This window comes from Ursus americanus, chromosome 1 (genome assembly GCF_024610735.1).
Source record: "Ursus americanus isolate L20-20 chromosome 1, mUrsAme1.1.p, whole genome shotgun sequence".
NCBI lineage: Eukaryota > Metazoa > Chordata > Mammalia > Carnivora > Ursidae > Ursus > Ursus americanus.
Window position 1 is genome coordinate 10913029 of NC_142127.1, and position 143147 is coordinate 11056175.

A 143147-nucleotide genomic window follows, 5' to 3' on the forward strand; every position below is an offset into this window, starting at 1 on the left:
AGAAAGGGGACAGCAAGGGGTGTAGCAGGGGGAGCTCAGGCTGGGTGCCGAGTGGTTTGAAAAGAAAATCCCTAGAAACCGTGATTCTAGCCTTGCGGCTCAGAGAGGCCTCACGCCCTGTCTAGGGGTCAATGAGCATTGGGTACAGAGGGCAAGGCTCTGCCCGCTCCGCCAGAGAAAACACCGGGACCCACTAGGGTCACCTCTAGGGGGCGTCATCCCCCCTCAACAAACTCGTCCATGCACCCGCTCATTCACGCATACTAGGCTGCCGCCTTTCTCAACCACCATCCCCGACTCCTGTCCTTCACCTATTTTTTTCTTTTATATTTGGAGGGTGGTGGGAGAATAGGGGGAAGAGGGGCGCTTTTTCGATTGCGACCATAATTGTCTGGGAGATGGGTTTCTTAATCTGCTCATCCATTATTAACTTCTCTAATATTTGGCTTTGCCCCTTTGATCACCAGAAGATCACATACTTGACTCCTTTGCATAACAATTTTGGGACGGGCGTCCTTAGCGCGGAGGGGAGGGACATGCATGGAATGGCTTTGGGTTAGGTTTTCTACCACCACGCCTCATTCCCCCCCTCCCCCGCAGGAAGTGAGGCCTGCCGAGCCCCCATCCCTAACAGTACCATTCAAGCCTGGAAAGTTCTGAAGGTGAGTGGGGGGAAGAGGAAGCTGCTCACTCCTGCGTAGGGGGGTGGGGGGAACCATACGGCCTGGAGTGAGACCCTACCAAAGGAGGGACTGTGATCCTCCCCTTGCGTCCCACTGCATTCTCAACCCCAAGATATCCTGTCTTAGGCCCCCATTCTCCACCCCCCTCAACACACACATATTGGGGAGAGAGTGAACCTTACTTAGAGGTGAATGGAATGGGTTGGCAGCCAGGGAAAGGAGACCACTCTCCCTCATCTCATCCCTGCGCTCTCATCTGGGGTTTAGGCCACAGAACAAAAGTCAAACTTCCATGGCTCTGAGCTGGAATTGTCGAGCTCTGGGACAAGTGACAGCCTCTGCGGGACCTGACCTAGTCTATTCTTTCCTCTGGTTCTCAGTCGCAGCATCTGTGGAGTGGGATTTGCGTCTATGCACTTCCTGAGGTCCCTTTGATCTTGACTTTGCCACGTGGTACCCACCTCCCCCCAGTCAGGATTTAGGGCTTAGGACCTGCATAGGTGGGTCTTGGAGGGGAAGAGAAAACCAGTGGCTGTTTTAATCTATGTTTAAACAACAGCTTCCTCTGCCTTTGCATAGTTCCAATATGGGGGGGGGCTGCAGCGGGTGGGGAAGGGGGGTGGAAGGTGAACAGTTGGTTTGGGGTCAGAGCTCTCTGGTCCTTGCGACTTAATACACTGCACTTCCAAAGCCTCAGTAAAGGGAGTTGCTCTCATTCCCAGCTCGCACAAAAAACGCACACACGGAGACTATACGCATGGCCACGTATAGGCACGTACACCGGTGCAGAACCCATGCACACAACACTTGCACACATGAACATAGCGCAAGCACACACATGAGGATTAGCGGGACACTGAAAATGCACACAATCCTTCCGTACACACCCAGACACACATGCACACGCACTCACCTGGAGCCTCACGCACACAGAGTCACGTACAAACACACGCGCGAGCGGCGCACACTCTTCCCTCTCCCCTGTTTCTGCAGGAGCTAGCGGACAGGGAAGGTGGCCCGGGAAGGCCGCGGCATGGCAGTGACCCCTCCCTTCCCGCCTCACCCGCAAGGGATCGGGTCTGGGAAAGAAGGAGGTGGGGTGGGGTGGAGGTGGGGGGAGACACAAGGTTCTCGCCCCATTCCCTCTCCACTCCAGGCTCTTGAGACTTCCCTTCCCCGCCCGCTCCCCTTCCGGACTAAACTTTACCCTCCCTCGCCACCCTGCCAGCCTCCCGAAGAGCCGACCTCGGCTGGAGCCCGGAGCAAGTCCCGCATCCTCCCCGGGATGAGGGTCGGGAGGCTACGTCTCCGAGGACGAAAGGGGGGCGCGGCCTGGCTCGCGCCCTGGGGCCCACGGGAAGGGAGGCAGGAAGGCGCGATCCAGGAGCCAGAGCAGCGAGAGCTGGGTGCGCGGACTTCTGCTTCCTTTACCCGGGTCGGTGGGAGAAGATTCCAGGGACACCTCTCACCCCTATGGGAGTCAAGGGAAGGAGAAGGAGGACAGTGTACTCGGGCAAACAGAAAGAACACGGTTTTTGGAGCTGCAGGGGTATTCATATGCAAAGGACTTGGATGCTGTGGTTTTTCCTCTTTTTTTCGAATTACTATCATTTTTTTGTCCCCAACTTTGAAGTTGGGTCTGGACCTCCCGGGGAGCATGGACTGAGCCAAGGGAGGGGGGCAGCAGAACCCAGAAGCCGCGCTGGCCCCTCCTCACTCGCTCCCACACTGGTACCCACCGGCGTGCACACGCTCGAGGCCAGTCGGTGTGGACTCCGACCGGCGCCGAGCAGGATCGAGGCGGGAGCCGCCACTTGGAAAGGTGGGGACTGGGGTGGGCTAGGGTCCCCCTCGGCCTGAGGGTGCCTGGGCTCAAGGGAACCTCTTAGGGAGGGGGAGGGGTGAGAGAAGATGAAAAGCAAAATAAAGGAGAGAAGAAAATTCCAGCGTAGACGCTGATTTCACTCCGGGTCTTATTATTTTTGTGGGGGAGGATAAACCATTAGCGTTTCAGTTTTGGTGTTTGGGTGGAATTCGGTGTAAGGAGAAAAGCCGCATGTCCGATTAAAGTGCAGAAAAAATATAGAGAGTGTGTGTGTGGTTGCCTTGTTTTGGGGAGACGTGAGCTCTAAAATCCTCAGCTCCAGGGACCTGGTTAGCTGTGTGGGACAGCTCCTGAGTGGTTTGGGGATACAGAGGAGAAGGGGAAGGCTTTCCCCATAGTTGGAGCCTGGGGGTCCTGCAACTCCTTCTCCAACATCGCCGCTCAGCCCTAACCCGGCTCATCAACCCTCCAGCAGCAACCAGTCTGGGGTTTGCGCGCTGGTGTCCAGGATGCCCGGCGCCGGCCCCGCAGGCAGTCGGCAGGGCTCAATAAGGAAACCAGGGCCCGGCGAGCCCTTTCTGAATCCTGACTACCGGGTGCAGTTTACGAAATCACCGAAATGTTTCCCCCATTTCCCACAGTCAAGTGAAGAAAGGGCTTAATTTTTTCTTAATTTGATCAGGCTTGAGAGAAAAAAAAAAATCCCCTAACAAAAACCCAAACCGTTTCTAGAACAAAAACGGTCTGTCCTGTGAACTGCTTCCTCGGATAAAAGGGAGAAAACCCTGTGGGAAGGCAGAATGGTGGGGACATAAATCCAAATATTGAAATCCCCAAAGGGGACAACCTTCAACAGCAGGCACCTACCTTCCTCTCTTCTTTCCTTTTCCCTCCTTCCTTCCTTCCTTCCTTCCTTCCTTCCTTCCTTCCTTCCTTCCTTCCTTCCTAATTTCTAGGAACCTGGACATTTATGGGTGTATTTCATGCACATAGAAAAAAAATTCTCCCTGATTCCTCCCCCCTCCCCATCTTCTGGGCCATCTACAAACAAAGCTACCACCCCAATTTCGAGAGTCAACAGAGCATTTTTATATTCCATGGTTTGCCTCCCACGCACCCCCCATCTCAGCTTTTGCCCTTCCCCCGCTTCCCCCAGTCCCACTCCAAGCTTCAGGCAGAACTGCTTAGGATCCCTAACCAATACCCAAGGAATCCCCCTGCACCCCCACCCCCCCCACATTATTATCGCTTCCAAATGAAGACCAAAACCAAGAGCGCTAATTGAATTAGTCTATTGAAAGGACTGTCAGGTACAATGACGTGGCTCGAGGCCCCACATTTCCCAAGGTCTATAGGCTTTGGGGACCTGCGATGTATAGTCTGACCTTCTGGCTCATAATAATACCGCGGCACTTGTAGCAGAAATCTCCTCGCATTCACTCCCAACAAAACCGCTGGTCACCCAGTCCCCGTAGGAAGGCTGCATGCTATTGTGTTGCGACAACTCATTCATGTCCCGCGCCACGAGGCCCCACCGCCATCTGATCTACACTCGAAATGCGATTACCACCGTGTGCATGCAACACGCTCGCACTCTCGGCCCATCGCGCACACGCCTGGCCAAGCTGCAAGGGTTTCTTTCACAATTCTCCTCACACCCATCCTCAAAAGAGAGGTGGAAGCAGGCAAGACCATGACATTTGTCTCTTCCTAAACGAAATCCAAAATTCTGCGGAAATGCAGGTTGGCGGGAGATCTCTGTTTTCGGAACAGCATGCACCCAAGCCCTCAGCAAACACATTTCTCCGAGCCCAGCCAGCTGGTGGGGCAGACTCGGGCGCACACGCTCAAGTGTGCATATACCAGCCTCCTTCCAAGCACACAAGCACACAGACACACAATCAGCGCTTTTATAGACTCCCTTTGTGGTTCTCACGTACACAAGCAAATAGACTCAAATACAGGCTTTGGCCCCCACAGCCATGGGCCACTCTGTGAATAGATAAGTGGTTTTGTAAGAATGGGAAGAGGAGGAACAAAGGTATAATTTCTCAGCCTTCACCTTGAAAAGCACTCATCAGTCTTCCTGCTTTAGGACCCTCAGACTTCTCTAGTACCCCCAAACACACAAACCTACTTTCTGTCTGTGTGGCCAGGTGCCTTTTGCTCAGTGGAAGCCTCTGTTAGCCTCGGAGAATGCAGAAAATGGAGGAAATAGACTGGGACTGGGAGAAAGGCAATAGGATTGGGGTCTCTCTCTATCCTGTTTCCCCCACCCCCCCACACCACCACCAGTGAAAGCCTCTTTGGGCCCCTACCTTCCCTCAAGTGGGGAAATAAACCATAGGGAATTCCCCCTCTTCGACATTTAAAACAAAAAAAAACCTTTTTCCCTATTCTCCACTTGAACGTGGGCTAGGAATGGAAGCGGAGCTTGGGGACGATCTATTGCACAGATGTGGCTAGGTCAGGGGCCTTCTGTGGAGCCTCTTGCCCTGGGGAAACTGCACAACTCAGAACTTCAAGGCAATGGAAAGGGGCACTGGGTGTCTCCAAACTTCCATACCTTTGGCCCAGAAGCTGAGGGCGTTTGGAGAAAGGGACTCCATTCACTTCCTTGTAGATTTCCCCACCTGCTTCCGGTCAGTCTACCTCCTTGCCATCCCCACCTGGATATCTAACAAGTTGGAAGAAATTCCTTAATTCTCAAAAGCAGAAAGGAGTACCCCCAAACCCACAGCTGCACCAAGGTATTCAGACGTGCACACACATAGCTACATCCACAACCAACCCCTTTACCCACATACTCACAACTCACCCTGCCGGTACTTCCTCACCCACACGCCCCCGTCCTGAGCCCACTCCGAGTCCTCTGGACCCCCTCACACACCTATCTCGGCCAACATTTTCTCACTCTCAGCATACACACACCTCAGTTCCAGGCATGCTAGGACACCAACCCACTAGCATAGTATGTGCATTTTCAGGATGGAGAGGAGGGCGTGGGCCCGGGTGGGGGTCGTGGAGAGCTGACGGTGCTGGGTGCGGAGCATCCGGGGCGCAGGCCTGGCCTGGGGGGGGGGGGGACCAGGCAGCGCGCGGGAGCGCCGCCTAATCCAGCCGGAGCTCGTGGGCCGCGGGTGCATTTATCATCCCATTACTGTAACAAATCCGGGCTCCACTACATGAAAGGTAAAATGAATTACCGACGTTAAGCCGTCAATAAAGTCATTTCTGTAAATGGTGTCTCCAAAGGGCCGCCGCATTATTCAGCTGGCTTTATCAGCTGGCTGGAAATTACGTGGAAGAGCCGGGCCGCGCGGCGCGCGGGGCCGCTCACTTTGATTAAGCGTCTTGCCAGCGCGATGTGACAGAGCTTTTGACCAGGGTTTTATTCACAGGCCTGTGATGAACGCCAAGCTGATCAGGCGGAATGAAGAGTAATTAAAACCTATAAATTATCTTCCGCAGCCCTTCTCGAGGCGTCTCCTGCAGGCGAGATAAGGCGTCGAGACCCTATTTACGGCGCTGAAAGGGACCGCGGCGCACAAAAGCTACGCGGCTAAATAGGATATTGATAGTGTCCTAATTAGAATTTAATTAAGTACCCACGCTCGCTTGCGGGATAAAGATTTCAATTTTGCGAACTTAAATATAAATAAAATCCCACCCCCATTTCGGGGAGAAACGGTGGGGGCACCGGGAGATTTCGGGGAGCCCTTGGGTGTGGAACTGAAGAGGACCCGGTAGACTCCAAGGTGGGGTTGGGGGGCAGCTTGGGAGGGTTGAGGAAATCACGGTGGGCCTGCTTAGCTCAGCTCTCCCGAAAATGGTTCGGGCAGCCCCCAGGCCGCCGGGCAGGTCTAACCAGGATCTGTGAGAACCCGGGTATAGGAAGACACTCGGCTGACCCGAAGATGCAGCCCGGAATCCGAACTCTCGCTCTCCACCAGCCCCTCTGAGAAACTTCGGCTTCTGCGGTGGTTTTGCCTTTTGCGGTTTTCGTTTTATTTTCCTCCTAATCCTCTGTGACTTTTCGGGGCACAAGGGAATTTTTTTGTATTGTCCTATAAGGCAATATCCCCGGAGACCCTTTCTCCGCCGTCCCAGTTAAGGATGGCGGTCAGGGAGAACAGGTTCGTTGGAGCTCCAAGCTAACACCCCTAAGAAGGCCTACGTTGCCGGAGCCTTTCTAGCCACTCTCCGGTACCCCAGGCTTCAGGACACAGTCTCAGCCTGGTCCTCCCCAACAGCTGGTTAGACAAATCCTGCTGGTGTCCAGCATCTCACCTCCCCTCACCCCATCCTTGGAGACGGGAAAACTTTCAAGGTGCCTCGTCCAGGAAACAGCGAAAAAGAGCCCAGCGGAATGGAGACGGGTCTCCGTGAGCGTGGAATTGGCATGTGCCTCCGCGCTCCCCCAAAGCTTGGGAAGAACATGCAGGGCTAGAGCCAGAGGCCTCCAGGGAGTCGGGAGCAATTCCAGAGAGATCCGGGCAACCGGGATAAACTCGTTATCCACATCGTCAGCTGGCTAGGGCAAACACTTAGGGTGCAGTATTCTCATTTGTTTGATTTCACTTTGCAGGAAAATCTAACCGGGGGTTACCCCGAACCCAAAAGCCGTGCCTCGCGCACATCCGCACTCGGACTTGCTTAGCCCAGGGGCCCGCCCAGGACAACTCTACGATGCCCTGATGGCTTCGACTCTGGCGGCCAGGGAAAGAACAAGCGCCTGGCGCGACCGGCGCTCGGCTCTCTCGCGCCCTCTGGGCTTGGCTTAATGGCGCCAGGACAGCTCCCGGGGGTTGTCGAAGGTCCGGACAGGGTAGGACAGGAATATGGATACTCCGGAAAGGACATGCAATGCAGCTGGCCGGTATGCAATGCAAAACCTACAAACAGACGGTGCTAGCTAGGCGCAGCTGGCCTCCGGAGTTTGCTGTTTATGAAAAAATAAACCGCTTCTCTGAAAGTAACCAACTCTAGGCTCTAGGTCTATTTCACATCTCTGACCCTCTTCGTCTCATCCCTCTCCCTACACACACACACACACACACACACACACACAGAGACACACACAGTGACATTTCACCCTTCATAGCAACAAGAAAAAGAAAATAAAAGGCTGTTTCTTAGGCATAGGGATGTAAAAGAGTCGAGGACCCTGCCTCCTGACCCTGTGCCCGGCGCGCACGCACCCATAATCCTGCATTTCTCCAACAAGTTGTTTATGGAGTTGCTTCTCTATTTGCCAACACCCCGAAATCCACCCCTCCCTGGTCTCCTTTGCCCCTTCCTCGGTCCTGGCTTGAAAGAGGGGGAGGGGCACGGGCGCGGGTGGGGGAGGGCGGGCCGGACGCGCGGGGCCCTTGCCGCGGCGCCCCCTCTCCGCCAGCGGCCGCCGCCCCCGGATTATTTATCCGCAAAGTCCCGCGCGCGCCCATTGGGCCGAGGCCCGGGTGTCAGCGCGAGTCCTGGCTCGCCATTGGCCCCGCACACGTGCGGCCTGACTCACGTGCTTCCGGTTTGAAGGCAAAAAGTGTGCCTGGGTGATTTTTTTTTTAAGCGAGAGAGTTTGTGCAAAGATCCGAGCTGTCAGAGATTTGAAAAAAAAAAAAAAAAAAAAGGCAGCCCCGGCGCTGGCGGAGACGCGCTCTCCCTGCAAAAAAAGCAAAGGCGATTAAAGGCGCTGCCAGCCTCGCGCTCTGGGCACAGCTGAGCGTGACACTCGGGGAAGTCAAACCCCTCACTACTGCCTAGGAAGATGGCTAGACTTTAAAGACTATTTTTTCCCTTTAAGAAAAAAAATTCTTGGAGCTTTTTTTCTTTTTTCTTGCTTTTTTTCTTTTCTTTTTCTTTTTTTTTTCTTTTTGGCGTGGCTTATTCCCCATTTAAAACAAATCATTGAATCTGGTTGCAGAAAGAAAAAAAGAAATAGCCAAGTGTCTCCATATCTGGATGTCTACAAATTAGAGAGAGGGAGAGACAGCGAGATCTATCTGCTCGATAAGAGCGAGCGATCCAGGCCAGACGCCTGGGCTTTTTCTCCCGCACCCGCCCCGTGCCTTCGCTGGGGCTTCGCCGGCCTCCTTCCTCCGCACACCCCCACGGGCCGCTGGCAAAGTGGGGTGGGGAGCGAGGCGGGGGGGGCGGGGGCCGGCGCGGCGGCCGGGGCGGCGGGGCGGCCGAGCATGGAAGAACAGCAGCCGGAACCTAAAAGTCAGCGCGACTCGGGCCTCGGCGCGGCGGCGGTGGCGGCGGCCCCGGGCAGCCTGAGCCTGAGCCTGAGCCCCGGCGCCAGCGGCAGCAGCGGCAGCGATGGAGACAGCGTGCCGGTGTCCCCGCAGCCCGCGCCCCCCTCGCCGCCCGCGGCGCCCTGCCTGCCGCCCCTGGCCCACCACCCGCACCTCCCCCCGCACCCCCCGCCCCCGCCGCCGCCGCCGCCGCCGCAGCATCTCGCGGCGCCTGCTCACCAGCCTCAGCCCGCGGCCCAGCTTCACCGCACCACCAACTTTTTCATCGACAACATCCTGAGGCCGGACTTCGGCTGCAAAAAGGAGCAGCCGCCGCCGCAGCTGCTGGTGGCGGCGGCGGCCGGAGGAGGCGCAGGAGGAGGCCGGGTGGAGCGTGACAGAGGCCAGACCGGCGCAGGTAGAGACCCTGTCCTCCCGCTGGGCACGCGGGCGCCGGGCGCCTCCTCGCTCCTGTGCGCTCCGGACGTGAACTGTGGCCCACCCGACGGCTCTCCGCCAGCCGCGGGCGGCGGTGCCGGTGCGTCTAAAGCCGGGAACCCGGCGGCGGCGGCGGCGGCCGTGGCAGCGGCGGCTGCGGCGGCAGCAGCCAAGCCTTCGGACAGCGGCGGCGGCAGCGGAGGCGGCGTGGGGAGCCCTAGTGCGCAGGGTGCCAAGTACCCGGAGCACGGCAACCCCGCCATCCTGCTTATGGGCTCAGCCAACGGCGGGCCCGTGGTCAAAACTGACTCGCAGCAGCCCCTCGTATGGCCCGCCTGGGTGTACTGCACGCGCTACTCGGATCGTCCGTCCTCCGGTGAGTACCCAACCCCGGGCTGCGCCATGTCTTTCGGCCCCGCGGACGCCCCCAGAACGCTCAGCCGCCGCCGTGCTGGGGAGAGCGGACCCGGCCTCGGATGCACTCTTCTCTCACGCCGGCTTCCTCGTCCTCCTCCTCACCCCCGTCCCAGTCACAGCCGGGTGGGTCCCCAGTTCTGCGCTCCTGGCCTCCGTGGCTACCACACGAGAGGCTACAGCTCCTGGCACGGGAACCTAGAGTCTGGATCCTTCGGTTTTGAACTCCGAGGCCCTCGGGCCTTCTTTGTGTTTTACCTTTATTATCCTTAGAAAACACACAATCAGCCATTGATTTTTCTTCCAGGGAGAGGGGTGTTTAGAGCCGGGGGGAAGGTGGGCCTAGTGATATGGGTCTGAAATCCCGCCAGCCAGGTCCTGCGGAGGCCGAAATGGAACAAGGCTCCGATCAGAGAAATAATCGTCACCTTATGTTCTTACAAACACAAACACCACCTCGATATTTTCTGAGGAGAGTTCATTTACAGAGAGATAGATTGGAGGGCACACAGAGAGAAAAGCCTTTGATCGCTGTGCCTCTTCCCCAGGCCGGGTAAGCTAGAGAGTCTGACCCGGGTGGGTAGAATCCAGGGAAAGATGGTAGCCAAAACTGTCGGTGCCCAGAGCCCCCGGCTCCTGGTTCTCAAGAGCTCACAGACAGTGGGAGTGGAGAGGAGACCGGTCCGGCTCGGGCCAGATCGCGGGGGCACAGGGTATGATCGGCAGCCTCCTCGGCAGCGTCTCCGTCGCAGGGCTTGCACATCCTCCCGGCCCTGCCCCTTCCTTTTCTCGCTCCTTTCTTCCCCGTATCTGCCAGTTAGCAGATTTCTGCCAGCTGTAGATTGTTTTTCTCGACTTCCTTCGGCCCTTTTCCCGCCTGTCCCTCGCGCTTGGAAACCCGGAGGCCGAGAGACCCTCGCTGGGACAGCCCTAGGCCTCAGGAGAGGAGGCTGGGGCCTGCCCTCCTCCCGGGGCGGCAGCGCCAGAGAGGCCGGTGGGCGCGGCGAGGAGGGCGGCAGGGGTTCTGGCCTACAATTGGTGTTCCGGGCACCCGGGTCCGATAGGAGGCCGGGCACAGCGTAGCCATGCGCCGCTCTACTCCGGCTGGTGTCTATCCTCCCCACGGTTGCAGGCCGGGCGCGGATCGATGCGCGCTATCAGCCCCCGCCATCTCGAGCCCCGTTATTGACACGTCGGGCTCCCTGAACCTCCGAAAAGCTGCTTTGATTGACTCGCCTGATGGATAGAGTGATTGAGCTGTCAGGCTGTGCGGCTCAGGCTGGCCAGGAGGCTACGATTTTATTACAAGTGTCCGTGCCTCTGCACACACATACACAACAACACTCTCACCACGTCCCAGATGCACAACGTACAGCGGGGCCTTTTTGGAGATGTGCACATTTCCTGGGCCATCTCTACCCGCTCAGCTAGTTACTAATCTAAACCAAGGCCGTCCTTCCTCCCCACCCCACCTCTCAGTCCTCTCTGCACCGAGCTTAGGAGTGGGCCTTGCCTTTGTTCTTGGCCAATTTCCCTCTTATGTGCCTGGGGAGGCAGCGTACTGGCTCCTCCTGCATGGGCAGTTCAGGGAGTTGAACCTCAACCCAGACCTGAGTCGCTGCAGTCAGCCAGGCCTGGACTCTTTTGTCACAGGACAGCTGGTGACCCCAGGCGCTGGCCTGCCCCTGGAGCCAGCAGCCCAGCTTGTCACCTCTGTTCCTAGGTTTGGAGATGCTGGTGAAGACCCTTCTTTCTAGACAGTTTCAGATATTAAAAGGCCCGACAGGGACTTAACTTAGCTCAGGAATCTCCCATAACCACGACAGGGCCCACCAAGTAAATGCCGGAAGACTTGGGTGTGAGGCTTACCGACAGAGCTGCAGGCTTTAAAGGCTGCCTCCTTTTTCCCCCTCCTCACCCCAGGGCTGGGCTCCATAGCTGCTCTCTTCCCAGACTAGGTTTTGGGAGAGACTTCACTTTCCTGGGGAGGTTTGCTGGGGCCTCTTCCCATATCCATCCTAGAGGCAAAGCACAGATTTCTGTCAGTATTGTCCCTCTGTCTCTCTCCCTCTGCTCATATTTTGCTCATGAATGGGGGAAGGATGGATGTAGTCTCCTTGCAAATGTCATAGATGGGCAGGGGAAGCAGGATCTGGCCTGTTTTTGTTATACAGGACTTTTCAATCCTGAAACTGTGGGTGATGTGTTCAAAAGAGAGAGAAGGGAGACCTTGCCTGTACAGCTGGGTGGAGGAATGGGAAGGGTCCTCTCTTTCTTACTGGCACCATCCAAGGAGCAAAGCAGAGAACCCTGGGGGCCAGGGTTATGCGGGTAAGGTGTGCGACTGGGTGAAAGCCTTGTTCCCCCTTCAGAGAAGGGGGTGGTCATTGTTTCCCTGGGACTCTAAAAAGGGCTTCGTGAAGCCAAAGAGAAGGGAGGAACAGAGAGAACATACACCAAAGACTTTGGATCTAGGCAAGCCCCTCACCATCCTCTCCCTATCCCCTTGTTTTCTGGGGTCAATAGCTACAAGCAGATGGGGTCTTATCGTAAGTGCTGGGCGTAGGAGCGCTTCTTGGGGTGGAAGGGAGGATGAGTTTGCGGCTGGCAATTCCCTCAGGGCAGTTCCGCCCGGTGTCTTCACTGGGCCAGTCCTGAGCCTCTTTTTATTCCAGGGCCCTGAAGACAGCAGGCCCCTGACCTCCAACTCTGGGATCCACCGGATGGGGCTCCAAATGTCTCTCCATCTTGGATTATGGGATTTAAGCGTGGCACGCGGCTCTCTGGTTCCGAATTGGTGTGTGGGGTGCACGGACAACCTCGGCCAGTTTTCCTCCGCGGTCCTTCTGGCCCCCCAGAAGGGAAGTCTGCGACCCCAGCAGCCAGGCGATTGATCTCGGGGCTAGCCGGTGGGAGGGAGCCAGGGGCGCAGCAGGGCCTCCGCTATTGCCCCCGAAGCTCGGGGCGCGATCCCCGCTCGGCTCTGCAATTCTCACGGCTTCCTCTGCCCTCTCCCCCCGCCCCTCTGCCCTCCGTCCCCACCCCCACCCGGCCCTCTCCGCCGCTGCAGGTCCGCGCACCAGGAAGCTGAAGAAGAAGAAGAACGAGAAGGAGGACAAGCGGCCGCGGACGGCGTTCACGGCGGAGCAGCTGCAGAGACTCAAGGCGGAGTTCCAGGCGAACCGCTACATCACGGAGCAGCGGCGGCAGACCCTGGCCCAGGAGCTCAGCCTCAACGAGTCCCAGATCAAGATCTGGTTCCAGAACAAGCGCGCCAAGATCAAGAAAGCCACGGGCATCAAGAACGGCCTGGCGCTGCACCTCATGGCGCAGGGACTGTACAACCACTCCACCACCACGGTCCAGGACAAAGACGAGAGCGAGTAGCCGCCCGCCGGCTGGGGCCGCGCGGTCCGGCCGCCGCGCCCGCGCCCCCTCCTGGCATCGCCACCGCCGCCGCCGCCTGGCCGGCCCCACGCCAGGGGAGAAAGAATCCGCGCACAGGAGGGAGGGAGCAACAGGGAAGAGAGAGAGAGATTCTCAGAATGGAGAGTCACGTTTGAAGGAAACATTTTTAAAAAGGGAGAAAGACTCGGACAGGTGCTATCGAAAAATAAGATCTATTCTCTATTCACAGTATAAGGGGCGAAACTGCGAACTCCTTAAAGCTCTATCTAGCCAAACCGCTTACGACCTTGTATATATTTAATTTCAGGTAAGGAAAAGAAATATGTGTAGCGATCTCTATTTGCTGGACTTTTTATTAATCTCCTTTATTATTATTGTTATAATTATTATAATTATTATAATTATTTTATCCCCCACCTCCGCCTCGCTGCCCCCGGCCCAGTTTCGTTTTCGTTGCCTTTTTCTTTTGAATGTTGTTGCTTCTCCGGTGCCTCCCGCCCCGCATTGCTGGCCCTCCTTTCTCTGGGACTTTTCTTTGTGTGCGTGAGAGTGTGTTTCCTCGCGTGTCTGCCCTTTGCCTCTCCCCCACCTCCCAAGCCCCTTCTGTCGGTCTGTCTGTCCTGCTCCCCTTTCGTTTTCCGGAGACTTGTTGAGAAATACGACCCCACAGACTGCGAGACTGAACCGCCGCTACAAGCCAAAGATTTTATTATGTTCAGAAACCTGTAGTCTGAAATAAAGTGTACACTGTGCTCACGAGCCGCTGGCGGCCCTCCTCCTTGCGGGCTCGGGAAGGGCGTGGGCGCAGGGCACACGAGGGCCCCGCGCGCACCGCGCACGCACCGGGCGGCGAGCCCCGGGCTGCCCGGCCGGCCTTCCGATCACCGCACAACGAATACCCGGGGCAAGACGAGCGCGCGGCGGTAGAGGCGGCCCAGAGCCGGCTAGGCCTGGCTTTGGAGCGTGCGGAGGCCCACGCCTGGTCTCCGGTGGCGTCCCAAGGAGCCCAAAGGCAAAGAAAAAAAACAAAACAAAACCCCGTCCTGACTTCGGAAACACTGCCGGGGCTGTCCGGCTGCTCCCTGTGCCCGGCCAGGCCCAGCCTGGCTTTGGCCTCCTCTGGTTCAACCTGCTTCGCTCCTCGCTTCGGCCTGCACCTTTCCCTTTTCTTTCCTTCCTCCTCTCACAACCCAGTGCGGGGTTTGCTTGCGGTTTTCCCCTCCAGAAGCGGAAGGCCTTCCCAAGGCCGGGCGGAGGTGAGGGGCTGCCTCCAGTTCAGAGCTGCCCACTCCGGCGAGGGCGCTCTACGGCGGGCCTCTGGGCCTGGCCCCTCGGCCGCCTGGACTTCACCGCTCTTGGTTCGGAGAAGTGATTCCGTTGGCGAAGCGCAGGTGGAGGGTGGCACGGGGAGCCTCTCCCGGCCGGGATCTCCTGGTTCCACATAAGGGAGAAGAGGCCCGGATGCTGGGAAGCGATGCAAAGCGGCAGCTCGGTCTGCTGCTGGGATCATTTGGGGGCCGGAATTCCCACGTGGGCGCAGGCCTGCCTCATCCAGAACCTAAACCTAAGCGGGGTCACTCTCGGAATGCCAACAAAGCCTTGCTTCCTGATTGAGGGGGGAGGGGGCACAGACACAAGTCTTCGGAACCCTCAGGACACGTGGACTTCCCCGAGGGAAATGTATGCACTCTAGCCCCTGACCCTGAGGCCTTCCCCCTCCTGGGCAGGCCCTGGGCCCCCTACTTTCAGGGACTAGGAGGAGGAACGGGAGGTCCCTCCTCAAGAGGTATCACCTCCCTTTTGTTCAGGTTTTGTTTTTTCATGGTAAATCCTCCTTTCCTCCTTTCTTCCTGTCTTCTGAAAAATGTGTGTATGTTCCTGTCCGTGTGTGGCTAGATATGTAGGTGTCCTTGCACACTTGTGTGCATATGTGATCACGTGCAAATGTACATGCATCTGAGGAGCTACCTGGTTTTGTGTGTCCCTGCATGTGTGAGTATTGTGCTCACTGGGTGTTCCTTTCTCTGTAATTAGATGCACACTTGGATGTTTGTGAGCTCGCGGTGTGTGTACATGTGTTCATTGGTGTTTGCACACCAGAATGCTTGCAGGTGTGTTTGTGGGGCTCACGCATGCATGGGAACTGTTTCTGTGTTCTTCCCTTGAGCTTCTCTCCTGTTGTTTTTGCAGGATTGACTTTGTGAGAAGTGAGAATGGTCATTCTGCCTCTTTCCTAGAAAAAACTTCTGGCTGATTTGGGGCCTCTATCTGGGGAAGTGACAGGGCTAGTACGCTCTGAGTCCCTGCTCAAAAGTTTGGGGGGCTGAGGTTCAATGGCCTGGAGTTGGAGAGTGTATTTGAGATTGCCATGGGTTCCCAACTTCATTGCAGTAAATCTTTTTCCTCCCCTTCACGCTTTCTTGGGGTGCATAGACTAACCTCTGCACACGATGGGTGCTTAACCACTCTGAGTGAAGAGTGGGAAGCAGAGGCCAGGGCTCTTCCCTGGGTTGGCCCCAATGAATGGTTTTCTTGTGGTTGGAAGTACATCCTTTGCCTTCCTTGGTGGGGGAAGGGGGGCCGGGATCTTCAAGCTCTCCAGGGCTTCAAGTTAGAGGGTTTGATACTTGGAGCCCAGAGTTCTCTTCTCCTCATCCACTTAGCTCAGAACATCAGGAAGGGTCCTGGCCACATCCAGATGTGGTGTTGGGGGCACTCTGCTCTACAGAGAACCTGATCATTTGAGTGCCTGGAAATGGGGCTACCCTTTCTTTGCCCTTCTTCACTGTGGCCCTTAGGGTCCCTAAGCCCCTCAAGACCACCAGATCTAGAGGCTGGGGCAGGGGCCAAGGCGAGCAGCGACTCCAGGAGCCATCCTGTTCCTTAAAGCTCTTCTTCACCACTCTCAGGAGGTCAAAGCAAGAGCTCTTCCCCTCAACCCTGGGGGAGAAAGAGGAGGTGATTACCCATCCCCAAGATTCTATTAGTGAAGCTTATAGATGTATCATTACTATGTAATTTGATTTCTTCCCCATATCTCCGTTTATCTTCCAACCACTACGGGCGAAGAGAATTTTCTTCTTTGTTCAGAGGAGGAAACTGAAGCTCGAAGACTTACGTATTTGGTCCACGCCTCTTCTGTGGCCGCGTGTCGTCTTCTATGTCATCTCTACTCTTAACAACTGCCTCGACCTCAGGAATCTGGCCCAGGCCCTGACTTTCCTACCTTCTTGCTTTCATCCCCATTTTCCCTTCTTCCTGATTGGGGCTGAGGAGAGAGGAAGAGGACTCTGGTCAAACCTCTTTCTTGTTCCCCCTCTAAAAAAAGAAAGTAGTAATAATCATACACAGGCATTGATTTCTCTGATTTATGGGGCTGGCTTAGTGAGCCGCCTGTGTATTAAAAAGTCTGAGGTTGCACTGAAATAAATAGTGGAGTGTGCTATCCCAACTTCCTCATTTTCTACCTTTAAAAGAAAAAAAAAAAAAGGTCGGATTGAACCATAAACTTAAATCTTCCTCAGCCCAGAAGGAAATACACACTAGCTGAGTCTAAACAGTATCGATCCCTGGCTCTTTCTGAGGGCAAAGGTCTCTGTTTCCTTGCTCAAAATTCTTGCTCCTTCAGTAGGGTCAGGGGGAGGCTGCAGATGGAGGAGGAGATATTGGGGTGTGTGGGGCTGCCTGGTATGTCTGTACAAGCTTCTGTGTTTGTGGGTTGTACTGTGAGGGAGCATTTATATAGGGGTGGCATTAAGCCCTTTCCCACCAGGCTTGGGAGGTGGAAGTGTGTGCTCGGTGTGTGTGGATGCCAATAGTGACTGGTGTTTGTGTGTGCACATATGGCCAATCCTCAGGCCCCCTAGGCTGGGCTGCCCCGGGCACACAGAGGGAGTGGCCTGCTAGCCTGCCCCCTACCTGGCTCCCACTGCCCCTGGTGACCTATGGCAGGATTTTCAGAGATGATCTCACCAGGGAGGTCGCTGTGTCCCAGTCTCCCCCTACCCTAACTCCCCCATCCAATGCCCTCAGTAAAAGGCCTACTTGCAGGGGCAGGGGTGAGCCTTGGCTGACTCCTAGAGGCCAGAGGCCATGGCCAGGGGTGGAGAGGCCCTGGCCAGACTCCTTACCCCGGATGAAGGTGTCCGCTGTGGTTCTCTAGAGGGGTCATCAGCTCCTTCAATGGTTAGCCCAGATTTTCCTTTTTGTGCTGGAGAAAACCCATTCCTCTGGCACTTGAGGCTGCCTTCCGCTAAGCACAGACACAGGCAGGGGGCGGGGAGGGGCAGGGAGGCCTGGCAGCCGCCCTCTCTTAGCCTCTCCTCACCTCAGGGTGGGTTCAGAATGGAGTGTTCCCTCTGGGGGAGGCAGCAGTGTATGCTCCATCCCTCTGCACCCCGCCAGGACTTTGCTCTTCTCCCACTTTGAGCTCAGGTGAGAGGGCTACTCTCCTGTGGCAACTTGTGGAAAGGGACAGGGCTGGAGACTCTTCCAACCCCCACTCCTCCCCCAAATGCTTTAGGCCAGTCTTTTAATGAAGTCCCATTGTTGGAGGGGGTCCTCAGGGATTCTGGAATAAAAAGGTTTCATTTCACAGGCGGGTTGGGGGGGTTGGGGGAGGGTGCGGGGGGGGGGGAGAGTCCAGAGAGAGCAAGTACCTCATTCAAAAGCACACAGCAAGTGAGAGGCCACCCCCACCCCCAGCTTTCCTAGGAGTCCAGTGTCCTGCCTAGTGAGCCGCTGAGTGGGTAGAGTTACTGCACAGCTGGCCACGCAGCACACGTGCACATGCTTCGCACATCAGAGAGCACAAGCGTGCATTCACCCGTGTGTGTGCATGTACACTCACGTAGAATCTGTGACCATATACAAATAAATGTGCATGAGCTGATGCATGGAGGTGTGTTCCCAGTGAGCACAGGGACATTGCCTGTGTAGAAGCTTCTGGCACACATTTATGCATGGTCCAGGAATACACATACTGGTATCCAACACATATCTTCCTGCCCCTTCCATGGAGGCCACCAGGGAGAACTGGGATGGAGGTGGGTGGGTTGTTTGGGTCAGGGCCAGGAAGGCTGGAATCAGGGCAGCCAGGGGAGTGATGGGGTAGCCCCTTCTCTCTCCCAGGAGGCAGTTGGGTCCAGGTGACTCTAAGCTCAGACACAAGACACACAGGTCCAGCTCTCTCCGGCTTTACAGTGTACCCTGCACCTTCCCAGGTTCACCTCCTGGGGGAATAGCAGGCCTGGAGCAGGAGGGGCCAAAGTTCCTAAAAACTGATTTCTCAGAGAGCTTGGTAAGTCCTGGGCCATTACAATTTGCTCCTTGGATTTGCTTCTAAATGCAGTCCAGGCTGAGGTGTCACTGGAGGTGGAACTCTGGAATTCTCGCCACAGATAGGCGGGTGGGTTGCTTTGGGGACATTTGCGAAGATTTCAGGCCACAGTAATGGAAGACTCTGGGTATAGGTGGGTCTGAAGAAAAGCTGGGATTTTCTGCGGGTGTGTAGGCACACACATCTTATCCTGAAAACAGAACTAGTATCAATCACTCCAGACTGGGCTCTTGGTGGTAGGAAGGAGGTGGGTACTAGGAAGGAGGGAGAGTGGGGGTGGGATGGGAGGAGGGGGTAGGAGTGCTGTGTAGAGTTGGTGGTGAGCACAAGCATCCCCCCTCCTCCACTTTGCTGGGGGATGGGGTAAAACTCAGGAAGGCTTTTAGGGACTAACCAGCACCGGCAGATTTCTCCCTGTGCCCCTGCCAGCACGCAAGCTCACTGGAGAGTGTTTGGAAGCGGCCTCAGGGGTGCACTCATCCTCCCCAGGCCTGAGGACCCTACAGCCAGCGCCAGAGGAACACAATTACAGCGCAGAGGGAGAGGGAGACCCCTGCAGGCAAGACGGAAGGAGTCCCAGGAAGAGAGGGACCCACAAGTATTTAAAATTTGGCCACAAGGGCTGCAAGAGTGGGTAGGGCCCTGACGGAGACCAACCAAGTCAGGCAGAAAGACTCCCAGTTCTGCCATCTGATAAGGCTGACACAATGGGAAACTTGACTGATAAAGCTCTGCAGCTGCTTGGCAGCCTGGACAGCCTGGGGAGAAGCCACCATGAGTAGTCCCCATGTCTCCAAGCTGAAGGTAATTAGATGCTGAAGAAAACAAAGCAAGTCCCAGAAGCCACCTCAGCAGATCTCTCCCTGTCCGCTCCCCTTCACTTCCAATGAGCAGGACTTGTCCATTGGACAGGATGGAGACAGTTCAGAAGGGACTTCCAGAAATGTAAAACTAATAATAACATAATCATTATTTATTGCTAGCTCACACTGAGAGCTATTTGGCATAATTTACCTCATTCGACCTCATACGTTTTTTTGAGTCGGATAGTATCACTCCCATTTTACAGATAAGAAAAGTGAGGTCCAGGGTCGTCTTGCCAAGGTCACACCAAACCGCATTAAAACTTACACTGTAATAATGCATCGTGAGACTACCAGACTGATTCGCCTTGGCACCTGGCAGTATCAAGTCTCCACCATACGGAGACTTTGGCACAGGGTAGGGAGACGTAGAGGCTTGGGTTCAGGGATAGTGTCTGTCTTTTGAAATCTCAAGTAGGAGTGGTCCTCAACCCCCACCTCCCCACCCTGCACTCCTCCCCACTCCAAGCTGGTAAGTCAGGGCTGAACTCTTGCTCTCGCACCCCACTCCACCCAGGGCTGAGATTAGGTTCCCGGCGGTTCTGTCTTCTCCCCATTCAGAGGACCCCCTCCCTCCACAGTCGGCAGTGTCTGCCTGCCTCCTTCCTTTCCCACCTGCGCCCGGGCGGGTGGGGGCGGAAGCAGCCCGCCCCAGCCAGGCGTCTCCGACTTTGGCCTTGCTCCCCCCGGGCGGAGCGGCCTGCGCCCTGAGCGCAGGGCGCCTCGCAGATGCACTTCCGGTCAGCGCGGCCCAGGCCACAGGCCCCGAACGCCCCGAGCCCCCTCTGTCGAGTGGCGTGTTGGAGGTGGGAACGTATCTGGGGCTCGCCTTCCCTCCAGGCACTGCGAAACCCTAATTCTGCTCTCCCGGCTCGGACCGCGGCTCCTGAACCTCCGCTCGTTGGAGACGCGAAGGGAAGGGTCACTCCGGCCACGTCCTCGCCTCCGACCTCCGTGCAGGCGACAGGGACCCGCGCTCCTGCCGCGGCCTCTCCCCCGCCCCACTGGGTTCCCCCAAGCGACTGTTCTTTGTGCAGTTTCGATTTGCGTCTAGGCCGGGTTCGCGTTCCTTTCTGTCGTTTTCTATGGGCTTCCCAGCCCGAGTTCCTCCGCGTCCTTTGCTCCAAGGTTTCCGTTTTCCGCTCCGGAGGCCACCCTCTTGCGGCCACCCTCTCCGGCCTCCGCTGCGGGTGTGCCCGGGCGTCCCCGGGCTCCCCGCCTTCATTCTCCTCTCTCTCGCCCTGCTCAGCTTCCAAGTTCGCTCCCCACTGCTGCGAGGGAGGCCGGCGCATTCCGACCTTCCTGTCCTCCTCCCCCGGCCGGCGCGAGGGACCAGCACTGACCTTGCAGGCGGCCACGCTGCCCCCCCCATATTCTCCTGTCACCCTCGCCCCTCCCTGACTCGATGGCTCCCAAGTCGTGGCCACTGGTGGCAGGGGAGTGGGGATGACGCCCTTCCCCCGGCAGTAACGCGCAACGGCTAGCAATCTTGGCTGCACACGCCGTGGCTCCGAGCGGCCGGGCCTGGGGTCAAACCAGGGAGGAGGAGGGGTGGACCTCCAGGCTGGGAGATCCGACTTTATTTTTGTTGCTTCAACTTGTCCTGAACGGTTAGACGAGGCGCGCTCGCGCGCACACACACCGCGGGGAGTCCAAACCTCGCTGGCTCCACTAGCTGGCTGGACCCGCCCGCTCAGCGCCTTGCGCGCCCTTGGCCCGCCAGAAGGCCCCGGCGTCAGAGGGCTCCGGCGCCTGCCTCCGCCGTGCGTACTCGGGGTGGCCCTGGCCCCAGAAGGGCCGCCAGCTGAATTTTCCTGGACTAGGTGAGCGCCTTCCGAAATCCGCCAGGCGGGATCCTTTTTAGGGCCGAGAAAAAGTTGCAAGTAGCAGCCCAATTCCCTGCTGCCTCTTTCTTCAGTAAAGCTAGCACCTTCAGGGCCCAGACATTTGCCCACCTTCCCTCTCCTCTTCTGGAGATAATTTGGCCAAGTCACTTCCCTATGCACAGCTGCGGTTTCCCGCTCGGGTTCACTGTTTATTTGGAATTTCTTTAAAACCAGCGGCGCCAAATTGCCCTCGCTCTGCGTCTTCTCTGGGCGGGCCTCCGCCCAGGCCTTTCGGAGCTTCCAGAAGGGCGCGGTCGGGCAAGGAAGGCGCGCGCGAGAGGCCTGGGCCTAGCTGGGACGCGTCCTTCGATCCTTCGCTCGATTTCCCACGCCTGGTTCCCCCCACTGATTGAGCTCCGGCCTTCACCGCGGGCCACCTCACTTCGGGCTCCGACCCAGTGGCGTCTCATTAGGCGGAAGCCAGGGGGAATCGGGATGTAGATCCCCCGGAGAGGACGTCTGGACCCATTTCCACCCTCATCAGACCTCGAGTTCCTTATCTATTGTCTGAAATGCCCTCACAGGCCCGAGCTCATTGGCGGTGCGTATCTAGTGTGTCGTGGTTTGGCAATGGCAGGGAAGTGAGGGGCCCAGGGTGCTGGGTGAGTGTTGGGGGAGGGGAGAATTTGAAGGCTATAGTTTCCCCGAGGCCAGTTTCATTCAGTTAAAGTAAAGGAAGTTCCCTTTGCGGAATAAAACTTTTGGGGCTCTCCAACCCGGCAGGACCTGGGGGTGCGGTATGGGGAAAGGAGGCACTGTGTGTTGTGCACCCTGCGTGCAAACTTTGGCCCCAAACAGAAGCAGCCACCAAGTGAAAGTAGGCAGAGATGTCCGGGGCCAGAGAAGGCACCACCACGGCTGACGTTCCGGCGTCCAGTGCGGGGGAAGAAGCCACCGCTGCTCGCAACCGTGACCTGGGCGAGGCGGAGGTCTCATCGAATCTGCTCATTTGCCTTTGTCCGGGACAAGCCTCGATCTCTTCCTCCCTGGACTCCCGCAGCCCCTCAGTTACCCCGGGGAGCGTTGTTTGTACCACTGCCCTCCTCTTCGGAGAGCTGCCCGCGTTTGGATTTGGCCCACCAATCCGAGCAGTTCAAGGCCCGCCTGGCGAGGCGCTGCGCGCGGTCCTCCCTCTAGCTTCCTGGGCTGGGGTGGGGGACCCCCTTCTCCCCTAGAGACCCTCTAGAGCCAGAGTGTTGATGATCATTACTTTAAATTAAAAGTCCCTTTTTTCCTTCCCGTCTAAGCCTCAACTTAGTTTCAGAGAATGAAGCGTGAAAGCTCTTTTATGGAGATTACCGATGCTTCATTTATTCCCGCAAATGGCAAACACGGCCCGGGAAAAACCGAGCGAGCGAGCTCCTTGTCTCGGATCCCCAGCCGTCTCCGTGTTCACAAGCTCACTTGGCTGTGAGACGGGCTTCGGGGAAAGCCCCTGCAGTGGGCTTACCTGGGGAAGGGAAGAGCTCCTCTGCTGGGTCTGTGGCAGCCGTCTCCCGCTGATGGGATAAGGACCTAGCTACAAACCCCTGACTTGAGAGCTGAGGGATTTGGGACCAGGGAAAGTGTGTGTGTGTGTGTGTGTGTGTGTGTGTGTGTGTGTGTGTGTGAGGTGTCCAGTGTGTTACCCCTGAGGATCCCTGAGGTATGGAATTTATGCCTGATCCGGAGGTGCTGCTTGTCCTGCCTGCCTGGATTTCTCTTCCATTTCCTTTTGACAGTAGGATTGGGGGTGCATTGCAGGAGAGAACCAGGAGACCCATGTGCTGCTTCCTGACCTCATTTCTCGTTCCCATTCCAACCCTACACCAGCCTTTGTGACCTTCTCCATGCTGGGCCAAGTGGTTGTGTCCATAGTGACAGCTCTCTGGCCACAGTTTTATTTTGGTACATATGCACAGCCCCAAGGGCAGGCAGTCCCTTCTGGAAAGGGTGGGTCATTGTGGAAATGGATCCAGAGCCTTTTAACCTTTGATTATACAAAACTCACCTAGTGACCTGGTGGTTGTGTCCTCCCTAATCAGGAGTCCTTTGGTCATTTCACAAAGGACAGTTGGAAAGAAGGAAGGAGAAAGCCTCCAGGAGAAAAACGACAGCGAGTTCTTATTTTGAGACAGAACAGGAAAGTTTGAAGAGGGAAAAGTATATGCTCCTGGAAGGAGAATTTCCCGAGTTCAGGCTGAAATTCCGTTGTGACACAGTGTTATTAACTCCAGCACAGTGGCGTCTCCACATTCCGGCTAGCCCATGCTGGGAGCCCCTCTGACACAAAAGCTATTGTTTGTGGGGGGGGGTGTGGACAACCAGGAGGGGCCATCAGCCCTTCCTCCTCTCACCTTACCCAGCTCACAGGTTGCAAGGAAAGTGACAGTGCTGCTTTTGTTTTAGAAGGGCTTGGTTTTTTGTTTTTTGTTTTTGTTTTTTCAAGAAGGTAGCCTATGGAAGTGGGAGAGTGGGAGCTGCCCTTCAGTGTCAGTGGACCAGGCTGAAAAAAAAATGCACTTTTCCTTAGCTCGTAACTTGTCTATAGCTTGCCTGGGAGTCAGGCCTATGTAGGTGCCTTTTCTGCGCTTAGTGGATGATGGCTTTTATACCACAGAGGTCCTCAGTGGCCGAGAGGGGCAGTCTAAATGGGTTTTGAGAGCAAGGTCACCCCACAGAGCCTACGGAGTTTCCATGCAGAGGGGGAAGGCGAGGCTCCCTAGGTGGGGCCGAGGTGCCACATGAAATGTATGTGAACACACCACACTGAGGCGGGAAAGGAGGAAAGAGGGCTTGCTGCTTGCATGAACAGTTGCCAACTTTCATTAATTGCTCAGTCACTTTAATGTGAAAGCACATACCAAAATGCTCTAGTGCCCATTCTGGATTAATGGCCTGCAAAATTAGACGAGGAGGGGGCCAAAGTGAAAGTGGAGGTGTTCAGGACTATTCAACCCTTCTTTCACATCCAGAGGGCTTTTTGGGTGGTTTTGGTTTTTCTCCCCCCTGCAGAAAAAAGCCTGAGGTGGTGGTCAGTAAATTGAAAACTTAAAACAAAAGGTATTCCTTCGTGAACAGAGGTGGAAGTCTAATGATGACAAGCATCAGAGGGAAAACCTTCTGTTGTGTCCTGATCAATTATTCAGTCACTCAGCCTGGCCTCCACCGAGTGCCCGTGATACACAGAAGTGGGCACCAGTAGGGACGGCTTCCTTATGTTCTAGGTGCTAGTTTTGGTGTGCAATAGCCCAGGTTTTCCCGTTAGCCAAATGGGTTCCGGAAGGCTATGCCTGGGTGTTTGGAATATTGTAAACAGAATCGGAGCCCATCTCTTAACTTCAGGAATGTCAGAGACAATACCTCTGGGATCGTTTTTAAACTTACAACCTGTGAAATAGAAAACAAAGTCAAGGGGAGCCTACCTTAGTTTTCGATGTCCGTAGCTTCAGGGGGAAAAAAATGCTTCCCTACTTCTCCCACATCGAATCTGTTCAGGATAGTAGAATATACCACAGATTTACAGAATTGAGAAGTTATGTTTGCTTTTCCTTGATACTTTTTCTTCTTATCCTTGTATTTGTTCGTGGGTGCTGTCGATACATGTGTCGGCATTTTGGATGGGTTTGCCTGGGAATTGTGTTTGCATGGAGCAGTGTCAACGAGCCTTTTAGGCTTTGGGTTTGGAATGGGGTAGTTAGGGCTGGAATGCAGGGTGACTCTGCATTCTGGTTGTCAAATGAAGTAGAGAAACCCGGAGGGGCATCCCTGAAACGGCTCCGGGTCTATTTTGGAGTACTGTTCCTCAGAGTGATTACCAAGGCACATATTTTCATCATCATAAACATCACATTTCCAAATGGGCAAAACTGGGGCAGAAATTTGAAACATCTTGCTGGGGCCATTCTATGCTTAAGAGCTTGCCGTGAGTTCACTGTTGCAGGCCTAGCCCTTGAAGTATACATTCTTGGGATTCTAGGGCTCTTTCTGGGATTCTTTTAGGCACAGTCTATACATGTAAACCAGTTTGAGTAAAAATGACACAGTGAAATAGGAGTTGGTTGAACAAACAGCAGTGGGGTTCTTTAAACTGCTTCCCCTGCCCCCTTGCCCAGGCTGAGCTGTGGGTGAAGAGCAGGCCTGTGGCCAGTCTTCCTACCAAGTGTACCGTGTGCCCCCAACTTCCCGGGGTTTAATAGGGTGTAGGTAGGGGATAGACTGGGGGGACTACACCCAGAATTAATTCCCTTTTGAAATCAAGTGAATTTACCCCAAGTAAATACCTTTCATACAATCAGAGGATGATGAACCCAGGGGCAGGAATTCAGAGCTGGCCTTTGAGTCAAAAGATGACGCACGTCTCCTTGGTGTTCAGGTTTGGAACTCAAATCCTAGGCCCTTGAAAAGTGTGTGTGTGTTTCCTCCAAGAGGTTGTGGGACCTACACAGAGGCTGCCCTTGAGTACTTCCATGTCAAGGAAGGTCCCTTTTTTTTCTTATTAATTTCTATAGTTAAGGACCTTAGAAAAGAGATGGCTCTGTGTACTTTTCCTCGGGAACACTAGACAGTGAGCTGTCAGCCTCTCTGTGGGGCAAAGGATTTAATATGCACCGAGGTGGGACGCCAACGATCAAACAGAGTGAGTTCCAGAACCACCCAGGATCAAGACGCAAAAAGGCTCCCTTGGATGTCTGACTCCTTATCTTTGGCGTCAGGACGAACGAGTCATCCCAAGTTTTCCCAAACTTACCTGGAGTCTCATCTCTGACATTGTGACAGGCAGATGCCAGAGTGGAAATGGAAGTTGAGGCCACTGTTTGACCATCTCAGCTGTTGTTTATTTATTTTCCTGTGTGGGAGGGAGTGAAGAGATTACAAGAGGAGAGGATTTCTGGAAATCTTTAACGGTAGACATAAGGCTGATCTTTTTTTAAAAAATGGAGTTTGCCGTTTAATAAATAAAACTGCACGTGTCAATCTGGGAAATGTGACGTGTGTTTGAGTGGATAAAAGATTCATGAGGCGTCAAATCATGGGATGTGCTGGCTGCAGCTTCGTTCCGTGTCTTGAGTCACATTCCGAAGAAGGCAGGTCTCTCCCCTCAGGTAACTCCGGGGCAGGCCTCAGCCTCCTGGGCCTTCGTGAGGGGGAGGAGCCGGCCAGACTCCTGGGTCCACGGTCACGTTTGTCTACCAAGTGCCTGTCCTTACTCCCCAGTCCAAGTAGTAGGAAACGCAGCCTAATGACTTCATGGGGAAAAGAGTGGAGGGGTGCCCTTGGGCTTTTGGCACTCGATTTTCTTTCTATCGCGACGTGTGTCTGAATGGTGGGAACTTTCTATCTGGAAGAGAATTATTTCCGTGCACAATTGTCCGTCCTGCTAGGAAAGTTATGGCTGCCCTATAAAAGGGGACTGCCGGTCTTCCTTTGTCCTAGGTTGGGAAGGCCTCCTGGTCAATAAATACATATTAATCATGTAAAAGGATTGACATGCAAATGAAGGGCACCATTGACAGGCCCTGGATGGAAGAGGGGAAGCCCTTCCGCAGCTGTGGTCCTGGCCGAGGAAGCCAGGGCTGCACCAGGCTCTTTGCTGGGCGTTTTCTAGAGGGTGAAACACCCTTTGCTAATAGTTACGTGAAAGAGTTAATTGAGCTGGAGATTGCTTTAGGATCTTTTGCTCGCATCCTTCTTAGTTTTGCCAAATCTCCAGGTTTGTGTTTTTTATTGTTTTGTTTTGTGCGTGGTTTTTTGTTTTGTTTTGTTTTGTAATTTAAGTCTGGCAGTGGGCAGGCCACCCTTTGGATCGCTGTGTCTCTGGGCCCAACTGGAAGTCTCCAAAGGTACTTTGTTCTTCTGATCAAAGAAAAGTTCAACCCAACAGAGAAGCGGTTAAAAGCTTAGCTGATTTTTTTGAGGAATGCTTGATATTGCAGGAATAATTATTAGTTGTCATTATGAATTACGGCTTATAAAATAGCATGTTGTACATTGTGTAGGTTTCTTCACAGAGCACAAAAGACAGTACAAAATAACCTTGCTACAGGCAGGACTAAGCTTTGATTCAGATTTTCCTACGTGCATGACACCTGTGGGCATGTTCAGTTCACAGCGATGATTTTCAGGATACATATGACCACTAAAGAATATGATTTGGTGTCAGGATAGGTACAGAAAATCTTTTGCTCTAAAGACAAAACAAAAGGCAGTATGATATACTAGCAAGTCTTTGAGGTGCATATAATTGCTTTATCCCTTATGAATTATTAGAATATAAGAAAATATCTTAACTCCTCTGAAAGACTCAGTTATTCTATACACTGAAAGCGAAGTGAAGAGTATTCGAACAAATGGATGGTCTCACTTTGATTTTCCTCCTTTAAGGGTGCGGGATGTTTAAGGAGTGGGCAATTGAAATTTATATGATTTAGGCTCAGAGTTATGCCTAGAAGCACTTGTCAGCCAAAATGTACGTGTTCAGTAACTTTGGAATTGGACCACAAAGCAGATTTTGCTGATATTCCTGCTCAGGCCATAGGTGTCAAAATGGGCCTTAGTTTGGTAAAGACAGTGGATGTCTGCGGGTTTTGGCAAGTCAGGGCCTGGGAATCGTTCCCGGGGAGCCATGTGCATGGGCCTGCTTGCTGTCTTTCTTTTGTGGTCTGTGTCTAGTCTTATCTGGCGCTCTGCAACGGAGTAACAGGTCTCGCCACACCAACTGGAGGAAACAAGTGGGAATTAGATGGTCTTCCTCTCCTGGTGGGAAGCACTCGCCTCCCTGTCTTGTGGATTACATGTATCTGAAGATGACCGGGGGACCCAGCTCCTTCTGTGTTTTGGGGCTTTATGAGTACTCAGACTAGGATACTGACTTGTCAAAAACATTTGCGTTTTCTTCTTTAAATAAATTCACGAAACTGTTTTGTAGGGGGCTTGTCAGCTCTGAAAATCCACACCCAGTTTAAAATCAAGCACCAAGTCTCCACAATTCTCACTATGGACATAATATGCTCTAGTGTGCCCTGCTAATGTTTATCTAGATTCTGGAAGAATCGAACGTTACCTAGAATTCGAACCTGGCGAACATGTTGTCTGTTGAATTACTGCGTGCGTGCGTGTTTGCGTGTGTGTAAAAAAAGTAGCTACCGCCAGAGATAAATTATTTAACATGATTTTCCTGTATTGTGGAGAGGCAGGCTGAGCCTCCGTTTTTGGATTATGATTTGTATTATGAAATGCTTATCAAATGTTTTCCAAAGATTAGTTTAATTTTAATTAAATAAACCTTTCTCAAGAGGAGGCTCCCAACTATTTCTTGTACCCAGAGGCTAACGTACTTGTTGGTTTTAATTATTTTCTGCTGTTACCCAAACTGCTTTGGGTACTCCCGCCCAATTAAATCAAAGGCGCAGGTTCCTTATACACAATATGTTTAATATTTAATTTTAATTAAATTAATTAAATTGTTTATTTAATTTTATGTGCATTATTGTGCATAGAATGATGCAAAATTCATGATAGGAAGAGTTAGGGTGGGGAGGTGAATCAGAGAGCTTTCAAACAAGCTAATTACGGAGCTTAAAGGAAACTTCCCTTCATTTCCAGGGAAACATCCTTCCCAGAACCTGAACTCTCTCTCCCAACGGTCCATGACTGCGGCCACGGTGGATGCGGGTCTGTTGGCCTCTTTTATCCCTTGGAGCTCGCCTTGCAATTTGCAGCTGCGGCAGCTGCTCGGCAGAGGACAGGGTATGTGCGGGCATGGACACGCTGCTGTCTCACGGCTCATGCTCGAGTGACATTTCTTCCTTTGCTCAATAAGGGGCCACCAGCACCGTGCTCCTGGAAAGGACCATTTTCTCCCAAAGACACAGGCAAAACTTCCAGAAATGTCTTCCCACTCAGGAAGGGCCCGTTCGCATGGCTTGAGCTGCCGGATCCAGGCCAGTGCTTCCAAGCGTGGAGGCCTGCGAGGGGGCTCACCTTAAGCTTGGGAGCAGTTCCTTTAAGGGAGGGGGCCGTTGGGGCTTGGCTCAGTTGCATCTTTAGGGCATGGTTTTTCAGGAATGTTTCCGCCTGCACTGTGCTAGGCTTAACTGTCTCTCGCTGGAGTGCTTAGTTCCCAGGAAATCTGATTTAACAGACGGAGAAAATAGAGACCCCGAAGCCCCCAGATTTCTCTCTCGTCTGAGTCGTTTCTAAAACAAGGGGTTCTGGAATAAAAAGTTTGAAGTGCCGGAGTTAAAGGAGCCCGCTGAATTTTGAGGCATTTTATTATCTCTTTTTCCTATTTCGCCGACTTAACAAATAATGACATTATCACCATCGTGGCCTGGCCCTTGGGGCACCTGAGCCAAATTTTCCAAACTTGACCTCACGAGGTGACGCATTCACTGAACGTCTTTTCACTTTGGGATTTTGCACATCTGGGCCACGGTTGACTATATTTACAGAATTCCTCACTCTATAGTTTTTTTTTTTTTTTTTTGGGTGGAAGGGGATGGTTTCTTTTTTTGGAGCCTTCTGTTCATTGAGACTCATTAGCGGTATGTAGTGAAATATAACCTTTAACGTAATTTGCTCAGCCACTGGGAGAAAAAAAGGAGAGGAAAAAATAAATGGAAAGAAGGAAGAAAGTGAGAAAGGAGAAAGAGAGAACTAGTCCTCATAGGTGAAGCTGTTTCGATTCTAACTAACCACCTTACTTGAGAGCGGGGTGCTAAAAATAAACTCTCTTTCTCTTCTTTGCTATTGTTTGTTTGCCCCCCCCCCCCGCAAGGCTGGTTTTGTTTCAGCAGATTAAATATTATCATAAAAGTAGCTGATGATGCAGGAAATTAAAAATCAGGTTGTGGAATATTTCGCAGAAGCCTTTTTATATCTACGGCACCTACCCAGATGGGGCAAACATTCGTTTTAAAGCGAAAGCATTTGTCAGGATGAATTTTTGCTTCAAATTCGGGAACTACTGAGGAGCGCAGTTAGCCTGAATGGAAAATAAAAGTGGAAAAAAGAGTAAAAAAAAAAAAGTAAAATGTGAGTTTAGAGGGAAACTAACATCGGCTCCCTGGGCATAGAAAAAAGAACGTCCTCACTCTCCATTTATGCTGCACATCTGTAAGCTTCAAGACATGTTTAGTGTAAAGCACAAACCTGTGTGGTTACAAGGCTGGTATCCGAGGGCAGACGCCATCGAATTTGTGGGACGCTGCCGTGTCACCACGTTTCGCATCAAACTATGAATTAAACAAGAAGAATGAATAACAAATTAGGATTCGCCTAAGCTTAGCTTTGTGCAGTGGGACAATGAAAATTTATTTGAATTCTATTCCTTGATGAGGTTACAGATTTTCTCCCAACAGAAGATACCCATTAATGCTGTGGAGACAATTATTGGAAGTTCATTTTCTGCGCCCATCTTAGAAACCTCTTCATGCAGGCAGGAAAGTCCTGTGCAGATTTCGATTTTGGACAAGCCCCTGCCCTGTGGAACTTTTCCTTTGCACCTCTTGATGAGGAAGCATTTGTTAGAAGTATTTTGGAGGCGATAGCAGAATGAACAGCGCTGTGTTGTGTGTCTGTGTGGGAACGCCAGCGTGTAGGGAAACAATTGTTAAAGACGTTGGCTTTTAAGAGCCCTACGCCAGGCTAAGAAATGATAGGCTTCTGACAGCTGGACCGTTTGTGAAAAAAGAAAGAAAGAAAGAGAGACCATAATTTCCAAAGCTGACTGCGCTTTTAAAAGTACAGTCAACTCTCTTCCTCCTCACCTAACTGGAACGGGGAAATAATGTGTTGTGACCCTGGCTAATGCCTTCACCACATGCTGAAATTGGGGCGAAGAAAGGGAAGGTGGCTGGAATGCTCACGAGGGAGCAGACACGCAGACAAGTGAGATATAGTGGGAGCAATGTCTTGTGTTGCTGGATGTGAGAAAACTTTTCAAGCCCTTAATGGAACCCATATGCATCATCATTCCAAGCTGATTAAAGAGGCTAAATAGATAGACATATAAGATAGACATAAAAATATCAGCTGCTCACATACCGAGGGTATTTGGGGTGACCGCTGGTTCTTTGCTGCCTGAGTGGATGTTACACCTAAGGGATGTTGCCTTATTATTATTATTATTATTTTTATTTTTTTATTTTTTTATTTTTAAGCAACTTTTTTTACCTTTGAAGAGTTTTGGGTTCGCAGGAAAGGGATTAGAGACTATTGCCTCTTTGTATGGTTCCTGTAATCATTACAAGTTTGCCTCTTACTGAGTTCATTCTCAAGAGCCAGGTTTCTTGCTGAGGTTAGAGCTGATGCGGTTTGTGCAGCTCCGTTACAGCTCCCGTCTCCCTTGAAGAAGGTGCACCGGGCTTCTTTGCACGCAACATGTGTGTAGAAAATAAAATGACAGTGAAGCGTGTGCAAATAGCCGGTGGCTTAAAACAATAGCCAGGTTTCATCAAAGGAACAGCTTTGCCTGGACTGTTTTCAAGGAAGTGCCCCTGTGGTCTCACCTCTCCTCCCTTCCAGCCCGTCTGCTTCTGTAGACACGGTCCCTGCTAGCTTGCTGTGTCTTTCTCTGTGTCACCTTTGAGATCTGACCATAACTGGGGCAGAAGCTGACGGCTCCCCTCTTCCCCCCGCCGCCCGCTACCTTCCCTTCCAAGTCCAAGGCCTATCTGATGCCCCTACCCTCGTATTTCTGCTCTGGGGCCTCGAGCAGTAAGCAGGTAATTTATTATGTTAGGTTTTGTCTCTTAATTTCAAAAGTGGGGGGCCAGGGAGGTAGGGAGTGAGTGAGTGGTGTGTAACCCCTCTTGGAAATCAATCACCAAAGTCCCACCTCAGAGGTCTTAAAAATCTCCTATTGACTCCCTCCTCCCGCTGACTGCCTCACTCTCTCCCTGCTGCCATCCCAACGTGCTAATCACATTCAGGCCAAAGGCAGGACTGGGCTACCTGGCCGCAGCCCAGAGGACATTTTATTTTATTTACAGATGAGCTGTTAACCCCTGAAATATGGATTCATCTGGAAGCCGTGTCACAAGGAAGGCTAGCCCGCTAGGGCAGCTCCAGCCCATAGCTGCGGCCGTACTCACCGTAATTAGCTGTGTCATTCAGAACAGAGCCCACAAGCCAGCAGGCCAGGAGGGCTGGGGGGCGCCTGGACCCCTCCCAGCCTTGCCACCTGAGGCAACATGGAAACATGTGTGCAGCCCAAGGCCTGGCCTCGGAGTGGGTTCCACTCAGGCTCTGGTGGGATCTCTGCTTTCGTTCACCAAGTGGGTTCCAAGGTGATGATCTCACCCCTGGGTTTATATGCTTCCGTGTATTTATAAATAACAGTTGACGTCTCTGAAGCACGACTTTGAACGGATATGCCCTTCTCCCCACAATACTGTGACCGCTCATAATCTTTGAAGAGCATCTCTTTCAGAATGACCTTTATGAGTTAGTGTACAAATCACATATTCACACACATGCCCTGTCACAGACAAATACAAACAGTTTTGTGATTTTTATATCCAGACCTCACTCTTGCTCAAAATGGCTTTTCCCAGCCTGATCACTCACCTTATTCATCAGACTTGGCTCAACAGGACTTTTGACTCTTTCCCAAACTCACATCTTCCTCGAAGCAAGAAACTTCTCTATCACTGGGGATTTTCGAAAGAGTGTGCCACGTGCCCTGACACACTTCTAGAAGAGTTCTTAGGGGTTTTAAGCATGGCAGTTGTAATTGGAATAAACTTACGAGTCCCTGGGTGTCTCTTGGAAGGTGGCAAAATACACACTGGATGTGAACGTTTTGGGTTGGTGACAATTCCATTCCCAAAACTATGTAACCAGCAGAACGGCCATACTTCAACCCACCCCACCCCACCCCACCAAGCCAGCCTGGACCTTGCTCCACTGGTCGCTGGAGAACTATTAAATATTTGTTTGAATTTCAAGCAGGGTAGGACTGGTTCTTCAGATCTGAGGCCTAGTTTTAAAGACACGGTAAAATGTTTGGTGTGGGAGAACCTGGTAATGGTATGTCTTTAGCAAACTCTATTTGCATCTTTAAGACTTTTCTCCGGTAATATAGATGTGCGGATAACAATGACGTATAAAAATTCATTAGCCATGAAGCATGTTCTGAGACTGCGTTGTTGGTGAGGGAAGACCTAATCTTTAGCAAGTATGTTTCTTTGTTTCCATTCATTTCTTTTTTTTTTTTAAAGATTTTATTTATTTATTTGACACAGAGAGAGACAGCCAGCGAGAGAGGGAACACAAGCAGGGGGAGTGGGAGAGGAAGAAGCAGGCTCCCAGCGGAGGAGCCTGATGTGGGGCTCGATCCCATAACGCCGGGATCACGCCCTGAGCCGAAGGCAGACGCCCAACCGCTGTGCCACCCAGGCGCCCCTGTTTCCATTCATTTCTTACATATATATGTTATATGCCAATGTTTTGTATGTAATACGTATCTATTGTACGCAGCCCTGGGATGCCCCACCCTTTCTCCTAGGACACCGGAAGAGGGCTAATTAGGAGGGCATCTACGCTGGTAGATCTGAGCCTGTGGCATAGATAAAGCAAAGGCTCCTAAAACAATTTGAGAGGAGGTAATTTGATATTTGACATTTCCTGATACCTAAATTCCCGCTTAGGCCATTTTATTTTGGATTATGTTTGTGGGCACTCTAACCCAGCCAGCGCATGATGGAGCCCGATGCTCAGCGCCTATAGGGGGGGCATCCGGAGTCAAAGAGAGCCCCAGGGGCCGAGGGGAAGGGCGGGAGTGCCTGCCTAGAAAGGCTGAGGCTTGGCGTCAAGGACTCCCTGCAGGAGGCGTGGAGCATGGGGCAACTTCTCTGGCAGTCTTGACCACTACCCCCAGGAGGCCAGGCTGTGCTTTCCAGCACAGAACAGAGTGCTGGAGTCAGGAGGCCAGCTTCGGCCTCCAGCTGTGTGATCTTAAGTAGGACTCTTGTCATCTCTGGATGGGAGCCTAGCATTTGCAAGATAAAATGATCTGATTAGCTCAGCAGCTCCCTACTTGAGGTCTTTGACAGGTGTATCCTGGGGTAGTGGGACCTATAGTAAGTCCCGGTGTTTTCGGTGTTTTCAGGCAGCTGCTGGAAGAACTTCCGTCCTCCACTTGCTAAGGCTGCTTTGGCCAACCACACTTGACATTTCCTAGCTTTGGGCTGGAGGTAGGGCAGCTCCTTCTGCTCACAGATGCTGTTTCATGCTGACCTGGAGCTCTGGCTGCCAGTTACATGTGTCTTTGGTTAATAAAAATGGGAAAATAAATGTGTGGTTATTCAATAAATATTCAAAAATCAATAACACTTATACCTGGGATATTGTTGGCTCTTAATAAATGGTAGTCATCATCATTATTAATATTATTCTAGCTTACCTGGTTGGCAAGAGCTTTTAAAATGCAGACCCTAACAGGGACATTCATGGGGAGACAGTTGGGAGCCCAGGGGGCTGGCTTCCAGACCTTTCCAGGAAATAATATGGGCTCAGGTTCTGCTGGCTGCAGGCTCCTGGTGTAGGAGGGTAGGGTGAGCACACGAGGCCTGGCGATCCCAAGGCACCGAATCCCAAGGAACAAAGTCTCCAGCCCTGTTTCACATAGAACCCACCCTTTTCCCCAGCTCCTTCTTAGTCCTGAGCTGACCCCGACTGCTGCGTGGACCGGCAGTCCAGCTCCGGAGGGCAGAGTCTCGAGACTGAACCTCAACAGTCTTTGAGGCTGGCTGCCTGACCATTTGCTAACTACGGGTTACATGCTCTGATGAGAATAGGGATGGGGTCAGGGAGAGACAAGATTTACAAGGGGCGGTTTTCTTCCTCAGCGAGTTTCACATCTCCTTCTTGTCGAGGTGATGCAATTCAGAGTACAATTGCTAAACTGCTTTCATAGAATTTTATGCCACACATTATAATAACTACAATTTATTGACTGCTTCCTATTTGCCCAAGCCTCTCTGGGATATTTGCATATATATTATCTCACTGACTTTTTAGACCAGCCCTTAAGGTGTATCAGTATTTCCATTTGACAATTTCAGAAACTGAGGCTCGGAGAGGTTAAGTGATTTGCCCAAGATTACACAGCTTGACAGTGGCAGGGCTGGGACTTAAAGCCCAAGCTCTTTCCAAATATTAGACATTTGCTGCAATTTGATGAAATATCCCACAGTGTGAAGGAGACAAACATTAGCAAGTTTCTGAAGAGTCACAGAGTGGGAGGTAATCCAGAAATGCTTCCGGGGTGAAGAGAGTTGCTTTTGTTTTTGTTTTTTAGAAGAGAGTTTTGAGTTGGCTCTTGAAGGAGAAAGGGAACAGGGAACAGGGAATGGAAGGGTAGACTGAGCTGGGGGCCGCGTGTGTGTAGGAGAGACGGGGGAGCTGGGATGCTGGTTTTGAGGTGATGGCAGAAGGCTGAGCCTCTCTGAGGGTCAGGTTGAGAGTGATGCCACCATGGTTGCCGATTTGGGGACAGGTGACATGGTTGGACACCTGTCTCTTTCCCACAACTTTGGCTCTGCCTCTCTCTCTGGCGACCAGGGACCTCTCTGCCCACTGGTGGCAAGGGCTTCTCTGGCACTCCTGCTCTGCGGACAGCAGGCAGATTCCAGGGAAAATTGGCCAGGGATTTACTTTTCTGCCCCCTTCCCTTCTCCCTTCCACCCTTCCTCCTCTTCTCCCTCTCTTTTCTCCTCCCTCCTTCCGTCCCTTCCTTCCCTCCTCCCTTCCTCTCTCCCTCCCTTTTTTTTCTCTTTCCCTCTTAATATTTACTTTTTAAGACCAGCATTTAAGCAAGAATAAAACTTAATGAGAACGACCACTCATAGCGTAGCTCTACCACCCCACCACTCCAAACTGCAATTTTTTACTTTTCTCCAGCGCTTTCTAGCTCCTCTCCATTTGTTCCCATCATACTGACAGTAGTAAACACTGGGTAGATACAAGCTTTTATTTCGTTTGACGTTGATATCAGAATCTTTTTTTCCCTATATTGTCTTTGTGATCACAAAATTATCAATGGTTGCCTGTATCCCACAGACCCAGGGGTGCCCTGATGGACGGAAGCCTCTCACCATGGCTGCATTTCTAGTTGTTTCTTTTTTGGGGGGGCTCCTTTATTGCTGCTCTTGTCACCGAGGGACCCATGAGGTGGGCAGGGACTGTGGGAGCAGAACACAGAGGGGTTGGGCTGCCAGCAGGGGTGGGGGGGCAGGACAGGCAATAAGTCAACTGACAGAGATTCCTTGGGGGTACATGTGGCTGGGGGAAGGCAGGAGAATGGGGTGGCTCTGCCAGGGTGGCTGATGTTTATTTCTTGCAACTACTATGAGGATTGAACGTATGCATGTTTGCAAAGTGTTTAGCATTCAGTAAACATTAGTTCCCTTACTGCTTTTTCCTTCCCTTCTCCTTCAGATGGTTTTGAACAACTCGGTGGTGTTGATGATGGACAACTGTCTCTGTATAAGGAGGCTTTGGCTGTGGGCCTGGCAAAATGATGGTCAACCCATTCATTCAACAGATGTTTGCAGAGCACCTGCTATGCTCCAGAATGTGGGCCTGAATGAGACGGGCAAGACCTCTGCCAACATGGACCTTACAGCCTCTTCGGAGAGACAACCAATGAACAGGTAAACACAAAGATAAGCATTTCCCAGAATGTTTAAATTCGAAGGTCAGTGGTGGCAGCTGAATTTTATATGGAAGGGTCTGGAGGGCTATTTGGTTGGAAAGCAGGGCTAGAGGGTCTGCCTCAAAATGGTTTATTCTTAAGTTGGGAGTTTATTTGGATGCGTCTTTGGGAGTGAGCCATTTAGGATTTTACGGGAGGAAGAAGCTGGTGTAGGCTTTCCCCAAAGCCCATCCTCTTGTGCCAACACTGTTGAGGGGATAATTAATGTTTGAGCCAAATTCTGCACAATGAGAAGGAATCAGCACATGAAGTTCTGGGGGAAGAGGTGTGTGGCCCAGGCCAGCACTCAGGGAGGTGTGGGAAGAGGGGGCAGGGTGTGCGGGGTGGGGGGACGGCTCCAGGAGGCTGAGCAGGCAGGGCCTGTGGACCAGGGCACAGGTTGCTAGGGTTTGATTTCCAGTTCCGGAAGTCACTGCAAGGCTCTCAGCAGGGCTGGGGTGCCCTGGTCGGACGCAGGGAGTAGACATTTAGACATTAAAAAATATTGTAGATGAAGTGGTAAGTATGAACGGCAGACCCAGGCGTGATCAGGCCTATCTGGGCATGTGACACGTGCTGGGTCCTGCCGGCTGAAATAGAAGGTGAACTGGGTGCTGTGGCCAACGAGACGCTCAGAAGAGCCGCCACAGTTGCGATGTTTCTGTGACTGTGAGGCCAAGGGGAGGCCTGGGGAGGAATCTGGAAGAAGCCTGGGTGGGGGACAGTGTCCACGGTGTGGGGGATAGGAAGGCTGGGGCCATGGTGTGTGGGGGGTCTGCTGGGTATCGGATGCCTCCCCTTTTCCTCCTGATGTGGCTCCCCCGATCAATGACTGTGTCCATGGACCCGCCAGGCCTCAGGCTGGCTCAGCTTTTCCCCGGGCATTCGTGAGCTTCCTTGGGTTCCGAGGGCCTGGCCGCGGTTGCTTCTCTCAGGAGTCCTCTCTATCCCCTGCTGCCGCCAAGTGTAGACCCATGTCTACGGGGAACACGGATCGTTGTGATTCTCATGATTTTTCTGGAGCGAGTGCATATCTATCAGCTCCCCTGTGTACACGTATCCAGACATTTCTGATCACACCCACTTGTGTGGCTTCTTGCCGCCACACAGATCCTCTGACGTGTATCACCCCACACGTGGGCCCGATCCGCCAGGCCCTGGCAACCCACAGATGTTTGTGGACATTCGTGGACCTGCCACACAGCAACCCACCTCATCTGTTGGATTCACACCCAAACTCCCAGCACAAAAGCTGCACCAGCAGAAGATTCTTGGTAGGAGCAGGTCTGGGTATCACGCGCTGTCCGCGAGGCTCAAAATGCAAATTCCGTAGACAGGTGACTCTGAAACTGCTTCAGGACCCCTTAGTGAGTCATGAAATCAATTCACAGGGTTGCAACTAACTTTCAGAAAAAGTGCAGTAGATAAATTTGAGTGGAATAGGATGGGAAATAGGTGTCGGTCTGTCCTACGTAGTGTAATGTAATGTGAGCTTTTTTTCAAATGTGTATTAGGTGCATGGATTGCAGTGTAATTTTTTGTTTGTACTGTGACTTGTGGCAGAAAACAGTTGAAAGGCTCTACGAAACTTTCTTTCTTCGTCTAGCACTGTGATGGGCAGTACAAGAAGCCCTTTCCCCTCCCCTGCCCTCCGGAGATGCTGGCTAGTGGGATCCTGAGCCCCCGCAGGGCTCGGTGATGTGGCCTAGTTGTGCCCTGACCCAGCGTGGGTAGAGGGGTGAGGCTGGGAGCTGAGACGTTGTCTGGTGGGTTGGCTGAGAAAGAAGCCAGGAGATGCTTAGAAACCTGAATGGGCAGGACCAGTGGAGGGGTTGGTGGTGGCAGAGGGGTCAGCAGTGACAGAGGCTGAGGCTCCAGCCAGGTGTGGGTGTGGGGTGGTTGGGGTTGGGAATGCAGGTGGAGGACAGACTTGTCTTCTGTGAAGGTGGGTAGTGAGATTTGTCACCATTCTATTGAGTATGGGTGGCAAGGGAGACTTTCAGTCGGCCACAGCCATGGCGGTCCTGGGTAGGGCCTGGGAGACAGTATGGGTCAGAGGTGCAGGTTTGGGGTCTGTTGCACGGGTGGGAGCAAAAGTGGGCTCCAGGGGTGCAGGGGGTCAAGAAGAGGCCCAGGAGAGAGCCCTGAGAACCACTTCCATGCAAGGAAGGACCAGAGGCAGGGACACTTTGATGGGGGTGGGGTAGGGAGAGGCCATTCTAGAAGCCACGGGGCAAGTTCCAGGGAAGAGGCACGGCCCGCTGTGTCCCAGGCATCACTGAGCAGAGGATCTAACCAGAGTGGAGACCTGAAACAACCAGAGAGCTGCTGGGGGCTGAACTTCATGCTGCCAGCTCAGTGAGCCAGTGGTCCCTGAGGCCTGCCAGAACTTCTCTCAATGTGTCGTCATGAAGAGCCGGAGAGGAAGAGAGTGAGGTTGGGACAGGGTGCAGGTAGAGCTGCACTGTCAAGCTGGCCACGCCACTGGCCTCCCTTCCTCTTGGCCGCTGAGTGACACAGTCTCCTACAGCAGCAAGGGACTTGGGGAGACATGAGTTCTAACTCTGGCCATCAGGAGCTCCCCTCACTCTCCATAGGCCTCATTTCTTTTTTTTTTTTTTAAAGATTTTATTTATTTATTCGACAGAGATAGAGACAGCCAGCGAGAGAGGGAACACAAGCAGGGGGAGTGGGAGAGGAAGAAGCAGGCTCACAGCGGAGGAGCCTGATGTGGGGCTCGATCCCAGATCGCCGGGATCACGCCCTGAGCTGAAGGCAGACGCTTAACCGCTGTGCCACCCAAGCGCCCCTATAGGCCTCATTTCTTGACTGAAAAATGAATGGGATATCACCAGAATCAGCTCTGACTTCTCTAAAATTCTTTAAGGCCATCTGTGCAATGGGGTCGATCATCCTTGCCCTTCCTCCTTCACAGGAGGAATGCTTTTGAGAATCGTCAAGAACCACCAGAGCAAGGGTGTTAAGACTATAGTCATCATTCTGGATATTTACCCAAAGAAAATGCATACACTAATTTGAAAAGATACACGCACCTCTGTGTTTTCAGCAGCATTATGTATAATAGACAAGATACGGAAGCAGCCCAAGTATCCATCACTAGGTGAATGGATTAAGAAAGATGTGGTATATATACACAATGGAATATTACTCAGCCATAAAAAAGAATGAAATCTTGCCATTTGCAAAACACGGACAGATCTACAGAGTATTATGGTAAGAGAAGTAAGTCAGACGGGGTGCCTGGGTGGCACAGTCAGGTGAGCATCCGACTCTTGGTTTCAGCTCGGGTCGTGATCTTGGGGTCATGGGATTAAGTCAGGCTCTGTGCTCAGCCTGGAGTCTGCTTGCGACTCTCTCTCTCTCTCCCTCTCTGCCCTGCCCCCTGCACGCATGCTCTCTCTCTCTCTCCCAAATAAATAAATCTTTAAAAAAAAGGAAATAAGTCAGACAGAGAAAGACAAACATCATATGATTTCACTTATAGTGAAGCCTAAAAAGCAAAACAAATGAATAAGTACACAAACAAACAACGAAAATAGAAACAGACTCGTAACTATAGAGAACACACCGATGGTTGCCGGAGGGGAGGGGTGTTGGGCATGCGGAAAATAGGTGAAGAGGATTAACAGATCCAGACTTTTAATTATGAAATAAATAAGCCACAATGATGAGAAGCACAGCGTAGGGAATACCGCCTATAATATTGTTGTAACTTTGTGTGGTGACGGATGGTAACTAGACTTACGGTGCTGAGCATTTCATAACATATGTAAGTATTGAATCAGTATGTGGTATGCCTGTATATTTGATATCATATATCAACTATACTTCAATTAGAGATTTTGAAAAGGGTTACGGTTGTTAACAATTAGATTTAAAAGGGCCCTCAGCGGCCTGAGGTCGCCAAGTAACTGTCAGATCCCTCAATTTCTTTCTCCTTCCTCTCCATCTCCCTACCTGTTTGACACTGTATTCTCAAAATTGTGCACAGTGGTTGGTAAAAATGGGGGGATAGGAGGAACTGAGGCAGAAACTTATTAACCTAGTGAGTAATTGTTGGGCATGGACTGGGTGCAGGTCTCTGTTAGATGCTGGGGTTACCATGGAGACCAGGATACAGGACTGGCCGCGAAGGCTTCCCGCTGCTTGCACTGTAGCTTTTCAAACCCGGATTCCATGCGTCCCGTGCTAGACCCACCTCTCTCAAAGCTTCACGGAGGCCACCTGGGCATGTGTCTGTTCAAAAAACTCCATAGGGGATTTAGTTGCACTTGGAAAGGTGAAGACCAACCACTGAGTTGGGAAGTCGCGAAGCAGCTCCCTGAGATGGAGTGGTAAGTGCTAGAAGAGAGTGGGGTCGTGAGTGCTGGGACAGAGTGCTAAGGAACCCCAGAGCAGGGGTATGTGAACATAGTTGTAGTCAGGGAAGACTCCCTGAAGGAGATGCTGCCAGGAAGAGGGAATAGCAGGCGCAAAGGCACGGAAGCTTTAAATGGATGGCCATATGCTGCCTTAAAGGTTTCTTCACATAAACGGCACAGTCTAGCTTACAGGTATACCTCATAGGCGAGCCCACCTGTGACCCTGAGAAAGTCCCATTGCAGACCCTTTCCTTTTCACAACTCGGGCTGGCTTCCGTCGTGAGGCTGGATGTGTTCGCTGGGGGAGCCAGTTCCTGTTAATAATGGGTTTATGCAAATAAGGGTAGCAGCCATATTAAACCCCACTAGGGTGAGAGGCTTTGCTCAGATTTCACCAGGATCAGGCAGGAACAAATGGGTGGATTTACCAAGGCCTCATTATGCGTAGGTCTGTTCTCCATTGTTGCTAGCTATGGTAAAGAAAGCATTATTCCCGCCATCTTAACAGTTCAGAGAGATGGAGTGACTTGCCCAAGGTCACACAGCAAGCGAGTGCAGCATGAGGATTTGGGTCTAATCCTATTTGGGCACACAGTGAGGTGGCTAAGAGTGTGGTAGCTAGATTGCCTGGGCTTGAATCCTCATCCGTGTTTCTGTGGGATCTCAGGGCAATTTCCTTCAGCTCTGGGCTCAGTTTCCTCATCTTTAAGAAGGCGAGGCTGACAGAGCCTTCTGGTAGGGCTGTGGTGAGGACCGAATGAGCAGCCCCTGCACATAGCGGGTGCCCAGTCAGTGGTACTGAGAATGCCCCAATGCTGGTGGCGGTCACGCCCACTCTCAAGTCTGGGCTCCTGTCCCATCACACCCAGGGAACAGGTACGAGGGACTCAGATTTGGCAGTGCCCAGACTGCCTACCAGATCTGACATTCCGGAATGGGTTGTGAGGCTCAGTTTCTGGAAACCCAGCTGAAGTCCTTGGATAACGTGCCTGGAGGCAGGTGGATTGCCCCTTTCGACCTTCCTGAGCACCCAGTTTGCTCGACTTGGCAGAGGCCGGTGCAGGGACAGAAGCCTCCCTGTCTCGTCTGGGATGGTGTTGGTCAGCTCCTGTCGGGAGGCTGGGCTGCCTTTTAGGGCTCTGGGGCAAACTATGCATGTCAGAGTAAAATGGGTTGTTCTGGAGAGGGCTCTGGCCTACCTGCGCCAGCAGCAGCCAGGAGAGAGAGAGAGCAAGAGAAAACTCTGGAAGTAGCCGATTTTCCGCAAGTACTCGGCTTTAATGCCCTTTGGATGAAATTTCTAAAGGGCCTATGTGCAGGGGCAGGCACCATGGCAGGGCGCAGGGCTGTCAGAGGCTGCCAGGGCATGGCTGCGGGGCAGGTGGAGGCCTGCCAAGCAGGACTGCAGCCCAGGCCAGGGCGGGGGGGGGGTGCTGGGGAGGAATTTCTATGCAAATGAGCCTGACAGATGCAGATGCAGGTGGGGTGTGTGTGTGTGTGTGTGTGCACGCACCATGATGGTGACCACACTCAGAAGGGCGCATCCTGGAAGCCTCGTGAAGCTGTGCGAGAAGAAAGCCAGAGACAAAGGGCTGGGAGGAACAATGCCAGTGCAGATGGGCAAGAGTCCGAGCCCAGGCCTGGGGCCTGCTGCTTCCAAGACCCCCAGCTCGGGGCCCACTGGAGGTGGGAGGGGGCGGTGGCCCCAGGGCAGGATGGCCATCAGGGTTGGGACACTCCTGTCAGGGCTTCTATGCCGTGGCAGAAGCGAAAGACGCCGCCTGCATCTCTCCTGTTGGTCGACTGAGGTGGAGAGTTGGGGCAGTTATCTAGAAAATGTTATCTGAATCCATTGTGAAAGTCAAGGGGCTTCCCAAGTAGGCCCAAGTCATCCTGGCGGTGTGGCCGCAATGATTATTTTCCTCAGCGAATTCAAAATAGTAATGGTTTGCCGCCAGGCCCTGTGGGGGCCTTGAGTATCTTCAGGACCTGCTGACGTAGGGGAGGCGCTCAGGGAGAGGATATTGAAGAGACAAAAGAGGAACTTGAGTGCCAAGCGGGCTGAAGAACCTTCCACGTGCTATGAGGAACACCAAGCCACATAGCAGATGAGGGCCTCACGGCCAGAGAGCCAGAGCTCACCCAAGCACCCCAACACAGCCGTGATGATTTTCCATGATCAATAAGGACGATGGCCACCGTTAATAGTTGTGAGCATCTGCTATGTGCAAGACTGTCCTCGGTTCCTTACACAGATTAAGTCATTTAACTCCTGTGAGAATATGAGGTAGGTGGAATTGTGAAGCCCCTTTGACTAACCTGACAACCGAGGCACGGGAGTTCAAATTATGAGCGTGAGATCCCAGAGTGAGGGTTGATCCTGTCGGGAAGATATGATGGGCGCCATTTTGTAGCTGAGGAAAATGAAGCCCAGAGAGGCCAAGGTATCCAGGATCACTCAGATATATGCAGGACCCCACACTTGGCTGGCCGGTACCTGCACGGGCAGAGGCCTGCCTGTGGCATGTGTAGACCTTTGGCTGCATTCATGCTGTGTGCGAGCTGTTGCCCCAACCCAGGCCTTTTGACCTGAAACAGGCATTTTCTTCTGGTCCTTCATGCCTGGGGACCCTCAGATACCCTGAATGCCCCCAGGTCCTCCGGACCTCCTGGGCTGCTGGCAGGCTGGGGCCTGCCCTGCCTGCACAGGAGCACATTTGCCCAGCCATTCAACTTTCTCAAGTGCTCCCGGGCTGAGGGTGGAGCTGGACTTCAGGGCTTCCCGGGAGAGACCTGGGGTCTGCACTCAGCACAGCACAAGCCTCCACAGCTAGAGCAGCTGGACTGTCTGATATCCTCTTGCTGGACCCTGTTGAGGGCCTCAGACATCATCAGTGGCTTGTAAACATTTGGGGCCGAGATCCCTTTGTTTAAATAACACTTATTCAAAAGTTTCATAAGACAACGGCGGCGCTGGGCTGGCTGAGGATGGTGAGCCCCCTGCAGCCTGGAGGCTGGCCTTGTCTGGACGCTGTGCAGGCCATGCCTCAGGGCCCCCTGGGTTCCTTGGAGCACATGGGAACCCCCGTGAAACAAGTGCTTTCTGACGTCCCGTCTAGTCCTAACTCTGCCCTTGTGGAGAAGCTTGAACGTGCAGCAAGACCATCTCTTTGGGGTCCAGGCCTGTTTCTGGTCTGTGTTGGTGAGTGGACAAGGCAGGAAGCAGAGAGAAAGGACAAAGGCTTCTGGGTCCCTCTGGCCTTCATCCCACTCAGCTAGTGCAGTTGTGGGTTTGGGGTGAACACACTCGCGTTTTCATCTCATCGCTTCCAGTTCCTAGCTGGGTGACCTCGGATAAATCATTCCATGCATGCAAGCCTGTTTCCTCTCCCTCGAATGGGTGCTGGGTTTGAGTCACGCAACGCCCGCGATCCCTTGGCCTGGCTTGCGTGGCTACAGCGCGGCTCTCCAGGGGTGTTTGGGTCCGGCTCTGGCAGGCACGCGATGTCAAGCCTGGATCCAGGTTTTACTTCTGGCAAAACTGGGAGGTGCTCTGGGCTCCTCCCTTCTTTCAGCTGCCCCTCTTCTTCCTGCTCCCCTTTGATGCCACCAGCAAAGCTGTCTTGGTTGTGACATTCCCTGGCCCGACAGCTTGTCTTGTCAAGGTCACGCACTCTTTGGGTCTCCCAAGGTGAACATCAGCAAGCCTGCTACACCGGGCTCTTCTCCCAGGCAGCACCGTGAATTTTGTCCACTAGAACTTGGCTGTGTTCTCCTGGCTGCCTGCCTGGGGGCACGGGCCTGCTCATTTCTCTGCCCTCAGCACCCAGCCCCAGCCCAGGGCATTTCAAACAGTCCATTTTAATGGAGTATTGGGCTAGAATGGTCTTCCTTCTTTCTGATCCAAAAGCGTGATCCTAAAGATAGAAATGACTGGCCAGCTCTGGGGGTGTAAAAGAAGGTTCCCTTTTGCAAAGACCCTAACGCCCTTTAAATTATGTAAAAGGTCTATGTGACAGGCCTTTGCTGTGAGGCCCGAGGGGGAGGATTTGCTGTTTTGTTGGGGAGGCACGTTTTCGACCTCAGAAAATGTCAGTCGAAGCTGTGGATTAGGGCAGGAGGGAGAAAAGGACTTGTTAGACCCAGACCAGGACCTTCTTTGAGAGGCTGGAGAGGAATTCTTTGACTAAAACAAGCCCTTCTCAGTGCCAGGGAAGGAGTTCTTTGTCTCCGTGGTAGCCAGAGAAGATGTAGGATGGATGCCAGGAAGAAATACAAATTTCCCAGGGGAGGACACAGACCAGCTGAAGGAAATCAGCATTTGTCCAGAAAGCCATGCTGGCAGTACCCAAGGCCAGCACGGCTGCCACCGTCCGGATCCTTCGGAGCCTCTTACCTGGCCCAACCCCCCTGAGTCTGGGGTGCTTGTATTATCCCGGTAGTGGAACATAAACGTGTGTGTTTTCCTGCACAATGACAGTTCTCGCAGTGTGGGTCTAAATAGTGGCTCCAAAGGCAGAGCCAGGGGGCTTTGGGGATATCCATGTGGAAGGTGATGTTTCGGAGGCTTTGGCAGGAAGGCTGAAGTTAAATGCTGCTTGCGGTAACCCAGACTCCCGTCTGCTTTGTGCTGTCAAGGCCACAGGGTGTTGGGTCTGAATTCGTCCCCCTGCCTGGTTGCCGTGTGGAGGTGGTGGGAGAGGCTCGCCCAAAAGGTGGGGGACAAGAATCTGTGGCTCGGGGCAGTCAAGACCCTTGTGCCAAGGGGAAGCTTCTCACATCTGCTTCCAGAAGCAGTGCCCGCTAGGAGAGTGGACAGCAAGACCCTTGGCCCAGGGGCATCTCTGATTCAGAAGCCAGAGCTGAACAGAGTTTATACAGCAACTAGTCTAACCCCTTCATCCTACAGGCCAGGAAAGCGATCTGGAGGTGCTGAATGACTGGCCATTGGAATTTCAGTGGGCGTTGTGAACCTCTCCCATCCCTTAGAATAGCACCAGCATCCCCACGCATCACCGTGTTTATTAAATAACCATAGTTTGGGACAGGGTTGAAACGAGAATCCAGGCCATAAAGAAAAGGCCACTAAGGAAAAACAAACAAACAAACATCAACAAAACTAATGCCATAAGCAAAATGAAATGAAAAACTGGGGGGATGGGGCGCCTGGGTGGCACAGTCCTTGGGCGTCTGCCTTCGGCTCAGGGCGTGATCCCGGCGCTCTGGGATCGAGCCCCACATCAGGCTCCTCCGCTGGGAGCCTGCTTCTTCCTCTCCCACTCCCCCTGTTTGTGTTCCCTCTCTCGCTGGCTGTCTCTCTCTCTGTCAAATAAATAAATAAAATATTAAAAAAAAAAGAAAGAAAAACTGGGGGGAATGTTTGCAACTCATCATACGGGGAAAGAGTGAGTTTCTTTATTATGTAAGGAGCCATTCTAAATTAGTAAGAAAAGAACCAACAACTCAACAGAAAATTTATCTGGGCATAGACATCATTTACAGTAAGGAGGTTCAAATGGCTCTTAAAACATTTGCAGAGTTGCTCTACTTGGTGCATAATAGCAGAAAGGTACATTTAAAATATGAGATACTGCTTTTTTACCCATCCAGTTGGCAAAGATCGAAAAGGTCCGCATCACCTAGTGCCGGCCTGGGCTGTGGGGAAAGAGACAACTGTTGTATGATGTTGTTGGCAGTATAAATTGATAAAATCTCTGTGAGCAGTAATTTGATAATAACTCTCAAAATGAAAAATGCACTGTCCCTTTCACCTCCAGGGGTCTTTCCTAGAAATGCGTTAGCACACGTGCAAAGTGAACAGACACAAGGCCTATCGGTGAAATGCTGGCAACAGCTCTAACAAAGGAGTTAGAGTCAAATAATTAAGAACCACAGAGGACTTCTTAGATACATTACGGTATATCCAGATAACAAAATATTACACAGCCATTTAAAAAAAATGGACCAGTGCTCTGGTTGGAGATGGAATAATCCCAAATGCATATTGTTATGTGGAAAAAGTAATGCTGGAATACGTGCAACCATTGCATGAATGGTAATATGTGTATACGTGTGCGCGTGCCCACGTAGGTGCCTACGTATTTGAAACTACTGTGTGAATCACAGATTCTCTTTGGAAGGATACACACACAAAACAGCAGTGGTGGCCTCTGGGAAGGGCAAGTGCCTGGCTCTCAGCACAGGTCTTGGCTGAGCACGAGTCTGGAATAGGGTGGAGGGATATTTTACGCTCTTTTGTCTCTTTTGAATTTCATATCACGTGAGTCTATTCCTGGTTTAAAAAACCACGACAAACATTTAATTCAGCTATGGAAGATTCAGAAAGGAGGGTCTCGGGGCCAGTGTTACCTATCATGGCAATTGCACCTGGCTGACTGTGGCCTTGGCGAGGCACAGGCTGGAGAATGAGGCTGTGTCGGGGACAGATTCAGCTGTGGGCCAGAGGAGGCCTGGGGTGGGGCGGAACGAGACTCTCTCAGAAGGTCTGGGGACCCCCCCAATACACTGGAATCAAAATGGAGTGTTTGAAATGCCAGTGATCTTGCAAACAAATGGCTAGTTGGGTCAAATGGCAGGCCCATTTCCAAGTGTCTGTCTGACTTTTGTTCCTCCCCGTCCCGGCAGGGTAAGGTCTGCGAGGATAGGGACGGTTGGGTAGCCTTTTGCAGGGCCTAGGGTGACCTGCAGGGACCTGCCTGAGTAGTGTTGAGTGCCAGTCTGCAGATACGAGACCGGTGATGAAGTCAGCAGGCTTTTGAGCTCAGTGGGTATTATCTGTATTCTCTGAGGTAAGATCTGCCCTGGGAACAGGTGGCAGAGCAGAAAGAACACGGCATTTGGAATCACGCTGACCTGGCTTTGGGTGTGGACTCTACGAACATGAGGATTATAGTGTTAACTTAATTAAACAAGGGGACTCTAATGGCATTGCGACCTACAGAAGGAAACGAACATCTAAGCCTGTAAATGTCTCAAGGTTACGAAATCAAAACGCGAAGGACAACCAATCAGAGACGGCCAACGAGGTGTTTGGCTCTAGCCAATCAAAGAGTTTCCTTTCTTTGTTCTGGCGTTTTCTCTTAATCAATATTTCTCCGAGCTCCTGGAGACAGAGCACTCCTAACCACTTTTGGTTTTGGTGCTGCCCCATGTGAATCCATTGTCGCTCTAATCATCTGTTAGACATTTTAATGTGCCTTGGTTTATCTTCTAACAATAGATCAGAGCATGAGCCTGAAGCTTTCTGGGTCTCCGCTGCTCGTCAGCAAAGTGGGGATGACCTCCCCTCCGCAGGGCTGTCATTAAGTCTGATGTGAGTGAGAATGCAGCACGGAGTCTCAACGCCTCCCAGAGCCCCACGTGACCCTAGTGCAGGTGACACTCTCAGACCATGGCAGATGGCTACATTAATTCATGGGCTCTAGGCAGGTGGCCTAGGTTTAGATCCTGGTTGTGCAAATTATAAGCTGTGAGATTTCGGATAAATTACTTAACCTCTCTGTGTTGCATAACCTGTAAAATTGGGATAATAATCGTACCTAGTTCATCTAGAGTTGTTGTCAGCATAAAAAGTGAGAGATAACTTGTGCCATAAAGCACATAACACCGAGCCTGACTTGGAGTCAACAGTCAAGACTAGTAGCTATCATTCTTATTATTAGTGTTATTTAGGAACAACTGGATACATCTAGTCAGTCAATGACTGATCTTAAAAGTTTAGCTATCAGGGGAGCCTGGGTGGCTCAGTCAGTTAGGCATCTGACTCTTGATTTCGGCTCAGGTTAAGATTTCATGGGTTGGATTATCAGGTTGAACTTTCTCTGTTTTTGAACACACAGTGGGGATGCTGGAATTGGCATCTCCAGTGTGGGCAGCTTACATTTTCCAGAGAGATACAGATCAGGCAAATGGACAAAACACACCCAGTTAGACTCACCATGAAACTGCTTCCCATCTGGCAGGGCCCATGTGGGACCAGGTCAGGGAGGAGTCACGAAGGGGCTTATTTCAAAGAAATAAAAAATGCGGAGCCCAGCCATGTAGTTCCGGGACAAACGGGAGCGTTTGGAGGGGTCTTTGGAAACGGAAGTGAAATTCACAAGACCTTGGTGGAGGGTAGAGGCAGTGTCTGCATCATGGGGGAAGCCGGATTTTTTCTGAGGTTCTGAATACAAGGAAAAGGGTGGCCATGTTTGGGAAGCTGCAGTGTTTCTGTCTGTCTTTCCAGGAAAGAAACCTTATGGGGGCGGTGGTGGTGAGGGAAGGCTAGTAGAGGCAGGAAACCACTAGACAGAACGAGAAGGCTAGTAGAGGCAGGAAACCACTAGCCTACACTGGAAAGATGTAGGCTATCGCACAGGTTCGAGAAACTGGCTTTGAGGGGGCTTAGCATAGTGAGGGACTCCAAAGCGGTACAAGGACACAGTGGAACCGATTATTGAAGTCATGTCAGAATGGAGATTTGTTAGAGGGATTTAATAGCAACAATAATTCATGAAGCGCCTCCTCCCACATTAGATGACACATCCCAGCAGCACCAGTAATGAGAAGCACCAGTGATCGGGAGGTGAGGCTAGTGGGAGGGAAGAGGGCTCAATGCAGGGTACACGTATTAACTTATAAAATAAGCCAAGCAACACATCCTACAGAAAGGATACCTGGACCTCGCTAGGGCCTCCTGCTTCCCCAACATTTTATTAGAAGTTTGTGTAATTGATTGCTTTTTGATTCAGGAGTTTAAGGAAGTGTTTTTCCATCCTATGATTGGGCCAAGCTGAAACTCAAGGTGGGGGGAGACTGCTGCTCTCCACTGCTTCGAATGGAATGTTTTTGAGAGAGAAGCATGCCCCCCGCCCCCCGTCGGGTTTTACGCAGATCTCACTTAGGAGATCACTTCCACCATGATGTGTTTGCTAGGATAGCATATGGGGCTCTGAAACAGGCTTATCCCAGCGTCTGATTGCTCCCTGGCTACGCTCTACTGAATGAGAGTATAATCCCAGGCCACTTTGGGGGAGCTGCGCTGGGCCCCACCTCCGGTCCACAGGAAAACCTAGGACAGGGGATATCCCGCCAAAGCCCTCCCTGGCCACCTTCAATCATTCCAGAAGCACCATGGAATCTCAGCGCCCTTAGCACAACGAGAGAAGAAATCGAAACAGGATCTAGGTCCAAGCTGTTACTTAATTACGATTATTATTTTTCATTTCACCACCAGGAAATTTCAACCCCAGGATGGCCGAAAGCAGAAGGCCGCACACCCTGGAGTCGGAAACCTATTTTGTAAGCACTTCCTCACAGCCTCCCAAAGTTTAAATATTAATTTGCCTGTAATTGGCGGAGAAAACAAACAGGCAAATTAAAAACGCGACAAAGCTGACTTTCTCCTTCCTCTGAGCTCCCTCCCTTTTCATTTCACTGCCGCCTAGAACGGGATATAAGACAATGGGACCCCGAGCTGGGTGGAATTCTAAGCCCGGGCTTGCCTTAAAGCTACAATATGGATTTAATTTATATGCAAATGCAAGCAATAAAAAGGCAGACACTGTAGAAATTATAGGGTTCCCCCCCTCCTTTTCTTAGGAGATGCTCAAACCCTTTCTCTCCTCTTCCCACTAAGACCTAATTATTATTGGTTCCTGCTCCCTTCCCCTCTCCTCCTGCCCACTCTGGGTAAACTGGGCCTTTTAAGAAAAGCAATGGAAGATTGGGAATAAGAGAAGGAGCATCAGGATAATTTCACAGTCTGATTCCCCACCCCCACTTGGGTTTTTTTTTTTTTTTTTTTTGGCCTGCCGGGCCCTCCTGTTGGCCAGTAGGACGCAAAACTGATCAAAGCCAGCCGGAAGCCTTAAGTAGGCCAAAATGGGGCTAAAGTATGCTAATAGAGGAGCTAAATATACTTTAATCCTGTTATAATACAAGGTAACTTGGAGGCAGGGAAAGGCCCCGGTGGCTTTGGCAGGGGGCGGAGGGGGGCTGGGGACCCCTGTGAACCCTGAATAGAAGTTGCTTCCTATTCTTTCTCTGGCTGGGGGTGGGGCGGGGGCCTTCTTCCTCAGATGCCCACAGCAGCCCCGCCTGTCCCGTTTACTGAGTGTCAACAGTTGGGTGAGCAAGACTTCCCAGCCCTTAGATCAGTACTCTGTGACCCTCCACATGGAGACCGCACCATTCAGCCAAGCCTTCCAGCTGTTGCCTGAAGGATGAAGGGTTTTGTTTTGTTTTTTTTTTTTCAAAGTAGGGCATGGCTTAGGAGAACACTAGGCAACAGTTTTAAATTATGTCCTTACCACCACCCAGCTTGCCCTGCAGATCCTGGGGCGGGGGGTGGGTCGGTGCAAGGCCCGGCGTGTTTAGCCTGGTGAAGAGCGACACCGACACCCAAATACAGTTTGGGCAGCGCGGAGCAGGCCTGGGACGGGAACCAGGCTCTCTGGCCACCTTCAGAGCCGGCTTCCACCAGACTAGCCTTGATTTTACAGAGGAGACCGGGCGTGGAAGTTGCTTTGGTAACACTCGCTGCAGAGCGAGCTTGTGGTACTCTGTTTCCCATCTCTCCCTGGGCTCTGGGCCTTGGGGGCTCATTCCAGAATCAGGGATGCATTTCCTGGGCCGGGTCTCCCTTTGGAAGAAATGGGGTCCAGGGCCCCCCCACTCCCAAGGATCTCAGAGGACACCGATGCAGTTTTGTGGCCTCTAACTGCCGCCTGGTATCAGAAGATTGAAAACAAAGGTCGCATTGAGGCCTACCTCCCACCGTGCGGCTGGGAGCCTGAAGGGTGGGCTGGGGAGGAGGCCAACGGTCCCAGATACCTCTCTGTTAAGTACAAATTACCTAGTGGATATATTAAGTCGTAATGGTGTATTTTGTGTCTGACTTAGTTTCTTGAGACCGCCAGGGCATCCTCCCAAATGCTGAGTGCGTGACACGTGTAGACAAAAAGAATTCAGTCCCGACAGAGTATGTTTGGTTTGAATTCAGGCCCAGCTTCCCCTTTTCTTTTTCTTTCTTTCTTTCTTTCTTTCTTTCTTTCTTTCTTTCTTTCTTTCTTTCTTTCTTTCTTTCTTTCTTTCTTTCTTTCTCCATTCCTTCTTTCCTTCCTTCCTCCCTTCCTCCCTCTCTCTTCCTCTCTCTCCCTCCCTCCTTTCTTCCTTCCTTCTTCTTTCTTTTCTTTTTATTCCTTCTCTTTTTCACTCAGTCGCTCTTAGTCTCTGCCTTCCTCCCTGCTCCCCGCCCCTCCTCAAGTCCCCACCTCCATGCTGTAAGCGGCAGAACGCTTCTGACACACTGTGCCTTGGGAGCATTGGCTTATGAAGTCGGCCAGGACATGTATGAATGATTCTGTCCTGAAAACCTGGCCCTGAACAAAGAGATCATTTCTATACCCGCCCCTCCCCCAACCCTGCCCCCACCAGGACTCCATATCCTGGTCTGTAAGGTGAGGGGTTGTACCAGGTGTTCCCTGAGCTTCCTGAAGCCTCTGACAGTCCAGGAGGCTATGGGTCCCCAATCCCTGCTGCACGTGTACCAGAGTCTGGAATGGCTGGTGACACAGGAGGTGCAGAGTGTGCGTGCAGGGTTGACACTTCGAATGCATCAGCCGGATGTTGCAGGAAGGGCCTTGTGCACCAGGGTCGCCCAGTGCAAAGAGAACCCACAGACAACTTAAGAGAGACTAATTTTTGATCCTGGCTGAACCACTTCCTGGCATTGAGATTTGGGGCAAATTCTTAAACTCTCTACACTTGAGTTTCTTAATCTTCAAAATGTGGGTAAGACTCTCTATTTCTTGGGGTTTTGAGGATCTCATGAGCTGATACCTGTGACATGATAAATAGGGGCCTTAGAACATGGTAAGTACCTCTTGAAAGTTACCTCTTACTACTCCAAGACGTAGAATGTCGCTACTCCCGTGTTACCAGAGGAAAAGTCCCTTTTTGCCCTTTTAAGGTTTCAGCAAGGGTCAAATGCATAATCTGCCTGGAGCTAGTTCGGTTGTGCTCCCATCGTGTTTTCCTGCCAAGTGCAAGGGCTTCGGTGTTGCTCAGATCTGGCTTCAGGGTGCACGCTGAGGTCCTTGGTCCTGAGGTGGGTCTAAGGCTCTCCTCTCACATTCTCCTTCTCTTTGGTTCTGCTTTTCCTCTCACATATCTTCCTGGAGTCCTGGCGTATGGCCTCGATGAGCATACAGAGAAAATACAAACTATTTGCAAATGTCCCATCTGGCCAATACTTTCTATTTCTCGCTTGAGTAGAACCCCCGCCCCCACCCCCAACAACGAATTTTGAGGCCTGAGTCATCACTTCTGTTTTTGCAACAACTCATACACTGGTTTTAATTATACGGTGCTTGTCCAAATAAACAACCCTGCCGAAAGAGAAAACAACCTCTGATTTTTGTTGAATTAAGTGAGTCCAATCCCAGCACCATGATCGCTGACGAGTCAGTGACCGGAGGCTTCTAGTGCTGTCCTTGTGCTCCTACCTGCCCTCCCTGCACGGTAGCAACCAGGACATAGGGAACCAGCCCAGGGGGATGACAAGAAAAACCCCAAAACGGAACTTCAAGACGGGGCTCCAGATGCCAGCTGAAATTCAGGAGTTATTTTGGTAGCAGTTTTGCCAGGGGAAAAATATGCAAAGATCTCTGTCTCCATCATAAACAAGCACAATATTATTCTGACTACAGTATGACCCACGAAACGTCCTCCTTTCGACTTCCAGATGGAACGCTGTCGCCCGTGTACGAATAGTGGCAGCCGATTTCTGAGCAATTCCTCTTCTTCCTTTATTTAAACGCTTTATGTCCCACACATTCATTAACATTTCCCTGCATGTCTCATTATTATCTCATCAAACATTTATTATTACTTCAAGATAGATAATTAAAATTTTATACAGTTATTCTCTCTGTGTGACAATCCCATGGATTTCGGATCTCCCCACCCTCCCCAGAACTCATCTGCACCCTCACAATCGGGTCGTAAAACTCATGAACTTTCAATTCACTGTGCAGAAAGCAGGGGAACAAAATCTAAAATTCATTTTGAATGAGAGTTTCGTTTCCTGAATAATGACTCAGTTACGGCAGTTGTGAAGAAATCAGAGAAAGGTCTCTCAGGACAGTCCTCGCTCTTCATCAAATAAATAACCGGTCTCCATCGATAACAATACGAGGTAGACAAACAATGTCCGTGAGTGATTTTTAAGGCCAGAAGTGGATTTGGTAGAAGCGAGGACTCCCAGACAGCAAATGCAATAAACTCCCAAAGATTAGCAAAGAATTACTGTCTTTCCAGGATGCATATTACATTTAGGATTAAGAAATTTTGGTATGGATTATATATTACACATATTGCCCAGAGCACAGAAGTATCGAATTCATTGCAACCAGGGTGAGATATTTTTTTTCACTGGGATTTAAGAATGTAGGTTGGGTTTTCGGCTACTTACAGCTCGGAAGAGAATTTCCGGGTGGGAGGAACGTCCAGCCTTAACAAGCCCTTGGCCTCTTGCTTTTCATGTGCCGTTTCCCTGCCTAGACCCGAGCCCAGGCAGAAAAGTCATCTGAGACCAAACCCGGCCCTGAGGGGCTTGACATGCAATTTCTGAAATTGCTTGAATTTGGTTTTGGAGCTATAAATCTTACTGTTGTACCGAAAAATAATCAGTGCCAACCTCCAGGAAATTCAAACTGTCTCGCATTTCTTCTTTAAATATGCAATCCGGGAAGATGTCAGTTTAGTCTGTCCAGTTAATTAAACAGGTTTGCACTACTTAATTTGGGAAAAACACGAAGGCTCTTCTTTCATTGCCTATCACCCCGATCCAAAGAAGGAGGACTGAATGGGTTGGGGACCCATCTCTTCTAAACTTTTTAAAAGCGTGGTTTGAAAAGCATCCCTTGGCAAGCAACCATTTTCCCCACTTTGGGGCTTTTCACACATAGCTGCTTCATATTTCAGCATCGCTCACAGGAGATCGTTCGCTCTGCTCTCCTGCGGCTTGGTGGCAGAGCAGACGGGGCAGGGCAACCCAAGGTTCTGAGTTGGGGAGTAAGCCGGAGGGCTCGTCTTTTTAATAGGCACTCAGGCTATTTAGCCCTTGTGTGTGGATACGTAGGTCTGCCCTGGGACGCATGCCCTGGGACACACGGCCAATGCCATTGCTGGCCTCCCATCGATGCCCACGTACTGACGCTAAGTCTCTTCCTTCTCCCCGGCCGTCCACATGTTCCTAGTCAGTGGCAACCGCACAACTCAGCTGCAAGAATTTATTAACGTATAAAACAGGCCTGGCATGTAGAGAAAGAATGGTCCTTGCCTTCAGGGAACTTTAATTCATTAATTTTTGTTGTGCTTTTCCTGTGTGCTGAGCAAATAAAAACAGTTAGTGCACAATACGGACCCTCCCTGACTTATGATGGTTCAGTTTAAGATTTTTAAACTTTCTGATGGTGTGAAAGTGAGACCCATCCAAGCAGAAGCTGTATTTTGAATTTCGATCTTTTCCGGGGTGAGGCGGTGCTCTCTTGTGGGGCTGGGCAGGGCAGCGAGCCTCAGCTCCCGCGCAGCCAGGCGATCCCCAGGACAAACAACAGATACACTTACAACTACTCTGGACCCCGAGATAGCCATTCTGTTTCTCACTTTCAGTAAGGTATCCAATCAATTACGTGGGATGTTCAGGCCTTTTTTAGAAAATAAGCTATGTGTTAGATGATTTTGCCCTGCAGAAGGCTAACATAAGTGTTCCGAGCACACTTAAGCTGGGTGAGACTAAGCTGTGATGTTTGGTAGGTGAGGTATAGAAATATGTTTTTGACTTAACAGTATTTTCAGCTCGGGAGGGGTTTATCGGGATGTAACTACACTGTAAGATCGAGGAAGCTCTGTACAGGCAGAATACAATTTGGTCTCACACTTTGGGTAGCGATGGTGATCCTAAGAGGTCTGAGGAAGGGTTTGGGGTGGCTTCGGGATGGGGTCTTGTGTATTATCTGAGTGTCCCTTGGGTTGCCCAAGGTGTGAGGCTTCTTTGGGTGGGTGGGGGGGAGGCACAAGGGAGGTATCTGCCCTCAAAAGCTTGATTTTTGATTAGGAAGGTAAGCACGAAAATTCGTTAGTGTCTCGTGAGGTCATTGTCACAGTGCACCTGTGAGGTTGGATGTTGCCTTGTCACTGTCTCGGAGAGGGGGACAGTGAGTCCCAGGATGGTTTTTAGGCTGTGGCTAAAACTGAGTGACCCAACTCCCTCCTTCAGAGCTTGGGAGGGGCACGCAGAGCACTGTGTTTCGGGTCTGTCTGGGGCAAGGATCATGTTTAGTTGGTCTGCGCACACCTGCACATGACTTCAGTAAGGATGGGTCGACTGGAAGAACAGCTCTCTCATTAGGATGGGGGCTGGCGGAGTAGCGTGCAGCGTCATCTGTGACAAGGACAGACCAGCAAACAGCAGGATAACCTAACACCAGCCCCGTGCGCAGTTTTTATTCTGCGTTTCTCCTTCATTGTCTCCCCGCTGAGGCAGTATTGACCAGTCAGTGAGAAATGCGCTCCTTTGCATGCCCAGACACAACCTAACATCAAGCAAATCTGAGCTCACCCTCACCCCTAGCCCCGTTAAATTGGTTTGATCAGCCTGGTGGCCTGGAATGTCTGAAGTCTTGCAAAAGACACAGGCATGTTTGTTGGTGGGTCTCACATACACTCCCAAATTTGACATGACTCAACAGTTGCAAGCCTATCTCTGTCTGCTTCTTGCGCCGCCCCTGTCCCGCTGCCCAGCCCCCACCATCCTTGCCACCAGCATAGCAGAGGGAATATATCAGATTGACCCTTTTATTTGTTATTTGTTATTTTTAAGGTTTTATTTATTTGAGAGAGAGAGAGAGAGAGAACCCAAGCAGGGAGGAGGGGCAGAGGGTGAGGAGAAGCAGACTCCCCGCTGAGCAGGGAGCCTGACTGGGACAGGGGGTGGGGGGCTCGATCCCAGGATCCTGGGACTGTGACCTGAGCCTAAGGCAGATGCTTAACCAACTGAGCCACCCAGGCGCCCCAGATTGACTCTTTTAAACATCATTTAATCCCGAACAAAATCCTGATTTTAATGGTGGACTGAGCGTCTGCGTCTTAGACAAGTCAAGAGTGCTACAGAAAGGCAAGTTGGGGTCGAGGGGCAGTCTGTCTTAGGAGCAAGTAGGGCTGGTCTGGACTCAAAAACCCAAAGGTGTGACTTTGGACAAGTCATTGAACCGCTCTTGAATTTCTGCGTCCTTTTTGGAAACGAAGGCTAATAGGGGTTGCCATGGGGGCAAAGTGAATTAGTCTGTGCAGAGCAGTTTGCTTGGTGCTTGGGATGGAGGGGGCGCCCCATCGAGGGTAGCTATTACTATTTGGATTTCCAGCTCCTACATACATCCAATGCATGTTCATCCAGCATTCTCGACCAAGAACGCCTCACCGTCCCATTACTTACTAGATCCTGACATCCTCTGGCACCATGACAAAGGTCTGGAAGAGGGGTGAAGGTTGTCTCAAACAAGGCCAGGCAAGTATTTCCAAAGAGTGAAGGGGCCAGGTCAGGAGGCAGTAGAGAGCGGTGGGGTCTGTGGCAAGCCTCAAAGGGTGGTTGTGACTCTGCTCTAGCCAATGCCAGGTATAAATGTGGGCCAAAGCCCCAGAGTTTTCAAAGAAGGCCAGCTTTTTTTTTTTCTTTTAGTGTGAAATTAGTTGGTAACTGCTTAACATCTTTTGAAAATATGGTTCAGGCCAACTCTGCGTGGGCCAAACCAAACAAGCCTGTGGGCCAGATGCAGGCCTGCAGGGTGTGATGTCTGGCTCAGAAAGCCCGCCTTCTTCTGGAGAGGCCTGAGGCAAGGTGGAGCCCAGAAAGGCAGAAGCTACTAGACACTTCATCTTGTGTGAAGTGCTGTGAAAGTCTAGGCCAGCTCTCCTAAGAACGTGGAGACCGTTAAATGAGTGTCTAGCACAGTGCGTGGCAGCTGATAGGATTCCATGTTGTTAGGGTTTTTTGTTCTATGGAGCATATTTCCCCAGGGTCACTTAGATGCGTGATAGCTTTGGGGGCCGTGTCAATTCAATTTTCAGCCCCCGTTTCAGAGTTAATGTCATTTATACGATCTTAGGGGTATCATTATGGTTTTCTGGGTACAATCCATCTCTCTTAATACATTTTGCATTCTTATTTGCTGTTGATATAATTATCCCTGAGGCATTTTAGTACTAGAGGGGCCTTTAGAAATAACCTAGTTCCACCTCCCTATGTCACAGAAAAGGAGCCCCGACATTCCAGAGAAGTTGAGTGGCTTACCCGAGGTCCCACCAGAAGGCTCTTGGATTTCTGCCTTGGTTCTGGATGGATCTGAGATTCCAGTTCTATCTTTGCCTAGTCTGGGGCCAGGCCAAGCGCTTGTCCGACAATGACCAGATGGGAAACATCACCCTGTCTGGGTCTGGGGACCCAGTGGGTGGTTCACACTACTAGTCATGACCTGAGTAATGGGGCCTGACCCATGGGGGGATTAGAAATTGGGGGTGAGAGGGAAGGAAGGGGAGCTGGTAGAAAGGGTATGGAGGGGAATTGCAGCCCTGGAAAGAAAGGGTCTCTGACTCTTGAAAGTCCCCAACTCCCTGACCCAGCTTGATTTTTCTCCACCTCCTCATATTCCACACCGTGTGACGATGTATTATCTGCATTGTCCGTCTCCTTCCAGTAGAATGTAAGGTCCATGAGGGCAGAGTGCTTTATTTTGGTTGCTGCTTATCCTCCATGTTCAGCACAGGGCCTGGAGCAGAGCTGGCACCTACGGTGTTTGTTGAATGAATAATAGTGGCAATGTGCACACACACGAGAGTGGTCATATGTGTCTCCATCCTTCATGCATGGAAGGGAAGGGAGAAGTCACAGCTCCATGTATCCCTGAGGTGGCTTAGGCAACTTGCTCGCAGTGACACTGCTAGGAAGTTCTTGGTAGCCCAGACCCAGAAATCAGTCCCCCGATTTGAAGCTTGGGGTTCCGTCCCCTCATCACTGCGTGTATAAATTCCACAGTCTGGACAATACAACTCTGACCGCCGCTTCTGTGCTTCTGGGTGGAAAGGAAGCTTTGAGCTAAAAGCTTGCAATTTAAGAAAAAAAAATCATCAGAGATTCATGGATAGAGTATCATATTGCTCTGGCTTGGAGTAGTTGATACCGAGACGGAGCTTCTCATGTCGAAATAAAAACGATCCCACTTTTATCCCCAAAACTTTGTCTGAGGTCACGCTCCAGATGGAAGGCAGGAAGTGTTTTCTGAATTGAGGAAATGAGGTGAAAGCCTGAATCCCAAACCTGGCACCCAGACTTGGAGAGCTCCCAGGAAATCAGAGGGCTCATCCCATTCATAGAATTATGGACTCACAGGGCTTAGAACTGAATGGACCTTAGAAATACCATCTGGCCCTATGTTTCCCAAAGAGTGGTGCATATAGTCCTGCTAACAAGAACATAAGCATTTTGAATTTTAATAGTTACATTTTTATTTTAATGTGCAGTAGACAGAAATAACTATTTCATCCGTACCTGATTTCAGAGGACTGTTTAGGATAAAGCTGGTAGAAAAGTGAGTTATTAAAAAAGAAGTATTAGGTTTACTTTTGAAAAAATGGCAAAAATCCTGTTGGCATGTGAATGCCTGAAGCTTGGGAAACTTAATTTTGTAGTGAAGGAACAAAGACCCGGTAATATCCTTCACAAGGTCATTAAACAAACTGGTGGTGAAGCCATGATTTGAGTCCGGCTCCCCGGCCAATGGCATTCTCCGGAGGGGTAGCATCTACCCAGCCTCCCCAACTACCATATTCATCCTTTCCTGTCTACTACGGCTCCGTCATCCTTCCACTCAACAAATGTTTCCTGGGCAGCCACGGCCAGATACTGGGTGTGATAGAGAAGCCGTGGGAGGATTACGTCATTCTCTCTGTCCCCACGGAGCTTTCTGTCTGTCCGTCCATGCAGCGGGGCACTCACGTGAATCAGGAGTGAATGCCATGCACTTTTGATCATACATCCTCAGTCCTCCGTTATGATCACTTATTTATCAACCAGATGCATCTCTTTCTGAACTAGTGTTACATTCAGGATACAACCTACACAAAAGAAACTGTAAGTGTGCTAAAAATAGCACGAGTGGCACTTTAATATTTTAAGTTATTTGATTTATCAGAAGGACAAAAGAAACTAAATATAAAAAAAAGGAATACAAAGGACACCACTATAGAAGCAGAAGTGGATGAGATAAAGGTATATTAAATAAGACTTCTTGTTTTTCAAAAAATTATTTTTATTTGTTAGTGTCAAGGAAGACTTCTGTCTTCACTCAGAATTGTTATTAGCTTTAGCAAAATATATTTGAATATGTTTTAATGTTGGTTTAACCCTTTATAAGGGACCATTGGATTCAAAGTTCTGGTTCGAAGTTCAGTTTTATTTTATTTCTTTATTTTTTTAAGGCTTAGTCTTAATGATTGTCAGGCTGAAAAAAAGAATCTTTACAAAGACGCAGAGATCCAAATGGAAGAAATGCAATGCTGGCTGTGCTTACTAAATCAAGATGCTCATTTTAAAAAAATTCCACCCAGCAATTACACAAAGGTTTTTATCGAAATTCATCTAGTCAGCTAGTCAGTTTCCATCTTCCTTAATGTCAATTCTTGTAAGCTAATCAAAAGTTATATTTTTAACAAATGGGTTCAAGATCCACTGACGCTCCTCTTTGGGAAAATTTTTAAGTAGGTTAGGAATTGTTTCCAAGTTTTTAAAGAGTGCAGATATGAGGGCTTTTTCAAGAAAAGGTATTATGTGTATTATCTCAGAGAAAAAAATCACAAAATGATGGAAACATTTTCAAACATCCGTGCGCACTAGACCTTGACAAAACAGCTATTTATCACTTGTTTAAAAATACTACTTCTACCTGGAAAGGATATGTTTTTAAAAAACTAAGAATATTCCAGCTGTTATACTACAATAGCTAGTTTTATTACGGAAAACTCCAGCGAATTTAGAACATGTATTATTCTGTACAAGAAAAATGCATTACTCGTGTTAAAATTGATGACCTTGTAAAAAAAGATTTACTTATTTATTAGAGAGAGAGAGAGAGCGAGCACAAGCGGGGGAGGGGCACATGGAAAAGGAGAGAGAGAATCTCAAGCAGACTCCTCGCCAAGCACAGAGCCCAACCTGGGGGCTCGATCCCACGACCCTGAGATCATGACTTGAGCCAAAATCAAGAGTCAGAAGCTTAACCGACTTGAGCCACCTAGGTGCCCCCAAATCGATCATCTTTTAAAAAAATAGTTTGCCGTGACAAAACCTACAGTCCTTGTACGGTACAAGAGATTTTCATGGTCACTCCACATCATATTACAAAGTGTTGTAAACATTCTACTACTTAAGTTAATGTAATCCATAGCTCCCACATGAACTGCATGTGTCAGGAGATTCTGAGACAGTCAGAGGAGTGAGAAGGCCACTCTCATCCCTATCATATTGCAGACCAGCCACAGTCCCCTCTAAGTTCCCCACCTACCACGTGACTTATGAGGCTCTGACTTAATGACCCGGCGAGGGGAATGGATGCGAAATTCTGAATTCTGTATTTGTAAATTTGTGCTACTTTTTAGACACATAATAAACACAAGTAGAATTTCTTACTTGTTCTCCACACATCCTACACTGGAGGTGACTAAATTGGAGAAAGATCCAGAATGGTCCGCATTACACAATTACGTGGCATAGACTTTAAGGCAGGCGGGCTGAGATGTCAGGTAGGCATCATCGAGGGGGTTGGCACAGGCTGGGCACTGGATGAGTGAGGTGACTTGGAAGTGGGAGAGGAGCTGATCGGGGTCCACGTGGCAGGCAGGACACCCCGGGCAGCCTTCTGCGAAGGTGTGGGCTCCCCTTTGCGCTTGCCTCTTAGCAGAGACTGACAGGCTGACCCGAAGCCAGGAAGCTGGCCTCCTCTGAACAAGGGTAAGCTGGAGCAGCACGATATGGGGTTGGGGGGTTGGTGGCTGGGGTTGGTGCTCCTCTGATTCCTGGTGGAACCACAGGGTCCAGTCTGTCTGCCCGCCACTGCCCATCCCCATCCATGTTCACTGTATTGTGGCTTCTTGGGAACAGTCCAGCCACCCTGACCAGGCCAATGCATAATTCCTTCAGAAGCCATCGCTCTGAGACTCTTTTGTCCACATTTGGCACCTTAAGGTTGGCCAACCCTGAACACAGCAGCTCCCAAAGATATCAGCCCTTAAAGTGAAGGATCTGAAATGGTAGGGCACAGTAACGTAAAGACATTTCCTGCCATGCTTCCTAAAAACCACGGCCAGATGCTCCGCCGTTGGCCATGGAGGGACTCCCTCCATATGGGTGGCTGTAGAGGGGCCAAGAACTCTGTCCCTTGTCCGGGCCCTGGGACTCAGTGTGCCCTCGAGCCCTCCTGCTAATTTCCATGACCACTTTGGGTTTAGGGGGTACTGCTCCTCCTTCTTTCATTCTTTGACCCAAACTTAGAAAATACCTTCCTTTCCTGATCCCCTAACAAGGTCAGAAGGTTCAAGGTTCAAGGCTCTGTAAGTTTCACGTAGCCAATTTAAATCCCTCCTCTGTTTGCAGGTCTGAGGAATAAACTTCAGAGGACCTGGCTCATAGGTGTAATTATCTTCATGGGTGCATAACTCCTTAGCACTCACCACCCAGGAAATACATCTAGACTCCTCGATTCCTCAAAGTCCAAGTTCAAGGCAGTGAATGAAGCCCTAGATGTTGAGAAAGACACATGGCCAGTCTTGTTGGTCTCATGCCAGCCTTCTGGGTTTTTGTTTTCTCTCTGGGGTTCCTTGTCTTTCTTGAAAGACGATTCCATTTCCCCATGCTGAGCGTGGCCATCCATAAAGATTTTGCTTATCTCTTTGAGCTTGTAGACCATTAACTAATTAATTCAGCTAACAAATATTTATTTTCTACCGTGTGCCTGGCTCTGGGAGAAATGCTGAATATCCCACGGTGGGGGACACTGGCATGGTCTCTGTTCTCCATGAGCTTACAGGCCAGTGGGGCACGGGGTGAGGGGAGCTCATGTGAAACACATGACCATACAAATGAGTGTATGGGGGCGCCTGGGTGGCACAGCGGTTAAGCGTCTGCCTTCAGCTCAGGGCGTAATCCCGGCGTTATGGGATTGAGCCCCACGTCAGGCTCCTTTGCTATGAGCCTGCTTCTTCCTCTCCCACTCCCCCTGCTTCTGTTCCCTCTCTCGCTGGCAGGCTGTCTCTCTCTCTGTCAAATAAATAAATAAAAAATAAAAAAGCCAAAAAAAAAATGAGTGTATGATTACCAGTAGGATCAGAGCTACAAATGAAAAATCTGGGATCTACAGCAGAGGATAATAGCTGTAATGGGTGGGGACTGACATTAGGAGGGCTTTGAGCTGAGGCTGGAAGGAGACAGTGGAGGAGGAAGAAGGTAGCAGACAGAGGGAAAATGTGTGAGAGAATCTGCAGTCAGAGAAGTTTGGCTCAGTCAGAGACTCAGCAGCCGATCAGTGTGGCTGAGCCAGGAGCGGTTCCCCAGGAAGCTGGAGAGGCGGGCAGGGGCAAAATCACAACTGGTCTTGTGGGCGGTGGCAGTGACTCTGGACCTCATCTTAAAAGTGGAGAGCCACTAAAAGTCTTAAACCCAGGGAATGCCATGATCTGACTGTGTTAAGAAGTTCACCCCGGCCAGCTGGATCGAGGGGAAGAAATAAGACAAGGTTAAGAGACCGGAGGCTGTTGAAAGCTATTGATAATGGTAGATAAGATCATGGAGGATCTTAGAATAAGATGAAGACAATGGGAGAAGGGCATCTCAGTGGTATCCTGAAACCAGCTAAGCTGACTGTATTTACACCATAGAAATTAGTGAATGATACGAACCAGGGCTTTCTTTTCCCTGGAGAACTGGTTGTTAAACTTTTACCAGTACACCACTGCTTACGAATAACCTCTGTTTTACTAGCAAGTGGCTAAGGACTCAATCCCTGTGCGTGTCATGTGGCTGCCCGCCAGACACCCTCCTGGCCTCCGCTGGCAATGAGTCAGTCCTTGAGCTGCCATCATCCTGGGCTGCATGTGGCCAGGCAGTGCACATGCATTTTGAATACACTGTGATTCAAATTCAGCCAACATTAATAAGCTCCCCTATCCGCCAGGGATAGTGATTAGCACAGAGGGCCACGGAGATGAACTTCACTCTTTCTTCCCTAAATGAGGAGAGATGATCCTGTCCTTAAGAAACAGAGTGTCAGGCCTGCATGGTAAATTCAGAAATGAAGTGCGAGTAGTATTCTCTGGAAGGTCTGGGAGAAGAAGGATTCATTCCAACTGAGGGGATATAGCAATGAGAGTGAGGCGCTCGGGATGGGCCTTGAAGAATGAGTAGGTTTTCAGCAAGAAGAGGAAGAGAGAGGAGAATTCCTGCCTGGGAATCAGCATAAGCAAAGGCCCAGAAGCAGGGAAGTGTGAGGTATATTTAGGGACTAATAACATGTCAGTATTAAACGGGAACATTCAATGTGTGTGTGTGTGTGTGTGTGTGTGTGTGTGTGTGTGTGTGAGTGTGTTGGTGGGAGGGAGTCTTAAATGTCATGCTGAGGCATTCTGATGTTGTTTGCAGGCAGTGGGGAAGCAGAGAAGGTTCTGGGCATTGACTCAGGCAAGCAGCAGTATGGCTGGGGGGTGAGGGGTGGACCTCCATCAGGGAGACTGTTCCGTAATGCCATTTGGTTCCCGCATCCCCATCTGTGCTCCAGCATTCCACAATGTGCTGGGGACCTTCTGTTCTGCCAGTCTCAATGCCGTTCTGGTCTCCGTTAATGGCCCTGACACACATACCATGCTCAGGCCCACCTGGCTGGCTCCAGTCAACACTGCACCGATGCCAAACTCAGATGGTGGACCTCTGGGTCACAACCTCGGGACCCCCAGAAGGTGGCGCTGTTCAGGCCTTCTGGTGCCTTGGACCACCTTCTGGTGCCATGCCACACCATGACATGCAATGACATAGATCCCTGGTAGGCTGTCCCAAATGACCATTTTTCAATGTCCCTCCTCTCTGATTCCCAGAGAGGCAGAGGACTCAGTGTACCTACCAGCCACACAGACGCAGGAGAAAGAGCTCGGCGAACTGGGCTGGTTATTTCACCTCTGTGAGCATCAGTGTTGTCAACCATGAAAAGGAGGGTAGTAACACCAACCACAGACTTGTGAGGACTGAGGGTCACAGCATCTGGAAATGAGGTCGAGAGTTTATTGTTGGGCCGACCCAGGTGCGAACCCAGCTGTGTGACTTGGCCACACTGTTTTGCACCCTTAGACTCCAGTTTCCTTAAACAATGGCAGTGATCACTTTCTTATAAGATGGTTTTAAAGATCCAATGTGTGGGGCACCTGGGTGGCTCAGTCATTAAGCATCTGCCTTTGGCTCAGGGCGTGATCCTGGAGTCCTGGAATTGAGTCCCACATCGGGCTCCTCTGCTGAGAGCCTGCTTCTTCCTCTCCCACTCCCCCTGCCTGTGTTCCCTCTCTTGCTGGCTGTCTCTCTCTGTCAAATAAATAAATAAAATCTTTAAAAAAATAAAAATAAAATAAAGATCCAATGCGATACTGTTTGTAAGTGCTGGGTACATAGTGGTCAATCAATGGTGGCTGCCATCGTGGTGTTGTTTGTGTTAAAGGGCTTCATCGAGTGGCCTGGCATGGAGCAGGTGCTTAGTGGACAGAAATTCTGGCCTGGCCTATCAGACCACCAGAGTCCAGATCCTTCACTTGGCTAATGTTTGACACTGGTCCCCGCAGATGGGACAGGCCACGTGGAGTGGCAGCAGACGGAAGGGGGAGGCTGGGGTACTGGTGTTGCTTTCCTTGGGAGCTCTGCCTCCTGGAGGCATGGAGAGGGTGTGATGCCTGGGCTAGTTCCTTGAGGCTGGATGGGACTGCGTGCAGCATGGCACATGCGTTTGGCATAGAGAAGGACACTCAGTGCACCCCAGACAATGAAATGCTCCAGAGCATCCTGGGAGCACTGGCCCCACCTTGTCATGTTCCTGCCAACAGTGAGGAAACCGCATGGTCTGTTGGACAGATCCTCCTTCCCATATAATGGCAAAGACCCTCCCCTTGACCAGACTTTAGTCAGGCTCCTTGAGCCATCTTTTTGACTAGGCCTTGTCCTCAGGCCCTGTCTTTGGCCTGCTAAGTGTAATTGTAGCAAGACTCCTTCCAGGTCAGTTGAGAGGGAATACCCCACCCTCGAAATCTGGTCAGACTCCTCATCACCACCCCCAACCCCCCGATATGTGATCCCCGTGGCCTCTGACCAGGCTCTGACCTCACCCATCCACCCAAAGTGATTGCTGAAAGGTGGTTGGCGGGATCTTGGCCCAGCCTGGTTCTCATCATGGCCTGGCCTGGGTTCTGTGGATGGGCCCACATGGCCCTGGTGCAAGCAGCTTCTAGGCTCTCCTGTGGGATCCAGTGTTGTTATGTTCAGTTCCCACTGGCTGGGACTGTGGGATGGTCTTCTCCGGTGTTAACACTCTGACCCCAGACCCTTGAAGATCTAGCTTCTGCCCAACACTCGTCTCCACCAGGCCCCAAACCATCCCCAGGCTCATTGCCCCCCCCCCCATACTGAATAAGACTGCAGTCCCCTACACTTTATGCTTTCATCTGTGCCGTCGGCCTGAATTGTTCTTCCTCCTCTTTGTCTGGCTAAATCCTACCTACCCTTCAATCTTCAACCAAGGGACCACCTCCATTAGGCCTCTCTCCTGACCCCATTCTCTTTCTACCCAGCCCAGGCTAGCACAGGCACACCCTCGCAGGTCCCCAGTACCTGGACTCCCTCTACTGAGACACGGATTTTGTTGTAGTGTCCTCATCTTCACATGAACTATTGCCCAGAGAACACCTAGGACCCTGCCCAGGTGCATAGCTCAGGTCTGTTGAATGAATGGAAGTGCCCAGCTGACCCTGAGATGCCTTCTTTTCTTCCTTCTCTGCTTATGTTTCGTAGTCCCAGACACCTGCCTTTCTATTCTATTTCTGGAGCCTTGAGTCTACCTGTGAACCCATGAGGCTGATTGGCCTTGAACTTAGCAGGAAAGAGGGAGGGAGAGGCAGTGCGCCAAGTCTAACTTCTTGCCTTCATGTTGGCTAATGTCCAAGCCACCCAGGCAGATGGTCCCCTTATCTCATTTTAAACAAGGAGAAGGCACCTCATTCCCTCCTCTGCAATAATCATCCTTGACATAAATCCAAGCCACTATTGCTCTTACTTAACATGCCCACTTACTCTTTTTGTTCCAGCTCCAAACTCCTTCGCCAGGCTCCCAGGACTTCCCAGTCTGCCTAACCCTGGCTAACCCTTCTCTCATCCACCGTGTACTCCCCTGACCCCCAGTTCACCTCTTCCCCCACATTTCCTGGGACTTTGCACATACTGTTCCTTTCACAAGGAATGCCCTTCCCTCTCTTCCCTGACGCGTCCTCCTCCCCAAGACCTGGTTTGTTTGATGCTTCCTCTAGTTCCCACGAAATTAGCCACTCCCTCTTCAGGGTCCCCGTAAAACCCCGAGTCATAGGCTGAAGACCCCAGTGCCCGAATTTTGCTTTAGTTGTCCGCCCCTACTTTACTCTCACTAGAGACTATGACAATGCCTGACTTTTACTTGCTCCCTCTTGCCTCTCCCATCCCTCCAGCCTCGGAGACATGTCTGATCCACAGTAGGTCCTTCATCAGCACTTGGTCTGATGGGAATTTCTTTGCTAGTTCCATCTGGCCACCCAGGTCCTTGTTCCATAACGACGTGCTCCCCAGTGTGCTGCCCACAGCCCAGCAGCATAGACGTCATCCATCACTCAGGATCTGCGTTGAACGAGATCCTCAGGGATGCACCCACACCCTTAAACTTGAGAACCACTAGCCAAACGTTCGGAGTTCCTTGTGTCTGACCCACATCTTCACTGCTTGGAGCTGACCGCCGGGCCAAAACCCCACGGCGTTGGCCCTCTCTCTTCCCAGGGGCTTGAGAATGTTGCCTTGCACCTTTGCATGTCCTCAAGCAGAATAAATGAGAGCAGCACTCCTAATGTGCCAACCAGCAGGTTCCTCTCTTCTAATCCAGTCCAGATGGTTTTGGTGACTCCCTTTCTGGAATGTAAAAATAACACTATTACCAACCCCTCCTCCTAGTAGCCTTTTCTCTGTAGCCAAGTTAATTCCAAATAGAACATCTGGAAATTCTATTTTGTTGCCTAATTTAAACCAGACTAAAACCAATCTGCATAAAAGTTTATGAACTTTCTGGGGCCTCACACCTTATATTTCCCCATCTGCAGAAGCCTGCAATTTGGAGGCCAGAAATAGGAAGGATTTGGGCTATCTCTTTCTCTAGCCCTGGGGGAGAGGGTTTGCGGCTTTGTGTATTAGGGTGGAGAGGCGGGCTGGAGGTGCAGTGGGTGGGGTAGAGGGAGAGGCCGAGGAGGGAAATGGATAGAGCTGTGCTTTCTTGGGCAAAAATAAATCTGCATGTAGATTAAAGGCCCTTTAACTTTATGCTGAGGTGGTGGGTGGCAGGAGGGACTGGGGGAGGAGGGGATGCCAGGTGGGGGAAGAAAAATGGAGTGTCAGGCAATGTGAGAGGGGAACGGGGAAGGAGGCATGCATCACCGAGAATAAACTTCGAGGAGAATTTCAGCAGCTGCCCATTGGAGCCAAAGGCCCAGGACTTGAGACGAGGCTAATAGGGTTCTGGAGTTTGTTATTAGTTTGACTGGGGACCCACAGGCTGACTGACTGGAGGGGGCAGCCCAGAACTGCAGGCAGGGAGGAGCCTTCATCAGTCTGGATAGGGAGTGGGCAATAAAATCAACTCTTGATATTTTAAGCAAGAGTCAATAGAATCCCCACATGCTGGCATACTTTTTTTTTTTTCGGTAGAAATTGACCAGATGACTCTAAAAATTTATGTGGGATAGCAAAGCATCCATACTAGCCCAACAATTTTTATTTATTTATATATTTTTAAAGATTTTATTTATTTAAGAGAGAGAGAACATGAGCAGGGGGGAGGGGCAGTGGGAGAGGGAGCAGCAGACTCCCCATTGAGAAGGGAGCCCATGCAGGGATTGATCCCAGGACACTGGGATCATGATCTGAGCCGAAGGCAGCTGCTTAACCGACTGAGCTCCCCAGGTGCCCCTAGCCTAACAATTTTTAAAAAGCAGAAAGAAGTTAGAGGACTCCTGTAACTCAATTTCAAGATTTACTGTAAATCTACAGGAATCAAGGCAGTGTGGTGTTAAAGAAGGGATAGACGTATTGATGATTTGAGTGGGAAGAAACCTAATGGAGGGAATTAGATGCTTACAAAAGTGTTGCAAGGGCAGGGGGAGTAGGCAGGGTCTAGGCTGGGCATCCAGGATCAAGTCCCAGAATATGGTTCTGCACAACCCATCCCCGGGAAAGTGATGACCTCGGAGGCCACCACGGGGTCCCTGTGATCCAGGAGTCAGGAAGCTGGGCTCAGGGGGCTGCCTCTGCCACCCCACGTTCTCTTGAGACCCAGAAACCTGAAAAGGGGACGCTGGAATGCTGCTGGAGAAATTCCTTGCTCGTCATGATTTTTCTTGTTGGCAGGCGAGACAGGGAAGGGGAGAGAAAAAATACCCAAAGGAGACTCCATTTCATGCCTGCCTTCCAAACCTTGGTGGTGCCCCATCGCATCGAGCACGCCGGCTGTAAAGGACTCTGGGAAATGTATTTCTATGCTTTCCAGTCTCTGTAGTCTTGCGAGTTGCTCAAGAAGTGGGAAGCAAAGGGGATTGAGAAACTAACCCGTAGCAGCCACCTCCCTTCTGGGTGCTAGAGCTCCTGCTGACGCTGTTCACGCGTACGTTCTCCAGCCGTCATCTGATCTTCTGATGGGCAGAGCTTCGTGCTAGTGCCGGAGCTGCAGGATTGTACAGAACAGAGATCCGAGAAACGTCTTAGCTAACACGCACCGGCACGATGATGGAAGCATGCATGGATTACCTGGTCAATCTTTATGAAGCCCTGGTGAGATAGACTCTCTTAATTCTCCTTACCCCCCGCCCGTTATAGATGGAGAAACTGAGGCTAGAACAGACACATGACTCACAAAATGTCACAGAGCTAGTCAGTGGCAGACTAGGGGTTTGAACTCAGCTCATCTAATCCTGAAGCTCTTTCCTTTCTGTACCTTTCCCACTGAGCTGCCTCAAAAATATACATCTGCAAGACCTTACAAAGGTTGGAAGGAAAAGAATGCCCAGCACCCATGGGTGAGACCTGTTGTGGGTGAGACCTGTTGTAGGTGAGACCTGTCCCAACAGTTCTCACCCTGACTGAAGTTCCAAAGGATGGAATGGGGAGGCCACAGGAATTGCCCTTCACGTCCTGCTTCCCACTGAGGAGGAGGAGGAAGAGGAGGTCCCTGCCCTCCTCTGTGAGGTCATTAACCCTTCCTGAAACTGCTTTATAGGTCTGGTTGCTATACAGTCACTTGGGTGTTACGGGTGCAATTAACTGTTCAACATGGCGGGTGCACTGAGTTAAACTGCATTTCCCCCAATGATGTGTCCGAGTCCTAAACCCTGGTAGCTGTGAACGTCATGTGTTTGGAAACAGGGTCTTTGCAGATGTACTTAAGGTACGATCTCAGGATGAGATCATCCTGGGTTAGAGTGGGTCCTAAATCCAATGACCAGTGTCCTGATAAGAGACCGTTTGTGAGGAGACACAGGAAGAAGGCCACGTGAAGATGGAAGCAGAGGTTGGAGGGATATGGCCACAAGCCTTGGATACCAGCAGCCACTGGAAGCTAGAGGAGGCTGGGAAGGATTGTGCCCTGAGCCTTTGGACGGGGTGTGGCCCTGCGGACACCTTGACTTCAGATTCCACCCTCCAGAGCCATGAGAAAATAAATTTGTTGTTTTAACCCCTCAGTTGTGATTATTTGTTACGACAGTCTGAGGATGTTAATACGACAGGTAAAGTAAAGCTCCCTTTCATGGGAGAAATTCCCGACCTTCAATTGGGTCTTCCTTCTAGAATTTACAGTTGGTTTGCAGACACTCTGACTTTCATCTTTACAGACTGAGCATTCATTTGCTTTTCAAGTGTGTATGTGTCTATGTTTTTTTAACAATCTTTTCTCTCTGTCTTTGAACTTCTTTCTAAATCTCTCTTGTTATGCCAGGTCCTATACTTTCTAGGGGCTGCAAGGAAGAATGGCAAAGCATGGGCTTTCGAGTCAGACAGCTGTGGGTTTAAGTGCTGACTTTGCTGGGGGACCTTGGGCAAGGTGCTTAACCTCTCTGGGCTTTATTTACCTCACTGTAAAATATCACACCTCACCTCATAAGATGGGCGGATGAGGTCATGTGCCTGACATGGTGTTCTGCAAATAGAAGTTCTCATTCTTTTCCCTTTTCCTTTAAGACCAAAGAAAGTCAAGACCCTCTTTGAGGCAGCTTTCTCTGAGAAACCTTAGCCCCAGAGTCCTAGCCCAGCCATGAGGTGCGGCGTCCTTGCTGACTGTATCATCAATCCGGCCTCGTGTATATACCGCGTGTGCTCTCCCCTCAGGTACACAGACCTCCCCCCCCACCCCTCCTGTCCCTGGGCGAGCCGTCCTAGGGCTTCCACCTCTGCCTCCTCTCTCGTGGCTTCCGTCAGCATCTCGCACAGGGCAGGCCACACAGAAGGAGCCACGTGGAAGTTTTACCCCGGAGTGGATGCCGGGGAACCTCTGCCCAGCCATTGGGAATGCTGTATCTTTATCCTCCTGAACCCCGTTTCCTGAGAGTGACCGTGTGAAAACTCCACCTGGAAATAATTAAGTAGAAACGGGGTGCCCTGGGGAGTGGCACAGCATCGAAATGGGGAAGGTCGTCTCTAAATGGAGTAGAAGCTCATTAGTTCTTCTCTCTCTTGCAAACACAATAATTCTTAAAAAAAAAAAAAGGGCAAAAGAAAAAACCTGTCACTTTTGCCCCATTTCTCAGTGGCTTCTGCACAGCCTCACTGAAGGGAAGCCTCATTACGAAGACTTTATTAAGCTTGCAAAACAGACGAGGAAGTGCAGCGAGAAGCATACAGAGCTAAACTTGCCAAAATAAATGAACAAAGCACATCCTGATGCCTGGGCCCCTCGGGAACGTAAGCCCAGGAGACCTCACAGACTATTAGGATGCAACTTTATTAACTTCACTCGGGCATGTGGCAGTTAGCCCGGGGGCAGCTCCAGCAGCTCGTGGCCGCAGTGCTGGCTCCAAGTTCACGTCCTCCTAGGTCCTGGCCGGCCACTGGCTGCCCGTTCTTGAGACTGGTGGGCCGCTGCAGCCCTCTTGCTCCTCTTGCTGCGAGGCCCCGGGGTCAGCGGCTCTGTCCTGGGGCATCCTTTGCTAAGAGAAGCTTCTCAGTAGCCAGTGCATCTCTAGCCAAGGAGATAAGAAGGAGGAGAGTGGCTGGGAGAAGCGGGAGGAGGGAAGCTGGCCAGGGATGACCATAGTTTGCCCAGTTACAATGGGCATATTCCTGTCACACCAGATTGCTCACCCATTACGCCACCCCACCCCAAACTTCTCCCTCTTTGCAAACAGATGGACAGGTGTGTGACCCTAGGACCCCTTTCCCTGTGGGAGAGTCCCTGGGGAAGTCACTTCAGCTCTGAGCCCCAAGGTTCTCATCTGTGAAATGGGGTTGAGAGCACCACCCACCTGGCGGGATGGTCCTAACTTCGAGGATGTGCATGAATGCCAGCCCCGCAGCTAGTAAGTAGTGGGCACCTGCCTGTCCCTTCTCCTCCCCTCCTCCTGTCCCATAAGGATGACAGAAGTGCTCTTCCAGGAGCTGCTTTGGGCAGGGGGAACATGGTGCACAGATGGGGATCTGGCTGGATGAGGCACTGTTGGCCTTGACCTCTCTCTATAGGCTGGCCAGCCCTGAGTTCATCTAAACCCTTTTCAAAGCATCTTCTAGCTTTAGCTTGTGTTTCTTGGGAGGATTGTGTGGTCCCTGTTGTCCTGAAACACACTTGTTCTTGCCTTTAGGATTCCCTCCTTTGTGGGAAGATGCCAGTGTGGGAAGAGGACTAGAAGGTCCTGAAACTTCCAGCCCCTGAAGCCTCCTGTGTCTCTCTGGAACCCTTGGATTTGGGCTGCAATGGACCAAAGACAGTCGAAAGAGGGCCATAGATCAATCCCACCAGGGCAAGCTGGCAGGAGGAGGTTCCCCACAACCACCCATCTGGGTGGGCAGAGTTAGGGGGTCCATAGAGGTAGCTAACATGGAGGTTAAGAGGGGCTTTTGCTCTCCAAATGGTGGAGGGTCAGCTCCCAGCTTCAATTATTTCTTTTGGGAGATTCATGGCAAGTCCCTTCATTCTCTAAGCTTCAGTTGCTCCATTGGTAACATGGAAATAGTGATGCAGTCCAATGAGATAGAGTGCCCAGCGCTACACACTTTGCTGTTTTAGTTTTAGTGTTTATTTTTTAATCAGGAGGAAGACATAGTGGTTTGCTGATGTGATCTTGCTCTGGTTGGCTCTGCCGACTGGGGGGCAGTTGACACGCATAAGAGATTTCTACGACAGGAAGGCTAGTAGGGAGAGAGACAGATCATTAGTAACATACACTGGGTGATGCGTGAGTAAGGAAGCACGATTAACGTGCCGGGGGAGGGGGTGTGTGATTCTGTCTTATGGACGAGGGTTTGGAGATGGCTTGACAAAGGGGGCAGCAGGTGTGTTGAGCCCAGCCGGGTGGTGGCAGACCAGACAGGGGAAGCACATTCCATGATATCTTGCCACTGTTTGCACAATGCCCCCTGCCCGTGGGAGCCTCCAGTCTAGGCGAGGAGAGAGTAAGGCAGGGATGGGGCTGGGGGATCATGGAGAGGGAACACTACGTCTGGCCTTGCCTGGGTGCTCAGTGACTTGGCTCCAGTCTCAGGTTCCTGGGAGAAGTCTCGTTCTGCCTAAGGTCTTGTTTCCTTATCTAAGGGAAGGGCTGAGCTTCATTCTAGTTCTGAAGTTCTAGGTCCAAGGGGTCATTAGTTCCCAGAAATAAATTCAGGGAGTGGTCACAATCTCAGAACGAAGAGGGGGCAGGTGAGGACATCACCACCAGGGGTGGAAAAGTGAGGGCTTTGGGTCCTCCAGAGGACAGGGGTGCCTGGAAGCTGCAGGCAGATGGCAAATCTGGGGCTGCTGTCCAGGACTCCTGATTCAATGGCTCATTTCTCTTTATGACACATTAGCTACCTTTAGGCATATGATATGGCTTCGTCACTCCAGATTTTCTGAAAAAAATATTTCAACTCCTATTCACCTCTTTGATGGGTGTCATCTCACACCATATAAAACCACAGAGTGAGATGTGTGCTGGGGCGTGGGACAATCAGGGCAGGCCTGGGCAAGGCATTTTAGAGCAAGCGATTGGAGATGGGGGAGGGGTGGGTAGTTAAAGCTCGAAGAACCGTCAGGTCAGTCTAAAAACGGGAGGATGATTTCTCGCTGGGTCCTGACAAAGGCTTCACAGAATGCTACATTGGTGGGATGTAAACTTGGGAGGCCCTGAACTCATTCACCTCAAGGATGGCAAATCCGTGGCACCCAATTCACAACTGCTATTTGCACCCATGGCAGGCATCATTAATCGATCACAGCACTCTTTCCTAGTGAGCCAGGATGCAACCTCAGAATCCCTTTCCACGTAGTGTCTGGGTAGCCACTGTCAGCCTTTAAGTTGGTTCATGGCAGTCCTGGGGTTAGAACTCTGTTCTCTGATCTCATCACCTGCCAGCTGTCACCTGGCAGTGAGTACCAGCCGTGTATTCTTTCCCATGTCATTCGTTCTTGTTCTGCCTTCATGGACGGCTGGTTTCACTGATGGCTTCCCAAGCGCCTTTAAGCCCAATTTTGGGGAATTTGCTCTCACCCCCACGCTTTTCTGCTACCAAGTCTGGGGGACCGAGCAGGCCAAAGGGGGTTCTCAGGGAGGATGATGGAAGAAGGGAAAGAACATTTTCTAGTACCATTTCCATAGATGGGAAATCTAAAACTAGAAGGGTCCTGAGAGGGCATTTTCATAAATCATCATCATCATCATCATCATCATCATCATCATCATCATCATCACATGACCTCCAGCACAGCTGCACATCCTCATGAAGAAGTGATCTTTTTGTCTCATGGAAAATCGGGTCATTAACCCATCTTATTGTTACCTCTGCTCAGGTTCCTTCCAGAAATCATTTTCTTTTAGAAGACATCAGCCGATTGCTGAACAGGGGAGGGTCTTTAAATGGACCTTCTATCTGAATGGTGTGAGTGTGTGCCTCTGAGAGAGCGCTGTGACTCCCAGTTCCCCTGAGATCGGCTGGTCCCCAGAGAGCAGGCTGCATTTGGGAAACCAAGGACTCACCGTGTCTTTCCTCCAGCCAGGTTCAAACCAGCAGCTCTGTCCAACTCCGCAGCCTCTTACTGAGCAGAGAGTGCCTTCAGGGAAGCCTACTTCCACGGTAATGACTCCCCATGTTGCCTTAGAGTTCTGTTATTTTCCAGCGTCATATCTGACCCTAACTTACGACAGTTCTTGTGGGCAGCCCATTTGGCCAGTGGATCTGTCTGGTGCCACCTCGCAGGTTGGGGTCAGACACAAGACAAGGGCCTGGGTCTCCTGGCTGCGAGCACAGGGCACACCCACCACCCAAGATTGCCCATGTCACCAGACATAGGCAGGCTCAGCCCAGCGTGGACCGCTTGTCCCTGCCAAGTTTAATACGTGCTAAATTGAACAGAAGGCGACCGACCTTTCCAATGGCTGCAGAACATCATGGCCGTGCTTGTTGAGCTTGGTTAATCAGGACTTTGTTCCTAAAGATGTTATGTCGGCGGTAGTTGGTGCTGCTAGATCCACTTCAAGCAGCATGGCAGGGAGAAGTATGCACTGAGGCAGAGTATAATTTTCTAAGCGTGTGGCAGTTCTTTCTGGAATAGTCCCCGCTCCCCAGACGCATGTAAAATGACACACACATATATATGTGGATGTGAGGGTTCAAAGGCCGTCTGTTATATCCCTCCGCTGCAAGGCAGTGTTCACCTAAGTTGTTCAAGACAGAAGTGTCTCTTTCATTCATTTTCCCTCTCAAAGAGTGTCAGCGAAGGAGAGTCCCTAACATCTGTGGCTCAACCACTTTAACATTTACCGACTCTCATGGTCAGGAAATTAATCCTGACATTTAACCTAAATTCTTCTTGTTGACTGTTTCCTCCATTCCAGACTCAGTGGGGCGAAAGCACAGCTGCTCACCAGTCTTCTCTGCCCTACTTGCTCACAGAGGACAAGTCCCACAATGCCACTCTCTATCCGTCTCTTCAGGTTCAAGAGGAGCAATTCACTTGAGGGTTTTACCTTTTTTCAGAGAACCTGTTTGCAAATGTATTCTAAATCCTTTCCGTCTTTCCCACATCGCTCTTGAGTTGTGGTAGTTCGGGGCAATTCTGATTAAGTGGTTCTGTTTTATGTCAGACCATGCGTGCTGTGTACCTTTCTCTTCCCCTCCCATGCAACCCTCTCCGTTAAAAACATGCCACACAGGGGCGCCTGGGTGGCTCAGTCAGTTAAGTGTCTGACTCTTGATGTTGGCTCAGGTCATGATCTCAGGGCTGTGAGATCAAGCTGCTTGAGATTTCCTCTCTGTCTCTCTCTCTCTCTCTCCAAAATAAACCACAAAAAACTAAGTCACACAACAACCACAGCCCTACCTAAATGACTTGTTTATACTTTTATACTTGTGGTCTACTATGGTTCTCCACTTTTTTTTTTTTTTGTGCTCTTAGTATATATTCTCTACCTATTATTCCTTTATCCTGAGTTTGGATCATTTTTATTTTTAGAAGAATCCTGCTTAACACATTTCCTTGTTGAATCAGATCTTGAAGATGACGGCTGTGCCTTCAATATGGCCTACTGATGTGGGGTGTTACAGAGGGTTCTCTTATACTTTCTTCTTATAGATAACTTGCATGCGTATACTCTTGTGTCTTCAAAATTGAAAAACAAAAATCAAAAAAAAAATAATATTGAGCATTTGATGTCTACCCAGAGGGGGCACAGATCTAAGTTCTTGTTCTCGAAGGTCAGGACTGTTTTGATAATACAAGATGTTTACACGTGATCTTTGAAGAGCACAGTTTAAGACAGAATACATTCAGGGATGGAATGTGTGGTAACAATGATAACACCGGGCCCAAGCATATCCTAAGCACATTATGTAAATCATTTGAAATGGGTCATTAATGAAAGAAAAATGCCAAGAAAGGGTAGTTTAGTGAGCGATAGAGAAGTCAGAACAGTATTCTGGAAGAGGAAGGACTTGGGTTGGGCCTAGGTTTCTTTGCTCCTTGTCCTTTGCCTTTTCAATACACAGTGCTTGCAAGGTTTATGAAGGCTAACATTTTTGGGGACAAGAAAGTTGATAGACATTCTTAGGTTGAGAAGTCTCGTTCATTTTATAATGGAATGTTATTTTACAGATGATCCTGTCTTTAGGAGGGGCCATTAGCCCCGGTAAATTTGAGGCAAGCGGTGGTTTAACAAGGATGTGGGCCAGATTTTGCAAAAATGATTTGCCATTGACAAGAAGGTTAACAGGCAAGTGGTCGTAGATAAAAGTCTGTTCTCTGAAGACTGCACATACCTGGATCTGTAGCCATCTGTGCCTGTACTCCCAGCCGAGTTAAGAGTGAGAATGTCTGTATTTTTATTGAAAATTAGAAAGTGATACTTGAAGGAATCAAATGTCAGGTCTCCAGATTCAGCCTCCGGCTCTGAGAGCAGAATTGGAGCAAAAACCCTCCAACTAATTCGGTGGGAAAAAGAGGACCTGCACTGAGTGGGCGCTGTTCCCTGATTTACTCCCCTTCTAAAAGGGAGACGTTCGCACACATTTCCTCCAGCAAGTCAGACGTGCTCTGCCAGCAATAACCGCATTCTGGAACATCATCTATTTAAGCCACTTTTCTGTGCAAGGCAGGGAAGTAAGGTGGACCCTCAACGTACAGCGAGGGACCCCAAAGAGGAGGGGGTGACTCTGCTGCTGCTGAGTTTGGGGCCAGTGGAAGACTTGGGTGTGGAAATCAGGAACCAGCTGTGCTGGGGGAAGGGTGTTAAAATCAGGGTCCTCCATTTGATAATGTTCTTTCCATCTCATGGTCCCAGCAGAAGTCAACTTTTCTCTCCTCTGAACAACTCCTGAGCCACATGACGACCCCTACCTGGCATTGTTATGGTTATACATGCATATATAGTACATGTCTGATGCCCTCTGACTGACTGCAGAGTCCTAGAGGGCAGGTCTGTCTCCCTGGCCTTTTTAGCATTTCCCACAGTTCCTTGCACCACGGGCAGACCATATTTGTTGACAGACGAGAGAATGAATGAATGGCATCAGTGTGACGAGGGCTGTAGATGCCAGAGAGGGGAAAGCTTAATTAATTTAAATTTATTTATCAAACTGGTATTAATTGAGCACCTACTGTATGTAGGCACTCTCCCAAGGGCTGGGGATATAGCCATGAATAAGATGGACAAAAACTCTGCCCCCAGGGTGTTTCCATTCACATTGGGAACATCGCATCCCACTTGAAAATATGAGCAGGTTTCACAGTAGAGCCGGCTGTGACCTTGGCCTTGGAATACAGAAGCAATTTTGGTGGGTGGAAAAAGAGTAGGGAGGTCATTCCAGATGCAGGGTGTGAGCAAAAACCTCAAGTAAACCAGGTACCAGATTCTATTTTCTCCCCCTGAGTACACCTTGCTAGCAGAAAACATTTGTGGGGTCTGCTGCACTGATTCCAAATTGAGAGAGAGGTGAAAAAGGAAGAGAACTATTTATCAGGCGGGACATTATTCCATTTACTCTGCACAGCGGTGCTACAAGCTGGTTGCCATCTCTGTTTTGCAGAGGATACTGTTCCCCTGGAAGGATGCATGACTCGCTCCAGGTCACACAGGAGGATTTAAACCCAGTCTATCTGACTCCCAAACCCAACCTCTTGACACTTTACCACCAAAGCGAGGGTGCAAACAAACAAACAAGCAAGTCAGCTAACAAGCCAGGTGTTCCCTGGTGAATCTCTTTGCTCCTGTTGTGTACACGGGTCCTCCCAACATTTCAGTTCTGGCCATGCCATGCTGAAAGCATCATGACTCTTTTGGGGTCTCAGGCTTGTTCTTGAATGTCATGGCAGTGAGGCTCATGGGAGCACTTCCACATTGGTGGGGGGTGGGGGCATGGGGGGAGGGTCCCTCACCTGATAATGGCTGTAGGGGATATTAAGTGGGAGAGACAGGAAATAAGACACGAGACCCACAGCAAAGTCAAGGGGCAGTGGGAAGAGTTCTGTTCAAGTTTCTTGGAACGTTTGGATGAAATCACAGGTCTTCCCTTGGATTTCCCCATGGCCAAGCCTCATGAGATGCTTCTTGTTTTCCTCTGACCCTTGATTTGCTCTGGTTTTCTGTTCTCTTTCTAGAAGCCTTGACCCGCTCCATCTCTTTAATTTCATTACGCTCAAGACTGGCCGAAAAGTTGGACACTGTTTACCTAGCCCCAAGGTTTTTAGCCTTCCTGGAAATAAGCATTCAGCCTCTTTTTAAAATAGGCTGAATTTAATCATTGGGGATGGATCACTAGCTGTCCTCCAGCTGCACCATGTTTCCCATCCCCCATTGCAGCTACACAGATTGTAAGACAAAATGAGGGGTAAGGTTGGTATACAGAAATCCCACCATAAATCCTGTGCCGTTTTAGAGGTCTTCTTGAGCATCCGGGTAGCCGAAGCAAAAAGTAAGCAAGGCAAGTGATTGATTATGAAAATGAGCAGGTTATTCTTTAAGAGAAGCCTGGCTTTCCTGGCAAGGAGGCCTGAACCTTGTATCTCCTAAGATCCTCAATGAAATTCATATACAAAATATAGCAGTGATTGTACAGCGTGACTTTTAACATAGGCAAATTCCATTTTTACTTATTTCCTTTTACTTCGTTATTTGACATGATGCATATGATACTCATTATCAGATGTCATTAGGAATTGCAAATTACAACAACAACAAGATTCCACCACATACCTATGGCCAAAATCCAAAATACTGACCTCACCAAATGCTGGTGAGGACGTGGAAGAACAGGAACTCTCATTCGTTGCTGGTGGAAATAGAAAATGGTAAAGCTACTTTGGAAGACAACCCGACAGTTTCTTACAAGGTTAAACATACGTTTGTCATATGATCTAGCAGTCGTGTTCTTTGGTGTTTACCCAAATGAGGTGAAAACTTACATCCATAGAAAAACCTGCACACAAACGTCGATAGTAGCCTTACCCATAATCGCCAGAACTTAGAAGCAACCAAGATACCTTTAAACGAATGACGAGATAAATGGACTCTAGCACATTCCGACCATGGAATATCATTCAACAATAAAAAGAAATGAACTTTCAAGTCACAAAAGCACATGAAGGAACCTTCAATGAACATTCCTAAGTGAAAGAGGCCAATCTGAAAAAGCTACACCCTATGTGCTTCTAACTATATAACGTTCCAGAAAAGGTGAAACAATGGAGATGGTACAAAGATCAATGGTTGTCAGGGGTCAGGTGCACGGAGGAGGGAGAGGAAGGGAGGGATGAATAGATGGACATGGGATTTTTAGGACAGTGGAGTTATTTTTCTGTATGATAGTGTAAGGGTGGATACATGTCATTATACCTTTGTCAAAACCCCTAGAATGTGCAACACAAAAAGGGAGTCCTAATGTAAACTACAGAGTTTAGTTAATAATAATGTTTCAAGATCGGCTCATCAATTGTAACACATGTACCTCTCTAGTCTAAGGTGTTAAATAGTATGGGATATCGGGGTTTGTGCAGGTGGATATGGGAACTCATATTTTTCACCCAATTATTTTCTGTAAATCCTAAAACTGTTCAATAAACAGACCATTACTAATAAATAAATAAATAAATAATAAATAAATAAAAGTGATGCACGTCTAGGTGCTCCTGGAATTGCCAGCCACTAGGAACGGACTCAGCACCCCCAGGCAGTGCCAAAGTCTTCCCTTCCTTACACCCTTCTCATAGAGCCTGCAGGCTTCCAGAAAAGCCTTCTTCACTTACCTCCAGCAAGGGAGCCAGATTCCCTGAGGAGGGCAAGCCTGGGGGTGGGGGACCTAGCAGAGAGGAAAGCGGTCCTCTTACCCCCTTCTCACCACCGCACATGGGTTTATTCTCAGGTAGGTCCCTTTAACTGCTTCTCAGCTGGGGCGTAGTCATTGTCAAGCCAACGTGTTACCTAAAATGTATTGAAAAGGCACCGCTTTTAGAGAAAGCATTGAAGGCAAACCTCTTCTCGCATTGTCTAGATGTCTACTCTGACTTCTATTCGGTATATCGGTAAACTGAGGCTCAGAGGCCAAGTCCCACAGCACTAGATGGCAGAGGGAGGATCGATTCCAGTGCTACGGATGAGCCCTCATCAGCATACCCATCTGCTCCGCCGGGTAGAGAGGCCTCCCGCCCACCCTGCCCCCCCAACACCCCCCCCCCCGACTCCGTGTGCGCATGTCCAGCCCTCTGTCCCCGGAAGCCCAGCCCAGTGGTCAGCTCCACCTGCACCTCGCCCCGCCCCTGGCCCGTGTCTGCTGTCTGGACTTTCCCACCCTCCTGCGCAAAGCCACGTGTTTGAGAGGTAGGAGTTCCCATTTACGTCGCAGCAGAAAAATGAGGGAAAAAATTTCATCTTAGATGTTTATTTAAAAAAAAAGAGATCCAAAGACTTGTCTCTGAAAGTGTACGTACAATAGCAGATGTTGTTTAACAGGCTTGTAGGACATTCCCAGAAAGTTATAAACATATCTTTCAGTGGTTACTTAAGATAAACAGATACAAGTCACATATTTTTTGGTACAAGAGACAGCTTGCTGTTTGGAAGCCAAATAAAGATTCCTGAGTGTGAGATGCACCTGAAAAAGATTAGGAGATCGTATCAAGGACATTAAACTGGGGCCAAATCTAACATGCTTTTCCTGGAGTTGTGTCTCTGAAAAAAAAAAAAAAAGAAAAGAAAAGAAAAAAGGGTTCCATCTCCATGCAGGAAACTTAGGGCTGAAAGGGGCTTAGGGGACCTTTCTCTGCACTTCTGCTGTGTTTCCCTTCTCTGACCTCTGGCGCCAGGCCACAGCCACCCAGACAGCCGGCACGGCTCACTAACAGCCAATGTTAGCTGAGCGCTTCCTGGGTGCTGGGCGCTGACCAGGTGCCAGGCACACAGACTTGACATGAACAGCCGATGTATAAATGGATACTTTAATCCAATGCAATCACTTGTGGAAGCATCCTGTGATGCTTAATCTTTGGGCTCTGGGAGCCAGACTCCCTGGGTTCAAATCCTGACTCTGACCCTTTCTTGCCCTATGTCCTGAGGTAAGTTAATTTATCTCTCTGTGCTTCAGTTTTATCATCTATGGAATGGAAGTAATAGTAGTACCTGCCTGTATAATGCATTGCCTTTTTTTTTTTTTTAAAGATTTTATTTATTTATTTGCCAGAGAGAGAGCAAGAGGGGGGCAAGGGGGCAGAGGAAGAGGGAGAAGCCGACTCCCCACTGAGCGGAGAGCCCGATGTGGGGCTTGATCCCAGGATCCCAAGATCATGACCAGAGCCAAAGGCAGACCCTTAACCAACTGAGCCGCTCAGGCACCCCAATGTATTGACTTCTGTGTAAAAAATTACCCAAAGCTTAGTAGCTTAAAAATCAACTTTTCTGGGGCGCCTGGGTGGCACAGCGGTTAAGCGTCTACCTTCGGCTCAGGGCGTGATCCCGGTGTTATGGGATCGAGCCCCACATCAGGCTCCTCCGCTGGGAGCCTGCTTCTTCCTCTCCCACTCCCCCTGCTTGTGTTCCCTCTCTCGCTGGCTGTCTCTATCTCTGTCAAATAAATAAATAAAATCTTTAAAAAAATCAACTTTTCGAGTGTCACAGTTTCTGTGGGTCAGGAACACTGGGTGTTATACTTAACTAATGAATCATTGAACATTATATCAAAAACTAATGATATGTAGGCTAATCGAATTTAAATTGAAAAAAAAAAAAGGAATATGAGTGTTGCTATTGGGTACCTGGGACTCTGACTCTCTCACAAGAATGTAACCAAGGTGCAGGCTGGGCTGTGGTCTTCTTGGGGCTCCACTGGGGGAGAGTCTGCCTCCAAATTCATTCACACTCACGAAGGTGCTGGTGGCCTCAGGTTCTCGCTGGCTGGTGGCTTGCCACACAGATTTATAGGGCTGCTCACAACCTGCAGTTTGCTCCTCCCAGAGTGCAGCCAAAGACGGAGGGAGAGAATGGGAGACAATATTGTTGCTATCTAGTTTCTGATATATATAATATATATAAATATACATATATTTTAAAGATTTTATTTATTTGACAGAGAGAGAGAGAGAGCACAAGCAGGGGGAGCAGCAGGCAGCGGGAGAGGGAGAAGCAGGCTCCCCGCTGAACAAGGAGCCCGACACAGGACTCGATCCGAGGACCCCAGGATCATGACCCGAGCCAAAGGCAGTCATTCAACAAACTGAGCCATTCAGCCTCCCTTGTCATATATATTTTTAAAGACTTTATTTATTTATTTATTTGAAAGGGAGAGAGCATGAGCCAGGGGCGGGGAGAGGGAGAAGAAGGCTCCCTGGTGAGCAGGGAGCCCGATGTGGGGCTTGATCCCAGGACCCCAGGATCCTGACCGGAGCTGAAGGCAGATGCTTAACTGACTGAGCCACCCAGGCACCTCCCTTTTGCCATATTTTTTTTCTAAAGATTTTATTTATTTGACAGAGAGAGACACAGCGAGAGAGGGAACACAAGCAGAGGGAGAGGGAGAGGGAGAAGCAGGCTTCCCACTGAGCAGGGAGTCCGACACGGGGCTTGATCCCAGGACCCTGGGATCATGACCTGAGCTGAAGGCAGACACTTAACGACTGAGCCACCCAGGCGCCCCCCTTTTGTTTACTAGAAGCCAGTAACCAGGTGCAGCTCCCACTGAAGGGGAGGGGTTTGCACAGGGCCCTGAACTGGGGGTCACTGGGGCCACCCTCGGGGCCACCCGACCTCATAGGATTGTTGTGAGGATCGGAAGAGTTAATCTGTGCAAAATGCTTAGCCCAGAACTGAGTTCTCCTCTCTCCTGTTTTAAGATGTAACTGCTCAGATGATTAGAATTCTCACCTCAAAACACACAGGCACATGTGCACGCACCATTTCCTATCCTCCCATCCTCTTTTTGCTTGTTTCCCTGTCTGTTTCCCTACCCTCGTCGATAAGCCTCATGGCGGTGTGGGTTTTGTCTGTTGTCTCACACCTAGAGTCAGTGGCTGGTGTATAGCATTTTCTCTGATGAATCATTATCGGATTGATTGGCGGTTTCAAGCTGTGCCCCCTTGGGGGAGGCAGAGCTGCATTGCTGTGATCCCAGTACCGCAATGGGGATGGCCCCACGTCCTGTTGAGCTTTCTCACTCTTCTCTGTAGCACACACCGTCCTTTGTGTTGGACCATCTCCAGCACCCCAGAGGGTCCCTGAGTGCCTCTCGGAGCTCAGGACCATCTTTGATGTCAGAATGCTTCCCGCCACGGCTAACTCGCCCCCCTCCCACTGCGGCTGAGCCGGGCTGTGATGCGGCCCCTGGATGGCACTTCGTGTGGAGGGCGGTCGTGCCTTCACTCCCAGGACCCTGAGCCCTTCTTTGCTCTGACCTCTTCAGAGAGTGGCCCCTGGCTGAATCGTTCATGCCATGGGAGAAGCTGAGCAGTCTGGGGAAGGGACCGGAGGGTGGGCTTAGGGGTGAGTCCCTGATCTGCCATTGAGCCTAGCTTTGACTTGCAATTCCTCAACTTGGCCATGGCCTCTCAAACTCTAAAGTGAGACTGTTCACCTGGGAGATCTTGTTAAAATAAAAATCGGATTAAGCAGTGTGGGGTGGGGTCAGAGATTATGCCTTTCTACCAAACTCCCAGGCAGTGCCAAAGTGGCTGATTTGTGGGCCCCACCATGGTTGGCAGCAAGGAACCAGGCAACAGGTCTTTCTGCAGCAGCTCCTCTGTGCAGAGATGCAAAAAAGCCAGGGTTTCCACTCCTTTTGTGTGGATTCCAACTGGGCGGTAAAGCCATAAGCAAGGGAGGGGGGAAAGATGCAGAATCAGATGTGACTAGAGGTGTGGGGAGACAGGGAACACTCTTTGGATGATGTATAATTAATACGAGTCTGCAGGGTAGGTCCACTCTAGAAGGATAGAGAGCAGGGACTTGAGGTTGGCTGGAAAGAGAAACTGGGGGTCAGTTTGCAGAAGGCTTTGAATGCTAAGCTCACATCTCTGGATTTGGTTCTGAGGTCTAGAGTTGCCAAATGCAAAATCCCAGCAAACATTCTTACGAGACAGTAAGGAGTGGTAGGGCCTGTGGTCAACCGGCGAGAGCATGTCTGTCCAAGGGGGCCGTTCCTACTCAGCTCCAGCTGACAGTTGCCGCGGGAGATTGTAGTCGGATCTTCCGATTTTTCAAGCAAAGTCACATATTTGGAATTTTATGTAAAGCCTTCCAATTTTTAGAAGTTGTGAGGCCGGATGAAATCTATTTGCGATCATATCTGGCTTGAGAGCCTGCAATTCATGGCCCCAGATGGAGGCAAAAGGCAACCAGTAAAGGTTTAGGTCAGGAAGTTGCCTCTTGGAAGGAACAAGGGCCTGGATAAAGTCCACAGCCACTGAGAACCTTGGTCAGGAGAGAGTGCGTTTCCTGCTCCCTGTGATCTTCGAAGTCTTCCTAAACAGTCATGCTTCTGGGTAAGGGGTCTCTCAAGGCCTGAAGGAAGGTGTTACCTGGACTGGAGATAATCACCTGCTTAAACATGAGAACCAAATGTGCCTCCACCTCTTCCATCACGCCCCAAGGCTGGCCACCTCCGGCTTCGTTAGAGGGCGTCATGCAATGTGAGGTCACGTAGCAGAGTAGAGTCAGGGGATGTTGGTTCACACCTCAATCCTGTCACTTCTTAGCTCGTTGACCACTGGCAAGTCAGCTAACCTCTCTTGCCTCTGTTCCATTTATTTATTTATTTATTTATTTATTTATTTATTTATTTATTTATGATTTTATTTATTTATTTGACGGAGAGAGAGACAAGCAGGGGGAGTGGGAGAGGAAGAAGCAGGCTCCCAGCAGAGCAGGGAGCCTGATGCGGGGCTCAATCCCAGGACCCTGGGATCATGCCCTGAGCCAAAGGCAAATGCTTAATGACTGAGCCTCCCAGGCACCCCAACAGTTCCCCTTATTTAGAATCACCTTGCCTTTCTCACAGGGTAGTTGAGGATCAAATGAGCTAATATAGGGAAATACCATAGTGTCTTGTACAGACTAAGTGATCAATTGATAATTGATCAGTTTAGGGGCAATGAAATACATTATCTTTGGAAGGGTTATTAGGGATCACTCAACCTCATCACTTCATAGGGGGAAACTGAGGCTCAGAGCAGGTAGGTGGTTTGGTCAAGGCCCCACGGTAAGGTGGAGTCATCAAGATCCACCAGCTCCCACCCCCTGTGCTACATGTTTCTCCCCAGCAATGAACACAGGGCCTGGCACATGGTGTGTTTGTGGAATGAATGAATGAGCCAAGAATCATGGAAGAACCAGCCATTCCTCTCATTTTCTCTCTGTGTTTGTAGCATTTCATTCTTGATTCACTTGCAGGTACGTGGAGAAGAGAGAAGGGATTTACCTAGGATTCACGGATCCGGGGATGCAGAAACAGTGAAGAATTCACATTGTGTTGGAGCTGGTTGTTATTGTCTCTCCAGCCAGCCAGCCCCTTTTCTCACCCTCCCTCTCATTCTTCCTTCCATCTCTCCTGCTTCCTGCCTGGCAGTCTGTCAATTATTCTTACATTCAGTCCATTTTTATTGAGCACCTACTGCATGCCAGGTTCTTCAGGCAATGGGGATGCAAGATTGAGCAGAGCTGGCCTTGTCCCCTCCCTTAAAGAATTTAGATTCTAGAAGGAAATCCCCATATAATCAAATGATCTCACAAATGGGGCCATGCTTTCAAGGGCACCACGGGGGCTGCTGTAGGGTTATGGACGTGTGTGGAGGTGAGGGCTGAGATCTGATCTGGTCACGAGCTGTCAAGAAGGGCGTTCCTGAGGACATGGCATTGGAGCTGGGAGCTGAAGGGCTAGCAGGAGTTCACAGGGTGACGGCAGGTTGGGGGTGCATGCCCTAAGAAGAGGGAACAGACCCTGAGCAAACGTAGGAAAGCTACTACGGGGCGGGGGAGCCCAGAAAGGGTGGCTCACATGAGCCTAGGGCTCTGTCACCTCATACCTAGAAGGTTCCCGTGGGTGTTTGACCTTGACCCTTAATGCTGTAGGAAGGCACTGCGGGTCTTTAAGCAGATCCACGTCATAAAGAGATTGTTCTAGCTGTTTCTTAAGGAAAGGCCCTGCATAGAGCCAGGTGGGGGTTAGAGGTGCCAGTGGCGTGGAGGCTGCGAGGCATGTATCAAGAGTAATTTGGGAGGTAAAACTGTCAGGATACACGCAGTTAAATGGTTGTAAATACTTACAGGATTTCCTTCACTGAGAAATCCCCAGGCTCAAGGAGGCAGCTGCTCAGTCCACCAAACAGGGCACATCAAACCCCAAGCACGGTCCCCAGGAAGCCACCGTCTATGTGCAAACACCGATTTGCCACAAGCCACTGCATCACCAAGGATTTATTGCGCGCCTACGGTGGGCCAGCGCTGGGCTAGGCACTCTGGAGCTCTGCTTCCCGCTGAAGGGGGTGTGGGATGAGTTCCAAAGCTGCTGCTTCCTGCACGAGCCCTGGATGCTGCCTCGACAGCACCAAATATCTGGGGGACAAGCAGAGCAGAACGTACGCGTCCCGATGTCTCCAGAGATGCTGAGGTTGCTGTTTCCATAAAGATAGCTGGGTTTCCTGTGGATGAAGGAGGCTTCTTCATCCTTTAAGAAGTTTGTTGGTAATATGGCCAGTCAGCATCAGTGAAAATAAAACTGGGCTTTCGTTCGAATGACATGGAACGTCTCTATGCAAGTGGTGAGAATTTCAGATATTTTCAAATAGAAAAAGAGTTGCCTGGAAGTATGTGGAAGTCATGTCGCTTGCAGACTGAATTTTTCAGGTTTTAGCCAGATGGTGGGGTTTGGAGGCCTCTGATTTAGCCCTCTCCACACAGCTATTCTGGAAATCTGGAAAGACAGCTTCTCTTTAGGCAGCCAACCAAGATTGCTGAAATGGTAAAAAATACTTTTTTTCCTTTGCTTCACTGCAGGTGTTTCGGTCCTCATTAGCTGCATCAAGGGTCTGTCTTCTCTGTGGCCTGGGAGCCCAGCTCTCTGGAGAGTGAGGGGACTGACAACTTCTTCCAATTCTGGGCCGAACCCTAGCCTCAACCATCTCACACGGCGCGGCAGACCCACCCACTGGTCGAACAGAAGGCTGTGAGGAGGGAAAAAAGACAATCTGTCGAAGTGCTTCAAGTACAAGTGCTGGACCCCGTGTGTTCTCTTCAAACAAAGGCCGGCAGATAAGAAGTGAAGCTCCCAGTGATTTGTTGGTCTGACTTTACCTATTTGAAAAATGCCTTCCATGCTGCAAACGACACTCTCGGGCGTTTTCTATCCTCGCTACAGACCCCAGAAAATTCACAAAGCTGTGGACATTATTGCCCGAGATAACTGGGAAGTGGTGTATTCGTGGTGGCACAAATAGGGAAAGAAAATGAATTGTTTGTAAAAAAAAAATAATGCATGGGTACATAGGAAGACATTTATGCACAGATTTACAAGTTCCTATAAATGCCACTTCTAGACTATTCATCTCAATCCAGGACTATTTCTTTTTCTGAAAAGTAATTATTTTTTTTAAAAGATTGTATTTATTTATTTGACAGAAAGATACAGCCAGTGAGAGAGGGAACACAAGCAGGGGGAGTGGGAGAGGAAGAAGCAGGCTCCCAGCGGAGGAGCTTGATATGGGGCTCGATCCCAGGACTCTGGGATCACGCCCTGAGCCGAAGGCAGACGCTTAAGGACTAAGCCACCCAGGTGCCCCTGAAAAGTAATTCTTAATAAAGATTCCTGCACCCTCAGTAAACCTTTCCATTCAAGTATTTCTTTCATATCTTACACGAGAGGATGCTTCTTTCTCAGTTCGGACTGCTGGTGTCTTGGTCCCCTGCTGGAGGGATGAAATTTACTGCTTACTCCTTTTGTGTGAAGGGAAAATAAAAGAGGGATTCTCTTTCTTCTGGTTTGTTTTCTTGAGCTTGCAATTTTAAAATATCTTCTTTCAGGGCCCCTTAAACATTGACTACCGCAGCACGGAAGTTAAGCAGAGGGGACTCTGTCACCTGACAAGCCTGCCCCCCGCTGAGACACCAGGCAGGGCTATCTGGGTAAAAATCTCAGGCTCGAACGCAGTTGTGTGATTTCCTATGATAAATAGCTTGGACGAACACTAATCAAAATTACTTTCTGGTTCTACCTTATTCAGCAAGACGAATGCATGACATGGCCCCAGAGGCTGGGATTTGTTAATTTGCAGATGTCTTTGCTCACGTCTGTCTGACCACGGTGGCAGCTCCCCTCCTCTCTGCGCACACAGGGTGGAGCGTGGGCCCCTCTGTCGTGGGCCCCTCGTCTTCTCACCTGCTCTCCGGGTTCTGCCACCCGGGCACCATCCACGCTGCCCACTCAGGGAAGCAACTTTGGATCTTTCACGTGCACAAAATGTACACTGCAGACCGCAAAAGGGATCCTGGGGATTTGAAGACTGAGACACTGATGGCGCGCATTACGGTCCTCCTCTCTAGGACGCACCTCTTCCAGCAGGCTGGTGGACATATGTAATCAAATGGGCAGGAAGGAATGAGAGATTTTCTTTTTCTTTTTTTTTTTTTTCCCAATCGGATATTTGGATTGCAAGATGCAATCTCAAGAGACTAACAGCTTGAGCAACCACTATGCATATGGATTGAAGGGCTTCTGGAAGAGTCCCCAGCAGGGCAACCCGATCAGTGAAGATGATGTCACCGCAGTTTTAAGGCTCCGCTAGTGACGTCAGGGAAAAGCAAAGGCTCATTTCAACTGTGTGAAACGGTGCCTATGTGAATAGAGATCGAAGCGCTCAGACCACCGCAGGCTGCCTTCTGTGTTTGCTGCCTTCGGTTTCTGCAGCTTTGTGGGAAGGACCAGTTAAAACCACCCAAAGACCAACTTTATGAATGTCTATTTGATGGGGCCGAGTTTCTTGGACTCAAGCCTTGCGCCATCCCCACACAGGGACCCCATCTGAGAGGGACGTGTTGGCCTGGTGTGAGAGTGATGCCGTTTCCCTCCCAGGTCTTAACCTTTCCTAGCAAGACGGACAACCAGCAAAGTAGGAAATCGAAACAAGCTATGTTTAGCCGAATCTTACATACCATAATCTCTTTACCATGGTCCAGCAAGGCAGGAATGCTCGGGCCGATCAGTTCTGGTACAAATCCATTCCAGAGAGGAGTGATTTACAACTTAGCACCATTCTCGACTCTTCCCTGAGAGCAGAGTTAAAAGACCCAAGAATAACAGGACTCCGCACCAGAACTAGTGGGAATGGCTTTCTAAAGGGTGGTCTCGGGAGTAGCTTTTCACCTGCAGAAATGCAGGCGCGGGCATCGCTCCGAAGTCCTGGTCAGGGTCAAGTCTCCTTCCTATTTTGAGAGGTCGGCGGTGTGGTGAGTTACGAGGTCTGAGGGAGAAGTGGGCCTGGCCTAGGGGCCTTCTTACTAAGGAATCTTGAGTTGATCCAGGCCAGGGATACATGGCTCCTTCCTCCCTCCTCCTGATGCCAAGCCTGGTCGCTGCTGACCGGCCCCATGGAAAGATGGAAAGGCCCTTCTGCCCCCAGCGGGATGTCAAAAGACCCACCCCAGTGGTGTTGGAAGGCAGGTTGAAGGGGTGGGCCCTGGCGGAGAAAGAAACAAGGGCGAAGGTTTGAAACTCCATCGGTTAGAATACCTCGATGTAAAAACGAGCCCCTCGAACGCGTCTGCGAGGGTCCAAACACCCATCTGACAGGGCTTATAAATAGACAAGTGAGATGTTGAAATTATTTTAAGACAGATGCCTTTTTAAACTGTATTGGGAGCACCTTTCGGGGCTCCTCGTGGCACAGTTCCTCGAGCAGGAGGTATTTCATCTTCGGAACATCTGGAACTGTCAAGGAGGTAGCCCTGCAGACCCCGGCAGATGCAGGCACTTCCACATAAAAGTGCGCCAACAAATCACGCCTGCGACTGCCGAGCGGCACAAGTGGTCCGCAGCAGCGACGGAGGAAGTGGGGCTCGGCCGGGGAGCACAGCTCACTGGAGCCCCCGCCCCCCTCCACTCTTACTGCTGAAATTGACTTCGAAAAAAACCACTCTGCTGCAATTCTTTTTTTTTTTTTTTAGATTTCCTTATTTGAGAAAGAGAGAGTACATGCAAAGTGGGGGAGACGGGCAGAAGGAGGGGGAGAGAATTTCTCTCCACTGAGCATGGAGCCGCCCGACATGGGGGCTCGATCCCATGACCCTAAGATCATGACCGGAGCCGAAACCAAGAGTCGGAGGCTTAACCGACTGAGCCAACCAGGTGCCCCCTTTTCTTGCAGTTCTTTACCAAGTGGCTAACCAGCTGCAAGCCAGTTTGTTGCCTCGGCTTACAGGAAGTGATTGACAAGAAAGTCTTTTTTTTTTTTTCCCTTGGGGATAACATTTTCTCCATCCCATAAATCCATAGGTTTGACCGAGTAGGGTCAATTTGTGCTGTTACGCAAAGGATCCCCATGCTTACCTGTTTTGGGGTTTCCACTGGCCTTGTGGGTGCGTGGGCACGCAGGGCGGACGGTCATGGCCCCTTGCACATGAAGGGGGCCAGTGTGGCCCCACACTGCCTTCTCACGGCAGGTAAAGCCGTGTGGCAAAGTCAGACCTGGCCAGACGCCGAGCACTCGGCCCCGGAAGGGCCTTGTTCCGTTAAACCCCCAGACAGAATGGATGATACTTTATCTTTTTAGGGGCGAAGGCGCACGTGTGCCTTTAAAACCTGTGGCTCGATGCATCACTTGATTTTTTTTTTCTGTTTTCTTTTTTTCTTTTTTTTTTTTCTTTTTTTTTTTTTGTGGCTGCATGCCAAAGTGCTGTAGGAAAAATAAAAGCAGGAGAACCCCACAAAGGACCAAGCTGGAACTTTATACAACTTTTCTATAAATTATAACAATAAAACGAATACTGCTGATAATACTACTAAATAATAATCATAATAAATGCCTTGATCAGTTTTACGAAAGCATTTGGACCTTGCGGGACAGAGGAGGAAATGAAACTGGATGTTGGCAGCTCTGGGATTGATAAGAACCTCTTTGGCCGACGTAATAAAGACAGAACCTTCCAGAGTGAAGGGAACGCTGGTGTTATAATGAAATCTCCACCGCTGTCACTGTTTTCGCTCTGCTATAGTGGCAAACCAGCCACCACCCTGGTCATCAAGAACATCCTTGAAATTAATTTCCTGGCAAATGAAGTGATGCTCTCCGCGACTTAGATGTGGGCTGCCTGGCCCATATTAAACCGAGCCAGGCATGGGGAGGGGTGGTGATGATTTCAGGGTCAAACGTTGCAACATCTGGTACCTCCATAGAGCCAGCGTCGGCTCAGACACCTCCGTTTGGGCGGGAGGGGCAGGAAACCCCTGGCTGCCATTCTGTGCATCGGAGTGCTTGGTTTCTTTCCCCCCCTGCTTCTCAGGGAAGAATGCCCGAGTGAGGACAGGGAGCTGCACAACTTCTACCACCCTGTGGTAACTTCATGCCATGACATACACTCCCCAGATGGGCCTTCGTTGCCATTCTTGTGAGAAGCGGCACCCTGGGTGCCTGGGCACCCCATTTCATCCTGCGGTCCACGGGGGCACCTTTAGCGGAGCCTTGGAGGTCAAGGGCAGCACGTCTTTGCAAATTTTGAAAGCTCTCAGAATCACCAACACTGGCTCTCCGTGGTAGAGGAACGGCCACGAGACGGAACCAGAACCGGCTTCAGCCAGAACCAATGGCCGTGTCCCACGTCTAACACTCTCTCAGGAGCCGGGCATCCAGAAAGGAAAGCGGTCTGCCCACCGAAGCTGCTGAAAGCGCGCTCGGCTTTCGCATTTTCTCCCAGCCTGTACATCTCCCAAATGTTCCTTTTCCACAGCGTGCCCCCACCCCCAATTTTATATGTAGCAGATGGCCTTCAAACAAATCAAGGACAGAAGCTGCAAAAGCCTTAAAGAAAAAAGACAGTGAAACTCATATATTTCTTCAAACGATAAGATGAAGTACAGATGTTTGCTGAAGGGTGATGCTGCCGCCTATAACTTAAGACTCAACTTAAAAGAAGATTCCACTTGTGTTTAGCGTTGGACAAGCCCGGTAGCTGTCAGGGTGTGATTTATGGAGGTTGTTTGTGAGATTTGATGTCACCGGGGACATGGCAATTAAAACGCTCTGCCGTTGGGCCCACCAAGCGGCCGTCTCTGTGGACCCAGGCCCGGAGGACTGGTGGGTAGGCCCGAGGATGGGTGCGGCCATCCCTGGGGTACCCTCTCGCTCCTGAGCCTCCCTCCCTCCCCTTCTGCAGAGTTCTTGGTCCTCTTGGACAAAGTCCCGTTCTTACCTGACACCTGGAGTCAGATGAGTCTCAAAAGAAGCTTGACGAAGTCACTGAAAGAGAACCAGTGGTCTATGGCAGGATAGAGTGGCATGTAGGAGAGCTGCTTGCTAGGCTCGGTTTGTAAAGAAGGCACACGTGTTTAAAAATGCACAGAAAGCATATATTGGAAAGGCCAGGGGAGGCCTGTAATGAACACAACGCGAAGGATCTGTGTTTCTATTAAAAGCTGCCTTTTCCAGGACTTGTTGTAACTTGGACATAAATGTTTATTACGAACTGAAACCGAAGGTACGAGCGAGGCCTTAGCTGGATGCTGTGTCCCCTCAGGTCCCTTGGCTTTCTAAGCAGAGATTCTTAATAATGCAAAGAGAGCGAGGGGTTTTGGAGGCACACGACCACTCCAGGCATCAGCCGCCGTCTGCATCCATGCGGAGGCCGACACCGACGCCCATCACACATGTGCCCCGGGCCCTGCGGCAGCGGCTCGGCCCTGGGTTGATGGCAGAGGCCGCAGAGCCCTGGGTAGCAGCAGCGGGAGGAAGCCCCAGCCCGCCTGTGGCCTCTGGAACAGAAATGTGGGGAGCCTTTGAAGTTCCCACAACTCAGGTGGAAGCCCCTCCGAGCGGCCCTGAGAGGAAGTCATTCGTTTTCACACAAAGGAGAACATTCCTCAGGACCCTGGTGTTTCCACTCAAACAAACCTTTGCAAAGTTGTTCTCCAGAGGATCAAGGACCAGCTGTTCTCCATCTCCGTGAGGTGGTGGAGAGAGGAGCTGGGCTGGCCAGACTACAGCATGAGAGACGCCAGCTAGACAGGAGGAAGCACCGTCAGGCAGGCCCGCTCCTTGGCGCGATAACCGGGAAGCTGGCACGTGGTTTGGCACTGGGAGGGAGGAGGATGCCCGGCTTGAGCGTTTCAAGATCTGTTCTGTGTCCATGAAGAAGAGAGCAGCCCATGGCCTTTTTTACCTGCCACTGAGTTCACTAGGGGGCATGCCGCACACAGGACCCACAGACTGAAATCTGCTGACGGCCCTTGGGCGTACCTCAACTCACACCCAGAAGCTTCCATGGAGATGAGAATGCTGCTTATTTTTAAAAAGACCTCCAATGACTTGGTAGTGGACATTCGTCTTTTTTTTTTTTTCTATTTTTTTGATCACGCCACCTCTTCCTCTCGTTTCTTGTGTGGAAGTCGCATCCTGTGAATCAGAGCTGGAGGCAGAAACTTCCTCTCATTTCGGAGGCTGAGAAGTCAAAGCCTTGCCTTCTCTGCTCCCTTTGCAGGCTGGACCGCCGGTCTCCTGCCGTGGACGAAGCATGTCTCGGCTCTGTGCTGGTTCACCCCACCAAAGGTAAGCTGCAGGAGGCACGTGCATTGTGCAGTTTGACCTGTTAACCACCTCTGCGCAGACAGACCAAGTAATAATGTCCTGAACAAATCCCGCGGGGCAGGGGGCTCTGGTGGAGGGAGGCAGGGCCTGTGCTCTTTTATGAAACCGTGGAGTCTCGTGTCGCAGGGCCGTAGGCTTCACAGTCAGAGCCAGATTCGGATCCTGACTGAGTGAACTTGGGCAAGACTCTCATTTTTCTGAGCCTTGCTTTCCTAACCCTCAAGACACAGGTCCTTATAGGATCGTTGTAAGGATCCCGCGAGGCTCAGGGCTTGGCACATAGTAGGTGCTCAAAGATGGTAAGCTTTCTGCCATCAGAGGGAAATCCTTAGGAAAGAGCAGACGTGGATTAAGGCTTGTGGGGAACATATTACTATACTGGGCTGTTACAGCATAGCCACTACAAAAGACCCTCAAATGGAAAATGTAAATGTCTCAAGTAGCAGATTCCTCCCTAGTTATCTATTTGCTGGACCTGATGGGGAAGCTGGAATGACAGGGTATGCTTTCTTTTCCATTCATGCCCCTACCCCAGATCATTCCCTTCCCTTCCCCGTCCTGTGCTCTGGGGCCACGGAGACTGACCTGCATGCAATGCGTCTCCTGGGCTTCCAGTCCTCTGGTTTCTGCCTGGGTTTGGCCGATTCCAGCCTGCCTCCAGCTCCCACCAGATTCCGAGAACACCATTCCATTGAGGCCAAGGTTTCTCGCCATTGCTAATCTCTAGGGCTTTGCTTTCCCATGGTGCTTCTTTAAGCCATATCCCTATTTCTGTAAATGGTCCCTTTATTAAATTCCCTTTGCAATCTCATCTGAATGTGCTTTTTCTTTCCTGCCAAGAGACTGAAAAGGAGCGTGACTGGACACAGGCAGAGTCAATCTAGGAAGACTTCTTGAAGGAGGGTGTCTCTTCCCCAGATTTTTGGAGGAGAACCACAGTAACTTGATAAGGACATCGAATAGAAGGCTGATGTTCCCGTGAGGGAGGTGGGAGTCAACGAAGACTTAGGAGTTGGACTCTGCATGGACTCTTCATGGACAATGGCGAAGGTCCTTATCAACAGGACATCCCTGCACACTCAGAAAGGGAGAGAATCATGACGCTAAAACTAGAAAACTGTGTCATTTACTTATTGTCTACTGTGTGACAAGCACTCACAACTATGCGATAGGTCTTATTATCATTTTATGGATGAGAAATGGGAGCTCAGAGAGGGTAAGTAACTTGCCCAAGGTAACAGTACATAGTGGATGGAGTTGGAATTCATAAAGCGTGGAATTCATAAAGCCCAGGCAAGGCTGTGCAACGGTCCCTGCTCTGCCTGGGACTGAGGGGTTCCTGAGACATGGAACTCTCAATGCTGGTTTTTTGTTAATGGCAGGATCTGTTGGGTGGTTGTGGAGATAGTGAAAGTGGATACTAATAATCATGCCTATAATAAATAAAGTTAATTTCCTTGCCTCAAAGGACCCCCTAGAGTTGATTGGTAAAAGTGGAAGCACGAAGGGAGAGAAGGAAGGGAGGAAGGAAGGAAGGAAGGAAGGAAGGGAGGAAGGAAGGAAGGGAGGAAGGAAGGAAGGGAGGAAGGAAGGGAGGAAGGAAGGAAGGGAGGAAGGAAGGAAGGGAGGGAGGAAGGAAGGAAGGAAGGAAGGAAGGAAGGAAGGAAGGAAGGGAGGAAGGAAGGGAGGAAGGAAGGAAGGGAGGAAGGAAGGAAGGGAGGGAGGAAGGGAGGGAGGGAGGGAGGGAGGGAGGGAGGGAGGAAGGAAGGAAGGAAGGAAGGAAGGAAGGGAGGAAGGAAGGAAGGAAGGAAGGGAGGAAGGAAGGAAGGAGAGGAAAGGAAGGAAGTAACTATTAGCTCAGAACATTCCACATAGCAGCAGAGAGGTGGTGCCATCAGTCCAAACAGCAAACAACAACATTTCTGTTTGTTTCAGGACTGCGATAGCATTTTTCCCTCCGACAGACTTTCCTTTGCCATTCTTTTTTGGTTCTAATTAATAATAAATGGAGGGTGTGTTCTTTAAGCACAGGGAACCAGAGAAGAGAAAAGGCGGTGTCCAGATTCGGGGAGTATCAAGAGGTAAGCCTCATGACAAGGCAGAGCATAGCCTTAGGGGTCTTTGGAGGTACGAACACTGTCACCCAGTTGACCGGCTGTTAACCCGAATCGGCAGGCGAGTGTGTGACAGGTGATGTTGTCTGTGTGGCTTCAGGATCAGCCCAGGCCCAGCTGGGATTCCCTGAAATAACAACAGCAGCAAAGCTGCCATTGTGGACCTCCTGCTACCTTTGCTCCAGGTGTTTTGTAGACATTATTTTAAATGCCTAGAATAGTCCTTCAGAGCAGGTGTTATTAATCCCATTTTTGAGATGAAGAAACAGGAAGAGCAGTCTCTGGGGACCTCTTGTGTGAAACCAGCAGGTCTGGGCTCCCCAGTGACATTCCTTGGGCATCAAGTCACAAACCAGGGGACAGCTGCATGGTACCTGAGTGCCCAAGGCTCTGGCGATGGCTGGTCCCATTCAATAAACATTCATGGGGGCCTGGCATACACTGCCAGAAGGGGGTGGGTTCATGGAGTTGGCCTTGAGGAACTCGGATGGATCTTTTATGCTCCCCACCACTGTCGTGATAGCTGCCTATGTTCCTCCAACTTCACTCATTTGCACATGCTGTGTCCCCTGCAGGAGTGGTCTTCCGCCGTTTGACCATCTGGAGAGCCTCTAGCCATCCTTCAAGACTCAGTTCAAGCACCACTTCCATGGATAAGTCTTTCCTACCCCCCAGCCATAATCTGGGTGAGGTCCCCTCTTCTGGGGTCTCCTCCCATGCCATATGGATGGTGACCTCAACACTGATTGTTCTGTATATAATCATCTGGTGACTTGCCCGTCACCCTCCTTCTCACTGCCAGCCCCAGACTGTGAGCTCCTTCAGGGGAGTGATAGCAGTTCCTTTGGTTGGTGCAAGGCAGATCCTCAATGCTGTTGAATGAGTAAGGGACGGGCCAGAGCGTCTCGGGAGCTCTGGCTGGGGCACACTGGTTTCCATTGCTTCTGGGAACGGCCGGTGGGCCCTGCTCGGCATCTTTAGTTGCTTCACGCTAGATTTCCCCCACACGTGCTTCTGGGGAGTGTGCCTTGGGGACCCTCAGTGAGCTGCTTTCTCTCCTTGGGTGCGGCTCTTCACCAGTCCATGCAAGACTGGGTGCCACCTGCAGTGTGCTCTTAATTAACAGAGGGGCCACCATAATTTATATCGGAGGGTTGCCTTCTCATTTTCTCAATCTCCTAAGGTTTGATTAACGAGACCTCTAAGGACAAGGACAGATTAGATGCAAGCTTTGCTAGAGAAAGCATTTTTCACAAGACTCTTCTCTGGAGAAGGATCCGAGCTCCATAAATATGCAGCGTGCCAAGTCTGAAGGCAAGAGTTGGTTCACAAATTTCCGCTTGGTCCAAAGAGGGTCATTCGCTTGTTTAGACAGGACTTTCTGCCTGGATCCCTCCTAGCAGTTGGCATCTCTGGTTCAGGGAGGGAGGGATCAGAAGGCCGGGCTTCTATCTATGAAAAGCCTACTGCAAATATTATTCTCAATGGGGAAAAGCTGGAAGCCTTTCCCTTAAGATCAGGAACACGACAAGGATGCCCATTCTCGCCACTATTATTCAACATAGTCCTTGCAACAGCAATCAGACAACAAAAAGGGATCAAAGGTATTCAAATCGGCAAAGAAGAAGTCAAAATGTCTCTCTTCGCAGATGACATGATACTCTATATGGAAAACCCAAAAGAAGCCACTCCCAAACTATTAGAAGTTATAGAGCAATTCAGTAACGTGGCGGGATACAAAATCAATGCTCAGAAATCAGTTGCATTTCTGTACACGAATAATGAGAACGAAGAAAGAGAAATTAGGGAATCCATCCCATTTACAATAGCACCAAAAACCATACGTTACCTTGGAATTAACTTAACCAGAGACGTAAAGGACCTTTATTCTAGAAACTATAAATCACTCTTAAAAGACATTGAGGAAGACATAAAAAGATGGAAAGATATTCCATGCTCATGGATCGGAAGAATTAACATAGTTAAAATGTCCATGCTACCCAGAGCAATCTACACTTTCAATGCTATCCCGATCAAAATACCGAGAACGTTTTTCAAAGAACTGGAACAAATAGTCCTTAAATTTGTATGGAACCAGAAAAGACCCCGAATCTCCAAGGAACTGTTGAAAAGGAAAAACAAAGCTGGGGGCATCACAATGCCGGATTTCGAGCTGTACTACAAAGCTGTGATCACAAAGACAGCATGGTACTGGCACAAAAACAGACACATAGACCAATGGAACAGAATAGAGAGCCCAGAAATGGACCCTCAGCTCTTTGGGCAACTAATATTTGATAAAGCAGGAAAAAACATCCGATGGGAAAAAGACAGTTTCTTCAATAAATGGTGCTGGGAAAATTGGACAGCTACATGCAAAAGAATGAAACTTGACCACTATCTCACACCATACACAAAAATAAACTCCAAATGGATGAAAGACCTCGATGTGAGACAGGAATCCATCAAAATTCTAGAGGAGAACATAGGCAGCAACCTCTACGACATCGGCCAAAGCAACCTTTTTCATGATACATCCCCAAAGGCAAGAGAAACAAAAGATAAAATGAATTTATGGGACTTCATCAAGATTAAAAGTTTCTGCACAGCCAAGGAAACAGTCAGAAAAACTAAGAGGCAGCCCACGGAATGGGAGAAGATATTTGCAAATGACACTACAGATAAAGGACTGGTATCCAAGATCTACAAAGAACTTCTCAAACTCAATACACGAGAAACAAATAAACAAATCAAAAAATGGGCAGAAGATATGAACAGACACTTTTCCAATGAAGACATACAAATGGCTAACAGACACATGAAAAAATGTTCAAAATCATTAGCCATCAAGGAAATTCAAATCAAAACCACACTGAGATACCACCTTACGCCAGTTAGAATGGCAAAAATAGACAAGGCAAGAAACAACAATTGTTGGAGAGGATGTGGAGAAAGGGGATCCCTCCTACATTGTTGGTGGGAATGCAAGTTGGTACAGCCACTCTGGAAAACAGTGTGGAGCTCCCTTAAAAAGTTAAAAATTGAGCTACCCTATGATCCAGCCATTGCGCTACTGGGTGTTTACCCCAAAGATACAGACGTAGTGAAGAGAAGGGCCATATGCACCCCAATGTTCATAGCAGCAATGTCCACAATAGCTAAATCGTGGAAGGAGCCGAGATGCCCTGCAACAGATGACTGGATTAAGAAGTTGTGGTCCATATATACAATGGAATATTACTCAGCAATCAGAAAGAACGAGTTCTCAACATTTGCTACAACATGGACGGCACTGGAAGAGATAATGCTTAGTGAAATAAGTCAAGCAGAGAAAGACAACTATCATATGATTTCTCTCATCTATGGAACATAAGAACTAGAATGATCAGTAGGGGAAGAAAGGGATAAAGAAAGGGGGGGTAATCAGAAGCGGGAATGAAACATGAGAGACTATGGACTATGAGAAACAAACTGAGGGCTACAGAGGGAGGGGGTGGGGGAATGGGATAGACCGGTGATGGGTAGAAGGAGGGCACGTATTGCATGGTGCACTGGGTGTTATACACAACTAATGAATCATCGAGCCTTACATCGAAAACCGGGGATGTACTGTATGGTGACTAACATAATATAATAAAAAATCATTATTAAAAATAAATAAATAAATAAATAAATAAATAAATAAATAAATGAATAAATAAAACCAAAATACTAAAAAAAAAAAAAAAAAAAAAAAGCCCGGCCTCTGGAGTTCTCTACCATTTACCATGGGGGGTTCGGTGAGATCATAATCCTTCTGACGCTGGTATCTCTAAGATGGTGGTGATGGTGATGATGGTGATGGTGATGGTGATGATGATGGTGATGATGGTGATGATGGTGATGGTGATGATGGTGATGATGATGGTAGTAAGTCCTCACCAGCCTTCCTTCTAGAGCTGCCATTTGGGTGGAAAGAGCTCACACCTACTTCTCAAATGTAAACGAACACATTTTCATTTTGCTTCCGTTTTGCATTCTGAGTAAGGTCCAGGGAAACACAGTTCACAGAGATGATCATTGTTCTCTCTGGGCCACAGACACCCCCCAGGTGCTGAGTCCGCACCTTTGAGGGATGTCCCAGAGAAGGACCAAGCCCCAGCCAGGCTGAGGTGAACCACTGCACCCCCCCCGGCAAGCTGCGGGTTCGACTTCAATGACATGAGTTGTGTTAGGTGTTTGTTGGGCTTTGCCTCTCGATCAGGAACATTCCCTTGTGAAAGCACTGCTCGATTTTGGCTGGCTGATGTCGGCAGTGTAAATATGATTTAATTGATTAATAGGCATTGACTGGTAATTAAGGCATAACCTGTTAGCTGGAAAGAGCTCACAAGCATGCCCATAAGCGGGAGGGTGGCCTCGCTTCTGCGTGTTCTCCTTTGCCTGTGGACAGTGGCCCCATCGTGGGGTCCATTGCCTTCTGCCATATGGGTTATACATAAAATAAAATGCATGTATTATTATATTTCGTAGAATCCATTGACTGGACTTTCAGCCACTGAAAAATACCCTTTTTTGTCCATATGAAATGAGTCTTTAATCTCTGATCTGAAGGTCCTGTGTTGAGGAAGCCCTCTGCTGTGGTTGGTGCAGGTGCTCTCCACCAGCAGGTTTCACTCTCTATAAAATCCTGGGCTTCTACCGCATTCATCCCTCTTTGATTACCGCAAACTTTCCTCTGCTGTTAACACTCAGGAACAATGTAATAAGTAACTTCCAATTAAAGTTTTCCATATGTGGCAAAAATTGTAATGAATGAAGAAGTGAAGACCGCATAATGGAAGCCTATTAGCCAAGTGAATATACTCTTTTAAGTCAAATTTCTATAGCACTTTTGTATTATCTCCCATCAGAAGAGAACGTGCAATTACCAATTTTATCTTATCTCGGGCTTATTATTAAAGAGTAGTAAAGGAAACTTCATTCCAGGAGCCATAATGTGATTTTTGATTAATAGAGGGATTCTTATGTGACAAGAATATTTCTCCTAGGCAAAGTACGCACATGGATTTCTGCCTGAGCTGACTCGTAACTGGAGGCTGCGTCTCAGGTGGAGAGGCTTTTCAACAATGGAGCGTATGTTTCTACATGGGCTCGGATTCTTAAGGTACTCTGAAGCGTGAGAAGGGCAGGGCAAAGTTGACATTGGCTTTGCCAGAGACCGGTGTTTATTTAGTCACTTCCAATCAGTGTATCAAACCCAACACTCATTCGTGGGCAAAGGAGTGAGGTGAGAAGCCCACAGCTCGTGGTTTTTCGTCATTCCTCCCCCCGTCCCCCTTGGAAGTTCTGCTACCACCTGCCACAGTCTCTTGTGGGGTCCAGGCATGTTCCGGGCACACAACGGATATCTGAGAGGCGATGTCCCACTGCCTCCCACCTCCAACTGCACGTGGAAATGGTTTGAATTTGAGTGCCAGTCCTCCAAGCCAGCTTTTCACAGAGAACTGTTCTAGGGAAGTTATCTGGAAACTTGCCCTTGGCTCTCAGCGGCCTATATTTCTGCCAGTGACCTGGGGAGCATTTGTTAGGGGACAAGGCGCGGCTGTCCCAGTTGCCCTGCAGCAGCCCTGTTTGAGCAGAAGTCTGAGCCGTCCCCTTCACAGCGTGGGGCAGGGCCCGTCCCTCAGAGCCTGGAAGGTTCCCTTGGATCTGGCTCTGCTCTTGCCAGCTCCATGACACTGAGCAAATGCCCTCAGAGCCTGTTTCCTCAGCTGGCAGCAGGAATCCTACCTATTCAGGGACTTATCGTGAGGGTTGAGGTAGGCAGTATTTTAACACGGAGGCATCACCATAATGAACGAGGCTACCGCCTGTTGACCTAATGGCTTGTGTGCCTAATATGGCTTCATTCCTGTGGCTCTCTGTCTCTCCTTGAGGACGTTCTGCTGGTCATTGTCGTCTCCCATCCCCAGGGTAGGTATGCTCCGTGCAGGGGACCCACACCTTTGACAAGCTGCCGACAGGGGATTTAATCCTGTGGAGAAAATGGATTTTTCTATCATTTGGCAGAATAACACAGATGCCGAAGACGGCACATTTCCTTCTAGAAGTTTATTATAAAGAGAGTGATTGAGCAAGTGTGAAAGTTATAGGCATACAAATGTTCACTGAAGCACTGTCTACATGGGCCAAAATATTGGAATGCAAGAAGAATGGGAGGTGGTGTTGGTTATATCCACTGTGGGGCATCGAAACCTTCAAGTCCTACGTAGCCTAACCGAGATACCGCGGTAGAAGACGATCTAATGTCTTAGAAAGATGGTTATGACTCAGGAAGTAGACAATCAGGTTAAAAAACAAAGTATGCCATATGATTCTATTTCTGAGAAAAAAGATTAAGGAATATAAATCAACAGAATAAATGTCAGTTATTTTAGGATATTCAGGTTGTAGGTTATGTTATAACCCCCCCTCTCTCTTTTGCTTATTTCTATATGCTGATTTAAACATTAATCAACATAGACCACCTATGTAATTTTTTTTTAAAGTGAGAAAATAGTTACCTTGTAAAGTCTTTCTTTTAAATTGAGCCTCTAGAACAGTAAAGCCCCCATCAGCGGGCCAGAGCTGGGGTGTGAGGTGGGATTTTAGGGGTCCCAAGGCCCTTTCTGAATCCCTGCTTCCTCCTCCTTGATGTCCCGGCCGGTGCGCAGGTTCCCTGTGTGGGAGAGAAACACGGCTCACTGATGCTTCCGGTCACTGGCCCCTTGGTGGGGCAGAGCAGACAGGCCATCTGGCTGTCCCAGGCACTCTTGTGGTCAGGGATAATTCATGTCTGGGGCCAGATATGATGGGAAGGGAAGAGCAGACAGAAAATGTGAGAAGAACATTCTGGAAGGAGGGGGAGGAGGGCAAGGAGAGTCTCAGAGCCTGAGGGGTGGGGCTCCTGGACAGCTGGCTACCTTCCAGCCTTGCCACACAATTTAGTGCCTTCCAGAACCAGAAGATGCCTGGGTCACCAAGAGGAAGGGGCCAGAAGGATTGCACACAGCGGGGACTGGCTCAGCCAGGCCCGGCTCATGCCCTGGGGGCGCCACCCAGTGCCCACTGTGGACGGGTGCTTGGAAGGAGGAGGGATAAATACAGCTGTCTCCAAGGGGCAGAGGTAATTGGCTTCTTCCTCAGGAGCATTTCCTTTTTAAGGCAGAATGCTATAACTGGCAGGCCGCAAACACCGGCGTGTGAAGGTAAAGCCACCAAAAGGAGGGCATTTTGGTCCCTGGCGCTTGGGCCTTTTCATTAACCCCCTGGGCTGTGGTTTGGCCAGGCCTGACTTCCTCAAACCCAGCTGAACACAGACCAGGACGCTGCCCTGCCTCAAACCCACCTGTAGCTCCCCATAGCCTGTGGGGTAGGGCCTGAGCTCTTTGTGGTAACCGGGCCCCAGCTGACCTCTCCGGTCCAGCCCCACCCCCTCCGAGCATACGCCTCCTCCCGCTTCTAGGAATTTAGCTCGGTCCATTCACAGTGTGTTTTGATAATGCTGAGGCTTTAGGCACATGCTGTGCCCTTGGCCTGGAAACCCCTCCTCCTTCTCCATACACTGAGCTCTTGTTCGGCTTTCAAGAACCACATGGAATTTTCTATCAAGAAGCCTTCCCTGATTCACTCCATCCCATGGAAGCCATTCCCATGTCTTTTCTTTTCTTTTCTTTTCTTTTCTTTTCTTTTCTTTTCTTTTCTTTTCTTTTCTTTTCTTTTCTTTAAGATTTTATTTATTTATTTGAGAGAGAGAGAGCACAAGCAGGGGGGTGAGGGAGAGGGAGAAGCAGGCTCCTCACTGAACAGGGAGCCCAATGCGGGGCTTGATCCCAGCACCCTGGGATCATGACCTGAGCCTAAGGCAGACGCTTAACCGGCTGAGCCACCCAGGCGCCCCCATTCCCATGTGTTTCTCAAACACTTAGGTCATTAGCCACACGAAGGAAAAGCTGAAGGAATAAATGTGTTGACATATTTTTTCCTTTGAGATTCCAGGCTGTGTATGAACTCTGAATACAAACCTCAGCCCTGCAAATTACTTTTTTTAATAACAATGTTTTTACTTTATTTTCATATAAGTGATAGAGTCACCTGGTTCAAAAGTATAATATGAACATATGCTAATCCAATATGATATTCAGCAGAAAGTCAACCCCTAGACCTACCCGTCCAGTTCTCACCCGGACAGAGAAGCAATGTTACCAATTTCTTGTCAATCCTTCTAGACACATGAGAGCAAACACACACACACCACACTGACATTTCCCCAGGTCTTAAGCAAATGGAGCCATGCTGTATGCCCTCCCCTGCACTTTGCTTTTTCCACTCCACACAGTAGATGGGTTCATGTCAGTCCATAAAGAAGGTTGGCTTTTTTTGTTTTTTGTTTTCTTCATTTTTTCTTATTGTTTCTAGGATTCATTTGAATCCCTGTGTCATACTTTCCTTAACTTGTCCTCCCCTGCTGGGCATTTAGGTGGTTTCCAGTCTCTCACTCTTACAAAGTGCACTGCAATACATGGTCTTCTATGGAGTCATTTCTCAGAACTACCTGCGTCTGAGTATATTCATAGGATAAATTCAGAAGTGGAATTGTTGGGTCAAAATCCAGAGCACTTTGTGGGGTGCTCTTTTAATTTAGATAGGTTAATTTAGATAGTTTCTAATTCTTTAGTTTAGATAGCTATTGCCGCATCACCCTGCGGGAGAGCTGTGTGAATTTACACTCCCCACAGCAATACTTCATGTGGCCAATGAATGTCCATTTCGGAGCACACTGTTAGGAGCAACCCAGAACGCATCCACAGGCGACTTTCTGCAAAGGGTGCCAGTTTGAAAACCCAGTTCCATTTTCTGTTGAAACTTGGAGTTTTGGTCAATGGTTTCAGCCTCAACATCTCTACCTTTAGGAAACCGCCGTTCCTCCTGGGTGGAGCTCCTCCAAGTTCACTCCTTGCTGTTACTCTCTTCCTTCCCACCAAGGGCGGGCATGTGGCCGGTCTTGGCCACAGAGATTATTGATTTAGGGCTGATGTGTGAGCCAAGCTGGACCAACCAGAGACGTTCCCAGGATTGCTATAGGGACCATCACTAGATCAATCACCCTTGCACTACAGGGATCACGAGCAATCAGGACCACGTGGGTTTGGGGCCTCTGGGGGCCAGGGAGGCACTACATGGAGAAAGCCTCTCTGCAAAGGACTACAAGCCAAGGACGACAGAGCTGAGTGGTGGGGAGAAAGCCTGAGGCCTGGTCCTATCTTTGGTGCTCCTAGATCCAGCACTGCCTGAAGCTGGCCTTCTGGGTTATATAACCTAATACATTTCCTTTGGGGCTTACTTTCTGTCATTTGCAATGGAAGGTATTCTGATTAATACAATGCTTTACATGCATGATTTCATTTAATTCTGATAACAGCCTTGTGAAACAGGATTTTCTTCTTCCATTTTAGGGATGAGGGTCTTGACATTCAGTGAATCTAAGAAATTGTCCAAAGCTCACAGAACACACAAATAACAGAAATGGATTTGAATTCAGTTTGTCCAGCTCCAATATATGTGCTAAAATTTTTCTGTACTTACTTCAATAGTACTGACTAGTTTGGTCTATGTGTTCATTCATTCATTCATTCATTCATTCGACAGAGAGAGAGAGCACAAGCAGGGGGAGCGGCAGGCAGAGGGAGAAGGAGAAGCAGGCTCCCCAGTGAGCAGGGAGCCCAATGCGGGACTCGATCCCAGGACCCTAAGATCATGACCTGAGCTGAAGACAGACACTTAACCGACTGAGCCACCCAGGTGCCAGGGCTAATGTGTTCTTTTCGATCCCTTCACGTTTTGACTTCTGTTCATGCCCGTGTATCCAAGCTACGCCTTTGGAACTGCAGCAAGGAGAAGGCTCCAGAAGCCTGCCTACTGGAGTTCACACTTGCTTCTGGGAGGCCAGCTGGGAAGGTGAGGCAGGAGAGGATGCCCAACGGCTCCTTTTGAGGGAGGGGCAGACGAACATGCAGCTGAACAGGGAGCTGTCGAGGAGCCTGTTCTGGTAGTGGTCAACCCTGGACCCAAGCCCTTCCCCTGGCACTACAGTGGAGTCACCCTGAAACCCACGGCATGCCAAAGGGCCTTCCGCCGGCTGGCTCTGTGCCAGTCACAGAGGAGACAGATGGGCAGGCCTGTGTGGCCCCTGCCGTGTGTTTTAAAATAAAGTATATTAATAGAAAATTTGCGGTACAGTAAGGTGAACAGGCGCAGGAGATGACTGCCATTGAAGATTGTTACCCACGGTTTCCAAGAGAAGGGGGCACTCAGGGAAGCATCAATGCTGGTCAGGGGGCAGAGGGACCAAGGGGAAAACGTGTGCAAGAGCCTTTCCTGTGATTTCCCCGGGAAGGAACAGGCGAGGCGGGATTAACGGAATTAGGATTGGCTAGTTGAAATAATCTCAGTGGGCTCTGGGGTGTAGGGACTGTCCCTAGTTGCTGGGAACCTGGCCCTGGGGTATTTAGGGCAGCAAGCCGTGGATCAGAGCGTGAGAGACTCTCGAGGTGGTGTTTGGGGTGTGGGCTCTGAATTGGTTGATTCCTATTTGGAATGGGTGAGTCCTTGACTATCGCTAGAAATTGGTTAACCCTGGGAGGGGCAGTCACTGCAAAGGTGGCAAGACCCCTGACGTCACCAGAATACAGAAAAGAAAAGCCATGGTCAATACTCAGTGTGACTAGGAATTGGGGCTGTCGATAGGGGTTTGGTCAGCCAACCAACAGTGTCCACTTAGTATATACCATCCAACACGTGTACCTTTCTGAGGAAATAATTGGGCAAATGGCAAAGACCTTTATCAGGATGATGTTTACAATAGAAAATGAAAAAAAAAACCCTAACTGTACAACAATTAGTATCCGGCTAAATAGTTTCTCACTCATTCCACACAATGAATCACCTGCGTGGTAATCGAGAGTATCCATGTAGAGACATATTGTCTGATGTCAACACACGATGAGAATATGCTATTGAGCAAAAGCATGAGTTACAATCAATAAATATGTGTAATCCTACTCTTCTTAAAAAGGCATATCATTAAATGTTCACTTATATTTACAGAGTATTTCTACTTCTTTGGAAAAAGATCGGAAGGAAATGTACCAAATTGTTAACAATGGCAGTGTCTCAGGAATGGGATTGCTGGTGATGAAAACGCATCTTTTTCTTTTTTTCCATCTGTGTTTCTGTGTATTACATAATGGGTGTTTATTACTTGTGTAATGAGTGATGGAAGTTTGTAATAAAGATACATAAAATATCATCGCTGTTTGCCCGTGACTCTGTGGAGGTCACTCCCCCGGTTATGAAACATTCACTTGCAGATTTCATCGAATGAAAACAGTTCCACACGGGGAAGAAGTAGCAGCAGTGTGAATACAGGCAGTCCCTCATTTGTCCCTGGGACAATGTGGACGCGTGGAGCACCTCTTCATGGTCCTTTAGGTGCAGTTCTTGTTTGCTCCTTCTATCATGTTCTAGCCATGACCGGGAAACCACCATCCAAACCAAGGCTGGAAATTCATCTGATGCTCACAGAGGGAGGACGGCAGATTCAGTGCAAACTTTTTGCTTCCTTAGGTTTGAAGTAAAAGTGAACAGCGAGGTTGCCAGAGCTGGTAACAATCGAGAGAAATTTATCCTCAGGCATTTCTATTGGATCGAACCATATGGAACTGCCAATAAAATGACAATTTCTATAAGTTAGGCAAGGCCTTTCTGAACTAGATGATGAAGGAAGCCAGAGAACATCTGTTGGGGGCATTTGCATAATATTTTATTTGAAGTTGTTTCATGCAAATCAAAAACTATACTAAAAATCCTGGAGTGGAAGAGCTCTATGGTCCTTTTTAAGTAAAAAGTATTGCCCTCTGGGGTGTGTGGGTGGCTCAGTTGTTAAGTGTCTGCCTTTGGCTCAGGTCACGATCCCAGGGTCCTGGGATCGAGCCCCGCATTGGGCTCCCTGCTCAGCGGGAAGCCTGCTTCTCCCTCTGCCTGCTTCTCCCCTGGCTTGTGTTCCCTCTCTCTCTGTCTCTCTCTGTCAAAAAAAAAAAGAAAAAAAAATATATATTGCCCTCTCCTTCCCCATCCCTCCTAACTCACGCCCTGGCAGCCCATTCACCATTCATATCAGTCCCAAAGAAGATGTGTAAATCCCAGCTAACCTTCCCAGAAATGGCTAAAGGTCTTGCCCACCTGCCTCATCTCTGGAGCTCAACCATTGGCTCCCTGACTTCAGTTTTGACCCTTGCCTCAGACTTCCCAAATTAGTTATCTATCTACATTTCTCTTGGACATCGGGACCAAACTCTCCCTTTTTATAAACTGGATTCAGCCACTCCTATGGTCTAAAGTATGTGGAGCAAGACTGGAATACAAACTCTGTTCCAATATGGCCCCATGGAAAGCCAACCCAGTGGCTACCTGGTGATTCAGTGACCTGGCGGGGAGGCACATGCAGACAGATTCATGGTGCTGGGGCTCTCTGGGAGCTGCACATGCAGACAGATTCATGGTGCTGGGGCTCTCTGGGAGCTGCTATGCAGTCACAGGCCAGCTGGGGCTCAGTGTACATGCTTATGAGGTCCCTAGAGGCTGGGGGTTGGAGGGAGTTTCACACATGGTGGGAGGTCCTGACAGACATCATTTTCATCATCATCACCATCACCATCACCATGATCAAAGCTTCTTGGAGGAGGGACATTGGGGGCTGTCCAAATCTAGAAGGAGGCAACAGACAAAGCTTGGAGGAGCACGATGTGAGGGAGCCCCAGGGTGGAAGCCTACAGCTTACCCACGGATGCAATCATCAACCAAGCGACGTGTTGGTGTACAAAGGAGCCTCCATCGTAAGCAAGTTCAAAGGCTGAGGAGGAAGCACCTGCCACTTGCCTCAACTCAAAGAACCTACTGGGAGAGGAAGAGAGTGAAAGAACACAGAGGATGGGGGTGGCCAGCGGGTGTGACAGGCCAAAACAGAAGGGCCAAGGGTGTGACGGAGAAGAGAATGTGAATCTCAGACAGAAGGAAGATTGTTGGGGTGGGAGGGGGAGGGGCGATGCTAGGAAGGAGGGATGAGATTGGGGAAGGGCGAGCCTTGCCCGGTGGATTTTCAAAGGCACCTGCCGAGGTTGGCGACTCTCTGCCTTGCATGCTCAGCAGGACCCACCATGGACGATCCTGCCGCCTCTTGGAAAGCCCCACGGGAAAAGCTGTGCTGTGATTAAGATCTTTTAATTAAGGAAGCCGTTTGCACAGGAAGCAACAAGAGGCTGATGGAGAGTTTGCTTAAATTGGATTTTTTTTGGTTAACTGGAAAAATAGTAAGAGGACCTCGTCTCTGTATAAGTAAGAGGGATGTGTCATTTTGAAGGTGCCGGCTAGCGATCTGTGAATGAATTCATTGGCTCGTATTGTAACCACTGGAAAATAAACATTTGTTGAATGCTTCCTCTGTGCCAGGCGTTGTGCTAGCGGCTTTCTGTGAACTCTGTCCCTTACCCCACGCGGCCACCCCACGAGGCTCATGCACTCCCTTTCCTGCACCTCTTTGTGTGGAAGACGCCTCCTCTTCCCTTGAGGATAAAGCTAATCACGAGAGGGGAGGCAGGACGGGGGTCATTCTGAGCCCTAGTTTCCTCCTTTCTTACGGTTTCTGGGGCTTTCTCTTTTTGTTTCAAGGCCCCTGGCCACGTCCTTTCTGACCACACCCATCTGTCTCAGGCTCCCTTCTTTCCTGCCTCGACTGTCCCCAGGGACACACTGCAGAATGCCCTGAGGACTTCAGCAGCTGACTTCCAGGTCCTGAACCCAGGCAGGCAACAAGGCGCTCATGCAGGTCACCTGTCTGACCCTTCCTTCAATGGCCCTGCAGCCCTGGACTTGATGACACAGCAGACAGTCCCCGGGCACTGGAGCTGACCTTGAGTCAAAGCTCCTGCCTCCCCCACGGAACCACTGCTGCTGGCTCATTTCTGGGACTGAATTTCTCTTGGTTCTGAGTGGTACAGTAACCTTGTTTTTGGCCTGAGTCACCCAATAGCATCCAGGATTGACTGAAGGACATGTTTGAGCTCTATACTCTTTGGATAAGACCCTCCTTGCCAGGCCTGTCCCGAGAGCCAGTTTCCTGACCTCTGTCCCTCTCTGGTCTGCGGTCAGAAGCCAGGTCCCAGCCCCAAGCCCCATTCCAGTGTCCAGTGTGTGGCCCAGCATCTCTTTCTTTGGGGGAAAACTCCTTCTACGGTTCCACAATATTCCTGCTCAGTTCATAGGCTTTGGATTGGGGAGACTACAGCTGCCACTCAGGCCAGCCAGAGGACTCCACCTTGTTGGCCCCAGTGATTGGTGCCAGAAGGGCATGTGACCCACGCCAGGCCAGAGTCCTCAGGGCTTTCTGACCGTCCTAGCAGGAATGGTAGGGCACATCCCTCTAGGGCCAAGAGAGCCTGCAGCAGCGCAGAGCCCTCCTGAGGGGGAAGCAAGGCCAGCGAAGTGGCTCTGAGAGAGGCCATGGCCTGGAGACCCTGTTTCAATTGCCCTGGATCCCACTGTACCTGAAGGAAGCTTACCTCTTGGATTTTTCAGCTTTGGGAGCCATACATTTTGTTTTGTTCTTCTCTAATGAGTCTAAATTTATGTTTTGACACTTGTCATTGAAAGAGTCCCTCCTATCACACTTCTTTTCCTTGATATGATCTTCATTTCTAAACCTAGCTTCAGGTTCTGGCAGAAGACACAGGAGAGCAGGTGTGGAGCGAGTCTGCGATTTGCCCTGGTAGCTACTCCTGGCTTTTGTTTGCTTGTTTTTTGCTTGAAATGGCTTTATTTTGCTTTTACACCCTAATAGTAGGTTGGCTATGGATGGAATTAAAAAAAAACAAACTGATTTTTTAAGAAAAATTTCAAACACATGTAAAAATAGAATAACATAATAAACTCTCCCTTACCCATGGGTCTTTTAAAGTATTTCTAGCAGCATAGAATTCTAGAATTTGTTTGAGAAATATCGACTGGGCTCTTGCGTGGCGGGGGATGGGGGTGCTGTTCTAGGCCCTGGAGGCCCGGCAGTGACGAGCCCCAGTGTTTCCTCTGCTGGAGCTTGGACATCGGTGGGGAGTGTGGCCACAGCAAGTTCACAAATGCACACACACGGTCATTTCAGAGAACAGGAAATGGTGGGAAGAGGGTAAGTCAGGGCCCGGAGTGAATGGTGAAGGAAAGCTTTCAAGAAAGGCTATCGGAACTGATGTCTGAATGATGAGCTGGAGTCCCTGCCGTGATGACCTGTAGGAAGGTTCTTGGCAGTTTGAGCCGTGTGTCCAAAATACCAGATGAGAAAGGAGGCTTGCAACTGAGGAGGACTGATAGGTATTGGCCTAAGCAGTAGGAGCATAATGTGGCTACCAACCAGGAGCCAGGACTACAATATTGGGCCAAGGCTGCTGTGTTTGGTGGTATAGGTTGTGCACTGCACAATTCTAAGGAGAGCCATTCACACACACCAGGGGTTGGCTGACATTTTCTGTAAAGGGCCAGATTGTAAATATCTCTGCCTTGTGGGCCAGATGGTCTCTGTCACAAGTACTCAATTCTGCCATTGTAACACCAAAGCAACCACAGACAATATATAAATGAATGGGCATGGCTATGTTCCAATAAAATGTTATAGACACTGAATTGCAACTTCAAAATTAAAATGAAAATAATTAAGATGAATCTTTTGATTTTTCCCCCCAACATATAAAAATGTAAAACCCACTCTTCGCTTGTGGGCTGTATGGCAGACAGCAGACTGCATTTGGGCCATGGGTTAGAATCTGCTGACATAAACCTCATAGGCAGTGGCCTGGTCATCTGAACGTCCCTGCGTCCTTCACTCTCTGTGGTCTCACTGTTACTCCCGCCGGGAAGCTCTGCTGTCTCCCACGTCCTGCGCCCACCGGGCAGCAGGTGCAAACCAGGCATGGGAGCTACAGAGATGAGAGAGATGCTTTCCTTGCTTGAAGGAGGCTCCCAGATGGTTCAAGCCTCCAGGATGAAGCAGAGCCCTGCTGGGCGTGAACACACTAGGTGGCCCTGCCCAACCATGCTTCCCCCTCCTCCCACTTCCTCCCCAAAACTCTTGGAGTTTTTCCTGTCTGCTTGGCACTTATTTCCACACTATGCCTTTAGCTGGTTGTGAGTATGCCTCGCTTTCCTCCTGGAGCGGGCTGGTCGTGCTTTTGGAGCAGGAGCCCTGGTAGATTCCCAGCTGGCCCTCGCTGAGTGTGCTGCTGGTCTGTACATGTTGAATTGGTTTAAAAGAGCCTGATCCTATCTGGAAGGGTTGGCCTCCTGTGATGGGTGGGGTTCGGGAAGCAGGAGGAGAGGGGGTGGGGAGTTGGGAGAGGGGTGTGCCCAGCTACTCAGGCTGGATTTAATTGGGATTAATTAGTGCTAATTCTCCTGTCTCATTTGCCTGCACTGGGCTGCCCCGTAAATGGATTTTATAATGTTCTAATGATGAAAGGATGGCCATTTATAGAAATAAGCACCCAGCTACTCTGCTGTCTCCTTCCCGGCTCCCTCTGCAGTTACGTCTCAGTGACCTCTACAGGCTTCCGTCTCTCGGTGACTTCTCACCCATGGCCTTGTCACCCTTCATTCAGTAGTTTCTATTGGAGCTGGGAAAAATAAAAATACCACCCTAAGCTAAGCCCACCATCACCCGTTGCTTGGATGATTGCAGGAGTTTGCTAACTGGTCTCCTTGCTTGGGTTCAGAATATACTCTCAACTTGGGAGTCACTCTGATCCTGTTACCAAATCCATGCCGCCTATCCCTGTGGGGGCCCCTTTCCCAACTGTAATAAAAGTGCCTTTTCTCATGATGACTCAAAAGACCTCATGGCAGGGGTTCTTCAGCTTTATTGTGCCCTGGAACTCTCTGGAAATACAGTGAAGCCCTAGATCCCATCTCAGGATGTTTTGAAACACATGAAATAAAATTCACAGAATTTCAAAGGAAACCAATTGTCTTAGTCTGCTCAGACTGCTGTAAAAGAAATTCCATAGATGGAGAGGTTTGAATTCCCAAAATTTGTTTTCTCACAGTTTTGGTCACTGGACGAACGTTCTGTTGAAGGCTCTCTTCCTGGATTTCAGATTTTGTGTGTTCTCCCATGGTCTTCCCTTGGTGCATGGCCATGGAGAGAGAGAGAGGTGGGGGGGGGGGGAGAGAGGTGGGGGAGGAGAGAAATCTTTCCTTTTGTCTTCTTCTAGAGGCCCTAATTCCAACCTGAGGACCCCACCCTCATGACCTAATCACCTCTCGAAGGTCTCATCTCCAAATACCACCACAGTGGGGGTTAGGGTTCAACATAGGGATTTTAGGAGGACACAAACATTCAGTCCGTAGTGCCACTTAGATCAGGACATAGTTATCAAGCTACTAGAAAACAAAATTGAGATATAGTAATTGATGCACTTCTTTATAATGCCGTATACAGTAAATATAGTTTAAACATATCAACAAGTCAAAGCTTATTTTTGAAAGACCTATTAGGGTGAAGGTTATAGTGGCTTAGCTTAAATGAGAACATTCAACCATGGGGTCGTCTTTGGTGAGACAATACGCATGGAATGTTGGATATGAAAGTGCCGTTATGATTCTTTTCTCAGCCTAGTTCATGGATACACTGAATGCTCTCCATGGACCCTGCCCGATATGATGTAACCCTCTAGTCTTAACCTCTCAGACCTCATTCCTCTCCTGCTCTTCTCTAGCCACAATGGCCTTGTCATTGTTTCTCCAACACTCTGGTCCATTTCTGCCCCAGGACCTTTGAGCCTGCCATTGTCGCTACCTGGACTGGGTTTTTTTTTTGCCAATATCTATATGGCTCTTTCCCTCACTTATTGCAGATCTTTTCTCCAATACCAACTTATCAACAAGTCCTTCTTCGAATATTTCAACCAACACTGTGCTCCCCATTTGCCTTCTGTACTTTATTTTTCATATTTCCCACTAATCTGCTCCATATTTTCCTAACCACCGCCTCTATTTTCTGTGTCCCCCAAATGGAACATAAGACCCATGTGGGTGGTGATGAATCCGTTTTGTTCACTGCTGTGTCCCCAGTGCTGGGCATAGGGCAGGCACTCAATAAGAATTTACTGATCGGATGCACAAACCAGCATTGCTCACATCCTGAGCAAAACACAGTCAGAGTGGCAAGTCTGCCTATTAATTTTCTACCGAATTTTGATACAGAGAATCCCATTTTCTCTTTGGTCTTCACTGTTACGTTGGAAACGTGCTCCTAAGTGCTAATAAAACCAGCTTTAAGAATTCAGTGGATTTAGGGGAAAACACCTATTTAAAGGAAGGAAAGGAAGGAAAAATAAATTAAGATGAAAACAGAGAGGGAGACAAACCAGAAGAGACTCTTATTCACAGGAAACAAACTGAGGGTTGCTGGAGAGGAGGGGTCGTGGGGGGATGGGGTAACTGGATGATGGACATTAAGGAGGGCACGTGATGTAATGAGCACTGGGTGTTATTACAACTGATGGATCACTAAATTCTACCTCTGAAACTAATAATACTCTATATGTTAGTTAAATTAAATTTAAATAAAAAAATTTAAAAATAAAGGTAAAATTTGACTATCGAGATGCTATGTGAGGGGCAGGGGTGGCAAAGGGGGCTAATCCTAGTCCACCTACCAGCTGTGCAAACCTGGGGGGACCCTCACCTTCCCGAACCTCCCTTCCTCATTTGCAAGAGGGGAGAGAATCTGTCTCCTGCTCTCAGAGGGTGGTGCTGAGCTTTTAAATGAGATACTTCACAGGCACTGCAAAACCAGGTTCTAGAAATAAATGACACCTGTCGGCCGCACTTGTGATCAGTCAAAGAAGAAGAAAGCAGATAGTTCTTGGAAGTTTTCTGCTCTGCTGGAGACCTTCAAGATCCTGGGGAAAAGCCACGGTCTTGCTGAAGGGAACATATCATTCTGCCTCTCAGTATGTGCTCCTGCAGCCTTTCCCATCAGGAGAACGTCGTGCTCAGAGCCTGCCCCAGCTCTGGCCGCCTGCGGATGCCTCTGGCCTTGAGAAAAAGTCCTGTAAATCAGAGCTGAAGGGACGGGATGGAGCCACTCAGGCCAGGCCGGGATTCAAAAGGCGGCAGGAAATGAATGCATCTGTTGGAACACATGGCAAAGGGGACCTCAAACGCCTGAGGAGTGAGTCATCAGGTACGTTGAGCTCGCGAGCTGTCCCTGGCTCCCAGACCGATTGTCATTATTGGGGGATCAAGCTACGGATCCTAGGCTACACATTCCAGCCAATGGCAATGATCTTCAGATTAGCTTCTGCTTCAGATTATCTGTTGCCTGCCTCCCATTTATTAATGCAGACGATTGAATATTGACTGACTATAAATTCATTATGCTTGATTTTATTCATTCATTCACTGGATTTATTAATCACCAATTATATGTAAAGTACTGAGGTCAACGCTGGGGGCCTACAAAGATGGTCAACATCTGAAAATGATAAAGAATGTCGGAGTTTACAAAAACAACCTCATGTTATCCTTAGAAGAGCTGGAAGCTGACTTATTTTCATGATTGATTTGTTGAATGATTGATTGATTCATGAAATCATGCAATAAACACTGAGCACCTACCATGTGCCAGGTACGGTGCTAGCTACTAGGGAGTGGACATAAACAAAGCAAAGACCTGTCGCCCTTGAACTTACCTTCGGGAGGAGAGACGGAACAGGAATAAGGAAGCAAAGAAACATGTAATGTCCGGAAGTGCTGGTGCCCTGAAGATCAGTGAGGCTGGGCGGGGCGTGCTTGTTCTGGAAGTCTTGGTAGACGCGAGGTGGCTTTGAGGCTGAGAACTGAAGGAAGCGAGAGTCGGCGGGGCACTCGTGTGAGGGAGGAATGGTGCTTCTGGATTCCTCTGTGGAAAACTGAACCACAGAAAAATGAAGTGCATTTCTCAGGGTCGCACAACCAGATGGTGGCTGAGCTGGGGCACTGTTCTGGCCTCAACACTGTAACCTGTGCCAGCCGGTTTAAAAACACTGCTCCTGCCTTCAAGGAAGCCTGTAGCCCAAGAGTTAAATACAGCCGCCAGCCTGCTCTGACTCCATAAAGAGCACGCAGCGTCCCAGAGCAAAGAGCACATGCGCACACACACCTGAGATGGGTAGGTAGCTATCTTAGGTGGGTAGATATGCACCCCAGAGCAGGGGCAGGAGAGAGAATGAAATCGTGGATTAAGACCCTGTTGGTTTACAGTTTTGTTTTGTTTTTAAAGATTATTTGACAGAGAGAGAGACAGCCAGCGGGAGAGGGAACACAAGCAGGGGGAGTGGGAGAGGAAGAAGCAGGCTCTCAACAGAGCAGGGAGCCTGATGCGGGGCTCGATCCCAGGACTCTAGGATCAGGCCCTGGGCCAAAGGCAGATGCTTAACGACTAAGCCACCCAGGCGCCCCTACAATTCTTTCTTTAAGATGGTTGGCTGTTTCGGCTCTTTCCTCTGGAGATTAGTGTGTGCAAGTGTTTGCTGAATTTTATATCTTGAGGTGAGTGAATGCAAAACTCACCAAAAGAAAATGTGTGTCTTCCACAAATTCTCTATTATGTAAAGGCAGAAGCAGTTTTCAGTCACATTGTCTTCAGAAATGGAACTGAACACTTTTGTCTATTGCAAGAATTTGCTCTCCATTCTTCCTTGCAAGCTCGGGAGCTGGCAATGCATGTGGAAGACCCAGCCTCTAAGGGAGATGGGCATTTAGAAGCTCCCCACCCTGACTCCTACCTGTTGCCTGGTTAAGAGAACTTGGCTGCAATTTCCCCCCAGACCCCCCAGAACCCAGAGAATCAAAGAACCAAAAAGCCAAAAACCAAAACCAAACCCAGCAGAGAGACCCTAAAGACCGGGGAAGGAACTAAACACATTTTTACTTTCCTCTGTACTTTTGAAAGGTTTATTTGATACTTGAGAGTCTGGACGGTTTTTTCCCCTCCCTCTTAAATGTCATTTTTTCTTCTTCTGTGTTTAAAAGTGATGCATATTTATGATAGGAAGTTAGAAAACACAGAAAAATAAAAAGAGTAAACGTTTCATGCATAATCTCACCACCTGGAGAAAACAGCAAAATTGTTTTGTTTTCAGATCTTTTTGTACTGGGCTTGTATTTTTTTTTTCATTATTGATATCCGATTGTATTTATAACTGAGTTTCTTGTGTTTAAATTAGCTAGACGATATTACAAATATATTACTTCATATTATTAAATACTTTTCAGAAACGTCATTTCGAGTTTTTAAAGTTTTCCCCTCTGTTTTGAAAATGCTGCATGCTTATTGTAGCAACTTTGGAATACACACGTACACCACTATTTTGTATGTGCCAAAGCATGTCAACAGCAGGGCAAGAAGTCAACCCTATGAACTGGAGAAAATGTTTGCAAGCTATCTGACAAGGGAGTGATATTCAGAGTACATTTAAGAACTGCTAGAACTCAGAATAATCACAACAAAAACCAAACAACCCCATTAAAAATGGGCAAAAGAAGGGCGCCTGGGTGGCGCCGTCAGTTAAGCATCGGACTCTTGATTTTGGCTCAGGTCATGGTCTTATGGTCGTGACATCGAGCCCTGCATTGGGCTCCGTGCTCAGCATGGAGTCTGTTTGAGATGCTCTCCCTCCCTCTCCCTCTGCCCCTCCCCTGCTAAAATAAAAAAATAAATCTTTTAAAAAATGGGCAAAAGTTTGAATAGGTATTTCTCCAAAGTAGATACTCAGAGGACCCAGAAGTACGTGAACAGATGCTCAACATGAGTAATTTTAGGGAAATGCAAATCAAAGCTACAGGGCGATACTACTTCTCCACAGCCCTTAGCATGGCTCTTATCAAAAAAGGAGACAATAATAATATGAAGTGTTGGGGAGGATGTGGAAAAATTGGGACTCTGGTGCCGTGCTGCTGGGGATGTGCAATAGGGCACATTCCGTCATTTTTCTCTGGAAAAATTCAACACGGAATTCCCATATGATCCAGGAATTGTACTTCTGGGTAGGTACCCACAGGAACTGAAAGCAGGGAGTTGAACAGGTATTTGGCACACCCATCTTCATACCAACATTGCTCCCAAGAGCTGAAAGGTAGGGGCACCTGGGCAGCTCAGTCGGCTGAGCGTCCGACTCCTGGTTTTGGCTCAGGTCTGTGATCTCAGGGTCATGGGACTGATCGTGGAATTGAGATTCTCTCTCTCCCTCTCCCTCTGTCTCTCCCATCCCCCGACCACATACTCTCTTTCTTAAAAAAAAGAGCCAAAGGTAGGAATGGTCCAAATGTCCTTCAATGGATGGAGGCATAAACAAAATGTGATATATATATATATATATACACATATATATGATAGAATATTATTCAGCCTTAAAAAGGAATAAAATTTTGACTGTTAAAAACTTATTCTGACCCTTATTAAAGCAGTACAAGAGACTTTTTCAGGACCATTGCAGTTGGTGTCAAGACTATCCCTAGAGGGGAGAGAAAGTGGACTTGATTCCAAATACAACAAAGACAGCTGGGGATTTGCAGCCAGGGAGCAGAGCAAGGGGGTCAGTGGCTGGGAAAGTACCAAGAGGAGACATCAAGGGTAGGGGGCTTCTTGCTAAACGGACTTAACAGGATTCTTGCTGACAACAGGCCAGTGAGTTGCAGGATACTTGCTAGGATGAGGTGATGTGGGCCCAGCAAGGATGGAGACCAAGGTTGAGGCCTCGTTGAGTAGAGGGCTTGGGAAAAGCCTGAGTCATGTTGGTTAAAAAGACAGCCTTTGCAATAGCACATGCTGCACTGTGGCTTGACCTCGAAGACATCCCGCTGACTGAAATAAGCCAGACCAGAAAGGACAAATACTGCACGATCCCACTCACATGAGGTCCCTAACGTGTCACATTCATAGACACAGAAAATGGAATGATGGTGGCCAGGGGCTGCAGGAGGTGGCAAGGGGAAGTTATCACTAATGTATAGACTGACAATTTGGGAAGTTGGAAAGTTCCGGAAAGCTCTGGAAAGTTCCATCCATGATGGTGGTGATGGTTGAACAACAGTGTGAATTGTACTTGATTCCACTAAACTGTACACTGAAAATGGTTAAATGGTAAATTTTATGTTTTGTTTATTGTACCACAATTAAAAAACAATCTCATTAAAAATGGTGTCTTTCTAGTACCCAAAGATAATCTCCATTAACATAGTGATATGTTCCCTTCTCCTCCTGTTTATATGGATCTCTATCCATATGTAGCTAGCTATTTGCATATAGATATGCATATCTGTAGCATATCTGTACATATATAAGGATGGCATAGTCAAACTTATACTAAATACAGTATTTTATATATTTAATAAGCGTTATCACATTACACATTTACTGGTCCATAAGTAACCTCTTTAAACATCATTTAAAATCGTTCCATTCCATTCCATCATATAACTTTTACGATAGATGTTTTCACCTATAATCTATTGTTGACATTTATGTTACTTCTATTTCTTCATGTTATAAATAATTCTACAATGAACATCTTCATTTATAAGACTCTTTTCCCCTGCGTTTCAGATTCTTTCTTTAGTTCAGCTTCCCTAGCATGAAATCCTCCGTCAGACCGTATGAATATTTGGAAGCCCTACGTCAAATTAGCAGGGGGCCTCCCTCCCTCCTTCCCTCACACCTTCCTTCCATCCTTCCTTCCTTCCTTCCCTCCTTCCTTCCCTTCCCTCCCTCCTTCCCTTCTTCTTTCCTCTTCCTCCTTTTCATCTACTTTTTGAGGAGCGTGGCAGGCAGAATTTTAGACCGGCCCCAAGATCCTTGTCGCCTGGTATACATACGACTTCTCCCAGGTTTTCAACAGAACACTAATCTAGATCCTGCTGTGAAGAGATTTTGCAAGAGTCATTAAGGTCCCAGGTCAGTTGACCTTAAAATAGAGAGATTATTTGGGTGGGCCTGACCTGATCGCATGGCCCTTTCAATGTAGGCCTGAGGTCAGAGCTGGGGGAGCCCAAGAGTACTCAGAAGTACTTCACCGCTGGTTGGAAGATGGAGGGGACAGGTGGCAGAGAATGCAGGCGGCTTCCAGAGCTAGGAGCAGCCCCCAGAGGACAGCCAGCAAGGAAACACAGACTCAGGCTCACAACTGCAGCCACCTGAACTCTGCCAACGACCTGCATGAGCTCGGACAGTCCTCCAGAGCCTCAGATGGGAACTCGGTCCGCTGACACATAGATTTAGCCTTGTGGTGGCACCAGCCGTGCCGTCCCAGTCTGCTGACCCACGAACTGTCATCTAACAAACGCGGGACGATTTAAGCCATCAGATCTGTGGTAATTAGCTATGAAAAATGGAAAACCAATACAGGGATGTAGTTGTATTTGTAAGGTATGTGGCTGTATTTGCCTGTGTGTGTGTGTGTGTGTGTGTGTGTGTGTGTGTGTGAGACAGAGAGAGACAGACATTCGGACAGACAGACAAACTGAGGGAGAGATGCACAGCGGGTTCAATGAAGGGTAGATTTCACACAGCCTACTATGACTTTATGGGCCACTCATCTCTCTGCCAAGCTCTTTCCAGGGGCACTTTACATACAGTTGTTTGTTTAATACCTCTGTCAGGTATAGGATTAGCGCCATTTTACGAATGGGGAAACTGAGGCACAGAGAGGCAAAATGACTTTGCCATGGCGATGCAGTTAGTGAATGCCAGAGATGGTACTGGAAAGCAGACCTCTGTATGCTGACACCCTCACGTTCTTCTGGGCCACACATTTAAGGCAATCTCAAAAGACCTCACTGCTCGATGACAATTTGGGTAGAGGACTTTGCTTACCAATCCAGTGAGGCCAGAGCGGAGGCCACAGATCAAGAAAGGAAGCACGAGGCCTCTAAACACTAGTCTCTTTCAAAGCCCATGTTGTGTCCTGCCTCCTTTGGGGAGTACCGGCCCCTAACCTCAGCCTCCTGTGGGGTCCCTGTCATTCCTTTGCTGTGGGTCCTCCCTCTTGGCTCCAGTTCCTGTTCTCTTGCTCTGTGGGTGTCCTGCTCCCACATGCCTGAGCGGGCCACAAGTTCTTCTGGGGTCTGGACTAGGTCCAGTACTCCTTTGAATCCAAAGCACCCCAGCCCCTCACCAGCACAGCCTAGTGTGGTCCTATGGCAAAGGATGACCAGTAGGATTTTGTTGAAGAAGTAAATAGGGCAATGGATCCTTCTAGAATCCTTAACTCCTGCCCTTGTAAGGAAGTGCCACCCTCCTTAATGAAAACAACCATCACCATTTACAGGGGGCTCAACCTTTGTTTGGGGTCTTGAAGGCCTTGGGGAATGCTGTTACTTACTAGGGACAGGATTCTGTGGCATTGTGTCCCCTTTGCCGTCCCCCTTTGTGTAGGGCAGAGCTGTCTGTCTGTTCCAGCTTCTCTCTTCTAGGCCAGGGGGCAGGAAAGGGGGGACTGGCTTGCTCTTCGTTTGGTCATTCTGCTCTAAGTCATGCGGGACGGCAATGGGGACATAATTCCAGATAGAACCAAGCATCTGGGTCATCTGGTTCACCACTCCTCTGCAACTTGTCATCAAGTCTAGAGATTTCTGCCCACCATCCAGGAGCACATGCAAGGCCCTGCTACACCAGGCCAAGAAAGAGAGGCTGATTCCTAAGTCCTGAGTCTTGCTGACTTAGGGCCTGTTCTTATCATCTGGTTTCCCATCTGAGGACCAATGCCTTTTCCTGCGACCCCAAGAATGCCTTCCCCACCTCCTGGCAGGTTAACGTCCACCCTCCATATGCTGCCCTGCAGCTCTCTTTCCAGCCTGCATGGTGTGTCCCTATATACCCATCAGTCCCACAAAAAGAACCCCATCCAGTAGAGGGGGGTTGCTCCCTGGCTAGCAGCCTCAAGTCCAGTGGAGGGCTTTGTCTTACAGAGTGGTCAGGGCGACATGGAGGGGAGGCCCGGTGACTGGGGTGTCTCCAGGGTCCTCCAGACTGGAGTGACGTCCTGGACAGGGGACCTCTTCAAACAGGAGCAACCAAGACTGGTGAGAAGGGCTGGCACCATGCTCCCCCCACCCCCCGAGCCTCAGGGTCTGTATTGTCTCAGCGGCAGAGCCAGCAGGAGGCTTTGGGGAAAGCAAGAGGAAACCATAGTCTGGCATTTCTGAGGGGGCGAGGAGAAAGAGGCAGAGGGAAGAAGATTTAGCAGCGCAGAGGCAGGACAAAGCGGGTAAGGGGGACTTGCCCAGGGGAGCCGATACGGAATCTTCACTTTGTTTGCGGAGCTAGAGTCCAGGAGAGACACAACCCATGCTGGGGAACCCTGACGTGGGGATGGGTTTGTCTAACATCTTGATCTACTTTCTGAAACTTTCTGGATGGAGAAAACCCCCAAGCCCCTGTGCCAAGCCATTTCTCCCCCTCTATTTGTTAAACCCATCTGTAGTTCAAGAGAAATCAGATTCATGTGTTTTCAATTCATTTACACTTAACTTATTAAAATATTGCTTTGTAAGAGCTATTTGATGTCCAGGAAGCCATTTGTGTCTCTTAAATAAATCTTTAAAGTCCCTTTTTCTTAGAAACAGGAAATTGCATTTTGCCAAATGCAAATTAACTTGCACCTCATAAAGTTCAAGTTGAGCTCAAAACATTCACGGCGCGAGGGTCGGGTGGGTTTCAAACTTGGCAAGCTCTCTCAAAGTTTAATCTAAGCCAAAAGCCAGCAATTGGAGGCTCCAGGCACATTCCAGGGGGTGGGATTACTGCAAGCTGCCAGCAGAAAGTCAAATTCGTATTTTGCTTCTCTCTCGGTTATCCGGCAGTTCTTTATCAGTACTCCCTCCCTGCCCCTTGTTTCTAGGTCAGCCCTCTTTGCCCCATGCCAGATCAAGAAGACAAAATTAAGGTGCAGGTTTCCCCCCACCGCCTTTGTCAAGACACTGGGGGAGGTTGGGGGAAGGTCTAAAGAGCTGAGCCTGTGGCATCAGGTTTTATCTTTCTTTGTTCCATATGAACCCCAGAAGCAAAGGGCATTATCCTCACAGTGCCTGGCCTTGGAATCAGACACACTCATCCTCTCCTCGCATGTGTGGAGTGGTGAGTGTGTTGCACATGTGCACGGGCCCCTAACCCGAAGCTTTTCAGACCCATTATTCCATCTGTCTGCACTGTCAGGGTGGGACAGGGCGGGCGGGACTATTAGCTTCAGGAGAAAGGGAGGGTCATGAGGAGGTGAGCTGATTCACCCAAGGTCATGAGCGGAGCCAGGCTATCTCCCTCCAGAACCCTGAGAAACCATCCCTGGCCCTTTACCTGGGCCAGGCAGAGGGAAGAGTTCCTAGAATGGTGTGGCCAGGCAAGTATGATGTTGAATGCTGACGTGAATGAGCCAATAGCTGGACCAGTGATCTGGGTGGTGTTCCGCTGGATTCCATAAATGTTTCTCGAACACCCATCCTATGCTTGGCCTGGAATGAGATCCAGGAAATGCAGACATGAACAGCATGTGTTCTCTGCCCCCAAGGCACCCCAACCCAGCGGGGAAACAGGTGCATGAATCGATGGCTAGAACAGATTATGGTCAGCATCATCACTAAGGCATGCACAGGGCATTCTAGAAGAACACAGGGGAGGTACTTAGCCCAGTCTGAGCATTCTGGAAGGCTCTCTTTGGGCGACGGGGACTACCTGTACTGAGCCTTTAAGGATGAGCAAGAGGCAGCCAGGAGAAGAAAGGAGGAAGGACATTCCAGCCAGAAAGAGCAGTGGAGTGAGGGGGTGGGGGCGTAGAAACAGCATGGTGGAAGTGGAGAATCCTAAGCACCTGTAGCCTGGAATTGTTAGAGCAAAAAAGTATGAAGAGGGAAGTGGTGGGCGAGCAGCAACCAGCCTTTACTGACTTTTATTTGTCACACTATGGAGCTTGGGCTTTATCTTGACTCCAGGGGTTCTCAACCTTTTCTTGATGGATCCCTTGGAAATCAGATGACGTCTATGGACCCTCTCCTAAGAACACTGCACTTAGTGTCATGCACACAAAATTACAAGTCTCCTCTACCTTCGAAGCTAGGTTAAGGAAACCTTGCTTAGGCAATAGAGAGTCCCCGACAAATGTTAAGCAGGAGAGTCACGTGATCAGACTTGCACTTCAGAGTGATGTTCCGCTGCAACATGGAGAACAGACTGGAAGGAAAGTGGAACTACACGTAGGGAGATTGGCTAGTGATCTAACAGTTGAAGTGGGGGACAGTGAAGACTCAGCAAGGACACATGCCTCCCTGGAGAGAAGCCAGAGCAGTGTATGTGGTCTTGATCGCAGAGCAGACTTCTTGCAGATGGAGACCTTGGTCCTGAGGACAAGTCTGGAATGACATCTGAAGTTACCAGTGGGACCAGTAAGAGCTGGAGGTTCCCAAAGATGCAGGAGGAAAAGGGTAGAAGAGATGAAGAAAAGATAATGTTAATTTCAGATTTGGGTCCTGTTTTTCTCAATGAGTGGTGATATGCTTGGATTTACTCATGGCTCCAAATTCTGGGAGAAATGCTAACTTTATCCATTATTGTGCCAATCAGATGACATCTATAGAACTTCTGTATGCAGTGTGTATATTTTATTATTAAAAGTCAGCTTTTGACTTGGGATTTCAAAACAAATTTAGTAAGGTTAAAATAAACATTTAATTTAAACATAGATTTAAATTTCCAGTAATTTTTAGTGGGGAGGAAGAGTTCTTCCATGGTGCTGTTCGAAGGCTATGGAAACGTGCCATTCAGATCTCCCACTGCCCAGAGCATAATTGACAGCAGGCTCTAAATACTGCCCTTCGAAATCTTCCATCACATTGGTGGAGAGACCATGCTGTGCCCAGCCAATGACAGTGCATGGCAGGCTACCATTCCAGCAGCCCCATTCCAGTGAGACAAGATAGTTTGCCAATTGTCCCAATAATGTTCTTTATGGCAAAAGGACTCAGCACAGAACCACGGTTGCGTTTAATTGTCGCGCGCGTATGTGTGTGTGTGTGTGTGTGTGTGTTTTCTCAGTCTCCTCCAGTTTGGAAAAGTTCCTCAGTCTTTCCTTGATGTTCACAGTCTTGGTACTGTGAAAGAGGATGGTTCATTTATTTAATAGAATGACCAATAATTTGGGTTTGGACGAGTCCTCAACTATGCAACTTTAGCAGCAGTATCCCAGAAGTGATGCTGGGTAATTTTTAGTACATTCTATCAGAGAGTACACAATTTTAATTTTTCCTGTCACCAATGATGTTAATTTTCATCACTTGATCGAGATAGTGTCTGCTAGACTTCTCTACTTTACATTTTTTTCTCTTTGTAATGGATAAACATTTTGTGGCGAGGTACTTTGAGTATATATACCTATTCCATTTCTCATCAACATTTTAATGTATTTATAGATATTTATAGAGTGTGAACTCATAGATTCTTATTTTATTGAATAGGTTATGATTATCTATATGTAATATATAATACATATAATAGGTTTCTATCCTCTCTCTTTCTATCAGCTACCTGATCTACGTTTATCTATGTATCTATCCATCTATCTCTATTGCTAGATCTATCAGTCTATTGATCTATCTATATTGATGACCAAATTACCCTAAGTTTGGCCATTGGGAGCACCTTCAAACTGCTTTCTGTGCCCTTTAGTTATGACTCCATTAATCTTTGAGCAATTCTTTACTTTCTGGGACAAAAAGACATCTCGGGCTCATTTTGTTCTTTCCCACCCCAGTCCTGAAATCAGCCGTTTCTCTAAAGAACTCAGCTTCTTTTTAGTAGAAACTGGTATGTAGAAGCCACAATTGGGTCTTTCAGAGTGCTCACAGTTCTTGAGGTGTTGCTGCCCTCCTGGTCTCAGTGGACAGAACTTGAGAATAGATACATGTTTATTTTTAGAAATCATGAGCTCACCTCTGATTTCAATCTAGCACCTTCTCTGATGTGAGAAATCTCTCTCCCATTATCTTTATACTATTTACTTATTTGACAAATCCCTCTCTGTGTAACCAACCTCCTGTCGCTGTTGCTCCTGCGCCCTAGTGTGGACACTCTCACATCCCCACTTGGGCTCCGTCACCTGCACTGTGTAGCATCCTGCACAGATGCTGACCTTAATCTCTCAGACTCCAACACTTCATGTGGGACCACCAAAACCACCTCCCCTCCCTGAGAATGTTCTCTTCATACTATTCAAGCCCCTCCCTCATGGACATTGTATGAATTTTCCTTTGCTGTTGTAACAAGTCACCATACACTTAGTGACTTAAAAGAACACAAATTTGTTATTGTACAGTTCTGGAGGTCAAAGTATAAAATGGATTCACAAGATTATGTTCCTTCTGGAGACTCTAGGGGAGAATTCTTTTTTTTTTTTTCCCCTAGCTTTTGGAGGTTGCACACATTTCTGGGTTCATGGTCTCTTTCTCCATTTTTGAAATCAACAGTGTAGCATTTTCTCTCCTCTCTGATCTCTGCTGCTGTCCTCACATCCCCTCTTTCTCTATCTCACCCTTCTCCCTCCCTCCCTCTTGTAAGAACCCTTGAGATTACATTGGGCCACCTTGATAATCCACAATAATCTCCCCATGTCATGATCCTTAATTTAATCACATCTGTGAAGTCCTTTTTACCACACAGTAAAGGTAACATATTCAGAGGTTTTGGGGCTTGAGATGTGGACACCTTCAGAGGAGCTATTATTCAGCTAACTTCAGACCTTTTTCAGTCCAACTTAATGGTTTAGGAGCGAATTATTTAAGGAGGGAAGGGAAGAGATAATAAAGGGAAGAGAAAGAGGAAGAGCGGATCACTTCAACCGTATTTATAGGTAACTCTGAGAGGTTTCATATTACCCAAGACCTCATAGTTTATGTCAGGGCTGAGACCCAGATCCAGATGTCTTGATTCCTAAGACACTTGGACTTCTTTTTTCCCTCACTGTGTCCTGGATTGTCACTTTCCAAATTGCATTCCCTCACCTGACACCGCAGACCACCAGGGAGCTGGGCGCTCTCTACCATAATCATAGATCCTGACTGCATTTTTCTAGAAGGTTTATCAGGAGGCGAGGCATAGTTATGCCCCATCATTTGGGTGTTCAGTTGTACTGTGGTGATAGATAATAGTTTTTCTGGAGAAAAAGAGGAAAAAAATCATCTCTAATTATTGACCCTCTTCTGCTCACCTTATCCATCCCCCAACAAGACAAAGAAGTGACATGTGTCACTAACTCAGTAATCAGGCTATGATTTTTTTTTTTAAACCTCTGTGGGAGCAGAAGAGAGGTCAGAGTCTAGAATTAAACAGTTGGTCCATGTTATATACTATTTCCTTGTAGAGATAGTATAAGCAAAATCCACAGTGCCTCACGTATTAGTTAAAATAAACAAAACACCAGCTTCCCTGATGCCTCCATGGGGTCAATGTGGCCCACCCTACTTGCCACATTAGGGAAATCCACATTATCAGAGCACGTCAACTCTTGTATCCTGAGGATACGCACCCCATCTGCTGTCCTGGAATTCTGGGGTGTTTTCAGCATTGAGGGTATCTGTGGCTGGAACAAGACCTTCTGTCATTTGGTTTCACCAGGAAGGACGTGATTGGCTAAGGTAAGGAAGGAGATGTAGGAGGTGAAAAACACTTTCCTGAAACAGTGCAGAAAAAAAATGCCTTTCCTCCTATAACCATATAAGTTCTTGCTTTATTCCCCACCCCCCTTATACAAGTGTCCTTGATATTTTGGGGGATTGCATTTGTAATTTAATCTTTTATCTACTCATCTCACCCACTCATTCAGTGATGTTTATGAAAGATTAACTCTGAGCCAGGCACTGCGCATGGGATCAAGGGCTCTAAGGCGAGCTAGACTCAGACCTTCTTTCCAGGAGCTCACAGAGCTTGGTCAAGGAGGACCTTGGTGAGCCAATCTAAATGTCTGGTGCCACTGCACATTCCGAGCTGAATTCAGAATTCTGGTCACATGGCTGATGCTCCACGAGTGTTTGTTGAACAAAAAGACCCCGTTTTTGCCCCGAGGACCTAGAATCTGCATGGTCACTGTTATGTTCATTTTCACAGATGGTAATAACACAGGCTCAGAGAGGCTATGACTTGCCTAAGGTAGCACCGTCAGTAGATGGCAGAATCAGGATTTGAACCCACATTCCCCAACTCCGGTCCTCTCTGACTCAGAGTGTGTCCCAGGCTCACGCACAACAAGGCTTGTAAAATGAAGCAGGGCAGAGTTCACAGGCATGGTTGCTGACCATGTGGTTTTCAACCCACTAGAAATTTGAATTGCTCTCAACTCACTCTTTTCTGAGCATCCCGGAACTTAGGGAGGTTTCTGCTCCTTCTCCCAACCCAAGCCTCCTGCTCTCACCTTGACACGCTTTCCTGATATCTTGATGAAGGGCTCCCTCCTTCTCCTGGTGGAACACTTCTTCATCCCCCCTTCCCCCCAGGGTAAAGGCCTGGGGAGCAGCCCAGATCCTCTGTCCTTTGTCAACTGAGCCCCTTGGGGCTGGGCCATCTTACTTGTCTGCAGGGACCATCACTGCAGAGCAGAGGTTTTTAAATGTATTGTAAAGCGTGGGTGCGGCCCTTTGTTCAAACCAAAGCTTCCATGGAAGCCCAGAATGTGAAATGGGTCAAATGTAGGAGATGGTCTAGCAGGCATGGAGTTGGGGGCCCCACCCTGCTTTCTTCCTGCTCTCCTCTCCCCTAAACAGCTGCTCCTGGAGGGGTTCGTGGGGCGTTTGGAGTTCTGCCATTCAGCTTGAGGACACTATCTCGGTGACTACAACCCTGTCCCAGGCCAGGACTGGGAACTCAGCATCCCGCTCATGATCTGAGGTTTTTGGGAGCAGCAGACTGGGCTGTAGGAGACCCAGGCCCATGTGTTTGAGGATCCCTGCACCAGTTTTTAAAGAAGACACACACATTTTCCTACTGTCGCATCTTCCCCCTTCCCCATGACCATTCCCCTTAAGGTGCTCAGACCCCTGACATGTCACCGGATTGGTGACCAGTAGAGGCAAATGCAGACAATTCCCTGCCCCATCCTTCTCCTTCTTGATGGACCTGCTTCTGTTTGATGCCACTGTGCTCTGTCCCCAGACCTCTGACCTTGACCACTGAACTTGCTTGTCCTTGGCGCGATTGTGGATACTTGGCGCTTTTTTACTTACGCACTCCCCAAACTTGGCTGCCTCAAATAAGAGACTCTGTTTTATTTCTGGTCACTTGGCTCCAAATCCCACCCCACTCGACACTGCTCAGCAAGAAAAGAAACCCATTGCTTCCCAGCTCAGCTCTGAGGAAGGCTGGAATTGTCAAAGGGAGCTTTACTAAGATGCTACAGCAAACAAAAAGGAAACAAAGAAATCACAGTGGCACAAAATGATTGACTTCTGCAAACTCAAATTCCTTCTTCTAATTCTTCCCACAGAGTAGCTCGGCCGGCGCCAATTCCGGGCATGCTGCCCTGGGCTCCTTCCCCCCTGTTCAATCCTGAGATGGCTTGGGCATTGCTGGGAGGCTTGGTGGCATTCTCTTCTGGAAGTGATTTCTTCATCTTCTTTCTACTCTTGCCCCGGGTCATCATCCCCTGGCTCCGGGCCAAGCTGCGTGTAGGCTCGAAGTTGCCCTGATCGTCCTGGATTCCTCTTCCTGGAAGGCATCTCCCTTCTGGGGCTCCAAGTGTTCTTTTCCCGGCTTCTGCCGACCCGCAGTTGTCCCCTCCACCCTCCCGATGGGCAGGTGGTCTCCCTGCCTCCCCGAGTTCATTCTCCTCCCCACTCCATTTCCTATAAAAGTTTCTCCTTTAAAGAATATTAGCTCCCAAGCTTGATGGGCTGTTTTAACCCACTGGGTCTATAATTATTGCCCTTTCAAACATTAAGAAAATTCATATATACTTTTAGGGGAGCCTGGGTGGCACAGTCATTAAGCATCTGCCTTTGGCTCAGGGTGTGATCCTGGCATTCTAGGATCGAGCCCCACATCAGGCTCCTCCGCTATGAGCCTGCTTCTTCCTCTCCCACTCCCCCTGCTTGTGTTCCCTCTCTCGCTGGCTGTCTCTCTCTGTCAAATAAATAAATAAAATCTTTAAAAAAGAAAAAAGAAAAAAAGAAAATTCATACATACGTTTAGAATTATGTCACACAAAACAAAGTTGAGTACACTTTAAAAATCAGTCAATAAAAAAATAACAAAATTTGACCACCTTGAAGCAAGGGATGGTACTTCCTGGTATCCCCTTTCTCCAGCTCACATGCACGCACACACAAATAAGATTCCTTTTCTAAAAATCTGAGATTATACTCCACATACTCTGTAACTTGCTTCTTTCATTTAGCTTTTCTTGCTTTGTACAGTTGATACATTGGTGGACTTCTGTCCCCTCACTGTGTTCTAAGCCAGAAGTTCCCAGTCATGCTTCTGCAGCACATGGGGTTCCCCTAAGTCGAATCAGGGTGCGGAGCTGTCAAAATCCAGTTATAACCAATTTTTGATTCAGTGTGTAGCAAATTAAATGAATAGGTCCAATTTTCACCATTTTGATGTTCTGCCATGATTTTTATTAGAACATTGGCTCTACTACCACTTGGGCATACTATATTCTTATCCCAAATGATTTCTAGATTGACATAAAGTTATACTTAGTTATCTTCAGTTTAATCTGCCAATATTTCATAAGGTCACACCAAGAACCCTGTGACCTCCAGAGACCCTGCTGTCCGCCCACATCTGGGATGCGCTGTGGGTCTAGAATGCAACTCTGACCTAAAGCCGCAGTTTTAACTTGACCTAGCCATCGGGGAGTGTGTGCCCAGTCAGAGGAGGTAGGGGGATAAAGTGCTGTGTAGAAGCTTGCCTAACTCTGTTGAGGGACGTCTCCAGAAAAGAGGGACACAGAGAAGGGGAGGTATTTCTCTACCTGCAGGACAGACGTAAGTCCAGGAGTCCGGACGAGCAGGGAGCCCTGGGAGAATTGGCAATGCTGAAGTATATCTGCTAGGGGAGTCTCTGAAGGGCAGCCGAGGGCATGGGGCCCAGAAGAGCATTGAGGTTGGTTCCATGGAAGGAGTGATGGTGGAGTTCCAGGCGGGGGCTGGATCAAAGTAGCTACACAACAACATCGGAGTGTTCCTTTCCAGAAAGATCCAGGAGGGGATGAAAACTTTGAGGGGAAGTTGGGATTCTGCAAGGGTGCTATCATGCAGTGACTTATTGGCACCTCTGTGCTATGGGAGAGATTTGCGTCAGGGGCAGAACATCTAACTCAGAGTGGCATAAGCCAAAAGGGAAGAGCAGAGAGGTCTTGGAGCAGCTGCCTGTAGGAGCTCAGGTAAGATCACCAGCACCTGGCCTTCTCTCAGTTCCTCTCCTCTGTGTTGGTTCCATACTCACCTGAGCCAGGCTCTCCTTTGGCTCCAGAGATGTTGGCAGGAGCTCCAGACTTGACATCATCCTGCCTCAAGCCCAGCGTGAGGACACCTGCTGTTCTCCCAGCCAGCCCAGCAGCCTCATCACTGAATCGATCACCCCACCAGCGAGCGGGTCACACTGACTGCCTCAGTTCGGGACCATGTGTTCCTTTCCTGGACCCTGGGCGTGGGCCCACCCATCCCCAAATGCCAGGCCGTTGAGGGGTGAGTCCATGAGAAAAATCAAGAATCCTAAGGAATGTGTGTGGGAAGAGCAGATGCTCGGAGGCCAAAAAACAATGCCCCAAAGTATTAAGTAAGTATTTAAGTTGGATTGTTGCATGTGCGTGAGAAACTCAGGAAGAAGAGAAAACTGAGGGAGGGTAAGGTAAGCATTTTTATGTGCGCAGAGGTCTTCTCAAAGAAGCCCGCAGAGGTTTATTCCAGTGGTTCAGGAGTGCAGTGGCCCCAACGCCCCCCTGAGCCCCCATCTCTGGTAATGGGACTGATATTCTCGACCGTAAGATTCCATATCTCCCCAACAGTCACCGGTTGTGTAAAATATCTTTGCCTAATGCATAATCATGGTTTTCTCACTAAGACAAATATGGTAAAGGGGGTCATGTCTAGCAGGGCTTAGACACAGCAATCCTTTTCAGCCATGAAGATTTATGAGAAACAGAAAACAAGTTGGCTGAGTCTTGTGTGTGTATATGTGTGTGTGCACGTGTGTGTGTGTGTGTACGTGTGTGTGGGCGCGTGCATGCCTGCGCACTAGGGGAGGGTGGGGGGGTGGAATGAAAGTTGCCATGGAGACCTGAAGTGGCTCATCCCCTATCCTGATCATAAAGGGGGGGCTGGTGTTCGGATGAATGATGGATTTGCCTTGAGCCTCTCAGAGCAGAGGAGCGCAGCAGGACCAATCAAGCAGTGTGCTCTCCGTAGAAACAGCTGGGGCAGGGAGGGGACCCGGTCCCTTCTCTCCCAGTCTGGAAGTCCAGCCGGCCTCCTCCTTCTCCTGTTTCTGCAGGAAATCTCTGCTGAGGCTGTGGAAGCTGTCATACACAGCTCCCTCCTGAGTGGGGGAAATGAGACACAGTAACAGGTTAGATATTCATCTTGTCTCCTATCAGGTAACCCTCCTGGTCCTCCCAGGGCTCACTCATGTCTCTCCCTCTCTCTTGGTCTCTCTCTCTGTCTCTCTCTCAATCTCCTCAAATCCCCTGTATTAAATTACTGTTGAAATGTTTCGAACTCTCAGCACCAGGATCATATGACAGAATGCATGGGGGTTTGCTTTTTAATCTTGCCCAAGAGAGAGAAATGAAAATGACTTGCAGGATTTTGACACAACGATCAGACAAAAAAGATTTTTATCCCCCACCCCTCGAATAAATAGGAACTTGTCAGATGCCATTATCAAATCATATAGATCAGAATTCGTCTCAGTTTTTTTTTTTTGTGGGCCTAAAAGCAATAAAGAGTTATAACTGCATTCCAAGTTATGTTTGGATTATTGACGACTCCATGACCAAAGATTTGTCTGTCCTGAAGGCTGATGGAGTTTGAGCTGATTTATCTCCTAGAGCTGGAAGCCCGATCCCTCACTGAGCCATAAAACACGGCCTTGAGCTCTGCCTCTGACCACTTTGTTTCAACCACTGGACTTGGATTTTCTGAGATGACCAGCTCTGAGGCTAAACCCTCCAGATTCAGAGAGGTGGGGGCAGCAGGGGGATGAACTCATTCTCCATTCCTGGTTTTCATTTGCATGGGGAAAAAAAAATCTATTCTAATAAAGAGCTCCGCCTGCACTGAGCGATGTTCAGGAATTATTTCCCGCCGTTGTTCCTCCATTAAATAAATAAAGTGCTGCTGCCTTTGATTTTTCATCGGGGGCTTTGACAGATCTCGGGTGGGCGACTTCAGGTTAAAAGACTTATTTGGGTGAGTTTGGCTTTGGGTGACATGGCCATGAAGATGACGTTAAGTATAAAGTCTAGTTTCTTGGCCCTCAGGTGAAGAAGGCAATCGGGACCACCCAGGGCCCCCTCCCCCTCCCCCAGTCCATCATTTCCTTGGTTCTCTTCTAATGAAGACAGATGCCAGGCAACTCTGGTTTATCCAGCTACTCAAAGGTGTAACTGACTTCCCAATTTATTAACAATGGTGATTCATTACCATGACAATTGGGAAAAACTGATTACCTTTGAATTTCTGATGAGGTAATCCTGCCTCTCTCAAGCCCCAGTAATGAATCACCATTTTCCCTCCCTCCTCTGACCTAATTTTCCAAATCATGTACCTGTATAAAATATTGTGCAGAGGCGTGCATCTATTTATCTTACAGGAGTTCTCTCCTTCTGAATTCAAGGGAGAAGACAACCCCTCCAACTGGGAGGGAAGATTCATGAATGTTCTGGGTACGGAATTCACAAGGGTCCAATCTCTTGGATAATCAATCTGCACTCTGACAAGTCTGGGAACATCCATTCCCGTCCTGCTGGCTGGGACGTTAGAGTCCGTACCTGATGGAAATAGAGAAATCTATAGGGACAATGTGATTCCCCTTCTCTCTGTTGAAAGGCAGTATCTGAACCTTAGTCTTACAAGGCTGGGGTTTCTTGTGATAATTCTTCAAGCTCCATAATGTCTCAGACAAGAAGACTTGATGGTCTCAGAGTTGTTAGCTTAAGTAAATGGTGCCCTTGACTCATGGGTCCCAGGATCAACGGTCGGTTATGAAAATTGATATTTATAAACTAGTTCTCCCTTAATCGTTGAGTCTCCCAGATGCAGGAATCTTCCCCCATGGTCCCGAGGGTGCCTTTGACTAACCAAGTTACGTTGTCAGGAACACGCAGCTGTAGGGTGCAGGAGGAGGACATGTCACCGCTCATTTTCTCCTAATCACTTATTAACTAACTGTCCTTTTATCTTTCTTTCAGCTATGAGAAGCATCCTAACTCTCTCTCTGTTTTTAGATGCCTCGTTAAAAACACTCTACTAGGGGTGCCTGGGTGCCTCAGTTTGTTAGGCATCTGACTCTTGGTTTTGGCTCAGGTCATGATTTTAGGGTTGAGATATTGAGCCCCATATCGGGCTCTGCAATGGGCATGGAGCCTGCTTAAGACTTTCTCCCTCTCCCTCTACCCCTCCCTCCCTTGCTTTCTCTCTCTCTCTCAAAAGCAAAACAAAACAAAACAAAACAAAACAAAAAACAACAACAAAAAAACCCAACCAACCACTCTACTATTTTTCCTGCGTATAGGAGCACCCACATCTTCGCTAATTTTAGTTAGTGCATGGCTATACAGGCAAGGGAGCATATGTCCTGGACACATACACTGGGCAGTTGGATTTCCTTTAATACATAATTGCTGAGTGTCCATTGTGCTAGGCACCGAGGACAACCAAAGATAAATGGGACACACAATGGATGCCTTAAGAAATTCTTTCCCTGAGAAGATCAATGTCAGTGTGGTCCAGACCAGTACATTCCTATTGCATTTTCATATTTTTCTGGGCTCCTAGTCTAACCAGCTTTCTGGGTTTGGAATTTCCCAAAAACAGACCCAGGGATAAAGTCTTGGTTGGTTGACTGTGGCTGTTTAGGAAGCTTAAGTGGGGAAGTAGGAGAAGAGAGCAAGGAAGGGATAGAACCAGTGAAGCATGTGTTGGTGAGGAGGGACTCAAGTCCATGAGGTCACCTCTCCAAAACCATGGGGAACATGCCTCAGAATTGACCCAGGGGACATAGGGAGGCTGGTCATTTATCCACTGAATCTCTTGGTGGAGTGTAGCCCCCTTCTTTTCAGGGCTGGGCTTGAGTCAGTTGAGCAAACTCCGTGGTGCCAGAGAAAGCCCCTGGGGGAAAAGGAAGAGAAGCATGGGCAGGAGAGAGGGCAATTGAGCACCACAGCTGTGGCGGGACTGCGGGGCTGTGGGACAGTGGCTCTACAGTTGCTCAAATAAGAGTCAGTGTGAGCTGCTTATTTTCAAACCAAACAGTCAGCACTCTAGCCTGGGCTCAGTGGGGTCCAGAACTGGGGCTGGTGGAGAGTGAGTGAGTCTTCTCCCCTTGCCTATTCTTCTAAGAGCAATTCTTCTTTTCCTTTTGGGACTGTCCCTTCTCTGACCCGGTAGAAGGCTTTCTATTGTATGACCTTATGTAATGACTCAGGTTAACCAGTCAGAATCCTTTGGGCCTTTACATGGATATGTGAAGAGAGTTTGTCTCTTAAGGGTCATTTAAGACTGGGTGGATGGTGATTTTTTTCTACCATATATGAGAATAAATCCATTATGCTGGACAGTACAGCATTAAGAGGAGGGAAAGAGAGAGATCATGAGAGAGAGTGGGGCACATCATTTGAAAAACATATCTGAAGTATCAAGTCCCCTGAAGGCTCCCCGATCCTTCACTCCCACCTCAAGCTGGTGGAGGCTGCCTTCCTCAGATCAATAGCACCATGTTAATAAGTCTGTGTTGATACCGATCATATTGTATTGTAGTTGCCCAAGTGCCTAGAGCAGTCTATCACTTGGATGTTAATTGCTGTTCCTCGAGTGGATGAGGGGCCATGTTGTCACTTTTCTGGTTAGCCTTGCATTGGATTGGAGGAAAAGCGCCCTTTCTGGAGGTTACTGGACGCTGTGGGGTTCCTCAGTGCTTGTTATGATCCCTCTTCATGGTGGCATTTCACATCACATGGGGCCAGAGAACCATGCTGTAGACCCCAGGGATGGTTAGGTTGAGTCATCAAATGGCAGCTCTTCTGAATGGCTCTTTATAGAATTATGTCATCCAATAGGCCTTTCTAAAGGAGCAGATAAAAGGGAGGCACAACTTCCTATGTCAGCTAGAGGTAGTCTATCCACTGAGAGTTGAGAGACAGGAGGTTCAGACTTTTCTGCTACATTGATCATCTTCAGTTAAGTGACCATTATGGTCACGAATGATGACCCATACAGATTAGTATAAATAGAGAATTAGGAGAGGCTAAGAAGTCAAGTAGTTTCAAGATTCTCTTGAGTACCTACTATGTGCTTAAATATCCTTAGTTGATGTGGGGAGTTTACGAGATATTAGAACACAGTTCTGGAGAAAATGGAAAGCACTGGACTGAATATCAAGGGCTTAGGTGCCAAGCGTGGCCTTGTTACTAAGGATGTCACTATTAAAGAAGTCACTTAACATCTCTATCCTCTAATTTACTCATCCAAATCATATGCATGAGAGTCCAGCCCTTTCTGACAACATGGAGACAACTAACAAGATAATGCATGTGAAAGAACAACTACTAGAAGAATGCCTGGTTAGATCATGTGAACCATTATTAAGGGGATCTCAAATCTGAACTGCAGTTGCTATGTGCAAAGCACCCAGTGTACATGAGCAAAAGTGAATGAGACATAGGCTGTCTTCCTCAACAGGGGTTCTAGTTCTTAAATCCTGGAAGCAGTAGACAGGTTTATGCATTCATTTATTTATTCAACAAACATTTGTTGAACACCTACTATGTGTTGAGTGCTATCCTGAGAGCTGGAGTAGCATAAACAGACAAAATTCTCATCCTCATGGAACTTCTGTTCTCAAGTACACAGGGCAAGGGAGCACAGCAAGAAGAGACAGGGAATGATGCATATGGACTGCAGACCAAAGACCTTAGCCTGTGTTATCATCAGAACACAAGGATCATGAGATGGAGTATCTGCTTCAAAGTTTTAGTTGAGGCAAGAAGTGGGACGATTGCCTTTTTCTTTCTTCTTATTCATGGTCCAGTCATGGTCCCTATTTTCAAAGATCTAATCACTTTGAAAGGACCAGATATGACAAACACATGTCCTCTCAGTGTCCCATATATGAAAAACCATGCCAGAAATTTCTTTTAGATTTAAGTATCAGTGGCATATTTGTTTCTCTTGAAGTGAATTTATTTTCTCTTACACAATGTGAATTTTGTAACTAATCTTATTTCTTATTTCACTTTGCCTGCTTGGAAGCTCAGGGCTGAGGTTGTAGCTCAAAATGCATCACTAGAGATTTCTTTTGAGGAATATACGTATGTATGTTTGACCTATCCACTGGCCTTAGCTTCCTAGTCTATTTATATCTTCCCTAATCATAGCTTACAATACTTTCCTACATTATTGTGTTGTATGTGTTTTCTTATGCTGCCTCTAATCCTGTGTGGAATAGACTGGGGGTATAGATTTTAGATGAAGAAAGAAATACAAGCCAATATCTCTAAGCCTGGAGGCAGTTGTCAGTTCCGACTGGCATGCCCTCTCTTGATGTTTCCCTTCACTTATTTTGAAAGCTGGGATGCTAGAATGAGCCTTTCTTGGTGTGACAGCCTATGCTGGACACCCGTGCAGTGTGATGGGTGTGCACCAGAGAAGTTCTGACGGTGTGTTATACACAGTCAGCTTCTTTCCTCATCATTTAACTTAATTCACATGTATTGTGCTTCTCGGCTTGTTTCTTGCTTTTTCCCTCCATCTTCCCCATCAGAATGTAAGCTCCCAGAGGGGAGGGAGGCTGAAGTCTCTCATGTTCACCGATGTCTATCCAGGACTGTGCACTTTGCTTCACACTCTACTTGTACTCAACAAAAATGTGTCCAAGGAATGAACAGAGTACACACCGATCTGACTGACAGTTAAGCCTCAAAGCCTTAGCTTTAAAAAGTTCATGGGCAGAGGAGAGCAGCCAAAAGAGGCAGAGAGCGGCTTACTACAAGTGATGCCTGAGCTGGAATCTGAGCAGGTGACTTTGCCGGCTAGTGATCGGCCCCTTGCCAAGAGGTCTGATGCGGATGTCACCTCCAGACTCACCCCCACTGCAGGAAAATCAACTGCTCCAGTAGGGCCAATGGATGGTAGCCTGACAGGCTCATCTTCCTGCTAGAAGCATGACTATCTGGGCTCTGATACTTTGAAGGGATTTCCTTCCTTCCCTCCCTCCCTCAATCCTTCCCTTCCTTCTTCCCATCATCCTCCCTCCCTCCCTTCCTAACAAAAATGTCTTAAGCACTCCCAAACCCTGGAACCTTTCCCTCCTGTATTAGTTTCCTATTGCCGTGTAACAAATGACCACAATTACAGTGGCTTAAAACAACACACATTCATTATTTCACAGTTTCTGTAGCTCACATGTCTGTGCACTGCACAGCTGGGTTCTTACTTAGGGTCTCGCCAGACAGAAATCAAGGTGCCAGCTGGAGCTGCGGTCCCATCTGAGGCTCGGGGTTTCCTTCCAAGCTCACTTGTTTTTGGCAGAATTTCACATCTTGTGGTTGTAGGACTGAGAGCCCTGCTTTCTTCCTGGCTGGCAGCCAAGGGCTGTTCTCAGCACCTCGAGGCTGCCTGCTGTCCCCTGCCACGTGGCCCTCTCCAGTGAGGCGGTTTGCCCCTTTAAGGTCAATAGCAGACTCTCTGCCATTTAGAATAACTCTGACCTTTTTGAAGGACTCGACTGATTAGGTGAGAGCCACCTGGGATAATCTCCCTATTGATTAAATCAAAGTCAACTGATTGGGACTTACTTATATCTGCAGAATCTCTTCTGCCGTGTAATATAACATAGTCATGGGAGTCACGTCCCATTTATATCTACAAGCCCCACTCACACTCAAGGGGAGGGGATGATGGCAGGCACGTACACCAGTTGGCTGGAAACTTGGGGGCCATCTTAGAGTTCTGTCTACCACCTCTCCCTTCCCCAGCCTTTCCTTAAGGATCAAAAAGGACTTGGTCATAAAATGGTGTTGTCTGTTTCTTAGGAAAAGAGGAGAGGAGTTGGCATAGGGCAAGTGTTCTTCACCAGGTTTTGGTCCCAGGGGACATTTGGTAATGTCTGGAGATATTTTGGTTGTCACAATGGGGGTGAGGAGGGTAGGTGTTACTGGCATCAGAAGATAGAGGCCAGGGACATTGCTAAATTTCCTACAATGCACAGGACAGCTGCCCTCTCCCAATACTAAGTGATGGATTATCTGGTCCCAAAGGTCACGAGTACTGAGGCTAAGGAACCCTGGCATAGGGGATGAATGAATGAAGCTTCTATGTTGGAATCAGGGAGTGGAGCGGGTAGGGCTACTGCAGCCACAGGAAATGGAAATCAAACCTTTTAGAAATGGGTAAGGTGAATGAACATGAATACCTCCGCGTGTGGGTTGTGATACAGGATCTTTATTCCATCAGACCCGGAACAGGTACAGGAAGGACCAGGAGACCCGAGGGAAGTCAGAAATTCTGAAACCGGCAGTCTCTTAGCATATCTAGGATTTGAGGCTGGAGGGTTTTCTGTAGGTAGCGGCGCGGGGTGGGGAGATTGAAAATCAGCTGTCTTAGTAGGGTTAAACCATCAGGTCAGAAACGAATAAGAACAATTTATTGTGATCAAATGAAAACATACTCTATCCAACGACCTTGCAATTTGCTCAAAACTCTTTTCTAGAAGTTCCTTACTAGATTTTTGGGGTTAGAAGGGACATCTAGGGCTGGGGCTACAAATCCGAATGCCCACAGGCATCAGGCAGGTAGAGTAGAGGAGTCAGGGCCTGATGGGGGCTGTGGCCACCTGCAGAGCACCCACCTGTCCTCTCCTTCACACTGCAAGAATAGTGGCCCAGTAATGCATGTCTGATTCTTCAAATGAAGCTGGAGAGTCTGATTTTTATCTCACATCTCTTAGTTTTCAAATGTTGGCAGTAGATTTCTCCATCATCATCATCAGCATCATCACCATGGTGCAGGCCAGCACCCCAGGTGGCCTCCAGCATGCTGGGCTGCAACTGACCCCCAGACCACTGCTTTGTAGCCTGACTCCTGTCAGCCAACAAAAGCCCGTGGGGCTGATAACAAGAGAGTCCCAGTTATAGGGGCTTCAACAAATTGGGGTTTGATTTCTCACATAAAAAAAGCCCAGGGCTGGGTAGTCCAGGGCTGGTATGGTGGTGTCCCGAATTGGCTCACGAAGTACCCAAAGACCTTGGTTTTACAAGAGAACATGGACTTGAAGTCATTGCTCCAGGGTTAATGACTGCCTCACTGATGACCAAAGTCCACCTGCCTCTGTTCCCCTGCCTTTCTGTGTGCCCTCGAGGCTTTGTTTCAATGCCGAATCCTGACTTTAGGAGGATGTTGTAACAGTAATAAAACTCTGCCTGTAGGGGACCAATAGCGTTCACAGCACAAGGGAAGTGAGACATCTTGAACATCTATGACCGCGTGCATGCACACACGTTCAGGCAGTGACAACTATGACCCGACTGCCACCCGGTTAACACCAACTCCAGGATGCATCCTGCTTTTAGGGAAGTTACATTGTGGGAAAATACTGTGTCTTAGAATCAACAAAATGTGTGGTTTTTATTTGGGGTCAACTCTGGAGATGAAACTACTCAGAGACCGTGGGTGCTGGACCCCATCTTCGCCACCCACCCTGTCTTTTCCTGCATTGGTTTCTCTCTTTCAATTGTATTCTGAGTGGCCCAGTCTCCGTTCCCAGTTTCAGCTGCCCCTGGGGATCTGCAGGGAGGACTCAAGGACAGGACAATGGTTTCCCCAAGGGCTCACACGGCAGCTTTGTCCTGCAGAGCTGTCCTTGCGGAGGCTCGCTTTCCTCGTTTACAAGATGGTAATACTTGTGTCTTCCTCCTGGCATTAGTCTGTGCATTGAGTTAAATAGATATAAATTTCCTAGCACAGTGTTTGACATAATAGCAGCTTAATAAACATTAGCTTCCTTTTCCATTTACAGACTTCACTCACCTACAAGCCATTTTCCATTTCCCTGACTCATTGGGCAAAAGCCCACCTGACAACGTATGGGTTGTAGATTCATTGATCCAGGCTCTTTTGTCCTTTCTAAGTCAGGGTCTCTTCTGCCTGCTTATTAGGGTCTAACTGGAG

General features: G+C 49.3%; 1 protein-coding gene and 1 long non-coding RNA gene across 3 annotated transcripts; both read left to right on the top strand.

Annotated features, from left to right (window-relative positions):
• The first annotated feature begins 8086 nt into the window (after positions 1-8086).
• On the top strand, positions 8087-14511 carry EN1 (engrailed homeobox 1). Its single transcript, XM_045804061.2, has 2 exons — positions 8087-9558; positions 12667-14511. Exons 1-2 carry the CDS (start codon positions 8703-8705, stop codon positions 12981-12983), a joined length of 1173 nt encoding a protein of 390 aa, XP_045660017.2. The 5' UTR covers positions 8087-8702; the 3' UTR covers positions 12984-14511.
• A 5363-nt stretch (positions 14512-19874) lies between these two features.
• Positions 19875-89662, top strand: LOC123796571 (uncharacterized). Of its 2 annotated transcripts, none has more exons than XR_015725084.1 (4): positions 19875-21028; positions 28676-28819; positions 36515-36729; positions 88724-89662. It is a non-coding gene; the product is annotated as an uncharacterized LOC123796571 (long non-coding RNA). The 2 variants fall into 2 exon arrangements; XR_006780782.2 differs by lacking the exon at positions 19875-21028 and adding an exon at positions 21050-21632.
• Positions 89663-143147: the final 53485 nt, after the last annotated feature.

Bases quoted from the DNA above. Each gene is read 5' to 3' on its own strand.
- EN1 (XM_045804061.2), top strand. From the start codon at position 8,703: ATGGAAGAACAGCAGCCGGAACCTAAAAGTCAGCGCGACTCGGGCCTC. The intron at 9,559-12,666 runs GTGAGTACCCAA...CCGCCGCTGCAG, and splicing joins CTCGGATCGTCCGTCCTCCG to GTCCGCGCACCAGGAAGCTG.